The 144,179-nt window shown below is 42.6% G+C and overlaps 7 protein-coding genes across 9 annotated transcripts; 5 read left to right on the top strand and 2 right to left on the bottom strand.

Annotated features, from left to right (window-relative positions):
* Positions 1-5,015: 5,015 nt before the first annotated feature.
* trim105 (tripartite motif containing 105) lies at positions 5,016-27,375 on the bottom strand. The gene is made up of 8 exons (XM_080774587.1): positions 27,264-27,375; positions 24,541-24,870; positions 20,451-20,546; positions 17,608-17,844; positions 16,835-16,848; positions 16,562-16,677; positions 8,286-8,467; positions 5,016-7,405 (listed from the first exon to the last, which is right to left on the bottom strand). The coding sequence occupies exons 2-8, from the start codon at positions 24,832-24,834 to the stop codon at positions 7,028-7,030; spliced, it is 1,317 nt and encodes a 438-aa protein (XP_080630713.1). The 5' UTR covers positions 24,835-24,870; positions 27,264-27,375; the 3' UTR covers positions 5,016-7,027.
* A 10,724-nt stretch (positions 27,376-38,099) lies between these two features.
* Positions 38,100-43,784, top strand: npy7r (neuropeptide Y receptor Y7; the record flags this gene model as incomplete). The annotated part of the gene is made up of 2 exons (XM_080774841.1): positions 38,100-38,167; positions 42,616-43,784. Exon 2 carries the CDS (start codon positions 42,654-42,656, stop codon positions 43,782-43,784), a length of 1,131 nt encoding a protein of 376 aa, XP_080630967.1. The 5' UTR covers positions 38,100-38,167; positions 42,616-42,653.
* A 5,070-nt stretch (positions 43,785-48,854) lies between these two features.
* prelid1a (PRELI domain containing 1a) lies at positions 48,855-58,757 on the top strand. Its single transcript, XM_080774825.1, has 6 exons — positions 48,855-48,976; positions 50,982-51,105; positions 53,017-53,242; positions 54,721-54,834; positions 56,502-56,580; positions 56,871-58,757. The coding sequence occupies exons 2-6, from the start codon at positions 51,014-51,016 to the stop codon at positions 56,990-56,992; spliced, it is 633 nt and encodes a 210-aa protein (XP_080630951.1). The 5' UTR covers positions 48,855-48,976; positions 50,982-51,013; the 3' UTR covers positions 56,993-58,757.
* A 907-nt stretch (positions 58,758-59,664) lies between these two features.
* On the bottom strand, positions 59,665-65,463 carry mxd3 (MAX dimerization protein 3). The gene is made up of 6 exons (XM_080773800.1): positions 65,302-65,463; positions 63,980-64,079; positions 63,837-63,866; positions 63,462-63,576; positions 62,622-62,787; positions 59,665-60,967 (listed from the first exon to the last, which is right to left on the bottom strand). The coding sequence occupies exons 1-6, from the start codon at positions 65,366-65,368 to the stop codon at positions 60,849-60,851; spliced, it is 597 nt and encodes a 198-aa protein (XP_080629926.1). The 5' UTR covers positions 65,369-65,463; the 3' UTR covers positions 59,665-60,848.
* A 1,542-nt stretch (positions 65,464-67,005) lies between these two features.
* fam193b (family with sequence similarity 193 member B) lies at positions 67,006-86,619 on the top strand. The gene is made up of 11 exons (XM_080774637.1): positions 67,006-67,561; positions 69,277-69,555; positions 70,769-70,955; positions 76,876-77,103; positions 77,827-78,259; positions 79,711-79,894; positions 81,093-81,335; positions 81,764-82,176; positions 82,565-83,247; positions 83,360-83,435; positions 84,619-86,619. Exons 1-11 carry the CDS (start codon positions 67,328-67,330, stop codon positions 84,713-84,715), a joined length of 3,057 nt encoding a protein of 1,018 aa, XP_080630763.1. The 5' UTR covers positions 67,006-67,327; the 3' UTR covers positions 84,716-86,619.
* A 514-nt stretch (positions 86,620-87,133) lies between these two features.
* On the top strand, positions 87,134-99,796 carry ddx41 (DEAD (Asp-Glu-Ala-Asp) box polypeptide 41). 3 transcript variants are annotated; one of them, XM_080774833.1, is made up of 16 exons: positions 87,134-87,293; positions 88,201-88,444; positions 88,882-88,956; positions 89,633-89,693; positions 89,783-89,919; positions 90,605-90,677; positions 91,350-91,503; positions 92,166-92,302; positions 93,945-94,107; positions 94,694-94,825; positions 95,271-95,342; positions 95,834-95,930; positions 97,122-97,271; positions 97,386-97,457; positions 97,689-97,799; positions 99,199-99,796. In XM_080774833.1, the coding sequence occupies exons 1-16, from the start codon at positions 87,255-87,257 to the stop codon at positions 99,333-99,335; spliced, it is 1,854 nt and encodes a 617-aa protein (XP_080630959.1). In that variant the 5' UTR covers positions 87,134-87,254; the 3' UTR covers positions 99,336-99,796. The 3 variants fall into 3 exon arrangements, with proteins under 3 accessions (XP_080630959.1, XP_080630960.1, XP_080630961.1); XM_080774834.1 differs by having other exon boundaries at positions 88,204-88,444; XM_080774835.1 differs by having other exon boundaries at positions 88,207-88,444.
* A 116-nt stretch (positions 99,797-99,912) lies between these two features.
* dok3 (docking protein 3) lies at positions 99,913-108,333 on the top strand. Its single transcript, XM_080773963.1, has 6 exons — positions 99,913-100,224; positions 101,746-102,054; positions 102,815-102,902; positions 103,590-103,777; positions 106,625-107,000; positions 107,600-108,333. The coding sequence occupies exons 1-6, from the start codon at positions 100,168-100,170 to the stop codon at positions 108,163-108,165; spliced, it is 1,584 nt and encodes a 527-aa protein (XP_080630089.1). The 5' UTR covers positions 99,913-100,167; the 3' UTR covers positions 108,166-108,333.
* Positions 108,334-144,179: the final 35,846 nt, after the last annotated feature.

The raw sequence follows: 144,179 nt of genomic DNA on the forward strand, positions 1-144,179 counted from the left end.
TGCCATGAGGTGGGAGTCGTGGGACACACACACGGATAACATCTCTCCATTTTGAAGTGCATAACATCAACAACACAGCCAGCAGATCTAGATTCCATAATACTTTGCGTGACTGCAAAGTGCACAGCCATCACATCCAATCACACATCTAGACTAGTTTTAGGCATCATCAAACAAAATAAATGTCCTTAAGGGGTGCACTGGTGACTCAGCCATTCCTGCTGTCTCTCCCCTCTCCAGGCCTTGGTTTCCTGGTTAATACACCGAATAAACTGACCTGAATAAAGCATAAAAATCCCCAAAGTTATCTAAAAAAAAGAAAGGAAGAAAAGGCTGCAGTCAGCAAGTGACAGAAAATAATCTGGGCAAAACAGTCGATGTGAGCCAGCTAGGGAAGTTTAACATCAAAGATGTTATTGTTGCATGCAGGCACACACAGACACAGACCTCCCCAGGCCCCCACCTAGCATATTCAAAACATTTTGCATAAATAATGTTGTGATTGAATGTTTGCAATTAAAATATTTCCCTGGCCCAAAGCCCACTGGGTCTGCAGAAACATAAACACACTTCCTCGCGTTTGCCGGTTCGCCAGCTAGAACTTCAACCTTAGAGCAGGGTCATCGATTCCCAATAATAAGAATAGCCTGTTATGCACATACCCATAACGTGGCACAGCATTTGCACAGCCTAGATAATGATCTACTGTGCACATAATTACCACATTTTGAACACGCATGATAACAAACAATTCATATTATTTGTAATAACACGACAACCCCTGCTGCTGTAGCAGATGAAAGCTTTGAGTTTATAATCCTGTTGGCTCCTGGGGGACAGTCAAGGGCTCAAGGATCCGTCCTTGAAGTGCCAGCAGTCCATCCGGTCCGTCCACAGACAGGAAACACATTACGGAACAACAGTTACTATCGGAAGGATGTGGCGTGTGCATGCAGCCCGCTCGCTCGCGCACCGTTGTTAATGCGCACGGCCACATTAAATATCCTGCATGGCCCTCAGCTCTTGACTACAATTATTAAGAGGTGGACTTTGATGTAGCTGTCATCTTGCAGTCACGATCGAAGAGCAATTTGTTCCTCCACTGTGGGTCACGTTTTGTCTTATTGATCCCATTAACCAAGATGGCACGGCACTCACTATTCTGTAGTCCCAGAGCACTTTACATTTTTTATTGTATTTCTGTATATTACCCTTTTTGAGCTTTAAAGTATTCTGCAATGATTATTGTAAGTATGCCCGCAATTACTGCTTATTGGAATGCACTCGTCAAGTACTTGAATTTGCGGCCTGCCGCATAACATGTACTATTTTTCTTCCTGCCTTTATTCTGATGTGGATACTGCGAATGGCTTCATCAATGTTATTGACCGCACGTAACTGCATTGCTATTCTTGTCTTCCTATATGAGTATGATTAGTGACAAAATAAAACCTTCTTTGTTTTTAATTTCCAAGGTCTTAAGGGCCGATTCATACTCCTATTTTACCACTGTTTCGGCGCTGTAGTGCCGAAATGATTTCGGCTCGTCAGAAATTTTCAGTAGCGCCGAAGAGAAGACTTTAGGACGGTACCTGCCCCCCCGAACCTCAAATGACGTCAAATTGTAGGCTCTACAGCGCCAAACCGACTTTTATTCGGTTCTAAAAAAGGAGTATGAATCGGCCCTAAGAGTCCTAAAGTCGTCTCTTCGGCGCTACTGAAAATGTCTGACGAGCCGAAATCACTTCGGCACTACAGCTGTAAAATAGGAATATGAATCGGCCCTTAGGGCCGATTCATACTCCTATTTTACCGCTGTTTCGGCGCTGTGTGTGCTGGCACACTATACAGTACTGTCTTTCTTTAATCATTATTTTTTTAAGAGCCTGCCTAGGCTACAGATGAAATTTAGCTTTGGCTAACTCTGGCCCATTTACATTGAGGTGAAAACTGACATGTTGATTAATGAGCTTTGTCCCTGTCAAATAAAGAAATAAATAAAATAAATACTCCCAGGCAACCTATACTGTCAAGTACGTTTTGTGTGTGGTTTGTGACGTTAAACATCACAAAACCCAGTACTTTGGGGTTTTTTGATAAAAAATTCAACTTCTTGTTGATTTTACTATTTGAAGATCCTATACAATATACAATGTAAGTTTCGCCATTAATACAATTGTTTGGAAGCTTTAAACCAGTGTGCAGATGTTTTAACTTTCCATTCCTATTGAGATATAATATATAAATTAAATGGCCAGTCGACAAGCTCACAACGTGTCAATGTAGATTGGCTGGTTGAACTATTCAAAAAATAGTAAAAAAAAAAAAGGCAAAGAAGTTTAGGGATTAGGGGTGGAGCCCATGGTGTCTTCTATCTATCTAGCACCAAGTCTCTGTGTACATACGTACGTACGTACGTGTGTACATCTGAAATCCACATAACTCGAAAACCGTTCACCCCACCAACTTCAAATTCGACACACGTGTTCCACACCACCACAGGGAGTGCAGTGCTTGGTGTCTTCCGTCGGATAGCCAGTTGTCCAGAACCAGCACAAAAGCCTCTGCCCAGGATCTGGACCTGTTCAGTGTTCTGACATCACAACACTTCATATTTGGGCATGCCTGACACAGAACTCAATAGGAATAAAGGGACGGTGACAGCAATCTCCATATATGGGCATAAAAGGGACACAGACAGATGGGTGGAACGGGTACTCTGACACGGGTACAACGGGTATTGCATAGCCGGGTGGGGCATGGATGTCCAACTTCCATCGTTACTGACTCTGTGCTCTACAGCCGGGCACCAGTCAGCCAGTCTAGTACATTATAATCTGGATAGGTAACAAAAGCGGCTTAATCACTTGAGCCCTATTCTAAATTTATGACTACCATGGTGGTGTCACATGGCAAAAGAAATAGCCACTCTTCTCACATCTCACAACTAAAGTTTTTGAAAAGCACACAAAAAAGAAAGAAAAAAAGAGACAGGGGCACCTTCAGTCTGCCCGTCAGTGTCACACATAAAAAGGATCCGTCTATATGTTGCTATTCATTGTGTCCCTCTCTAATCAGCAGAGGGGGACGGGGTATCCTGCTTAGTATGCCCCCCCCCTCCTCCCGTGGGTCTGTCAAACAGCCGGGAGGCGACGGCCACTGTCATTCTGTTTGTGTGACCTCTCACCTGCCAGGAGGAAACGGCACATGTGTTTGTAGAAGATAACTGCGGTCCATCCTCACAGTTAAAAGTGTCAGGGATGGATGATGCCTCATGCATTCACCACTTCCACTCCAGGTGCACACGACCGCTCAGCCACTGTCACTGCTGCTGGACAAGTTCAGCATGGTTCAGGGGTATTCCCCCTTCATTTCAAAGGACCTGATATAGGCCTGTCACAATTATTACATAATCATCTACTTGCAATTATTTGAGATTCATCGTCATAATCGTGTCCATGTTGAAAAATGTTCACACATAAAAAAGTGGAAATAGCAGAGATACAAGTAAGCTTGTAGATCAGCTATTTCCGCTACTTTTTAAAGTATTTAAAATTCATAAAAATGATATTTCAATTAGTCGTCATATCTGCCCTGTGCACTTTATTATTAAGTCTAGAAGGCAAACAGAAATGTAATGTCTATTAATATTAAAGGTTCCAATTTCCACAAAATCAACAACTTAACGGCCGAGCTACACCAGGCTTTTCAGTGTGTGTTCACGTGCACAATTTAAACGCACACACGTACAACAACGTGCGCTGAAAAGCCTGGTGTAGCTCGGCCGTTAATGTGTAATCGTGACACCCCTACTCTCAAGAGTTACAGACCCGTAAGGGTCCATTTAGAAACAGCTCATGTAGAGCCAGGAGTCCTCCCGGGCTCTACGTGAGTAATGGACATTCACGGAGGCCACAATGACCTGCCGTGGCCCCTCAGTTTGACCTTCTGCCCCTTGGAGATGTGATGTGCCCTGCAGTGGGGCCACAGTGGCCTCGATGCCCCATCCTCACTGTCACAGCTGATTTCACCGTCCTTCTTTGCCTCTTTCCCGGCAATAGTTTTCAAGACCTGAGGCCGATTCTACTTATGTCTTCTAAATCCTAAAAGTTTTCTGAAAAACATAATGTTGCTGTATCAGTGGCGCTCCAAACTTTTTCATGTCAAGGACCCCCAAATGAATATGTATTTGGCCACCGAACCACATTTGAGTTAAAATGAATAAAATTTAAGTTGGAAAAAAAAATGTTAATCACCCTTTCAAATATATATATTATATATAAATATATATTTCCTTGTGAGCTAATGTAGGTCAGCTATTCGCTACTTTTTAAATGGAGCTTAAAGTGGTGAAATATGTCTCCAAAGGGGGAAAAAAGAAAGAATCTCTAAGAGACGACCTATCAAAGAGGAGATTGTGTGCACATCTAGTGCATTTAGGCCAGGTGCTTGACATCAATAGCCTGGCATGACCAGACTAAGACATTAGTCAGCTTGATGCGCGCCTGCCAGTCCACATCTTTGACATGACGTAAGATGTATTTCCAACAGATTCCAACGCCACAGCAAAAACATTAAGTGGGATGAATAGTGGGTTCTGATTGGTCAGCCGCAATGCAATAATCAAATGTAAGGTTAAAGGGTGAGAACACTTTTGGTAGATGTTTGGGTTGTGTAGTTACCTTGCCATGATGTAACTCCAAAGGTGGGCAAGAAAGCAAACAGGACCACTCTGCAGTGCAGGCTCTTATTCGGCCTGTGTAAACGAATGCAAACTATTTAACAAAGCTGATTCGAACCGTACAGAACATCACAAAACCCAGACAAAAAGACAACTTCCTGTTACTATTAAATAGTAACAGGAAGTTGTCATTTTTAATTATTATTATTAATTTGCCATTCATAAAATTGTTTGGGTGTTTTAAACCAGTGCGCAATGTTGCACACTGGAAATTGATTCTTTCCACTCAGGACACTTCAGAAGTTCAGAGTGAAATGTCACAACTGAGAGGGAAAATGTTTAATGGTGATTACCTTTATTTCCATGTTTTACAATAACAACATTTGGCTTTTGACCATAAAACAGGCAATCTCTAAATTGCACTTTAAAATCCCTATCCGTCGGAAACCGTTACACCAGCAACTGCAGCAGTGACATCAATTTAAATCGTATTGCATAGTGGATAAATCCATTGACACAGTAAGGTAATGTACAGCCGATGTGTATGGAAATGTTTAAGTATTTAACTGTAAATATCAAAACATTAACCCAATTACATCATAATGGTCCATTAATCATTTACATCTTATTAAACATAAGGTGATTGATGAAAGATTGGCGACATAGGCACAACAGAGAACCAAATTAATTATAAAGTGCTATAAAATAATTTGTGGCGTTACCACTTTAGAGTTTTACAACAAAAGGTGACAAAAGTATTCATACAGCAATAGAAACTATAACAACACTTACCTCTTCCAGACATTGTTATAATACATAATATACTATGGCATTGTGCACAGAAGGCATAATTTCTCCACAGATAACATTTGAACCTAATTAATCTTTCTTTTTCTTTAAAGGAGTGTGAACAGCCTGGGCCATGGCTCAATGGTCCAGGCACCTTGGCTGGTAATCCAGTCTGGCAGTGTGCCGTGGGTTCGACTCCCGATCCCGACGGCCTTTACTGCATGTCTTCCCCCCCCCATCTCTCTCCCCATTTCCTGTCAGCCTACTGTCTGTTCCTCCATACATTTTTTTAAATAAAGACGAAAGCCACAAAAAAAACATAACAAAAAAAGAAAAGAAAAAAATCAGCTTAAATAAAGTCTCAGTCACTCTTGCCTTACTATCTAAAATCTGTCATAATTGAAACCTTTGGCCTCAGGGGCACAAAAGTTAATAAAACTAATCGTTTTCATGAAAATCTATTTTTGTGTAAAAAAAATAAAAAGTAGATATTCTTTTGGTTGTCACTTCAAATTACGACACATTGTGAGCTTGTAGATTGGCTATTTGGGGAATTTTTCCAAGACACTATTGCACAACAAAGTATAAAATAGCAGACTCAAATATTTAGCCTGTGATGATTTAAAAAAATATATATATTCATGTTTTAATAATGACTGAGTTGATTAGGCCGATTGCAGCCTTCAGTCCATTTATGCTACTGCATTTAAGCCCTTTATGCCCCATCGCGAAAACAGCCAATCTACATGCTCATGTATTGCAATGTGTTTTTCAAGATGTCTTACCCCACAATTAATATTTTGTAGTTGATTAATTCTATTAAGTATTAACTGTCGCGGCCCTAACAGAACGAAAATAACCGTTGGTTCTCAGGGTGTCCAAAGTGTGGATACACTATGAACACAAGTTAACGTCTGCACAGTCAAATATAAATATCCAATACTTTGGATATAGGAAAATATGCCAAGCAGCAGTGGTGTGATCAATTATGGCTTACCAAAGCAATAAGGACACGATAGAAAACTAACTCTATTATCAAAAACAGATATTATTTAACAGATTGGAAATGGGAGTCTTTGGTCAATAACTACCTTTAATTGGCAGCACCTGTCTGTCTTAATCTTAATTGATGGTATGACGGTGATGCTCGTGTTTTACTATTATAATGAAAGCGAGCGATTCAGTGAGCATTGTACGATGACCCATGACTGAGACTTCAGCCTACTGACTCATGTCAATGACCCTCTCATTTATCCGTGTACCCCCATCTGAAAATATTTTGGGGCTGGGGAGGGACCCCCAGAACAGAAGATTTGTCAACATAAAAAAAAAAAAAAAAAAGTTCCAGACTAACATCACTGCGCAGATATTAGTCTGGAACTTGGAAGATGCATTTCCAAGGGGTGGTTAAAAACGTCAACAGCAAAAAGATCTCACTTTGAATAGTGGGCTCTGATTGGTCACCCACAACTCTGGCGGTGAGAAAAATGTAAATGTGATTCAAACTGAGGAGTGCCAGACCAATCCCCACCCCACCCCCCAGATAACCAGTGCCTTTCATCCGGACAGGGCGACAGCGGGGTAGTGGATGAGCTGCAGAGGCTGCGGCCGCTGGTTGTCCTCACTGATACAGGGGCTGAAGAAGGGGAAGGCCTTGCCGCGCGGGCCGCCGGCGAAGGCGTAGAGCAGGCTCATGTCGTCGGCGTTGTAGAAGCACACCCTCCGCTCCTCGCAGTCCAGGAACACCCCGACCCTCTGGGGGGCGCTGCTGACCTGCAGCCGGGTCCAGGGCTGGGTCCCGGCGGAGTACTCGTCTCCGTTCCGCAGCCTCAGCGTCCAGTAGCCCGTCTCGGGGCTCAGCTTGATGCGCGCCTGGCGGTCCACGTCTTCCGACGCCACGCCCATGTCCCACTTGGATTTGGAGCCCACCCCTACCTGGGGGAGGGACGGTGCAACAGGAAAGTCAAACTTGAAAATAATTGTTGAACAATTACAAAAGTATATAGTGGATATAGCCGATCTACAAGCTCACAACGTGACACATTGTGACGTGCTGTGCACTTGTAGATTGGCCATTTTCACTCTTTGCACGATACCATTGTTGTGTTGAAGTATAAAATAAGGCTTTAGTGGTTAATTGATGCGTTTGATTAATTGAATACTTCATTAACAAACCGCACCGCAATCACAATTAGGCAAGCGATGCTGAAAGGTGGTCCATGGTGGTTGATATATATATATATTTTTTTAAAGTCCAAACATTTAACGGCCTTCTGGATTATCCGATTCATGAGAAGGTCATGGATGGAATAATGGTAGATAATGGACACAGTAGCAGCCCTGCTCCCCCCACGTACCTCCCAGTAGTGATCCCAGTGGTGAATAATGGTAGATAACATATTCTGACCTGAGATCAGATTCTAAAAATGTCTTCTACATCCTGACAGTTTTCTGAAAAAGCTATGTTTCTATGTCAGTCGATTTTTTCAAAAATAGCAGACCTACAAGCTCGTATAGCGCACTATGAGCTTGTAGATCTGCTATTTTTCAATAGCTAAAGCATAACATAATGCTAACACCAAAAGGGGTTCCCAGCCAGAATGGGATAATGGACACAGAAGCAGCCCTGCTCGCCCCTACGTACGTACCTCCCAGTAGTGAATAATGGTAGATAATGGACAACGAAGCAGCCCTGCTCCCCCCTAACCCTCCCAGTAGTGATCCCAGTAGTGAATAATGGTAGATAATGGACACAGAAGCAGCCCTGCTCCCCCCTAACCCTCCCAGTAGTGAATAATGGTAGATAAGTACGTACCTCCCAGTAGTGGCGTCCGGACTGGAAGCCCTGTGCGGCCAGGAGGTTGACACACTGCAGGAAGCGCTTGGGGTTGCGCTTGTAGCAGATCATGCTGTCGCTCTCCACCGCCATGGTCCTGTCCCTGGAGATGTAGACACTGGGGTGGGCCGTGTCCACGTCAAACATCAACGGAGCAGGGCCTGGACGGGGGACGGGGACAGGGGGCAATCAAAAAGAGTCTCTGAATTGAAAATGCATGCGTCACGTCACTTTTTGTGACTTTCAGTGATCTTTGCGCAACAATTTGTTATTTCGAAAATTTACAATTTAGGCATTTAGCAGACGCTCTTAATCCAGAGCGACTTACATTAAGCAAGAACAAAACAAGCATGGGAATACATCACATAAAAAGCATTTATCATGAAACATGCGTAAGCTAAGAAAGTAACAGTGGAATATCTATATAATGAAACTATACATATAAACTATACATATATACTACTATGCTATACATTATGTACTATGACGTGCTATCAATACAATGCAATTATAGTGCTGTCTACATAACATGCTATAAGTCTGTATCAAATGCTATCTAAGTCTACAGAAATGCTATCTAAGGGGGTAGGGTAAGTGCTATGGGCCATGATGGAGTCTGAAAAGGTGGGTTTTCAGACTACGGCGGAAGATTGGGAGTGATGCTGCAGTTCTGACTGCAATGGGAAGTGCATTCCACAGTTTTGGAGCCAGAAGGGAGAAGAGTTTGGGACGTGTGGAGCGTTGTCCCGGCGTTTTTAGTGAGGGTACTTCCAGCTTCCCTGCGTTGGCTGATCTGAGTGCGCGGGAGGGTTTGTAGGGTTCAATCATACTTGCAAGATATGGGGGAGCCATACCTTTGGTTGCTTTGAATGCCAGCATCAGAGTTTTGTATTCTGTGCGGGCAGCGACCGGCATTACATATCGTCGCAGTGCCATGCTCTTCTTCGACACCTCTTACTCTTTAGATCTCAGTTCACTTCGGGTCCAGTCTTGTATCTGCCTTTAAGAGGTAGGATGTGCACTGCTACTCTTTGATCCAGTATTTGCTGTATATTCGTGAAATGCTCCTTTACACTTTGATTCAACACCAAAGGCTTGTGCAACAAAGTGCAATTCACTCAAAGTTTGAGGATAAACTTGAACTTGTGTGACAATGGCGAGTCATCTCTCATAAAGATCTACGAGCAGAGCATAGTCTGTTGAAAACCAAAATTGTTACTTTTTAGGCCCAATGGAACTCCTTGCAACTGCTATTGGGGATAATGGTTCTATTTCGTCCCTGCTGACCGCCAGAGGCGGTGCTTTAAGCACTGAATACGTCCCTTCGCGCATGCGCAGTCGAGTATTTATACCAACAATGTCAATTTTGACCCCGTGATGACCCCCGGAGTAGTCTATAACTTCCGGCAGTCACCTGGGGCTCAGTCCCTAATTTCTTCTCGCTGCGCAAGTTGTACACAGTACAGAGTTCTACAGCAGAATTGAACTGCATTGTTACAGAACTATTGAGTTGCTGGTAGTCCCGTGACCATTATTGGTCGGAGTAGCGACGCGCGTTCGCCCTCCAGGAACTGCGACTCTTATCATCTTATCATCTTATATCTTCTTTTCCCCGTGGGAACGAACTAAAGGTAAGCAAACAACCCCTGTGCGCATAGGCTGCGTGCGCGCTGCTTCCCTGCCACACACACGGTTGCGTGCTACGATCGGTGACCTGATAGCGTCCCGTTCAGCACTGGTTAAAGCTGAACGGATAAGTTCGGGTCTCTTTGCCAGCTTACACTGTTTGATTCCCATGCATGCATTTAATTGAATTGTATGCTATGCGGTAGTGCTAGTGACGGCAAGCGTAGCGCTGCCCGCTCCCAGCACGTTAGCCGACATTGCTAATTTGCTATTGTTTATTGTTTAGTTTTCTGTTTAGCCCGTGTCTGCGACGCGGCACGCCGCAGCACGGTGCAACTCGAGTAACACTCATTCTGTGTACTGTAGTGTACTTATTTAATGATACTATTAAGCTTATAGTTTAAGTTTGGCGTTACTTCAGTAACCCCGGATATGTGAATTAGCTTGACTGATTTGGTCGTCACTGTTTTCAAGAGTGTACTTTAATTTCGGCATAGAGTCACTGCCTCTTTATAGGTTGTTGTTTGTCAAATTAGATATATGTAACTATACGTTGTATTGTTATTATTATTATATACTAATTAATAATATAATATTAATAGTATATATTAATATAATAATAATTATATATTATATATATTATATTATTATTATATACTGTATGTAATTATATATTATATATATTGTATTATTATTATATACTATATATAATTATATATTATATATACTGTTCTATCGCTGTTAAAGCACCCCTTAGCCGGCATAGGTGGCGTGCGCGCCCCCTTCCTCCAGCTAAGCGGCCTTTAGCACAGCCAACAGTAGCCTCTGCTGGCACAGGCAGCGTCTGCGCTCCCTCCCTCCAGCATACGGCTCCACCTCTAGCAACCACTAGCGTCCGCGCTCTGGGCTACATCTGTGGGTTACCGATGGACGAACCCTGCCACCACCTGTGCACCTCCTGTCAGGCTCCTCTGCGGCCAGAGGATGGGCATGACCTCTGCCCTGGGTGTCTTGGCCCCCAACATCTGAGGGAGGCACTCGGCGACAACCCATGCATGAACTGCACCATCATGCCCCGGGAGGTGAGGATAGCCAGGTTGGCACAGGTGGAGAAGGTGGACGGTGAGCTTCCCCCATTGGGCATGCTAACCCAACGACAGACCAGGGCTTCCAAGCGTCGATCCACCACACCTGCTACCTCGACCCCTGCTTCCAAGAGAAGGGCGGGGCCTGACCATAGGCTATCATCTAAGGTCGACCAGATGTCTGCCGACCTGGCCCTAATGAGGGCCATGTTCATGGCCCGTCAGCCCGAGATCCAGCCGGAGGACGTAGAACCACCTACTCCGCCGATGCCGCACCTGATCCCTGAGGGTCAGGACCCGGACACACTGTCCCTGGCGGCCTCAGCCACCCACTTCCACGACTATGACGAAAGTGAGGCGGATGGGGCAGAGGCGGCTTCCGAGGCCTCTGAGCAGGGCTCGTACTCATCAGCCCAGACCGGTCTGACTGAGACGGCTGGCGGCTCCATGAGGGCCGCCCTGTACATGGCTCTTGATCATCAGGGCCTGGCTGGACCGCAGCAGGCGGAGTCAGCCCCGTCAAGCCGTTTCTTCAAGAACAAGCCAGCCCCCTCTAGCTTTACCGTTCCTCACTCAGAGGACTTCCTGAAGGAGCTACACACTTGCTGGAGAGACTCGAAGGCTTGCTCTCGTCTCTCTGCCGATGGGCGTATGCTCGCGGCCATGGACAACCCGGAAGGAGTCGGCCTGCAGCGCATGCCGGCTGTGGAGCCCTGCATCGCTTCCTTAGTTGTCGACCCCGACGAGGCGCTACGGCAGGACACCAGGTGCCCCCGACCCCAGTGCAGGACCACCGATGACCTCCTCATAAGGGCTTATGATGCAGGAGCCCGTGCCGGGAGGATCTCCAACTCCCTGTCACACCTCATGCTCGCCCTCTCTGCATCTCTGCAGGCGAACAACGCGAGCGCAGAGCCCGCAGACGCCAACACCCTCTGCGACGCATCACTGGAGGCATTCGGCCTCATGTCAAGAGAGCTGGGACGGATGATGTCCACTCTCGTTCAGGCGCGGCGCCAAGTCTGGCTCTCTCAGGCCAACCTGACTGAGAAGACCAGGGCAACCCTGCGCGGTCTTCCAGTGGTGCCGGGAGCGATATTCGGCCCAGCTGCGAGGGAAGCGCTGGACCGCACAATCCGGGCCAGGGCGGACAAGGAGCAGCTGTCAAGCCTGAGGCGACAGCGCATGCCTCCCCCAGAGGGACCTCCCAACAGGAGCAGAGGCCCCTCGGCCGCCACCCGAGCTCGCCTGCCACAGGCCCCCACTTGGGGCCAGCGCACTTCCCAGCGGACTGAACAGAGGCAGGGCCATAACCCTGGCCGGCCCTCTACTAGGCAGTTTCGTGCCCCGGGCCCTGGGGGACCCCCCCCCAGGGCCCCTAGGGGCCGGGGGGGCAGACGCTGAGACCACGCGGCCGGCCGTCGGATACTTTACACCTCAGCAGCTCAGGTACTGGGCTGCTCAAGCTTCGGACACGTGGGTGATTGCCACCTTAACCCACGGGTACAAGCTTCAGTTCCGACGCCGGCCCCCCACAGCCGGCCGGGTCAGAATGACCACTATAGCCGACCCGGCAAAGGCCCTTGCCCTAGACCAGGAGCTGTCCATCCTCCTGGCCAAGGGCGCCATCGAAGCAGTAGACCCCCGGGAGCACCCCAGGGGGTTCTACTCCACATACTTCCTAGTGCCAAAGAAGACAGGCGGTTTTCGCCCCGTCTTAGACCTGAGGGTGCTAAACAAATACATGAAGGTCATTCCGTTCCACATGTTGACCTCAAGGGACGTCCTGCAATCCATCGCCCACAGGGAATGGTTCACATCAGTGGACCTAAAGGACGCATATTTTCATGTCCCCATTGCTCGGCAACACCGCCAGTTCCTGCGGTTTGCCTATCGAGGCCGCCACTGGCAGTTCAGAGTTCTGCCGTTCGGACTCTCCCTCTCTCCGAGAGTATTCACGAGGTGTGTGGCAGCGGCGCTGGCGCCTCTCCAATCGCAGGGCGTCAAGATCCTGCCATACCTCGACGATTGGCTGATCTGTGCGCCATCCCAGGCGCTGGTAGCCGAGGACACAGCACGTCTCCTGTCCCATGCAGCCCGGCTGGGGTTAAAGGTAAATGTGGAAAAAAGTTGCCTGATCCCATCCCAAACCACAACATTTATTGGTCTGGCGTTACACACCAGAACGATGAAAGCCTGTCCGTCCTCACGCCGGGTGGACGACATTATGAAGTTTCTTCCCATGTTCCGGAGAGGCAGTCGGCTGTCGCTCATCACATTCCTCCGCCTCTTGGGCAAACTGACGTCCGTGGCGGCCGTTGTCCCCCTGGGTTTGCTGCGACTGCGCCCCATGCAGAGGTGGCTGAACAGTTTTCAGTTGGACGCCGAGCGACACAGACACAAAAAGATAACCGTGTCACAACAGTGTCTACTCGCCCTAGCCCCATGGAGAGACAGGGCTTACCTGTCGAGGGGGGTCCCTATGGGGTCCATTCCCTCTCGCAGGGAGATCGTCACCACCGACGCTTGCCCCCTGGGCTGGGGTGCGGTGTGGCAGAGCAGGACAGCTCGCAACCAGTGGTCGGCGGAAGATCGCCGAGACCACATAAACGTGCTGGAGCTACGTGCGGTGCACATGGCTCTACAACGCTTCCTGCCATACTTGAGAGGCAGGCACATACTCGTACGGTCAGACAACACCTCAACCGTATTCCACATCAACCACCAGGGCGGAACCAAGTCTGCACGACTACTAGAGGTGTCCACAGACCTGCTGACGTGGGCGGCCCCCCGTCTCACCAGCCTACGGGCGGTGCACATACCAGGGGAGCGGAACCACCTCGCAGACTTCCTCTCCCGCCAGAAGCCCCCGTCAGGGGAATGGCGCCTCCATCCAGAGGTGGTGCACACCATCTGGGCCCGCTTCGGGAGAGCACAGGTGGACCTATTCGCTTCAGGGGAGTCAACCCACTGCCCTCGCTGGTTTTCCCTAGCGGAAACCATCAGTCCTCTAGGCCTGGACGCACTGGCGCACCCCTGGCCACAGGAGCTGCTCTATGCATTTCCACCACTTCCTCTGGTACGTTCAGTTCTCCAGAGGGTCGTTCAGGAGGGTCACACCATCCTGCTGGTGGCCCCTTTCTGGCCAGGGAGGACATGGTTCCCCCTGCTCCACAGCCTCTGTCACGGAACGCCTTGGCGCCTCCCCGACAGGAGGGACCTACTGTCACAGCTGGGAGGCCGGATCTGGCACCCATGCCCACAACGCCTCCAGCTGTGCGTCTGGCCGCTCAGGGGCCGGAGCCACTGCTGAGCAGCCCGGTGAGATACACCATACTGAACGCCAGAGCGCCGTCCACCAGGCTACAGTATGACAACAGGTGGAAGCTGTTTTCCAGCTGGTGTAGGGATCGGGGCGAAGACCCAGTACACTGCCCTGTACCCAAAATCCTGGAGTTCCTACAATCTCTACTAGGTAAGGGCCGGTCCCCCTCTACCTTGAAGGTTTACGTGGCAGCAATTTCCTGCCGCCATGTGGCAATTAACGACCGCACAGTAGGGAGCCACAACCTGGTGTCCCTCTTCCTGAGAGGGGCTCGGAGGTTGCATCCCCCGAGAGCTCCGAGGGCTCCGTTATGGGACCTTAACCGGGTACTGGACGCCCTGTGCGGGCCTCCCTTCGAACCCTTGGCACAGGCCGAGCTGAAGTGGGCGTCATACAAGACATCCCTTCTCCTGGCCATTACATCGGCAAAGCGCGTCAGTGAACTGCACGCTCTGTCAGTCAGTGAAACATGTCTGAGGTGGAACGCAGACGGCTCGGGGGTCACGCTGTGGCCAAACATAGCATTCCTCCCGAAGGTGCTGTCGCAGGCTCACCTCAACCAGCCTATCAGGCTGGCTCGATTTAACCCCCCACCTGGAGAGGGGACAGACAAACTGGAGCTGTTGTGCCCAGTCCGGGCTCTGAGAGCCTACATTGAAGCTACTGCACGCATCAGGCGGGCAGAGCAGCTATTCCTTTGCCATAGTGGTGTGAACAAAGGCGGCGCTCTCTCCAAGCAGCGCCTGTCCCACTGGATTGTAGACACAATCAGCCACGCCTATGAGGTAAGTAACCTCCCCGTACCATCAGGTGTACGGTGCCACTCTACAAGGAGCATTTCCACATCGTGGGCTGCCATGAGAGGGGTGCCCTTGGAGGACATTTGTGCCGCCGCCTCATGGGCTTCGGCAGGCACTTTCTCAAGATTTTACAGGGTGAACGTGGCCACTCCCCACCCATTGGACGTGGTCCTCTTCCCCGAATCCTCCGGTTCTACCCTTTGAGGTTTGTAATCAGGATTCCTCGTGACTTGTCTGGTATAAGTCATTCAGTGCTTAAAGCACCGCCTCTGGCGGTCAGCAGGGACGAAATAGAACGATAGTTACGTATGTAACTACGGTTCTATGAGTCCTGAATGACCGCCAGAGGCACTCTTGTCACTCAGAATCCTCGTGTTCTCGCGAGAAGATTCTGTAGGGACTGAGCCCCAGGTGACTGCCGGAAGTTATAGACTACTCCGGGGGTCATCACGGGGTCAAAATTGACATTGTTGGTATAAATACTCGACTGCGCATGCGCGAAGGGACGTATTCAGTGCTTAAAGCACCGCCTCTGGCGGTCATTCAGGACTCATAGAACCGTAGTTACATACGTAACTATCGTTTCATGCAACTACTTGCAACCTGTTGGTTGCACAGAGTTGCATGGAAAATTGCTGGTGTGGTTTGGGCCTTAGAAAATAACAAATGGATCCAATGTTATCCAAGATATTTAGTCACAAGCTAATACTTTTCATTGGTTAAATAAATATATATAAAACCCACTAACAGACCTAAACCACATACAAAAACAGCAAAAGTAGTAGGCTCACAACGTATCGCTTGTGACACGCTTGTAGAATGGATCGACTATTTTCGCTACTTCGAAGTAGGGCAAAGTTGAAATATGGACATACTGCCTGACTTCGACGATATACAACGTGATCTGGTAATTGCTTTAATGATGTCCTCTGACCACAGAGGTACGTTTGTATCTCTGGTATTCCTGGACTTTTAATTACACCCATCTCAGAGGGGAAATTATCTCGTAGAGCCGTCACTCACGATCATGACATTTGACGAGTAATTCCCATACAAGTAATTACGATTGACAATTAAATTGTGATTTTGGCATTGAACCTTGGAGCATATAATTTAACATTTCTGTTTTGGCTTTTAGACGATACAAATAAATACAAAGAAATTACTGACAATGACGGGTACCTTAGTACCAATAATCAAAATGCACTGTACTATGGCCATAATAGGATATACAGTAACTCAAGAACATATTTTAAGTAGCAGAAATGGCAGATCTACAAGCTCACAGATCTGCGACTTCCGCTTGAAAACGTACGTACGTACTATTAACATTTTTCAACACTGAACCGATTATGACAATTATGCAAAAACAATAGTGAATATCTCAAATAATGAAGATGATCTAATAATTTTTATTACCTGGCTTCAGAGAGCTGAACATCTTCCTCCATGTGATGTACTGCAGTGGAGCCATGTATTTGCTGCTGAACGCATGGATGTCCAGCTCTGGGGCTGCACCGACTTGCACACATGATCTGATGATAAGGCAAACACATTTACCTTCACACATCACGGCTCACTAATCCTCAGCACAATATGGCACTGCCTGGACATAGTAAGTGGAAATGAACACAAATGACGCGTGCGACAGGAGGTTGACAGCTACAGTATATTGAAGTGAACAACACTCACCGTAGCTGTGGGAGCTAGAAAGAGAGGGAGAGGGAAAAAGAAGAGGAGCTGAGACAAAACAACGAACAAACAACTCTAACCGTGAACATTGAACACAAAATGGTTGTCGATTGTGCTGATGGTAATACGTTTTCTGTACAATGAATTATTTGTTCAACACAAAGATCAAATCAAATCCAATTAGACATCACGTCTTTGATTTACAGGTGTATTCTGTATATTCAATGAGTAAAAAGTAGAGCCACACTGTACTATAGCTCCCTTAATTTTCCAACCTTTTATTGCATAGTTACAGTGTGGTGTGTTCGGGTGCAGTTCTTAGTTTAGACAGTTTTTGGTTTAGACTAGTCATTGGTTAGACCAGTCATTAGTCCTACAACTACAACCTATCTCAAACCCTCACCCTAAACCTAATCTCCCACGGGGCAGCACACCTAAACCTAACCTTAACCCATGTCTAACCAATGACTAGTCTAAACTAAGTATGCACCCCGTGTGTTCCCATGCTCATCTTAGACACCTCTTACTCTTTGATCTGAGTTCACTTCAGGGCCAGTCCAGTATCTGCCTTTAAGAGGTAGGATGTGCGCCGCTACTCTTTGATCCAGTATTTACTGTATATTCGCAAATGCTCCTTTACAGGTACACTTTGATTCAACGACAAAAGCTTGTGCAACAAAGTGCAATTCACTCAATGTTTGAGGATAAACTTGAACTTGTGTGACAATGGCGAGTCATCTCTCATAAAGATCTACGGCTACAGCTCGGCTCACCTCGGCCAGCACGCTGGTATCAGAGGCTGCGTCGTCGGCCCGCTGAAGGAGTCTGATGTTTTCCTCCAGCTCCGCCACGGCCTCCTTGCTGGCCTCCAGGTGGCGCTGGAGCTGCTCCAAGGTCTCCTCCTGCTCTCTCCTCAGCTGCTCCTGCATGCAGGCCTCCTCCTCCTGCAGGATCTGCCGCAGAGCGTTGAATTCCCCGTGGACGCGCGCCTGCAGCTCCACTCCCGCTCTCTGAGGCAAAAAGGGACACATGGGTGGCTCTTTGTCGACTACAGAAACTACACAGACCGTGGCTTATTTAACTTGTTCTGGGTTTGTTTCCATAAGCTACGGCTCGGTTTCAGATAAGGTTCTCAGAACCTCATTTGGGCCCAGCTCAGGTGGTGTTACTAACTTGAGTGAACTTGTACTTTAAAGTATTTTTCTTGCTCAAAAGCTAAAATGGCAGACCTGCAAGCATTGCGAGTCTTTCGAACCAATAGCCTACTCAATCTTGCTCATGTAGTTTAATCGAATAATCAAGAACTAAGAAGCTTTCCTTTCTTTCTCTTTTCATAAAAATCAACTAAACAGAAACAACTCCAGATCCCAGAACTCCACAATTGTTTTTTAAGCCCTGTATTATACTTTTTTGTACAAATAAAATATAGTCGATCTACAAGCTAAACTTGTAATCTACTATTTTCATAATAAATCATTCATTAATCATAATTGAGGCAAAAATCTGAAATAACCGTAATACTGACTTGAAGTCATATTGCCTCCCAGCCCTATTCTGTTTGCACTGATAAAACGTTCAAAAGGGGGTGCTATATGACCAGACAGTAAGTGTATAGGCCACGTATTAAATCCAATAAACCACATGAACCAATAAACTTGACCAATAAAGATTGATTCTGATAAAATTGCATCATCCCCAGTTCAATTCCAGCATGGTGACATTTGTGCTGTCTCTCTACAACGCCCTTTTGAAATACAAATAAATGAGAAAAAGTATTTAAGCTACAGTAAAGCAACAAAAGAATAGTTAAGTAGTAATAATGCCTGCCCAAAAACAAACGTGGATCAAAGACCAATAAGATAAATATGCAATTCTAAGGGAGATGTACATTTATTTGTGGGAGTGTATAAAACATCTCCCATAACTTGGGCACCATCTGACCGATGTGCGTCACTCATAGATGTGTTGTGCTGAGAGGGAGTGGTTGTCCAGGCCAGAAGCCAAAATATCTGTATCTGTCAGTGTGTGTTCGCAGGCATTGGCTTCCCTGAATGGCAAACCCAAATTAACCGATCGGCTTTACGGTCAGCTAAGCTTTGTGTCACATTTGTTCCACTGTTGTATTGGATATATAATTTGCTTTTATATTGCGATTATACAGCAGTTACCCATAAAAAAAAACTACTCAACTACAAACTACTCAAAAGTCTACTCAATTTCATAATATCCAAGATATTCGATGAAAGAATCAAACATTTTACCATCTGCTTGAAAAGCCTGCTGGGCTATATAACCTCTGGGGTTGGCTTCCTCTATAACCTCTGGGGTTGGCTTCCGCGACCAATATGGTCGCATAGGATGCCGTACTTACGACCTGGCGTCCTGATTGGCTGCCTCGGCTCTACGCAAATCAGACACTTTTAATGCCAGCAACAACCCATAGTTTTAAACGGTCGCGTGCACCAAGGGATAACAGGCAGGTACACACACACAATACTTCAATTCTTGTTTTAATAACAGATGTAGACACTACGACCAGAAATGTTCCATGTAAACATCTAGCTTAGCTAGTGGCCACTACCTGCGGGGACTGCCCAGCACACCTGCCTTTTGTGTTTTGATTAGGCATGCGTGATGGTCCTTTGAAGTACGGGCAGAGAGCTATTTCAAGCCAATTCCTAAAACAAAAAAATCCTTAGTGAACGGACAACTTTAGGTCTTAGGCAGAATGTTGCAATATACTGTAGTGTAGATGGCAACTAGAACCCCAAAAGGGGTTCCTGTGCTGAACAGACAACATTCAGACATCCAAAACCATTCCCGGTTCCTATCCTGGATTATTTTCCAAATATAGAATTTCTTCCATCATGTAAAAACTAAATTAAACTCCTGCTGCTCCTCAGTAATGGCAGTATATCTACCCACCTCAGCTCAACTGCCAGAGGTAATGCTCCTTAGCTGGGTATAGAGGCACAGGCTGTATCGTATACATAGATGTATAAATACAGGCCTGTACTGGCATCATGATGATGGGTACTCCTCCAACAACGGGTACAAGTAGTTCTCAGACAAGTATTACAGGTATTGCATAACCACATATGACACGCATTCCCACATTGTGTCGTTCTTGACTTAAATCAGTCCCGGATATAATAAACGTATCACCAAACTGTACACAAAACAAAGCATCTTTGTTTTGGTCTAAATGTAATGCTGATTAAGACAACGATGGTGACAGGGTGCTTGTTTAACTCAGCAAGCTTATAGAATGTACATGAATGACTGGTGATGTACTGTAGCTAGCAACGCTCTAAATGCAAATCTGCTTTAGCTAACAAACAAGCTACTCTGCCATGAGCACAAATTACATTAGCCAACGCTGGCAGGAGGAATGCATCGCTGATGGCACAACCCAGTCCAAATAAAGAAAAGGTACTTACTTACAGTCTGCATCTGCTGTGCTTTGCAGATATGAAAGGCAAACAGAGTGACTTGCCGTACTACATCTGCAAACACCACCCAACTATGCACATAGGCATATTGCAGCCATTAGGAGCGATATGTCAATTCTTATCTGTTAAGTGCTGCTCTCGCAAAGGGTGGTGGAGGAGTGTACCTTTATGGCGTCCATCTTGTCTTTGTCCCGGCGGATCACGTTCATGAAGTCCTCCCTCTTCAGCCGATGGCTCTCCAATGAATCATTCATTTGTTTCTGAGGACACAAACACACCATTCTAAAATCACCTTTTAAAGATTTTATTCGCCACATCTCATACATGTATTGTGCAGTGAAATGTGTGACATACTCTGCCAGACTGCATAAGCAATGTCCAAACTCAATAGATTACAAGGTATACTATGGGGGGGGGGGGGGTCAGGTCAGATCAACATATGGAATGAATTCTGTACAGAGCGTGTCTTGAGTGTACAGGGTTTGATGAGGTTAGATCAACATATGGAATGTCAAAACAGGTCAGCTCCATATATGGAGATCTAAGGGTGGCAGCGGGGGCAGTGTCCTGAGTGTACAGGATTTGATGAGGGCCCAGATAGGGCCGGGCCTTAAATTTCGGGCCTGTTGAGAACTCTAGCTTTCGCCGGCTGCCAGGCACTAATAATTTTAGAGTTTAAATGGACAGGTAGGTATCAGTCAAAACGGAGACATCGAAGAGGAAGGATGGATAGGGAAGGATCAACATATGGGATGTCAGAACAGGTCAGTTCCATGAGATCTAAGGGTTTAAGGTCAGATGTAGAGTTGCTGGCCAATATTGATGACATCAGGGACCTCCATATATGGGCTTAATATTGATGACATTATCCCCGATGATGTCACGTGATGTCATACCTGGGGTGCATGTTCTTGATAGGGGAGATCAGATTCTGATAACATAGATAACCGCTAAACATTAATTTGTACTTGGATCCTTTCTGTTGATAAGCCATATTGCCTCTCATATAAAGTCATATCAAAACGGAGAGGACCTTTGGTCCAAGGCATTGTAAAGAGTAACATGTAAGTAAGTAAGTAAACTTTCTTTATAAAGCACCTTTCTTAACAATGTTACAAAGTGCTGTACAATGAACACAATAAAATCAATCATAATTAAAACAGGACAGTACAACAAGCAAATAAGAACAACATAATCAAGTCAAATAACATCAGAAAAATGTTCCCGAAATAAAAACGTTTTCAGCAAACTTTAAAAAAATATTGACAGACTCAGCATTTTTCAAAGTGCAAGGCAGGGCGTTCCATAGAGTAGGTGCAACTACTGCAAAAGCACGGTCACCCTTTTTCTTTCGCTTAGTCCCAGGAACCATTAGGAGGCCTTTATCAGAGGATCGCAGGGATCTCACATTGACCTTGGGCCGGGGGGCAGAAGAATAAGATCACAAATATACGGTGGGGCCAGTCCATGTAGGGCTTTAAAAGTAGTTAAAAGGATTTTGTGATGTGATAAGTAGAGTCACAATGAGCCTGTTTGAGCAATTTCACACTTCTGATATTATCAATTCTGGATCTGGACTCTGACCAAAATAACAACTGCATTACCTTTTTCACTCAAAAGTCCATCTGACTCAGACCGACCACTTCAACCGACATCCCTATTTTGGGAATGTCATTACACGCGACACTTTTCCAAACTTCAAAAATAGCTAATCTACAAGCTCAATATCGGATCTACAAGCTCAGAGGTCATTGCAAGGTTGTGAGCTTGTAGACTGGCCATTTTTGCTGCCATTGTATGATGAACTATACTGTAATACTGTAGATTAGGTTATGGCCCCCTGTAGGCGATCTGAAAACAAAAAATGGTAATGGCATTATTATTAAAAAATGATCCAGAATGCCACAGCACGCTTTGACTTCAACCAGCCCAAAGAAAAAAGCCTGTCGTCTCCTCCTTCTCACAAAAACAAAGTACAGAGTACAAAACACTGATGCTGGCACACAACGCAACCAAAGGCACCCCCATATCTTCAAAGCCTCACAGCCTCACAGGGAAGCGGAACTCCAAAGAATCGATTAATCAACGTTCGTTCAATAAGCACAGGAATCGATCTTGAAATAACAAATCGACTATTCTATAAAAAAAATTAAGCGGCCCATTTTGGTCCGCCTGCCATGCATGCGCCTCGCCTCCTCTTTCCCCCCTCTTGTTAACAACAAGGAAGTCGACTGAACAAGTGCAGCTGCAGTCCCAGGAAAAATAAATCAAAAGTGTGGTTGCATTTTTAAATACCGTATTTGAATAAAGGTTGTACACGAGAGTGAAATTAACCGCTGGGAAAATATAAATGAGGCTGACTAAGGCCGGTACACGACCTACCCTGTCAGACTAGCCGATTAAAATAGCATAAATCTGTGCCGTTTATTTCTAATAAAAAATGATTTCGCCATTGTCAGCGATATCTTTTATTTTTCTTGTCTGAAGACTGACCTTTTCTCTTTGGCATTTAATTGCACCTGATCGTATTATTTTAATTATGTAGCCTATTTGGCAATTTTCCTGTGTTTTTTTTAATGATGTTCTTTTTGTCTGTGCGCCGATGGGCGCTGGTGATGTTCCGCTTGTTTCAGCCTGTAGATAAAGTTTGATTTGATTTGATAGGCCTATATTGGAGCAGGTGCTGGCAAATAACTAATTACTGTAATGCCAGTCAAGTTGCGCAAATGTCAGATCAATTAGCAGAGCGGAGATGCTCTCAGTCATGCACTGTCTGCAGCACAATAATGACCAGATCTCTTCTTAAAGTTTACTTATTATGGTTTACTTTCAACCATAAACCATAATATGATTGACAAACCTTGGATTGAAATTCTTCATCAACCAGCAGCGCATGCAGCATGACTATGAGGTAACTGATTTATCCATCGGCATCGCATCGCTTTTTCCCATCAAAGTGCCTGTATACGCACACTCACAGTCACACTAACTTTATGGTCAATTAAATCAACAGTGGTTGATTTTATGTGTCAGGCTTGAAGAGTTCATTCATGTTACCGTTCGTTTACAATTGACAGGAGTTTGGATTACATAGACATGATGAACTTCCAGTAATCAATCAGAAGTGAGCAGCCCCATAACATAATAGGCAGCCTTCTGTTATCTTACATCTTTGGCACATAGGGGAAATGCTCCTATCAATCTTGTGTAAGCGGGGTAAAGTAAGTTCTGTGAAAAATGTTAAATTGTATCTGTCTATGTTTGGTGGAAATCAGAACCCTCTGAGCTCTCTCTAAAATGATTTCCCAATCCACATCATCATAAGTGCATCCCAAGTCTGTCTCCCATTTATGTTTAATGTTCAATGTATTGTAAATGTTTTTTGTCTTTTAACCTGTAGCAATAGCTAGCTATACTCAGGCAAATACTGAAGTTATTAAAAAAGAAGCCTATCCATCATTGCCGTAGAGGAGTAAGTATTATTTTGTTAGGCCTATAGAAAATAAACGAGCCCTGATGAAGACCGTATAGGTTGAAACAATAAAGTTTTCCTCCTTTTTAACTATTAAGTGTGCCCGGATCTCTTTCTATAGATGTGTTATCCCGATTGATCCCAGGAGCACCTTTTTACTTTGTATACCTGCACACCTCCTGAACACCTGGTTGCTTCCTTGCCTCTTACTCACCTTAGCCTGTTGCACTTGCCCTAGCCTTGGCGACCTTGCAGGCTATGCAACTGCCAGGTTATTTGTAGACCTGGCGTCCTATATCGTGTGTATAGTTTGTACGTACGTTTGTATGTATGTACGGATTATCGATTTCTTTAATATTTACTGTTTCCCTTGCTTACTGTAAATCACTATGGATTAAGTGGGTCTGCTAAATGGCTAAATTGTAGACTACAACTTACTTTTCACTTTTTATATCATAAAGCTGTCAGGGCCACCCTAACCCCCAATTCACACAATGACCATAAGTCTACTTCCTTGTTCTGAGACGTTTTGCACATCCATTTAATGGAAAAACACGACCTAAAATGTTTGTTAACAAAACCAGAAGACTGATGACGAATAGAAAACCTTCTACTGATCCCTTTGGGGAGATTCAGTAGTCATGGCAGTACCGCAAGTTATGAAACACAGGACTGATACAGACAGAGATACAACTATGGGTTAGGGGAGAAAAACTGAGTACACAGACAGGGATTAGGATTCGGAATGAAGTCCCAGAGAACCAAAGGACACGTGAACCCACCTGTAGGTTCTTGACGTAGCTCTCAGACGTGCTGGCCCTGACCTTGTCCACCATGGCCGACACCAGGTAGTTGGTCTGGAACTGTTTGCTGCTGAACTCTTTGCGGCACTGCGGGCAGCTCACGGGCCCGTATGTCCCTCTCCAGTAGCGCGAGATGCAGGCCTTGCAGAAGTGATGCATGCACGCCAGCATCACAGGCTCTCTGAACAGGTCGCAGCAGATGGCGCACGTGAGGTCCTCGCGCAGGCTGCTGCCCTTTTGGCTCGGGGGCGCAGAGACAGCAGCAGAAGCCATGATGTCGCAGAACCAAAGTCCAGGGTTTCCTCGACACTGATGAAGTGAAAGTTAATTAAGAGAGAGAAAATTAGTCTAGAGGAGTGGTTCCCAAATATTTTAGCTCAAGACCCAAAAAATACATTTGTTTGCCTGGGGACCAAGCTAGTGAAAATAGCCGATCTACAAGCTCATGTGTCGCTTCGCAAACATTTATTTTCAAATTTATTCGATTTATTTTATTTCTTCATGAAATTACTGGAAAAAAATCATTATATTTTTAATTCGTTTTTTGAAAATGTTTTGAAATAATAATAATTAAAAACAACAGATAAATGGACCCATAAAAATGTGTCCGCGACCCACAAATGGGTCCCGAGTCCCGACCCAGACAGAGGGGTCCTCCACACACATAGGGTGCACTTTTTATTTCCCCCCCCCCCCCCCCCCGTCACCTGTTTTTTTCTTAGTCTTTGGAGTGTGTATTCTAAGATTCTGCCAAATACCAGGCTAGAAATGTGTGCCCCACGGGGATTAATCTTAACCCTTTCTTACACCCGTCCCTAAACCACAGATGGGGCGGATGGAAAATAGCATAACTTTTTGATCTGAACTGAAAGAGACAGTGTTGGCATGGCAGAGAAACAGGAGAAGAATCGCCCAGTCAGCTGACATGACTGAGCAAACAGCTATTTGAAAAACACACGGCAGGTTCCTGTTTTGAGTAAATGAGATTATATTAGGCAAAGTTATCGTTAAAGGGAGATGCCAGCCACCCGTCAAAGAAAACTAATTTGATGGGTGGCTGGCATCTCAGTCACTTGGGAGAGACTCGGATTAGAGCCGCTGCTTCTTTGCCTGGAAAGGAGCCCGCTTAGGTGGTTCGGGCATCTGGTCTGGTCTTTCGGGTGTCTCCCTAGGGAGGTCCTCGAGGCACGTCCCACTGGGAGGAGACCCCGGGGCAGACCAAGGCACAGTTGGAGGAAACACATCGATTCACTGGCCTTGGATCCCCCAGGGATCCCCCAGGAGGAAGTTACTAATGTTGCTCTGGAGAGGGAAGTTTGGAGCTCTCTGGTAGAGCTGTTGCCCCCGCGAATCGACTATGGATAAGGCAAGCAGTTGAAGATGGGGTCATCTCTATGTTCCCCAGGTTCTATGTTCCCCACTTACCTTAGGGTTTAGGGTTAACGTTATAGGTTTCTGGTTTAAGGATTTCAGTGTTTTGTACTATACAATTGTATGTGTAAGTACAGAACAAAGAATGTTTGTTTTTGCCATCTTTGTTGAAGAGACTGAGCAATTATGTTTTATTTTATGCCAGTGTTATTTTTGTTAGTAGCCTAGGCAGGACTAAACTTCTGAGCTTAAATCTGAATTAGCTACTATAAGTAAGACTAAGTTGCTAAAATACTTTTAGTCTTACTAGAATTACTAAAATTACTAGTATAGGTTAGGTTTCTGGTTTAGGTATAGTCTAAGTGGGGAACAAACAACCTTTTAGGACTTTTAAGACTAGTACTGGTAGTAAGTAAAACGTTTTTATTCATTTTTTTACTCAAACACATTTTAAAGACAAATATTTTACTTACTAGGGAAAAAAACTTACTACTCGAGCTCAGCTCGAGTAGATTGCATTGATGCATTTGTCAATGCATTGCATTGACAAACAAGAAAATGTACTTTGTATTTTGTACTTTTGGACACTTTTAAAGCAAGTATACTCCAATACTTCAACTCAAGCACTGGTTGAGGTTTGATTGATTGAAAACTTTATTAACAGTTTGTAGATTGTGAAATAACTAAGGGAAACCACAGTTCAATATAAGGTCTGCTAAAGGATTAATAAAACAATCCAAGAAGGCACTTAAGTCTTGTTTCCATCTGGGCCCTCCATTTTCAATTAATCAGAAGATTTAATGACATACAATGATACAAATAATAGTACTATGCAATCAAAAGAAGAAATGAATAAAGGGGGCGGGGACTTTGTCCTAACTAAACAACAACTTGGTTGGGTGGTCAGCAAAAACTATGATAATATTAACGTCTATTGTGCTCATTTTCTGAGGTTTAATGTTAATCAGCTTGTGGGGGGTTGGGCCCGTGGGCGGGGGGTGTCAAGTGACAGACCACGAGACATTATAATCTTATAAAAGTAATTCGTCCTACTATCAGGTATGCACATTTGGACTGATCTATACTTCGTCGTACGTAGGACTGTCTGCGATGGTGTCGCGCGGCCACAAAAATAGCGGATCTGCAAGCTCACAACGCATCACATCGGCAACGCATTGTGAGCTTGTAGATCTGTATTTGTTTTTTGCATCGCTGCATGCCTGGCTTGCTGCTGCTGTGCTGTCTGACAGTGACATGACAGCGTTTTAAAGAAAAACGTGAAAAGGTGAATGTACAATGAATTAACTAATGAACGCATTGAGTGGACTTACGTGGTCTGTTGTTGTTGGCGGAGCTGTCTGTTTGTTGGGCCCAGAATGGCGACAGATCAAAGTTTCTGACCACCTGCTTTGTTTTGATCTGTCCTGCTTTGTTGGTCCCGGAACAGAACAAGGAACACTGTGTACAGATACAAGTCCTCAGCCCATAGCCCGGAGGGACGCTGCCGCTGTGATTGGCTGACTGGTTGACTAGCAACCGATCAAGCCATTGACTTGAGTTTCGTACAGTAGCCTACAACTTGCAACTAAGTACAGTCGTATGACTGACAGCATGTGTTCCTTTTAGCATCATTGTACAATCAGTCGCACCGCTGTACTTTTATGCAAACTGTTTGATTTTTAATCAATCAATCAAAACAGGCAACAGGGAACAATATTAATTACCTTGAAATGTAACTGCATTTTAATTAACAGTATTGGTTGAACATTGCAGTCGCGCACGCGCACGCGCACACACACACACACACACACACACACACACACACACACACACACACACACACACACGTTTTAACCATTTATTTATGTCCACACATATATGCAGGATATGCATACAAGGACACAAATATTATAGGTGCATTAAAGTTACATCTGCAAAGTCATGGCATGTGTTTTCATTATACAGGCATGTCACACAGTACTCGAGTCTATGGGTATAAGTAACAGCGTCTCCGCCATATATGACGGCTGCCAATTATAGCAGAAACACCACAATACAGCTTTGCCAGCCTTTTTGCCTCCTTTTTGGGCATCCCAAGTTGTTGGAACCCGGTGTTGGAACCCGGCCTCTAACAACCAGTCTGTGCGTACTGCGTATGCCCTCTAGGCTGCCAAATATAAAGACAAATAGTGTGCACCTATAGCCCAGCTCTGAGATGTTATGTAGAAGTGGTTGGTATTTTATGACCTTTTGTCATAAAGGCTTCCTCTAGGCTGTGGTCAAAGGTGCAGGCTATCTCTAATATACACTCTTCATCGACCACAACAATATCTGGTGTATTAGATGGTAGTAGAGATGTAAAGGTATCTGAGTTATCACAGAGTTGGAACATGGATGGAATGACCCTGGAATGTTTGTACATTCTCACTGAAGATGCATGGTATTTTGATATATCCTTTGCTATGAGTTCCACTATTCTATCATGGCGTGCCATATACATTCCTTTGTATCCATGCCATCCATTCAAGATGTGTGACAGTGTTTCAGTGATCTGTTCTGTGGTGGTGTGATGCAAACAATGAGGGACCTGAGTGGTGGGGAACCAGATGGATAGATTGAGTCTGGTGGGAAGGACTTGTAGTCTGGCCTTAACTGTGAATGTGATAATGTCCTCATTGATTGCAGTGTTCTTGATGAATGCGTGTGAGACGGAGTGATCATCATGGGGAAGACATGCAAGCTTCCCTTGGAGTTTTAGTCCAGTCCAGTGTGGTTGTTGTTAGTGCTGGTGTACATCCATGAGGACTCGTCTGGCACCTGTAGCTGTTAGCAGGTGACTGACCTGGGTGAGGGGGTCAGTTATAATGTCCTCGGAGACCCTCACAGTCTCTGAGTCAGACCGCACTCACTCCAAGGACACTCCAGTGTGGACACAGAGGTCATTTAGGTCTGGCCAGTCCGACCAAACCCCAAAGCCAGCGGAGCGGGTGTCCAGTTTCCCGCTAGGTTTCCTCCGGAAGCCAAGAAAGTGTGGCTCTAACTCCCTGGCCAGTGGGACCTTACGCCTCCTTAGGTCCAGGAACAGGGAGGATCGAGCCAGCTCCCTAACATCCTTGTCGTCGTTGTTCAACATTCTTAGGAGGTGAGAAATCCTCATGCTGGTAATCCACGTTTGGGACTCCCAGCCCTCTCTCCCACTGTGGATGAAAAATGATGTCGCAAGTGCTGTGTGAGTTGAGTCCAAACCATTTTCGCACTAGGCTCACTCATTGTCATTCATCTCACACAGACCTTTCTTGAATGTGGACATTAGAGAACAGGTGTTGAACTTTGGAGAGCGCCACCTGTCTGATTGCTTCCAACTTCATAGTCAGGGGCAGTGGACACCTGTCAATCAGGTCCAGCCGAGATGTAAAATCAGACAAGATTCCCCTGCGATGTTGATTTCATGTCCAAAGTAGTTGTATGTCTCATGGAGAGCGTATACACGTAAAGGTTTAGAGGCTATGGTGAAAACTGGGGGTGTGTCTGTTTTGGAGTGGTACCACCGGTTCCCTCCACTCCTCCTTTCGTACAAGACAGCACATTTCGTGTTTTTGACCTTTAGGCCTGACCATTCTAAAAAGCGGTCTGTCCTGGAGAGCATGCACACACACACACACACACACACAGTTAGTTGTGAACGTGAGATTTATGATGATTTATGATGGGACTTATAGGTGGCTGTTTGCAGTGTTTGACATGCAGGACCAAACTGGACTTTAAAAATTCACCCTTTTTCTGGCTCGCCAATCACTGGAAAGATCAGCATCTGGTACAGGCGACCTGCCAGATGTGAGAGCATCATGTAGTGATTGCATGTAGGGGAGGATATGAACCTTGTGGGGAGCAGAATGGTAAGAATCAGATCTGGAATTATATACTTTTTTGGGACAAGGCCACTTGGCCTTTGTTGTTTGGCACAAATGTGAGCAGCAACACCATCAATTAATTGTAAGATCATGGAAATAATTAATTAAAGAGTTAGGATGATTGCATTTTTTTTTAAATACAAAGCATAACTATCAGTGGGTGGGAAGCTGTTTATTATATATAATGAATAATGCATTGCAATCTCCTGACTGAGTCACTGAGCCAAAGGTTCATATACGCTCGCTCAATCAGAACTGGATTAATTTGAAGATGGGGATGGGGATGGGGGGTGGAATTAATTGATTCTTGTGGTCATCTGTGTTTGTCTGTTTTGTTTTGTCTTGTCTGTTGTTCCCCCATTGGACGTGTGTGTGTGTTTGGTTCTGTCTTCCCCCATTGGACGCGTGTGTGTTTGGTTCTGTCTGTTGTTCCCCCACTGGACGTGTGTGTGTTTGGTTCTGTTTCTGACACAAAAGAGGATCGATATACTGTATGCACCACCTACGTATGTGCGTGACTGATTGTGGAGCTAATAACACTGCAGCGCTCAAGAAAGACCTTGTCCTTGATGTTAAACAGGTCAGGTGGGAAGTCACTGTGCTTCTCTGCTCAGTCAAACCTGTTTAGCGTTTCCTCCCACGAGGTCATAATTAACATCGAACAGTGATATCGGAAATATCACCTTATTCATTGTCTGCGTATAGAGACACGCAGGTTCTTATTTTGTACATCACTGCCTGATTTAGTTATCCAGCGGCCATCCAGGAGTCCTGAATTGGCTCCCACAATAGCCAATCTACATATAGGCTATATTTTCACAATTTCTTTAAAGTTTTTGGGCCTGTGACCCAAAAATGTATCCCGACCCATTGTTTGGGAAACACTACTCCTTGAGTATTCAAGCAGGCTGACCAGAGCCATCTCTCTCGATCTCTTTCTGCTCCACACAACAAGTTTGTTTGCTTTTGGTTCATTTTGGTAAACTTACACCAGTTGTTCTAAAGTGCTGAAGGTCTGGACCTCACTTTGAGAACTGCCGTAACTCCACTTTCACACATGACTACAATGTATTGCCATTACACTATACTACTAACTGATCACATACCTTTTTAATTTATTTATGCCTAGTTTGTATTGTTAATTTAAATACAATTGTTTTATGCTTTATTTATGCTTTTTTTGTCAGATGTCAGGGGGAGTTAAATTGAAAATCTAAACAAAAAGGTTAGAGTTACAGTCTGTAACTCTAACTTTTTTAACTTATAGAGTAAGACAAAGTACTGCAGTGTCAGACGAGGACAAGGACGAGGCAGAGGAGAAAACAGCAAAATCCACAGGAGGGTAGATTGTTTTCTGAAGTGCAGAAAGTGGCCATATGGCATGATGGCCTTAATGGCCTTCATGAAATTCCTGTCTTTATTTTCTTCTCCATAGAGGAGAAGAGAAGAAAGAAGCTGCTGTGAAAAGTATTAAAGGTGCATTAAGTGATTTTCTACTGTTATAGTCAGGGGATATTATCAGATTAATGTCAAATCTGGGAATACATTTCTTACCAAGAAATGTCTTCACCAATGTGTTTGTAAAGGTGTCTACTAACATATCCCACATTGGTTTCTATTCAACCACCCTAGGGAAATATTTGACAGCTGCTGAAAGTTCGGGTACATCAACAACCATTATAAGGCAAAATGTTCTAAATTTCATTATGCTTTACGTAGCATGTGACATGTCAAACTAGGGGGTTTTCATGATTCTGAATCCATAGCAAGCATTCGTTTTGGGCTTGGGCTTAAATAGCTCTATCTTTATATTGTTCAGTAACAGGGGCCTCTCTGTCTCCTCCAGCTCTTTCGTAAACTGAAAATGTATTTTCAGGTTGGGATATAAATTGTACTCATGACATGCTACACAAGTACACATGATACAGAATAAAGCGAAATTGAAAGTGCCCTGTGAAGTTTATGAATCCTAAATGAAATGTGTGTGTTTTGTAATATAATTATATGTTCCAATGTTCAGTGCCAAAAAATACAAATACATTTTTAATCTGTGTGTAACTTCATCAATAGTTCTGGTTCAGCTCAGGTTACACTTTGAATCAGATGGTTGCTCACCTGTCAGTTTCAGTTTGCAACCTCTATCTGGGGGGGGGGGGGGTGGACGGGAGTCTTAATTGCCTCTTTATCCTGCCAGCTGGTGAAATGTCAGTGCAGATAATTGTTAGCATCTCTACAAATGTTTATCCTGGGAAATGAATATGCAAACTTCACAGGCTGTCAATGTTTTACTTATTTAAAGATTATTAGTCATATATAATATATTCTTTGCATGTTATGTTTTATGGAGTGACAGCTAGCATAGGGCAGACATGAACCACATGAAGGGAGTTGGCACCCATGTCAATACAACACAATATTTTTAATTAATAGAGAAAGGGTTTGTTTACTGGTGGTGTCAGCGTGTGTGCTGTATGCTCCTGTCAGGTTTAACCTCTGATAAATGCCATCTCTGCTGAGAACAATATAGGAATTATATTCTATTCTCTTTTTATCGCCCATGAGAAACGTAGCTGAAAATGAAATGAATTGCATTTCATGCATGGCAGGGAAGGTGACATGAGGACGCCATGCTCTATAATCTATATGATCATTGTAATTTCAGATCATCAGTGCCACAACTTGCAAAAGTACCTTCAGAAAGACATTAACACCACTTGGGGTCCAAATGGACACTGTGCCTAATGCATTATCAGTGTTTCCCAACATAGGATTCCCCAATACAATGTTACAATAAGTAAAAGTGTTAAGTAAAAGTATGGAATTAATAACATTGACTTGCGTAAAAGAACAAAAGTATAGAGTGTCGCAGTCCCGCCCCCTTTCATGACGACGCCAGGCCCAGGAAATAATTCCCAATGCATTTTTTCCATAGACATTGCAAAAAGTATTTATTTAAAGACAAAATTGTGTTTGTTGTCATGATTTGTCACAACTCTAGTTGGCTTCGTACGACGCTTAGAAGGTAGGCTCTCTACCCCTGGTAGAGGGCAGGACTGCGACACTCTATAGTGGCAATCTGGCAAAAAAGAGACTCTTTAGGTGCACAGCCACATGTCTTATGCTATATAAAAGCAGCATTTACCATTTACCATGTTTCCTCTGGACATCTGTGGAACAATCACTCCACCCCTATTACCCCCCCCCCTCTCTGTCTCTCTCTGTGACTGACTAAAATCATGTTTATTTGTATTTTGTAATTGAACCTGTCTGTCCTGTGTGCATGGATGGATTAGACACAGGGGCCCCTGTAGGTCTTAATCCATTCCTGTCGTGTGTGTCATATTGATCTGCTGCTTGAGTCAAGAGGCTTCTGTATACATCTAGTCGTGATTTCTGGTAGACACACATCTGCGGATGAATGAGTGTTTGAGCGGATTCTGACTGTAATGTACATCGTGCTGAATTATCTATGTATCTTATAAAGCTATTTCCACAGAACTAATGGGCTGAGTGGAGCTTGCAAATTGGAGTCAAGAGGACGTCACCATTATGTTCTAAGCCTCTTCATCACTTTTCAGGGAATTTTGTGCGAAAGAAGCAAGCATTTGTAATTAATGTAAAAAGTGGTGTTCAGCATAAGAGGCTTGCAGCTTCAGCAGAAAGCCTTAAATGAATATAAAAGGTCTATGGCTGAAGGCAGCTTGACGGACATAATTTGAAAACACTGAAACAAAACAACTACAAAAGAAACAATGTCCGAAAAGGAGTAGGATGAAGTATAAAACTTTTATACAACGATACAAAACTGTGACAAACACTTTGATATGATAATATCCGATTACAGTAGGCTACACACGGTCAAATCGACCGATTCCGATATTGCAATACAAGTTCCTGGTACGGTTTACCTTAAACCTGTTATACAGTAACCCTAATGCTGCGTGCAGATGCAGAATTCTAATAAACAGTGCCTTCTTATTAGAAGACCCATTAGTTCAAACCATGTCATTATAGTATTTCCAACATATTTCCAACTGTGCTGAAAGCTTCTCCAGAAAACATTGATTGAAGCACAAGATTAATCGTGCATCCCTATCACTGGGATTGATTGAAATGTGTTTGTAGAATAAGGATTGAGATACGTAGAAAAGGCTTATTTACACTGGGGTCCTCCAGAGGGACCGCAATCTATAATGTAAAATTTGTAAAGTCTTAAATTAACGTTGTACAAATGTAACCAAATGGAGTGTAAGGGTCCACTTGGTTACATTTGTTTGTACAATTTCCAATTACAATTTAGGCATTTAGCAGACGCTCTTAATCCAGAGCGACTTACATTAAGCAAGAACAAAAAAGCATCATACATCACATAAAATCACATAAAAAGCATTTATCATGAAACATGCGTAAGCTAAGAACGTAACAGTGGAATATCTATATAATGAAACTATACGTATAAACTATACATATACTATACTATGCTATACATATGTACTATGACGTGCTATGGCTACATACAATGCAATTATAGTGCTGTCCTACATAACATGCTATAAATCTGTATCAAATGCTATCTAAGTCTACATAAATGCTATCTAAGTAGGTAGGGTAAGTGCTATGGGCCATGATGGAGTCTGAAAAGGTGGGTTTTCAGACTACGGCAGAAGATTGGGAGTGATGCTGCAGTTCTGACTGCAATTGGAAGTGCATTCCACAGTTTTGGAGCCAGAAGGGAGAAGAGTTTGGGACGTGTGGAGCGTTGTCCCGGCGTTTTTAGTGAGGGTACTTCCAGCTTCCCTGCGTTGGCTGATCTGAGTGAGCGGGAGGGTTTGTAGGGTTCGATCAAACTTGCAAGATATGGGGGAGCCATACCTTGTAACCTTTGGTTGCTTTGAATGCCAGCATCAGAGTTTTGTATTCTGTATTCTGTTGTTGTTTGTACAACTTACAGACCATTAAGGTCCATTTAGTTCATGTTCCTAACTATCAATCATTTAGCTTGCGACCCCCTAGTGGACCAGAAGACGGCCGTGGATTGTGACTCTGAAACGATCAATAGTGGTAATGTACCTACATGAATTTTGCAGAAATCCTTTTGCTTGTCTATTTCCAGCTGCCCTCATGTCTCAAGGGCCTCATTAAAATGATGATGTGGCAATATGGTCAAAAGATTTAAACACTATAGTCTCAGATCAACATTTTATTTTGTACACAGGACTTTCAAAATCTAAACGCAGTTTTCACATTGAACCTTGTTTCTTTATAGGCCTACTTACGTTTGGGACATTCAAATAAACAATAATGTAATAATGTAATGGATGAAGTGCCTGTGATGGTGACAGTGCGTATCTTTGTAGTGATAGCAGATGATAATGATATATGATATGATATGATATGATATGATATGATATGATATGATATGATATGATATGATATGATATGATATGATACACCACAGTAGTAGGGCTCATCTCCAAGGGGGATGAGTCCGCCTACAGGGATGAGGTGGTGCAGTTGACTGACTGGTGCAGAGGAAACAACCTGCTCTTGAACAAATCGAAGACCCAGGAACTTGTCATCGACTACAGGAGGAAGAAAACTGACATTCCACCATTAATCATACATGGGGACTGTACCTCTTTCCGCTTTCTGGGAGTCCACATTGAGGAGGGCTTGACCTGGAATGTGAACAGCTCTGGTTTGGTTTTAAGATGTTGATATACATTTTGTATTCATCCTTAGGACCCCAAATCACACCTTGGAAAGCATGAGTGTCTATTTCAAGTGTTTTTTTATTATTTCAAGTGTTATTTTGACAGCAGGAATTACCTGTCATAATTTGACCCCCCCAGTATTAGGTCGTATTAGGATGTTGATATTCATTCATCAGCTAACACTCCCCACTGACAGGTAGAACCCCCCTCGCCCCCAAAAAGAGGACGTATATATAGGGCCTTAGTCCTACTCCTCCTCCCAGCCAACACTACCCTGCACTGACAGGTAGTTACCCCCCCCCCCCCCCTTTTGATTTACATCAAAAGGGCATGTGAAACCCACAATTCAGTATTAGTCCTACTCCTCCTCCCCCCCCCCCCCCAGTATTAGTCCTACTCCTCCTCCCCCCCCCCCCCCCCCCCCCCCTTTTGATTTACATCAGAAGGGCATGTGAGCTCAAACCCATAATTCAACATTTTGGTTTTAAGATGTTGATATTTATTTTGTATATTCATCCTTAGGACCCCAAACACTGGAGTAGGCTATTTCCAATTTCCATTGACGCCTTAACAGACGACGTCACACTGATAAGCAACAGCATGCGCACGAATACGGCAGCACAAGAACCCTTCTGGCTGCCTCTCATGCAATGGAAAAGTTCTAACCCTGCACTCAGTGCCACTCACGTGTAAAAAAATGCACCATCAAACTTTCAGATGCTGTTTTTCTCCCAGTGTGGATGAAGAATGATTAGGATTTGTATTGTGATCTATCGCCCTTGAAATCTATTATCCATTGGTTTCTAAACGTGGTTTAATAATATCCAGACAGTCGCTACTCGCTGTCATAAACGGGAGGTGCGCTCATGGGCTCATGGTCATCATCATCATGGCTGGCAGCAGAAGAGCCTGTTTGTGCATGGCTGCAAGCGCACCTGCAGCCTATCAAGTATAATTTATGCTTCGAGCCGCGAGGCAATGGTGTCGCGCACGCAGACCTCTATACGCTCACAACAGTCGCATCCGCGATGCGATGTGAGCTTGTATAAATATCACTAGCTGTTCTCTGTGCAACACTGTTGCGCTTTGAAGTAGGCTATAGGGGAGAACCACCCCCTTTATCTAGAAAACTAGAATTACACCTGCGGCTGTGAAGTTGGGAAGCTAGAAAACATTATTTTACACAAAAAACTGTTTTTTGTCAGTCAAAGTGAAATTAAAAAAGTAAAAGGACTGTTATACAAAGCAAAATGTACCTAGGTCTAAAATGTAATATCATACACGTTGATGATTTGCCAATGGATAGAACCGCATGTGAATCATTTCGCAAAAAAATTGGCTGAAGTAGCTTATTCTATAGTCATTGTTCAAATGGTGGCTATGCCAATGGGTAAGATCCAAGAGCCAATGTCCGGGGGTAAATTGAGTTAATGGGAATCACTATTCATATTTTTAAATCTTTGCTACTCAAATTATACCAAATGACCTTTAATTTGCAATACTCATTTAAGAGAAGTTTTCAATATTGTATTAACAATATTGCAAATATAAGGTTCTGCGTAACAAACTTTATTTAATTGTCTTACTATTGTTTAAATAATAAATAAACAAATAAATAAGACAATTTGCAAAAGGGAAAACTGTTATTATATTATTATCGATAAGTGAATACATTATATGTTCAAGTTTAAGCTTTTAACATTAAAATATCATGTGGTTCAACTTGCCCCTCGACTTGGATCAACTTACCCCTTACCTGGGGCAAATTGAGCCACATGACCACTTAAGGACCACCAAAAAAGGTAATATTTTCATGGCCCTTTGTCATAGATGCTTACTCATCATTTCAATTGATAGAAGACGTCCTGAAATATGGGTAGACCATTAGATTTTACTGCCATCTAATTTTGCCTTGCTTCCAGGACAACTTAAGCAAAAAGTGGTTCATCTTTTCTCCCCTAAATGTCTCCTAGGGTGCACCTCATAGCCAATTAACACATAAGAGGAGGTTGAATGAATTGAAACCAGTGCTCCCCAAAACAACAGGTTTGGAGATCTGTTGGGAATTGATTACAGAAACAGTCACCCACACCCAGTGCCACTGTGCCAATGTTTGTAAACAAATAATTGGTCTATATACTTTTACTCCACTACAATATTGAAAACGTTACTTTGTAGATTTTTATTATTATTGCTAAACATAATATAGCCTAACCACTTTGGCTATTTCAAACATTCTGAAAATGTGACATTCCTGCATAATAAATAGGCTACTTTTTATGTTTGTTATACTAGCCTATACATTGTCACTCATGCCAATACGTTTAACGGTTTAAGTCCATTCTGAATACAGAACGTTTACTTATGAATGTGACTCTGAGTAGCCTACTTCCGTTTGCTATATATAATGCTTATATGAAATCTAAATAGGCGCGCGAGTAGCCTATCATTGAGCAATGTGCGCGGTCGGTCAGGTCCGCATAGAGCGCACCATCTCACCACGTTATGCGCGCTGCCTGATGCCTGGGAGGAGCTTCAGCGTTTTCCAGCCTGCTCTCTCACCGCTGTCAAATGAAGACTCGCTTACCAAAGGAGATATAAGCAGAAGAGGTGAGTCCATTCTTTCTTATACCAATGTTGCCGCACGAGAACCTTAAACTTTTCTGTTAGTTTGGGATGCATCTTGTTTCATCGTTGACTGACTCGCCAAACAATTATGCAGCCAAAATCTGCAGTTAGTTAACGGTGACGCGTAATTTGGATGAGGCCAGGGAGACCGGAGACCCGTGGATCATGGAGTGCGCAAATCACGCACGCAACAACCCTGTGATGGATAGCCCTACTAAACCCTTTGCATCAATCGATTGCATTGACTTGGAGAGTTAAGTTCACATGGAATTAACTAACAGCGCAATACATAGTAGGATAAAGTGAGATATTTTACGCATGAAGGAGAAAACGAATAGGACCTGTCAGTCAATCATGTTGAATTCACGGCAGGCAGTGCGTCGCCGAGTTTGCTCGTTTGTTGGTTTAGCAGGTGTGTGTAAAAGAGATATGCAGTTGCAGTAACATTGGATTCAAATTTGATGTGGCACAGGCTTGCCTCAAATTAAATCTTATGGCAGATCAGAAAAAACGATGACCTTTATGTCAGTGTAACAGACACTGTACGTACACAGTACACACACACACACGCGCGCGCGCGCGCACGCATTGTGCCTGATGAATTCACATTGCATAATGTTAGATTGCAGCTTATTGTGACAGACAGACAGAGATGAGATGCAGTCAGATGTATATGAATGACATTAGCAGCACTTATCTAAGTTGTCTATTTATCATGTTTAACTGTTTGTATCTGCTGTTTCCACTCCAGGACCTGCATGGTGGTGTGGCACCTGACACTTTTATGTTTTTTTACCTGGGGATGGGTATTGTGTGTGTGTGTGTGTGTGTGTGTGTGTGTGTGTGTGTGTGTGTGTGTGTGTGTGTGTGTGTGTGTGTGTGTGTGTGTGTGTGTGTGTGTGTGTGTGTAGGGTTGGAGACCTTACCAATTCCCTCTTTTTGGTCCGATTTCTTACAGGTCTGCAACTCTGAGAGTGAATGAATGGATTCAAATGGATTTGGTTTGTACACTCTCAGAGTTGGTGGTCCTTTGCAATTTAAAAGTTTGAGAACCATGCACCGGGATATTGTAATTGTATAGCAGAAATGTAAAGTCCACATGCATGCCAGCACTGTTAGTGTAGATGTCAGTGTACATCTGATTCCTCCGACTTCTCCGGTTCCGGATCCAAACGTGCACGCACGCGCACACGCACACGCACACGCACACACACGCCATGCATACAGATATGTACCCTGAGACCATACTGCTGAGCTGACCATATTTGCTTCTCAATCTATTTGATTCTGAATTGAATTTTAATACGCACATTAATCATGTCACCAAGATTGCCTTTTTTCATCTTAGAAATATTGTGCTAATTAGATCCTATCGACGATGCAAAAAACACTGAACCACGCCTTTGTTTCCTCTCGGCTTGATTAGGCCTACTGCAATGCACTTTTTTCTGGCTTACCAAAGAAAACGACTCACAAGTCTGGCACCTTCCTACCTATATGACTGCCTGCCTATGTATGTCCCAAACCGCCAACTCAGGTGCCTTAGTGCTGAACTGCTCAAAGTGCCACTGCCTAAAATGGCATCTAAAAAACACGGTGAAGCAGCATCCTGCTTCCACGGCCCGATGGCTTGGAATAAACTCCCATTACACCTAATCCAGGCGGCCTCTGTAGCTTTAAAGCACAGCTCAAGTGCAATAGCATTGCTGTCAAGTGAAAACCTCATGACCAAAACTGTTACTGTTTAAAGATGGAGTGCTTTGTACTTTTATATATGTATATGGAGTTAATATTACTCTAATAGACCCCCAGGTGTGGTTATAATATTCAAATAAGTCTTGCCTGTGTATTTTTTGTTCCTTCCTGAAAGCTGAAAGCCTTTGAGTCAAAAGGCCCAACCGAAATTCACCACTTTAGTGACATCATAACCCTAACCCCTGCGCCATTATCATACAACAACAGCTGTGGGCGAGGCTTAAGTTCAGGTGGGTGGTGGTAAGGTGAAAACCAGGTATGAACTGGTGGGTGTGGCCACATAAACATCATTTTAAACAGTTTTATTGCCCGGGATTGTGGAGTCGTGTTTCAGGCTTCACTGCCTATGTTTTAAGTTATCTTTGAAGAGCCGCTGTGTTGCTTGTCATGAAAATCCACTTTAAAACGGTGTAATCGCTTGTCGTAGTGTTGAAAAGTAGCGATCACAACAACAGAGTGAACAAGGAAGCGCACCGCTCCGCTCCACCCCCTCCATTGTAATGAATAGGGACTCATTTTTCACACTTTCTGTACACATACACGGTACACAAACTCTTCCTCCAAGTATAATCATAGGGGGAAAATATCACAGCACTCCATCTTTAATATTCAAATTTAAAAAAAGCACCCACCTCCCCCCCAAAAGGCAGTAATCAATAATCTTTTGCTACTTTTGTGTGACATTGTATGATTGTAGGGCATTAATTTACAAAAAGAAAAATAACATAAGAGAGGTTTCTGCCCGACACAGCAATCAGCAATGACAGACAAAATGTCAGGTAACAACTCATAGTACATAAAAGTCCACTCAGAAGACAGCAGGCAATGAAGCTTTGCATGTTTCCACAGTCACGAAAGTCACAATTTCTTTTTGGACGACCTTTCCAAAATACACCAACCCCAAAGGACCCATGTCTTATCACCAAGCAGCACTAAATGTTCAGAAATAGAACAAGAGTAGTCACGGCAGAGGGTCTGGAAATGTATCTCAAGGCATGTCTCTCTTTTCCCCCCCACACTGGATTAACCACTTACAGAAATACTGTTGCTGCTGGCAGAAACTCTCCATATTTTAACATTTTTTTTCTTCGTCAATTAACGCCCTACTTGATCATACTCACAAAAGCATTACAATTCAAAAGTACTAGATCTGCTACTTTTGCTAATTTTTATTTGAATCCAGAAAAGTAATAAGTTTATCAATCTTTTATTTTTAAAAGGACAGACTGATGATAAGAGAGGGTGTAATGGAGTAACTGTAGTTATTCCCTTAACACCCTCATGTGAAAAATCCCTTCCCATGGGAGGGGATTTTTTCACTGAAGTACCATGACTGTCAGAAACAAGGATGACAACTCGGGGCGTCTGGTGACACGGTGCATTTGCTCCTTGGCGGGTTACATGACCCAGGTTTGGGTCCAGGCTCCTCTCGTGTTTTGCATCTCCCCTCTGTCCCCTCACTCAAACTAAAAGGAGCATAAATTGTCCCCAAAAAACAATCTCAGAAATATATTAACCACTTAAAACCTCTATAGTTAAAAAGTAAACGGAGTCCTGTAATCGGTCCGCTCTTCCCCCCCCCCCCCCCCCTCTACTGTACATCAATCTTTAGCCGCTTGTATATTGATTGTTTTCAGCCAGTGTTCTCCCTCAGAATAGGGATGCTAACTGTAGCTTTCAAGTTGTGGAAAATGTAAGAAAAGAAAGCGTCAAAGAGGATGACAACATAATTCCCTTTGTGAGCCACAGGAACAATAAGACCTCTGGTACATGTGCCACCTGCATGCGTGCTTCTTTTCAGCCTTCATTCTCATGATGATATTTGAAAATGCAACGTGCTAGTGTGCTGATAGCATTCTTTCTGTATACACACAGTTAAGTGTCTGTGAACAATGGCGGAACCAAGAGAGCAGCTGCGATATACTTTAGAATGATTCTCATTTATTTTATCTCTAGCTTTCCCAGCATTGCAGCAAATTCACTTCCTCAATCCAATCATGGATGAGTGCTTTAATAATTGTTCCACACATCTGTGAGTTGCTCTTATCTTTTTTATTCCTCTCTTTTTTCCAGCGAAAACAATCAGATCCCTGTAATAAAAGTGTGGCATTTACAACTGTGGCTAGTTTTGCTCGCAGGATATGAATAGATGGACGAAACCATTTAGCAAACAGTTTTTTGGCACATTTAATTAAAACATGGATATGGACCACGTGGCACTGTCAAACTGCACAGCTGCAAGAGACAAAGCCCAAACCACCTTGGAAATAAATGCCATGTCTCTGTTAAATACCTCAGCGATAACTTTGCGTCTATTTAAACAGACAGAGATAGGAATGCACATTGTTCATCATGAATTATATAAATTTCACTGAGTGATGGTGAGCATGGTGCAATGGAATGTGAGATAAAACAGGGACAGGGACGAGGGATATTCTTCCTTGCACGGCATCAAAAACTGCCGATCTACAAGTTCTCAACAAGTCCGGAAGCGTTGCTTGTGTGCTTGTAGATCTGTTATTTTCAGTGCGTGACAGTAGAATTCAGGCTCGAGCCAGAGCCCATGTGATTTTGTCATTGTTATTTTCTTCCTATCTTGTTGCTTACAGTGGCCTCCGGGTCGGGTCAGTCATTTTGCTAAACTGTGTTCCCTCTCGTCTGGTTTCTCTCCTCAGGTGTTTGTATTGCCCGGATCCCCATATCTACAGATAAAATGAGCCCCACAGACGCACCCAATAATACAGACGGGGGGGAGGCCGGCGAAACGGATTCCTCCCACTGGTACCGCGGGATTCTGGGCAACAGCAGCATTGATCTCCTCAGACCCGGCTTCCACACCGACATCACCAAGCACCTGGGCGTGCAGATCACCCTCATCCTAGCCTACTCCCTCATCATCCTGCTGGGCTTGCTGGGCAACTCTCTGGTCATCTACATGCTCATCCGCTACAGAACCATGCGGACGGTGACCAACTTCTTCATAGCCAACCTGGCTCTGGCCGACCTCCTGGTGGACACGCTGTGCTTGCCCTTCACGCTGGTCTACACGCTGCTGGACGAGTGGCAGTTCGGCGCCGTGCTGTGCCACATGGTGCCCTTCGCCCAGGCGCTGAGCGTGCACGTGTCCATCCTGACGCTGACGGTCATCGCCCTGGAGCGCTACCGCTGCATCGTCTTCCACCTGGGCCAGCGGCTCACCTGGCGCTGCAGCTTCCTCATCATGGCGCTCACCTGGACGCTGTCTGCCGTGCTGGCGGCGCCGCTGGCCATCTTCAGGGAGTACCGCTACGAGGAGATCCCCTCCATCAACCTGCGCATCGCCGTCTGCTCCGAGAAGTGGCCGCACGGCACCGGCCGGGACGGCATCATCTACAGCTTCTCCATGCTGCTGCTGCAGTACATCCTCCCACTGGCCATCATCAGCTACGCCTACATCTGCATCTGGGTCAAGCTGAAGAACCACATCAGCCCGTCCAGCCGCAGCGACAGCGTCGCCCGCCGCAAGAAGACCACCAAGATGCTGGCCCTGGTGGTGGTGGTGTTCGCCACGTGCTGGTTGCCCTTTCACGTCTTTCAGCTGGCCAGCGACCTGGACCTGGCGCTCCGGCTGAAAGAGTACAAGCTGATTTATACAGTTTTCCACATAGTGGCCATGTGTTCCACGTTCGCCAACCCGCTGCTGTACGGCTGGATGAACAAGAACTACAGGAATGGCTTCCTCATGGTGTTTCGCTGCCAGGACAGGCCAGACATTCTACACCCCGAGGGGTCCTTCAGGACACGCTCGCTCATGGGGCGAACGCTGAACGGTCGCAATGGTGGGCACCCCCCCACCGCCGTATGAGATGACACTCTAAGGAATAAGAAGAAGAAAAACCTGCACAATTCTTCAACATATTAAACAGACCTCTGGCTTGTGGCTCTTGTGGTTAAAAAGCAGCCTTATATCTTGAATTATTTGATCTGACTGGAGCATTTTATGCCCACGGAGGAGGCTCAAAGCTTTGCATGTGAAATGCTTTATGTGAGACCTTTAATTTCTTGTTCAGAAGATGTTCATCACGGTTTTAAGTAACCCATTAAAACACTGTGTAGCCCAATGCGTTTTCTGTAGCCAATCTTGTTTGGTATTTTAGATCAGTGGTTCTCAACCTGTGAGCTGGGGCCCACTTGTTGGGCCTTGAGGATATTGCAAGAGGGCCCCTAACTCATTTGCAAAACACTAAGATTTTAATGATAATATAACATTAATATTAAACAAAACATCATCATGTATCATCTCATTCTGGCCAATCACAATTTGCATCCTCACTTTTGTCTTCAATGTTTGTGTTTACGCAATGTTTGTGTTGATACAAACACTTAAAGCTGGCCATTCATTGTCAATGGCATTCAATGTTTGTGTTAGGACAATGTTTGTGTTTACACAAACCCTCAAAGATGGACACCGGAGGGGCTAGCGCCCCTCAAAAAGGAAATGTATTAGATATAAAATGTCATGGAATTTTTCTCTGTAAATCCTTTGAAAAGAGAGTTTTCATTGTGATTGCAATTTGAACAGCAGACTCACTCCCAATCTTCCGCCGCAATCCGAAGACTCACCAGACTCCACCTTAGCCCGTAGCACTTGCCCTAGCCTTGACGACCCTGCAGGCAAAGGCTAAAATGTGATTTAGATAGCATTTTACAATATCAGAATGTCAGGTTGACCTAGCATCCTGGATGTATAGTTTTAATGTACAGATTATTGATTTTCTTGATAGGTTCTTGGTTTAGCTATGCATTTGATGTATTATCTTGTGTTGTTGTCCTTGTTTAGGCCTTCTGCTAAATGGGCATTTACAGTAGCTACACTACGTTGGTTTCATTGATCCAAGCCGTAACACAATTGATTGGTTGATCTAAAAAGGCCCACTGCTCACCTGTCTGACCACTTAAAGTGCTGTTAAGTGGTCAGATGGGATTTTGAAGTGTGCCCTGATACATACACGGTCGAGAACCACTGTTTTAATAGTTGACAATGTTTTGCAATTGTGAGGATGTATGTAATGGTGTTCTGGTGTGCTGAAGAGTGCAGTTGATTGTGAATGTGAAGACTTGTTTACATTGATTGGCCTCAGGTCTTCTCCAACTACCTGTCTCCACTCTCCAGTGGTGGACAGTACAGAAATCTCCTATCTCCATATTTTAACCTTTTGTGTTTTTTTTCGTAAATTAATGCCCATACTTCGTACTACATCACCACACAAAAGCATCAAAAGCTGCAGTTACTTTACTTTTACCACTTTTTAATTTTAATCCTGAATAGTGACAGTTGTGGACATAGGAGGTTTCCACCCGACAGAGATGATTTGAATCCTGAATAGTAACAGTTGTGGACATAGGAGGTTTCCACTTGACAGAGACGATTTGCTTGAGAACAGTACAGATACACATTTTGAGTATCAGTACTTTACTTGAGTATTTGCATTTTTGGATATAGGCCTACTTATGATGTTTCATTCCACTGCATTTTCAAAGATTGTACTTTTGGCTCCACTGTATACATTTCCAGGAAGGGAAAAGGTACATTCTTATTTTGAGCACTGAAGCCCTGTTACAAATATAGAGAAAATACAAGCTCACAAGAACGCATTGGTTGTGCACACGCCTTGGTCATCAATAATATTGTGGACTGGAGACTAGAAGGAAAGGTTTAATTCCACCAATGGCTGAAATGAGAGCAAAGAGCTCTTGATGTCATAATCACAGAATACAGGTGGGAGTGAGTTTCTTTGAAAACAATGTAAGAAGCATTCATGTCATTCATATGTCATACAACTCTGTTCTCATTGTTCTCTGTGGTTGATCTCTTTGAAGGCCTTTTGAATAATGCATATATGACAGAACAGTAATTAAGCCATAATTAAATACAGTAAACTAAAAAGGAGGACCATCACTTTGAAATGGTTAAAACAAAACAGAAATGTCCTGAATCAGCCTAAATCTTCACACACGCATGCACGCACGCGCGCGCGCGCACACACACACACACACACACACACACACACACACACACACACACACACACACACACACACACACACACACACACACACACACACACACACACACACACACACACCCTGTCTCAATGTGGTAACAAATGATTAAAAATGGCAGATTAAGAACTGATATGGTAGGGCTAGATATAGCCTTGTAAACAAAATAAAACATGCGATCAAATATGATGACATTTTTTGTTTTAATTCATTTTTGTTTCAAAGCTACTGTAAGTACAGTAACATGGTGTGTTACAATTAAAGTTTAGCCTATGATACCTCATATGTGATGAACACAAGGCTGCTTCAAAATACAGTTTACTTTACATGATCATCTGCTGTCCTCTAGTGTCCAAAGAGGAGAGGTAGGCCTACTTAAAAAAAGGTTTAAATTCTCCATATTCAGAACGCAGCTAGCCATCTTGCCAGCAAGGCAGTGGAGCCTGCCTGGCAAATGACATGGGGGGGGTCCTTTTTGTGGGCGTGGCCGAAAGTGGGCGTTACCAACAGGTGGGCGTGACCATGGCCGCCAGAAGTCTGTCAGATTTTGACAGCTTCAACAAAAATAAAGACCCCCAGGAAAGTGTTCTAAATCCTCTAAACGTCATTAACATATATTATTTTATATATGTATTAGTTTATAGATGTGTCACAACTTCGTTGACCGCAATCGCTTTCATTATGCTGTGATTCACTCTGGTATTTGTTCTAAGTTTAATAAAATATAACAAAAGCAGTACCCTGGCCTGGAGCAGTGATTCTCATGCGACTAAAAGCAGCGAGTCTGACAGATCCAAATCCAAATCCAAATCCAAAAAACTGTGGGAGGAGTAGCACGTCAAAATAAACAGAGCAGTAAAACAATAGTATGATTGCCTCCAGGGCCGGTTCTAGGCATAGGCAAACTAGGCGGTCGCCTAGGGCCTCAACCACTGAGGGGGCCTCGTCACAGGGAGAAGATTTTTTTTTTTTCATGTATCCCTTACATGGGCTACTGGCCACATGTGGCCCCCACCTAGCTTCTTAATTTTGATCTCAAAGTGCACCAGATTGAAGCATTTTCATGGCAAATTTACAATTTTTATCCGGCGTGGCAAAGCAGGAGGGGGGGGGGCCTCTGTATAATATGTTGCCTAGGGCCTCAAAAGGCCTAGAACCGGCACTACCGTAGGACCACTACCAGTTGACCTGTAGTAAGTCTCATGGTCGGGGGGGTAGGACCAAGGGATTTGGGATTTGTTTATAAACATTTTGGTATTTGTTTATAAACATTTGTGATTTGTTTATAAACATTTGTGATTTGTTTATAAACATTTTGGGATTTGTTTATAAACATTTGGGATTTGTTTACAAACATTTGGGATTTGTTTATAAACATTTGGGATTTGTAAGTCTCATGGGGGGGGTAGGACCACTACCAGTTGGCCTGTAGTAAGTCTCATGGGGGGGGTAGGACCACTACCAGTTGGCCTGTAGTAAGTCTCATGGTCGGGGGGGTAGGACCAAGGGATTTGGGATTTGTTTATAAACATTTTGGTATTTGTTTATAAACATTTGTGATTTGTTTATAAACATTTGTGATTTGTTTATAAACATTTGTGATTTGTTTATAAACATTTTGGGATTTGTTTATAAACATTTGGGATTTGTTTACAAACATTTGGGATTTGTTTATAAACATTTGGGATTTGTAAGTCTCATGGGGGGGTAGGACCACTACCAGTTGACCTGCAGTAAGTCTCATGGTCGGGGGGGTAGGACCAAGTCTCATGGGTTTTGGGATTTGTTTATAAACATTTTGGTATTTGTTTATAAACATTTGGGATTTGTTTATAAACATTTGTGATTTGTTTATAAACATTTTGGGATTTGTTTATAAACATTTGGGATTTGTTTACAAACATTCGGGATTTGTTTATAAACATTTGGGATTTGTAAGTCTCATGGGGGGGGGGGGTAGGACCACTACTACTGGCCACATGAGGCCCCCACCTAGCTTCTTAATTTTGATCTCAAAGTGCACCAGATTGAAGCATTTTCATGGCAAATTTACAATTTTTATCCGGCGTGGCAAAGCAGGAGGGGGGGGGGGGGCTCTGTATAATATGTTGCCTAGGGCCTCAAAAGGCCTAGAACCGGCACTGGCCCTCAGGGCAATCACACTAAATAGACTTGGTAACCTAACTGTAGGGAGTGCAAACACATTAAAGAACCTGGAGGTTATCATCTATGAAAAGGCAACACAATGAGCAGAAAATAAAAATGAACCATGTAAATACAACAAATTGAGCAGAGCACTGCAGGGAGTTGAACCCCATTCCGGTAAACCAGAAGTACCACAACCAGTGCCTTGGTTTTTGTTTTGTTTTACGAGGTCCATTCGTTGAAATGTAAATTTTGCATTTCAACGGTAAAGTAATTTCACAATTGACATTGTAGGCAATAATTAATAACGGTATGGCACCAGGCCAAATGGGGAGAGAGTATGTTTTGCACTCTGAGTGTGTGTGTGTGTGTGTGTCTGTCAGTTTGTTAACAGCTAATCTCCAGCACCATTAAAGTGCACTGAAATAATAAATTTGAAAAAAGTTTGGACACCCCTGGTTTATACTCTCGTAGATTGAAAATAAACTGCAAAATCTCAGTAGCTGACAAGCTGGAGACTGGACACCGGACAGTCTCTGTAGGAGTGTAGGTGTTAACTAACTCCAGAAGGTGGGAGTAAAGCAACACAAATGCAACACAAGCTGCAGTTGAACCCAAAAGAAGAAGAGGGAGACTGAATTCAACGGGTCACCAATTTCGGCGAAACAACACCGGATATGTCGTTGAATTTGACCTTCCCCCTACTTGCTGTTGCTTCTTGCTTGCTACTGACAAGTAGTAGTTGTTTGACTAGTGGCTAGTGGCTAGTACTGGCTGCACGAAACAGCAGGGAAGCGGAGGACGAAAATGAACATAGCCCCGTGTTCATGAGCTGCGTTCGGCCGTCCAGGTGAGTGGGTCTATTAAAAATAACCTCGCGAAATGGACTCTTTCAACGTCATTGCGTGGAACTGGGTCAAATGATGTAATTCATTCATCGCGACACGTTAGGCAAAATGCTAAGGCTAGCGAGGAAAGTGCAGTAACGTTCCTGAACAGAGCCACTGGCACTGACCATCCTGATTCCTGATCATGTGACCACTGACCTCATGTCATGAATCATGATCCATACTGTACTGTACAAGGAGGAGTGGAGTACACTCGGTCCCAGGCTTACGGCCCGGGCTTACTCATCTGCGAAAAGAAGTGAGTGTGAGTGGAGTGTGACTGCGGACGTGACCAGTGACCACATTCCAGTTTCCACACGCCTGCAGTTCCGCCATGATTCACTACAGTTCTTCAGTCTAGAGTAGACTAGAGTATGTATTTTACTGCTAAATGCTTGTAATATAGGCCTGAAAATCCACCTTTAAGTAGGCCACTCACTGTTTTTATATTTTGTGATGACATTGAATTTTGTTGTTATTTTTCATGTTTATGAATTGAATACAGTCAGTAAGGACTTTCACCGTAAGGACTTTTAAACCAAGTGTGTTGGCTGTATTGATCAATTGAGACTTTTATTTAAATCTAGGCCTAAATGCTCATATTTGCCATATTCATTTTTCATTCACTGTGGCTTTAGGTTTGTAGTTCAACCTTTCTTTCCCTCCCTTTTCTTTTTCCAGATATTTTATTTGATTGACAGCTGTCATTCAGTGTCGTTCTGTCATTCATTGTTTATATAGCCTAGGCCAGTGTTTTACTCAGACACCAATGGTATGCATAGACCATAGACCCCCATTTGATGTGATTTTGATGTCTTGTCTATGAGGCACCGATATAGTTATGTTTGTTAGGTCACTGCCATATTAGTTACCCCCAAGGTTTGAGTGAGTCCTGGTGGTTAACGCTGTCAGTAGTAGCCAGGACTTATGTTATCCTTTTAGCGTTTTCTGACTGTATCATGTTGCTAATTACATTTTTGACTAATGAAGTATTCAATCAATCAAAAAACACCACAGACACCATATTTGGGTATGACTGAGGGCCGATTCATACTCCTATTTTACCGCTGTTTCAGCGCTGTAGTGCCGAAATCATTTCAGCTCGTCAGTAGCACCGAAAAGTAGACTTTAGGACGGTACCCGCCCCCCCCCCCCCCGAACCTCAAATGACGTCACATTGTAGGCTCCACAGAGCCGAACCGACTTTTATTCGGCTCTAAAATAGGAGTATGAATCGGCCCTGACTAATTAGAACCCCATATATGGAGCTGGCTGACGCATCTATGTCTCACATCATACAGTATTGCCGGATTCCATACTTATGGGCACGCACTCAAGCAACTACATTATCATCATGCTCTCTGATTCTCATTCACTGCCTTTGTTTTTCCAATGGCGCTCGTTGTCTTTTTGGGGTTATTCATCCAGAATAGCCTCTTTTATATTTGCTGAAGGGCTTGGCAGGAACGTACTGAACGTAATGAGTTAACAAATGACACCACCCAGGATCATCTCGATGGTACAGACTTTAGCCCTTGGCTTAAGTTACTGCTTATGTCGAGCAGTCTTTCCAACCCCATGGGTTGACATCTCGGTTAAGTTCCAATCGGACACTACTGCAGCTGCTGCAGCAGGTCCAGGTCTCTGACAAAACCTATCCCCTTTATTTGATTTTGAGTGGTATTACTATTTTATTCATTTATTTTCTTTCATTTTGTTTTAGTTATGTTGATGTCGGACATTATTTAATGACCATACCTCACTATTATTTCGCTGCTTGTACCTGTATGAGTAGAGAGAGTGACTGACAAATAAACCTTAATAATTGAGAGTCTACAAAAATCCATTTGGTTCCCACGTTGAGAACCATCCACTGACCTAGTAGAGACCATTATGTTGTGCATACAGAATAATGGTTGGACAGACATAGTTGAGTATTTATTTGTAATTTATCATTTTGTTTGGCAGAGTTTCGTCGGGATCATTGTCAAGACGGAACAATGGTGAAGTATTACTGCTGTGCAGGTTTCCTAAAGAGTTCCTGGGACCAAGTATGTGTTGCATTCTGGCAACGATATCCCAACCCTTACAGGTCAGAACAAACTGACACACACACACACGTCACACATACACTCAATGGCCCTCATTTATCAACCGTGCGTACGCCAAAATATGGGTGCACGCCGAAATTACCGACATTTTTGACATTTACCATTTCCGCCAAAGCTTGAAATTGAACGTGACAACGTTCAAAATCCACGTTTGCTCCTCAGCTGGCGTACGCATGTTTTTCTGTCGCAGAACGGCGGAGCAGCATTGTTTGACCAGCTGAGAGGCTGCCAAAGGCATCGAAACATATGTATTCACTCCTAAAATGTTAATATAAAACTGTATGTATATGGGCTACATGTAAAAAAAGAAAAAGAAAAAAGTTATGGACCTACAAGATGTGTCTTTGTGTCATATTAAATTTATAGGAGCTTTCCAACTTTACAATTAAAATCGCACTTGATTTAAGCCATTTAAACAGTGTTTTGCATGAGCGCATACATGCGAGGATTTGGGCTGTCTGTGCTGGAATATTTCCATGACGTTGGAAAGTATAGCCTATAGTGCAGTGCTGCCTGCAGCTGCGGAGAGTCCCAACATGCATGGGTAGCCTATATACTGTAGCCTAATCTACAGTAGGCCGATGTCTTTCTGGAGTTACGGTATGTGCAATCTCCTCCTCGTTTAATAAACCTGACGCGTCGCTCGACTGCCAAATGTACCGCCAGCGCAAGTGGGAACCGCATCAGAGATGTAGGCTACCCAGCCAGCCCACCACCACCACTCCTCCAGTGCCAGCCACATGGGCTACGGTTTTAGCTGCACATTCATATATTGACAGTTGAGTTGAGTTGACAGCCTATCCACTGCAGCGACTAGCGACTGTGAGGCAATCTAAATAGACTGTCGAACGTGCATGGTCAGTTGATCACGGTGTCACGGACAGACAGACAGGCAGACAGGACAGGATCAGGATCGAGGAGCAGCACCTATGCAAAACAGCAGCGTGTGTGTGTGTGTGTGTGCGCGCGCGCGCGTGCCTATTTGTTATTTAATTCATGGTTCACAGGTTCAGGTTTTCGTTCACTAATAGATCTTGTTGTATATTAAATTAAAAATACTTTAATAATTTAATATAACTGTACAACTAACAACACACAGTGACAGTTGCTTGCAAATTGCGATATGTGCGTCAGCGTGCGTGCGGGGGGGGTGAGGCGGGCAGCAAGGGGGAAGCGAAGCGAGAGGAGAAACAGACCTACAGCTTTATTTAATTCATGCAGGTTTATTTATTTAAGATACAACAAGTTGCAAGTTGCGTGTGCGCGTCTGTGTGTGTGTATGAGAGAGCTGGGGCAGCAAGTCCATGTAACCATGGTTTCACAACGTATTTCAGGACGTTCCTGTCGCAAAAACGAGCGCGTGCCCGATAGATTTCACCCGTCACATTTATTAACGTCAGAACGAAATTAAGGAAGGATCAGCTGTTTGCGATCACTTTATAAATGCCGTGGCGACGTGGGTGTACTACGAAACCTGCACTCGAATCTGTGGCAGATTTTACACTCGATTGATAAATGAGGGCCAATGGAACTAAACTCTGATCTTTGCTTAAAGTTGCAATCCGGAATGCCTTTTAATACAATATAAGTAGTATATCTGTATGGTACAGCATGTTAATACAATATAACTAGTACTCTTCTATTGTTATAAATGTTATATTTCCCCTGGTCGAGGGGACTCCCTATTGGCAAAGTGGTAGAAGTTTCTCTCCCACGCGGCGCGGGACTCCTGGACATGAAACTTTAATATAGTATTTTGATGTAGTAATTTTGTTGAACTTGCACACTGTAAATAGGGGGGATCTTATGGGGCTAGTGTCTTGCATAAATGTCAAACAAACTCATACCTCTGATGATTTATTCATATGTGTTCCCTCTTCTCTCCTTCCCAGTAATCATGTTTTGACGGAGGACATCATCTTCCGGGAGATTACTCCCAGCAACTGTCTGATTTCCAGACGTCTGTTGACCAAAACGAGCCGCGCACCTCGCTGGATGGAGCGCTACCTCCCCAAGCACATGGCCAGCAAGGCGTACATCATCGAGGACTCCGTCGTGGACCCTCAGACCAGGACCATGACCACGCTGTCCTGGAACGTCACCCACGCACGACTCATGGTACCACTACTAGGGCCGTCTGTCACCATGATGAAAGTTTAGCTGACGAAAAATGGTTAGGGCTGTCGCGATTACAAATTTAAGTTGACGATTAATTGCCACACAAATAATTGCGATTTACGATTTAATTGTGTTTTGTTGCATTGAACATTGAAATGTTACAATTTGTATTTCTGTTTTGCCTTTTAGGCTTTGCATTCGCAAATTGCACAGGGCAGATTAAATCACTGACACATTTAATCATTTTGAATAGTTTTTCTTTCCAAAACATTTACAAAATAGAAGAAACTTGTAGATCTGATATTTCTGCTTTTATTTTATTTTATGTATGGACATTTTCAACGTGGAAACGATTGACGGTTATGCAAAAATAATTGCGATTAGACGATTATGTAATAATTGTGCCTATTAATAACGATCAATGATGTGTTTTTGGCATTGAACATTGAAACATAGATTTTTTAATCTACCGGTAGATTAATCTCACTACAATCCTGGAGTTAATCTAGATTAAAATGGCTAATTTTAACTGCCGAAGGCATTCAAAATATGTGTGCGCTACCTCAGGCCAAGTGGCCCATTAGACCAGGAGCCCTAATTATGGATATTAGAAGAACTGTTCAGTGTTGCCAAGTCTAGTCATTATAAACTACTTTGGACTTGTTTATCTAAAATGTCTTTAAAATATTGGTGGTTCTCGTCATGAAAATGTTTGAGAACCACTGCTCTAAAACAACAGTCAGTCAGCACTATAGTTGCTTTTTCTAGACTTATTCTCTGACTTTTCAGATTTTCTGTATTGATCTGGCCTGTTAACATTTTCATAGACCTGGTTGCTTGTTTCTCTCTCAGTCACGAAATGTGGCAATCCTGGTCAAAGCTAGGCTAGCAGGAGGCAGCAAGCTGCTGCCATCATGGATAATAGTATTTAGCGCAATTCTATGTCCCAGAACTTATGGATATGGACTTATGGCTCCATCGCTGCCTCTTTCTTTTCTAGTAAGAAAAGTTGTGGAACTTTAACATGTTGCTGACTTGCTGTTTACCGTCCCCCCCACTCCATGCAGACAGTGCTCCATCTCCTCTCTCACACACACACAGTCGCACACACACACGGCCCGCCTACAGTCCGCTATGCAGACCATATGCAGACCCAGCTCCCAGAACCAATTTTGAGAATAGATTAACGGTGATATATTTCTTTATCACACGATAAGAGTGTCATGTTAACACCGTTAACGGCCCAGCAGTACATTTTACATTCACAATAATGGCAAGATCTGCACAATAGCAGTTGTGAGCTTGATGATCTGATATTTTCTAAATTTTCTGTTTTTATTTTATTTTAATTCTTTAGAAAGTTGTGCATATAGTGACATACCCGAAATATGGACACTAGGTGGAAAGTGGTTGTGTTCCTTCCTGTCCAGAGTGACTTTCATGCAGTGTTCTGTTTGCTTTCACCCTGTGCCCCCCAGTCTGTGAAGGAGCGCTGTGAATACCACATTAACCCTGAGAATGGCAGCTGGACCGAAATTCGAAGAGAGGCATGGATCTCCTCCAATGTCTATGGTCTTTCCAGAGCTATTCAGGTTAGTAGAGGGAAGGTCCACACGAGACTCCCTAATAATGTAACAATCCAGGCATTTAGCAGCACATGGTCTTTGTTAGGCATGTCACAGTGCTAGGCTTACCCACACCAGTAGTACCGGTAGTATCGAATTCAACCACTAGGTGTCCTAATAGACCTGCCTGGTAAATGGCAATGATACAGAAACAACATCAGCGCTTGCTCTTCTAATTTCCAAAGCACATTAAGGCGCAGAAGGCAGGCACAGTCAACAAATACAACAAGATAAATAAGTCAGCAGAACTCCATAATGTCCTTTTCACTATTTTATTTTCCTCACCGAGACCAACAACGGACGTGTTTCAGCTACTCAAATAGCCTTCATCAGTGCTGATCCAATCCAAGACGCTAACAGGAATTACAAGATTAATTGAGAGCGCGTTGCTACAGGTTATTGTGAGTAAATAAAGCACTAAAACATTGTGGAAGAAAGCTCACCGTACCGTAAGTCCTTTTCTCTACACTACACCACACTAAAGTGAAATCTGACACCATGCACATGTGGCTCATAATAAAACGGTGCTATCGGTGTGCAAGTAATGTACTCTGTGGTATGACCGCCCACCGGTAACACCGGACACAGTGACGGGCCTAGTCTCTCTGATCCAGAGCGATTTACAAAGTGCGAGATGGGTGTAAAGTGGCACGCACACTAGTCAATTATTAACAGGGTAGATTAAATGGTGCTAAAAGAATTACTACAAAGCAACTAGCGAAAGTTCTGAAAATAACTATGCATCGCAATGCAGTAGATTAAATGATGCTAAAAACAAATCTACAAAGCAACTATAGCGCAAATTCTGAAAATAACTCGATGCATCGCAATGTGACACGTGAGCTTGTATAGGTCATTCCACAGCTTGGGGAGCTTGGGGGCCAGGAGGGAAAAGAGTCCTACTGTAGGTCACATGGATTAGTGGCCAGGGATTCATAGGGATGGGAGGGACGGCCTGTGTTTACTGTTAATAGTGACACACAGAAAGTTACAAAAGGCCCTGTCTCTCTGTGAGTTGTACTGCATTTTCTACTCCACCTTAGCCTAGCCTGTAGCACTTGACCTATTTATGACGACCATGCAGACTTGGCGACTCATAATCTCAATCATTTGCGATATGTTCGTGTCAAGTAGGTTGAACAGCCACCCAGAGGTGAAAGGTTACTTCTCCAACGTGAGACCTATGTTTCTTTCTTTGTTGTTCCCTCAAAGGGACATAGATTTATTTTGGGCTACTACCCTATACACTAGTGCCACCTGTTCCCCTGTGCAGAAGATCCCTGGTTCAAAACTCATGAATAGTCTTATTCATTAGTTATTTGATCATATACAGCTTAATAAAAGGATTTGATGAATCTGAGTGTTGGTAACAGAAACGGCACTGCTTAAAGCAAATTACATAATACTATTTCATATTTTCCATTTGACTCCCTAGGTCAAAATCCACTCTTTATTGAGCGCTACATATTTGGTCTCACGTGAGACCCTTGTGATACAGTTGAAATGATCCCCCTCTGTCAGGCGAGGACATAACATGCACAGATTGCAGCTTTAATTAAACTGTCAACAAAAGAGTAGTGATATGAATTATGACAACTTCCTTGTTTGACGGAGCTCATTTGCTTCCTTTTCAGGAATTTGGTCTGGCAAGATTCAAGACCAGTGCTACAAAAACCATGAAAGGCTTTGAATTTGTCCTCGCCAAGATGCAAGGTATGTTTAGGCATTTTTGGGGGCAGTCATTGTTACTTATCACATTCTAATATTATCTAATATCTAATTGTGATACTCAGCAGCTACACTCAACATAAAATATGCAGAACTATGCTTTTTACCATATCTGAACACTTCTTGAAGAGTAAATCACCGCAATGAGTTATCATTTTTATGACCGATATGGCCAATTTCCGATTATGCTACCGATTAATCGTGCATCCCTAAATGAAACTGATCAATAAATCAAAATTGTAGAGGGTCAGTAATGTTTGTTGCCTCTCGTGCAGGTGAGACTCCCTCCAGGACCTTGGCAGAAACGGCCACGGAGAGAGCGAGAGAGACGGCACTGGCAGCTAAAGAGAAAGCCAAAGACCTCGCCTCACAGGCCCACAAGAAACAATATGTATGACATATTTATAACCAAACCACAGGCCCCGGAACAGATCTTTCCACACCTTCTATTGAGACGGGGAGAGATGAACTAATCCTAGATCTGTGGTCATGTTGTAGGTCAGTGGTTCTCAGCGTCGGATTCGGGGACGACCAGGGATCCAAAATGGACCTTAACGGGTCTGTAACTATGACTGTGGAGAAATTGTCTATTTGGTTACAATTCTACACCGTCAAGAGTTAACCCCTTTAGAACTGAGGCCGATTATAAAAACGCCTCCTAAATCCGGTTATCTGAAAAACTTCAAATATTTATTCAAAACATTACCAAAAAAAAGTTTCTATATACTGTACATAGCAACAACAACCCAAAAATGGGTTCCCGTCTTGAAAGGTAAAAACCCAAAAAGGGGTTCCCATCTGAGGATTTTGCAGTGTAGATCAGGGTCCCACAGATTTAAAAAATATATAGTATGAGATCATGGGGATCCTTAAAATTAGAACGTTTGAGAACCACTGGTCTACTTGGTTGTGAGAGTTGCTCTTATGGTAGGTGGACCATCGAAGGCCTGAGCTGGATTCAAACAGCCAGCTTCCTGTCCTTGGGTTTTTCTGATTGTGACACCTGAACCTTAAACTGGTAAACGGCTTATTTCATAGAAATGAGAACGACCCGAGTCTCGTGTTGCCAGACCAGTCGTAGATCTCTGTCTATGTATATGTCTGGTGACATTGAAATTAAACATAGTTGCTATAACTAGAAAGGCTAGAATGTCCGCTAAGAAACCTACAGCCACTGCTTTGAAAATGAATCATATCACCGTCCCATTATGAAAGTGGTCAAATTCTTTGCATTGGTTTTTGCAATGCAGTTAAAATCTCTGCAAACAAGACAAACCTGGCATGTATTAATATGGTACGCAAGCATTTCTGTGGTTAAAAAGAAGGAAGTGAGTCTTTGAAACAGTGATTGAACACTGACTATGGCGTACCATAAAATAATAGAACTTCAATATCTTTATACAACTTTCCTTTATCCACCTCTGTCCCCATACAGTACATGTGCTATTTACTCTCTTTCCATTACAACACTTTTGTTTACTTTATACCTTTGTACTTATACTTCTATTCTTAAGAACTTTTCATAACCAGATTTTCACAAATATGATTGAAACTGTTTTTTTTTAATTTATCCAAATTTTGTTGAAACATTTTGTTTTGATTGTAAGTCGATCGATATAGTTCAAGAAGCTCTGTGTGCGTGTTTCTCAGTCTGCTTTGCAGATTGGCTAAGCTACGCTTGACATTTATGTCACTGTCAGAACAGATGAAAGTACTCTGTTAATGGGTACAGCACTTATTGTTTAATTTCACATATAAATAATCATTGTATCTCTGTTTACTGTTGTTAATTGTCATGCTTTAATTTTCTTGTCTTTACTCTTTACTAATCAAAATGTTTCATTGCTTCAAATTGAAGTTGATTGTGCAACGATGGGTCCACATTGTTTGCAGTCATCTCTTGAAAAGTAACTGGAAAGGAAGTTAGGAACTGGACTAGAGCGTGTTGGGCTGTCACTTTGCAGTTTATAATTGGTAGAGACATGTTTGCAGTGGATATCAGCATCTGCGCCCAGGGTTGAAATGTACTTTCGTTCAATGGGTTATTAAAAAAAGGCTCTTGTTTTATACAGCCATTTCAGTTGATCACAAATATAAAACACCAGGAGGATGTGCTCTTCCTCCTGTGGTGGTGCTAGCTTGTCAATAAATACAAATGATCTTTGTAACATGTGGAACGTTCTTATATTTTTTGTGGTACAGAAAACTGCAATGGCTGGTTTTCCCGAACGCATTTAGTGCCGCTCAGATGCCCTCTAGGCCGCACACAGAAAAGCCTGTGAACATAGACATTCCATGCATAGATGTGCCACGCAATGGTAGGCCCATTCTGAAATTTAATTAATAATATTGGGACAGCTGACAGTAGGCTCTCTTTAGTCTTAAAAAATATATATATTTATATATTTTTTTTTGTGAGTAAAGAGAGCCTACTGTCAGCTGTCCAAATATTATTAAATTCAATTTCAGAATGGTAGGCCTGAGGTCATTGCGTGGCACATCTATGCACGGAATGTTTATGTTCACAGGCTTCTGTGTGCGCCTGAGCATGCGTGGCACTACAAGTCCTACACGTGTTCGGGAAACGCAGTCATTGTCTGTCCCTCCCTATGTATGTCCCTATGTTTAGGATACCAACGGGTGCCAAAGTGGTGCACTGTTGCATGCTAATTACAATGTAGACTAGAGTGTGCGTGAGAGAGAATACCACACTTTTGCTTGTGAGTGGGTTGTCTGCTAATTCCCCCACACGGTAACTGTCATTTCTCAATCGTTTCAGACCCAGGGCAGTTCGCCGGAACCGGCCCGGCCCCCTGGGCACATTCCTGGGGGCCTGGATGTTCCGGGAACCCCCACACGGGGGGTTTCAATAGGAATCTCTACACTTATAAATTTTAAACACTTAAACACTCTACACTTTAAATAAGCTAGTATGGAAAAGGATTTACCAACGAAGTGTGTCCTGTTGCACTGCAGTCTAGTCAAACAAGACATGGCATTAAATATATAAAATATTTATTTATAAAAAAGTATACACTAATACAAAAATGCTACATAATATTACTCGAAGAGCCAGATTAATGCATACATACAGTACACTTTTACAAAGTAATAAGGCATTTTGCATATACAATCCTGAAGGCAAAAATGCACTTCAGAGTATTAAATGCACAGTAATTAAAAGGATACAAAATACTTGCAATGCAACACAAGTTGCATGATTACAAGAAGACGTTCTATGCAAGATGATGAAGCTACTGCATGCATAATTACAATGTAATTAGAAGTGCACAATTGCAAAGTAGAACTTTTCAGATGGAGGCAAACATTCAAGTTCATATTAGCAATTCATGTTGCACCTTCTTAGTCCTATGTATTGTGTGGAACTGCATTTCTTTTGTCATTTGCCCTTAACACAAGTATAAGCGTAATACCGGGACCTGTACGTACATAATGTGGTATAATTATTTAATTGCCAGATGTTAATTGTGCAAATTTAACCAATTTCTGTTCGCTGTTAAGAGACATATACCCACAACCCTTCTGAGACGAAATAAGTGCAATGTGTGGATGTTTGTGCAACAGTGAAAAAAAGAAAGAAAAAAAAACATTAAAAGACATTACAATTAACATTGTAACATGAATGCAAAACATAAAAACGGGTTACTGTATAAGTGCATGCTTTACATCATGACTTTTTCCTGAAAAGCAGAAGCTTCTTAGTGCTGAAGAAAAGGTTGTATATAGTAGACCAAACCCATTTTAAGGCATAATCCAATATAGAAATACTGAATAAAAAATAAGTTAAAAAGGAAAATAAAACAGCCCTTGACAGGTAGATGAAACAATCAGAAATGGGATTATTTGATTGCTTGTAGTTAGCCATAACAAATATACCTCATAACTTTGGAAAAATAACGGCCTCACTGGATGCTGGTATGTTTCAAATACACTGTAATGTTTCTTCCATCTCAGCCCAGTGATTTTAACTGCTGTTCAGTGCAAAACAATGGACATGGCTCATTTGAACCAAACATTACCATTTAGCTTGTATTCAGACTGTATGTGTTATGTTTTCTTCTTTTTTTTCCTTTGAATTGTCGTCACCTGTCAAAGAGAGTACAGTAGAGTTCAGCTGTACAGTAACATTTTTCTTCGTTCTTTCTTGTCCTCCATTTTATGTTTTTTTTTTAGTTTTTGCTTTTGTTTCTTTTTGGAATGTTTTCTCCTTGCGTCCCTCCGTGTCAGCTGAGTCATAACCAGCCTCTGTCCAGGCTGGAGTAGCAGTGATCTACGCCTGTCTGCGGGATACTCAGTCCATCGGTGACAACGCAGTCAAACACTATGCTCTCCACATCAACCTCCACGTCCTCTGTAATGGAAACACAATGGTGATGATGATGATTTACCACTTTCAACCTGGTGCCCCTACTGTATTTTGGGCATGTCATGCATGACGAGGCAAACAAGTGAAATACAAATAAATACATATGAGTACATTTAAAGAATGATCAAAGCATTTTAAAAAATAGCTGATCTAAAAGCTCATGAACACATCGCAATGGAACTAGTGACTGGTACGAGCGGCAGCTCGGGTTGTTGAACAAGAGGAGTAAGATGGAGCACGGTAAACATGGCTGCAGCTAATGCAATTAATAATGGGAATGTTTGTCAATCCAGTAACAGACAGGTAGACAATAATGTTTTAAAATGTGTTCGTTTAATTAATTATATTTAGTTACGTTTATCCAGATTTGGTGTGGTTAAGTAAAAGGTCTTAATTGCAGGACATTTTATTCTATGCCTTCACTTCTAGTCAGAGATGTAACGCTAAACCTTTGTCACTGGTTGCGGCTTGGCTCACACTTTTGACCACGAGTAGCAGATTTGCTCAGGTGTAGGCTACTCCACTTTAATTAATGGATTTGCCTGGTGTTAAATTCTTTGGACTTGACTGTCATGAGCCGTCATCCAGCAGTGTTTAAATGGTTAGGTGATATTTAATTTACACAGTGGATTCCCTGTGGATCGGTGATGTCATGTTGATGACATCATATTGATGATGTCAGTCTTGCTGGAGACACGCCGTAAAGATTTGCTTTTGAGTTACAGAAGTTGCATCAGTTTTTCAGCTATAGGCCTATAGTTATATGGGTGGGAGAAAGTCAGAGAGGTCCAATTGTAAAATGGTCCACCAGACTACTCAATCGAGTTTACGTAAATTGGACGTGCCTGACAGATCAACATGCAAATGTCACAATGAAGCACACCTTGCTTTTAGGCGAGTGGTTCTCAAACCTTTTAATTTCAAGGACGCCCATAACCCTGAGAGAGTATAAATGGAATGGGTCCGTTTGGTACCATTTGTAAACTTTCCCTGGACCCCACCTTGAGAACCACTTCTTTAGCCCATTGGAGCCTCTACAGCGGTGCCCGTTGGGCACTGGCCTACTTAGAACAATGCAAGTTGGAAATGCATGCCCCAAACAGATATTATGTCTGTGTCCCATTAAAACAATGTCCCATTGCCCAAATATGGAGTTTATGCAGATGTCAGAATGATGTCAGAACAGGCCAGCTCCATATATGGACACTGGGCAGTCCAGAGCCTCATCTTTGAGTGTGCAAGCCTTTTTGTTGTTTTTGGACTTTCATGCTATGATTTGAGTTTAGAGCACAAATTTCCCTACCTCTTTTAATAATAATGTCCTTAATTTCAAGTGGACTGAACTGACTTTTGCTTTGACAGTCTGGAACGCTACTGACATATTCCCTGGAAATCTAGGCAAATTTTCGCCTAATTGTAGAAAGTTCAACGATATCGACAGGCATAGTAGTACATGCCCAAAGATGAAAGACAAGGGTGCATCTTTGTTAAAAGACTTGTCAGATACGTCCAACTTGTTTTCGTCAAGGGGATGGAGTGTCAGCTATTTAAAACTACACAAAGGCGTAATCTAAACTGGTTGCGTGGAAGTCTTGTGACAGAGCCGTGAGTGACCCCGTTTCGCACGCGAGGCTTGTACCTCTGTCCGAGTCGGACCTCTCGGAGGACACGGTGGAGCCCAGGCTGTCGTTCCTCATCCTCTCCGAGGCTCTCTGGAGCTGCTCCAGACGAACACACAGCTCCCGCTGCTCCCAGCGCAGACGCAGCTTCAGCTTCTCCGCACGCTCATCTTGATCCTGCAACTTCTGGAAAGAGAGAGACAGATGATGGGTGAGATAGACAGGAAGACATTTAAGCCTTAGCGGGATAGTTCACCCCAAAAATTATTTTTTTTCGATTTCTCACCCCATTTTTGTATTTACTTTAAAATTAGCAGATCAATAATTTTGATTAAGTGAATTGCCAGATTAGACTTGTTAACATAGTTCACTACACAGTTCACTACTACACAAAATACTTGAAACAACTGTGTCCAAACAGAATCCACACCACATTTGTACCGCAACTCGCTCCAAGTGATTGGAGTCACAAACAAAACAAAACTTTGCAATCACAAACAAAACGTTGCAATGCATTTACAGCATGATCACAAAGACGTTGCTCACATTTGTCTGCCATTACAACATGTTCTAGCTAGATTCTGTGGTTGCAAGTTGCAATTCATTGCGTTGCGAATCATTGGTGTTGAAGTCCTTTTATGTGCAGCTGTGCCTGTGCACGTGTGAGCAGGTGTGCACATTTTCCCAGTTATTTACCTTTATGTGCAGCTGTGCATGTTTGCCCAGGTGCTTACAATTTAGGCATTTAGCAGACACTCTTAATCCAGAGCAATTTACAGTAAGCAGGATCAATACATGGTAATACATAAAATTCACAAATACCTTTATGTGCAGCTGTGCACGTTTTCCCAGGTGCTTACCTTTATGTGCAGCTGTGCACGCCTCAGCAAGTTGAGGGTGGTGTTCCTCATGGAGTCAGACGACAGAGGAACCTCTTGCTTTAGCTGCTCCAGGCAGTGTCTCAGCTGAGCTCGTCTACACAGTACATAGCGACAAAACTGTGTTAATACAATGTTATGTTGCTGATATTGTGTCTGCTGGCCTCCCTCTCAGTGCAGGTCAGACACAGACAGCTAACCAAAAGTAAATTATTTGATCAATGCAACTATGTACAAATAGGGCATTTAAAAGTGCTACAGGAGAAACAGCTTTATTACAATGGTATTATTACAATAGTGGATAAGATTTATTGTTATAATATCCACACAAAGCAAGTAATGATTTAAATTCTTTACCTGTTTTTCTCCAGCTCGTTGTGAACTGACCTGTAATTCAGACACACAGTTGAATTTAGATTAAGCAAGCAAGCAGCAAACATTATATTATTGCTTATTATCTACTTAAATACTTTTCTTTTACAGTATGTCATTTCAATCACCTATTTCCCCCAGAAGATAACTTCCTGCTCCTATGTTTGTTCCTCTTGTCATTGTCGTCAGGACTCAGAGGAGGCACGGAGGCGTAGCCGTGTTCTGCTTCTGTGGATGGATAGGCCAACATTCTCAAACTTATATAAATGTCAAGGACCCCTTGGTTCACCAAAATAGACAATCTACAAGCTCATGGTTAATCAGTTAACGCTAGTAAATATCTGCTCTACAGTCATTGCTATATGTCATGTTAGATAACAGTAATGAACTAATATATATGTTTCAGCACAGATCAGAACAAATGTTAGCTAACAATGTTTATATATCAGTGTTTCTCAAAGTGTGGGGTAAATTGTATTTACAAGACGTTATCACAAGGATCATATTTTGCCCTATAGGCCTATGACTATTCTGACCATGTACTGTATGTTACACACTATCTCCCCACTTGATATCAAATCAAATGTCATATACCGGTATGTTTTTAACCAAATACAGTATGTCTGTCAGTATGAATAATGTGAGGATGTTGGTGCAACAACAGCAATGTAAGTTCAGAAAAAATGACATCATTCAACATTATGCTGCAATGCTTCAAAACCAGTAAAAGACTACAATCGATATGATATATAAATGGCATTAAAAGTCTGAGCAATTAACGAGCATCCTCCAGTTTAATAACAACAATAAAGCACATAGTAAGTAGACTATAGGGGCGGTGCCACAAGCTCTAACATAAAAAAAATGTTTTATTTTTAAGTTTTGGGTGCCAGCCATCATACAAAGTGTTTGTAAAACTGAAACTTTACAAAGTAAAACAAACTTTAGAGGTACTATAGACTTACGTTATTACGCAGTAGTAAAGATCACATATCCTGCTTGTGTTCTTGAATGCATACATTTCTAAGCTCCAAGAGTGTAACAAATGCAACCAAAAGGACGCATACGGGACCATTTGGTCATTTGGTTACAATTGTTATACCCTCGGAGTTATGTTAAGCCTCTTTTAGATTTGACAAGTCTGCAGTTTCATTCATTCGGTTGCGGATCTTTCAAACCGGGAGTGGAATTGGCGCCTTTGAGTACAATGACAGAACCAAAATGTAGGTCAGTGGTTCAAATCCTACTTCTTACACAACCTGCTCCACAAAACCTGAACAACAGTGTATAAATAGGCTTACATCTTCATACCTTCTATACATCTACGTCTGCAGACTTTTGCACACTTGCAAACATGCGTTTGATAATACTGACCGAATTGATATAAACACAATTCCCCTTTCGAATGACACTGGTGTTGTTGTTGTTGACGCGTGAATCAATAAATTACCTCGTTCTCGTCTCTCCAGAAACTCCGCGGCCTGAAGGAGAACCTGGATGTTGCAGATTGCTTCCATTTTTATTTAAAAATGTGTTTAAAAATAAGAAAGAGACGCAGGAGATAAACTAATAGAACCAGTGGAAGGAGACCTACTAGGACTAATGTCTACGACTGCAATTCAACCCAAAGGTAGGCTTTACTTCCCATAGCCCGGAGGGATGGCAGGACTGTGATTGGATAGGAACTCAACCGCATACAATGATATTATGTGCATATTATTATAGGGCTATTTTATGCATAAATAATACTATCACAACCTTGTCAAAAACCGTAATTATATTGTAATAGCTTCTTACAACAGTTGTAATTGTAACAGAAGTTTGTCCTTTTCTCTGTAAGCTTTGTAATAGCCTACCTATAAACTATAGCATACTCAAAATTATTAAAAAAAGAACACACACACGCACGCACACGCACACACTCACACACACACACACACACACACACACACACACACACACACACACACACACACACGGCAGGAGAGGCATATCGACCGTCCTTCTGATCTATGGGATATAAACTTGGGGTGATGACGTCTAAAACGTCATCATTAAGCCGTGCCACTCCCTCGACTTGTTTTTTTGTTTTTCAAAGGCTCCATCAGCGCGCCACTTTCTACATACTTGTTTTTAAACTCCTCCAAGAATCAAGACATTATCACACAATAAATATCAAATCACAACCACATGCATCACACACAAACACACTTTATAAACTTCTGCCCAAGACTTAAAATGCCCCCCCCCCCCCCCCCCAACTGCTTTTTCCCCATACATTTTAATTTTTATATCTCCCACCACCAAAATGATATGTTTATAGGCCTATGTTTGTATTAATCTGTACTGTCTGTCTGTCTCTCTCTCTCTCTCTAACAGTCCATGAGGGGGTTCAGGGGGTAGGGCCCTGCCCAGTTACATTTCTTAATATAGCATCAAAATCAGTAGCATTAACAACATTAACCCTGTTTTGATTTATTTTTTTAAAGAGTACCGTACGCCCCAATTCAGTTACCGGTAATTGATTTCTCCCCACACACATTTCTGTGTTGTCACCTGTCACTGCTGCAGTGCTGTATCCTACTCACTGAATGACCTTGAAGCTTGGATAAAGGCACTATATAAATGCACCATTTACCCATAGGATTATGGGCAATGACCAATATCACCTCCCTGCCCAGCATAGATGACCGACAAAGCCAGATTCACCACGTTGGATTCGAACATGCAACCTCCGGGGTGGTGGGCACTGGGCAGGGACTTTATCACTGCGCCACCCGAGCGCCACAAATAGATTATCTACAAACTAACAATTTTGAAAAACATTTTAACACAAATCTTATATAGGGGTCCCTACACAAAATATTTTCAAATGAGGGTCCGTGGCCAAATGCATATGGATTTGTGGGTCCTTGACATGAAAATGTTTGTGTGTAACTGTAATGACACACACACACACACACACACACACACACACACACACACGTTATATATTCTGTGTGTGTGTGTGTGTGTGTGGGGGGGGGGGGGGGCAGGTGTACAGTCACACACACACACACACACACACACACACACACCAGTCATGAATGTATAGGCCTATGTCTTCAGTTATGTTTGAGTATTATAGGCTTCATGTCATGTTTCAGAATGGATCTATTAATTATCTGATTATGGATGTATTATGTTTCAGTATTAAAGACATCTGGTATGATCTCCATTGGAAGTCTCTTCTGGCTCTGCCAGCCAGCCAGCAGTAGAGTATCTTTAACCTTTGAACTCCAGAGTGTGCCAGTACTCCGCCATATTGACTGTTGTCTTGACTGGGGAGAGAGAGAGAAGACAGACAGAGGAGAAAACATTAACTGTCCCAGAAAACAAACCCCCACCAAAACTGTGTGCTCCCAGTACAAACCACCATCCAAAAAAACTGGTGCAAACTGGGCGACAAGGACGCTACACGCGCGCGTGGTGTAATAATGGCGAGGAAGAAAGGCAAGCAGCAAGCAGGAGGAGGATCGGGAGGGCTCCAGGTCCAGAAGGAGCTGATGGCAGCCGGACAGCAGCCGAACAACAACCCCGTGTCTCCCCCCGGGCCCGGCGGCGATGCGGCGGCGGGCCCGGGGACGGGCACGGGCGGCGGGGCTGGGGACGCGGCGCTGGGGCTGCTGGAGAGACCGGCCATCACAGCGGCCACCCGGGCGAACAACCAGGTTAGCAGCATTAGCAGCAACCGTTAGCATGTTAGCCTAGTAGCTTGGCTGGGATGGGAATCGCCAAGGATATGTCCGTGGTGTCACCACGACACAGTGGAACGGGAGGAACTCAGTGGAAGTAGCGCCAGTCCTTGATTTATGCTCTGCCGGTCGCGCGCCCGAAAATAGCCGACCCACAAGCTCACGACGCCCACTACGCTTCGCGTCCTGTGAGCTTGTAAATCGGCTATTTTTCGGCACGTGACACTTCGTACGAATTAAGGTTGGACAAAAATACGCATTTTCAATTAAACTTGTAAAAGAAAGTATTTTTTTATCCTCCTCGGTAGAATGACACATGTCGAAAGGGTCGCGCGATGTCCATCATAAATAATACGAATGGTTGTGTACATGCACTTCCGCACACTTCTGTGATGTCTCTCGTCTCATCCTTTGCGTCTTTCATCAGACAGCAGCAGCAAATCGCTGCAAAAAAATAGCTGCTAGCATTGCTGCTGCTGTTTGCAGCCCACCAGCAATGCTAGCTAGCACTCCTCTGCTAATCCCAGCATCCTCCATTAAAGCTTTGTGTTTATTTATGTTCTTCATCCTGCAACGAAGGACTGTTAACTTTCATTACTCTCGCTGACCTCTCGAGTTATTTTGCATCCCCGTGTATTTAATAATGTATTATTTATCTGGAGATGGTTCACGTCATATTTGCTACACTTGATCAGTAAACTGATACAAAATAGCCTAGAAATAATTACAAAATGATAATTCTGATAACAACAAAACCCCTTTATTGTTACTTTATTTTGTATTTTAATTTTTAAAAGCATCCACCCACAGCACAGCAGTCAGGCTGTCGTTATCAATGCAGGCATTCTCCAGGTGACATTGTCCCCGTGTGTGTCTCGGACAAGTTGTCTCTCTTTACTAACATTTCGAATGCGTCCTTCAGCCAGATGATGATCTCAGCTTGTTGAGCTTGTTAGGCTAACATTGGCAAATGTCCAGTCTTATAAGTTGTTATTGGCATTGCTTACGCTTGTACTTATTGCTTTACACTTGTACTATAGCTCCAGCTAAGATATGTCATTGTCTTATCACAACAGTAGTTAATGTTAACCAGCTTGTTCTTTTCAACTTGAAACTTTTCATTTTATTTACTGACCATGCTCTATTTCTTGTTTATGTAATGGTCACTGTGGTGTAAAAAAATGTTAGATTGGCTCAGGCAAACCAAGCACTAAAAGCAAGATCTTGGCAATGGCATGCTCATTGCTTGCAGACTGTGTAGCTAGCTAACATGCTGCTTTATGTGATTGATACCTTTACTGTTGGCAAGTTAGTGGTGCCCCATTACCACATTACATTTTATACCACATTATGTGTCATAAATTATAGTGTCACACTCACAGTACACATTTATCATAATTGTTTGGAGCATAATAAGTAGCAAGTGCAGCCCGGGTTCATTGCTCTCCTGAGTCCTCCTTGTAACTCAGATTCACTTCGTATCTCTCTTTCACGGGCTTGATATACCTTTCTTGTGCACTCTGTTGTGCCACAAAAATAGTCGATCTACAAGCTCATAATGCTGGCGCAGCTGTTTCCGGTGCGCGACACTGCCGCTCAACTGAGTATAAATCAGGCTTTGATAATGAGGCACGAGAGTGATGATCATAGGAGCATCGATTGATCTCTGTACCTCTTTCATCTTCTTTTAGCCTATGCACACCTGCTGTCTCCTGTGCCATCGTGAGTTCAAGGACTGGGGCCAAGGCTCTCCGAACGGCCTCCCCGCGGGTCACGGGACTAAGCTAGCCGATGCCGTGCCGGCACTGTCCCAGGCGTTGTTGCGGGAGGTACCGGGGCGCAAGCTGGCCGACGCAGTGCCCTCGCTGTCCCAGTCACTGCTGGGAGAGGTGCCGTTGTGGATCTGTCAGAGCTGTCGTAAGAGTGTGGAGGAGGAGGAGAGACGGAGTACGCAGGAGCAGCCCACGGCGGTAAATGCAACGATGGGACCGATGATCATATTGCTTGACTTTTCATACGTTTGTTGTCTCTCAAGCTGGATGGCTACAAATAGTCTAATCCTGAAAGCAGAGAGCGGAAGCTGTCACCTGTTGTGTTAGTCAGTTCCGTTATCTTATAATAGGCCTATAATTGTTTTTTATTTCCATTTCTGCTAGCGTGGGGAGGCTGGGCATCCAATTCACTCCTATCTTTAAAAAAGATTGACACATCGCCCATTACTTTGACTGTTTAGGGGAAAACGTTTGAAAGTTGTTTCTGCTTTGAGAGACAAATACATTTGTGATACATTTTACGCACATCCTGAGCCAAATTGCAAAACACAGCATGCACACTGTTACATGACACTTTGCATATTAAGCCTGCACACACAAACATAATATGCACTCATAAATGTACATACGGTATACACATTTAAATAGACTGTTATAGACGCATACAAGTTTAGGAGTAATACCCATGCTAATACTTGGCTGATTTTCTTTCACTTCTACTATTGTTGCTTCTTAAATCATGATTTCTTTGTTATTGCTGGAGCAATGTTGAGGAATGAAAAACAAACTATTTTAAAATCTTGAATCTTGGAAAAAAGTCGGATCATTTCAATCCTTTCCGGATCGTCTTCATTAAAAACCGACACACAAACCTGAAGAAGATCTGCAACAAAACATGGATCAAAACATGAAATACAAACAAAAAAGAAGAAAAAAATAATTTCCCCACGCATTACAAGCTCTCCTTTGTAAACTAGACAACATGCAACTTGCTGTTGTCATTTGGTGGTAAATAAATAAATAAATCTCATAGACTGAAGTGTAATCATCATTCACAGCTGAGGGTGGTGCCCTGTTCTTGTCAAGAACAACCACTGTAGGAAAATAGATCTGAGCTGTTTTGTTGAATCGCCTCACTGACTCTCTCTCTCTCTCTCTCTCTCTCTCTCTCTCTCTCAGGTTAGATTATTTACTTTAAAATATGACATCCTACGTATTATTTTGTTTTAAGTGTCTCTGACATAGCATGCTTAACAGACATGAATTTGACTTTTTTGATCGGGATGACATTTCCATGTAATGCAAAACACAACTGCATTCACAAGTGTGGAACCAGGGTCATGGCCTGGACGCCACTTTGAGAACCACTGAGTTAAACGAATGTTTTCTTCTGTGTTCCTTCCTTCCTCAGGTACCGCTGTCTCACTCGTCGTCCTGCAAGTCCCAGAGCTGTGGGAACGGTTACCCAGAGCAGAGCTCCGTAGACTGGGATCCCAGCTCCTTCCTGTCAGCCCACAAACTGTCAGGCCTCTGGAACTCTGCCCACACCAACGGAGGCGTGCACTGTAACCACACGGCTGCCACACACTCGCAACAAGGTCCGTCAACTCGCCACGCTGTTCCATGGCAGTGGCACCACTGTTTGCTCATATGTTTGCCTTGTTTATTTCTTGATTTCCAGGGCTCCAGACCACTATTAGCAGACACGTTTTATGGAGCAAATATCACCCTTTTGTTTTGTTTCCTACTATTTAAAAAAAAAAGTTTATACAAGAAAGGTCACAACTTCAATTAAAAACAATTCCAACATTTTCCAAAAGTACTTCCATAACATAAGAATCATAATTGTGTCCTTGTCTCGGTTTCCAATGGTTGGATGTCCTTCTAATATATTTTTAATTGCTCTCAACATTTCTATCGTTCATAAAATCGATAGCCAACGTATTACATTTAAAATGACACACACCTGGTTTTAATCGGTTAAAATGAAATATCTATAGGGATCGTTATTGTGCCTGGTGTGAATGGCCCGGCCTTAACTTTTTAATTGGTTACCTTTCATATGCAACAGCATATCGTTGCTGTCGGGCAGAAACGTCTTATCTCCATAATGTAATGTTTTGTGTTTTTTCCTATAAATGAATGCCCTACTTGATCATACTACACAGCATCACTTAAAATTACAAGTAGCAGACCTACAAGCTTTTTAAATTGTGAATCCTGAAAAGTAACAGTTTTGGACATATCATTTAATTTAGGTCTATAACAGTTGTACCGTTGCATCCAATTAAACATTTCAGTTGCACCTGACAGATTCCTGGGTACATATGTGCCTAAAATGAATAGAGACACTTGAGACCTTATTTATGTTCTGGTAAACATTATAATCTAGTCACAAACAGCAGTATCAACTACTTAAGCCCCTTTTTACTTTTACTTCATTGTGCGACGGTGTCACACAGCGAAGATAGACTATCCATAAGCTCACAACGTGTTGTGTGGCAATGCGAGTGTGTATATCTGCTATTTTGAACATTCGGAAATGTTCATCTACAATGACATGCCCAAAATAGGGATACACTGGTTGAAAGTGGCAAGTTATTTATTGTATAATGTTGCATATATCTGGTTTTGCGCTCTCTTATAATGCCTGGCTTGTAGAGACTCGGTTTGCCTGCAGGCAGTCATTCTGGGTGTTAAAAATGAAAGCACATGGTCTAATACCCAATATCCTGCTTTGCTGAAACCTGTCTGCCAACATTGATATCTTAAATGGGGCTCAAACCTGCAGAACAGCCAGCCAAAGTTTGCAATTCATAAATGGATACTTCCGTTTTTATTTAAATTAAAAGTTGTTACTGGAAGGCACACAGTTGGCCACACACATCGTTTTTGGTCCACATACTGAGTAGAAAATCGTATGCCTCACCTCTTGGTAAAATAAGGAATCTTCATTAAATTAAATTACATTATTTATCAGTGGCATTTTTAAGCGATATTCATTATATAGGCTACATATAGCCTGTGATCTAATTTAAATATAACTTACTTCCTCACCTTTGCATAAAACTTAATAGATTTTGATCTTGATTACCCACTGAACTTTCTTTAGAAATTAGTCCATCTACTTAATTTATAATATTTTCTTATGCATCTCAGAATTATTATTGCCATTTAATTGCTTTGAACCACCCTGGTATCCCCATTTCGGGCCTGCCCTTATGGCTGGAAATTTCTAAACTTCTTTTGAAATAAAATAGCCACTCAATGTGACACGCTGTGGGCCTGTAGATTGGCTATTTTTGAGAAAAAGTACTAATTGTGTAAGGACAATATCATATATTTGACTGGTTGTAAGTCTGGCATTTCTTTGGCTTGCTAGAGAAGCTGGTAAGTAACATTGCCAAAGATATTGATATTGTCTGAGGGATGAGTGCTTAGGAACAGCAAGGCAGTTGAAACCCTTTCACAAGACTTAATTAAGAAAAGGTCCTTCAAATCAGTTGTCCAAGAACAAGTACCTTGAACTTTACTTTACACATATTGTGATGTCAGGAGAAACAAACAACAACATACATTTACATCTATTTGATTTAGGAAAGCCTGTCAGTGTGAGAGCTTGAGTCATGACAGAGATTGTATTGGCAAAGGAGAGACAACTGGCGCTAATTAGCTAACATTTTAGCTTGGCAGCCTAGAGTTGGCTGGAGGATGTTTTATAATTACCGTACGTAGATGGGAGCGCTGTTTCCAATGGGTTTCCTGGCAAAGCACAATGAGCGCAATTTTCATTGAAATATGAAGCTTGTTTTGAATATGTTGCAATTTACACCAGTTGCAATTTATCTTTTGCGGATCTTAGTGAGTGTTCCAGGTTAATTGCTTTCGTTTGTCGCTTGACCCACCTAGAAAAAACAACTGAAGATTGTAAGCAGAATAAGTGCCTGTGTCGGCATGACAGGGAAAGATGCGCGCACACACTTTATTTCATTTCATTTCACTTCACCCAGATTGAAAAGTTGGCTTCCCAAAACAAAAACGAATTAACTCAGATATTCCTATAATTCCTTGATGGCAAGTAATAGCGGCACTGGTCTGGGGGGTAGAGTTGTCGTCTCTCGTCTTGTAATCGGAAGGTTCCCGGTTTAATCCCGGGCTCCTCCTGTTGTGTCGTGCCGTTTAGCCAGACGCTGTACCCTAACTGCTACCGATGAGCAGGTTGGTGCCTTGCCCTTGCATGGTTTCCTTAATATTTTATTTTGTGTTTTATATTGGCACACCAGCATGTGTCCAACATATATTGATTGATTGACGTTAGTATTTATTAACACAATGAGCGCCAGGATTTCTTTCAAAATAGGAGCTCGGGGTGCCGGGCAGATATGTCAGCTTTTACTCTGAAAAAAGAGCTAAATTAATTTAGTCCCTTGTTTGTGCCAAATCTGGGTTGCACATGGTTTGTTGAACTCCCTCTGGTGTGGACCTCGTTAGACAGGTTCATTGGGTATCTTGGTGGTGTATCGAATCTTGTGGACCAGACCCATTGCAAGATGCTGTACTCTTCACCCCTAAGCCATTCCAGCCTGTCAAAGTGGGCAGGGGTGAGGTGGGTTCAGGGAGTGAGGCCAAGTAGTATGTGTGATCATGAACTTAGAAGATGCCTATTATTATATATTGTCACAATATCTTATTGGTGGTGTCTTTCATTACTGTGTGTAAGGTTGTGACTAGACTGAAATATTGGTGCTTGCAAAGTGTGCCATTGGAATTGTAACTAGGATAAATGCCAAGAAAGGAAGAAAGATGGACAGAATGAAAGTTAGTGCTCACTTTGACTGCCTAATCAAAGCCTGAAATCTTGTTATGCTGTTACAGATACAGATCTAAATTGTAATGGCCACATAGTCAACAACAAAGTCAGCCTGTTATCCTCGTCAAATATAGCATGAATTGGAGGATTCATGTCCAAACAAGACTTGGAAAAACATTTCCACGCCTTGATCGTCAGCAGGTTAGACTACTGTAATGTAATATCGTCACTGTCCAGGTGGAAACCTTGTATGTCCAAGACTGTTGCTTTTCAGGAAATGCAAAAAGGAAATTAGAAACTATGTCGTTTATTTTTTAGTTACAAGCTCTTGATGATACTTTTCACTGGTAAAATATTTAAAAGCCCACAGTCTTTCACAGACCACTTTGAAAGTGGTCTTTAGAGTTCTGGCTAGATAGGCTTGTAGATGTGAGGTCCGATAGCGACGATATACAGAAGCAGCTCATTCAGAATGTAGCACTAATTCTCTCATTCACAGTGTGAGTCATAGAATTTATTTTGAAATATTGCCTTTAAATCGCTCAAAGGTTAAGTCTCTGACTTTACATTATGAACCCTTGACAATAAAACTATTAATTGTTCCCAGAATAGAATGGGGGAGGAAAAAAAACAAACATGGTGAGGCAGTGTTTAGTTGTTATTATCATAACACACAATAGGTGGTACAATTATAATAATGATTTTATATTTCACAATTATGTAATTATGATAGAACAAATGAAATATGAAGAACAAAGAGGAACAAAATTCATAATCATAATCATGCAGCCCTAGTTGAACAAACGTCGAGGCCAAAAACCTTTTATGTGCTCTGTTTTTCACTTACATTACAGTTTCGTTTCAGGAAACATTTCAGACTATACATGTTTTTATATCATTGTTAACAACTTTAAAACGTATCATATGTTGCATCAACTGCACCACATCACCAGCGAGCAAAGGCTCTGCTCTGCTGCATCCAATAATAAATAATATATGAGCCTACTAGTCCAGTGCGGACTGGTGGTGATTTCATTTGTATTGGTGCGAAGCTTGAAAAATAGGTTAATTGCGGACCGCTACAGAGAAACTTTTTTCTCTGATATTAACCTACCCATAAGGACCCAGGCCAAATGCCATTGTACACCAACATCAAGTCTATGCGTAGTGTGTGCATGGCCATGTGAAACTATTCTCGATCCGTATTTTGCTCTCCGTTACATGGTCATGGAGGGAGAGAGAGAGGGGTGTGACTGCAATCGCATCAAATAGCGTGGTTGGTGAGAAGAAAGTATACAGTGGGTCATGTCCAGTCGCAAAGAGCGCCGTGAGCATAATATATGGCACATCTCTCTCCTGTTTAGGTAATAAAGGGCGCACCCTTGACTGCATTCACTGTGCCTATACATGCCGACCATGTGCGCACGTGAACCTTTATTAGCCTACATTATAACGTGACATTTATTATACAACTCGAAAATAGCCACTCTACGAGCTCACAACTGGTTGCGGACGCGACACTTCTATAGGTCTGACTCTGCTATTTTCTGTGCAGGACTTGCCAGAGCAATGGTAAAGTGTCTATCATTTTTGAGTGGTCCCTTACAGAGCTACAGCCATGTGTGTGGCTGGGTGGGTGGGTACCTTGGGTCTGAGCATGAAAATAGCATGGTTGTTTTTCACCACCTGTGCGCAACCTCACACACACACACACACACACACACACACATATTAACTGTAAATATGATGATTTATGGACTGTGCCACTACAGTACAGTGAGAGTACAGTACAGTAGAGGGACCCCCACACGGTAACTCTGTCATTTCTGAACCGTTTCGGACATGGGGCGGCTCGCCAGAACCGGGCCGGCACCCTGGCCGTGGTCCTGTGGGTCTGGAACTTCCCGGGACCCCCACACGGAGTTGCAACACTCACTTCACACGGGTGTGATTTTAAATTATATGGAGAGAAAAGATTCGGAGATGTACGCACATGTTCCACTTCCACTCACAATTTAGGCTTTTAAAACGTGGTACTTATTCCTTCATTAAGAAATATGATAGGCGTGATGTACGTATGTGTACAATTGAAACCTGCTGCTACTGCAGTGATTTTCTCCTGTGTTAAATGCATTTCTGTGTTTGTGTGTGAGGACGGACACAGATATCTCTGTCGTATGAGCAGGGATTATTTTTTAAACGTAGGACGGAAATATCCGCTTTGCATAAGAATCGATCCGTATAGGTATAGCCCAGGCCTAAATGTAATGCAAGTCCTACAATTCCAAGTGCTTGTTACGGTGGGGCCTGAAAAGGTTGAGAACCACTTAAAACATTGATTTATTAAACTATTTCAAATTTGAGTTCATTCACAAAATGAATTGTGATTAATGATTTAATTTTGTTTGTAGCATTGAACATTGTAACATAAATAAATAAAGAATACATTTGTGTTTACCTGGTAATCAAAAATGCACAGGGCACATATACAAAAATGACTGACATTCATTATAATTTTATACTTTCGGAAATAGCTGATCTACAAGCATACAATGCGTGACTGAGCATGGTAGATCATCTATTTCATGTATGAACTTTTTTCCACATGGAAACGATTATGACGAAATAATTGCGATGATCTCAAGTTATTGTGATTAGACGATCATGTTAAAACTGTGACATGCCTAACTGTTTTTATTATTCTCTAGGTCTAATGGGGGGATCATCGGCCTGTCACGAAAAAAGAGGCTCCCATGAGGCGCCTGGGAAATCTGCTAAGACTTCTGGGACTAAAGTGTGTCCCTACAGTCACCCCTCGTCCCAGAACACTACCAGTGGCTCCTCGTCCGCTGGGAACCCCCTGTCTACCTCAGCGGACCTTTGTAAGACCACCCCCAAGCACTTCAAGACCATGTGCCGTCGACCCACCCCACCAGGTGAGGAGGGGAGCAGAGCTGCTTCTTCTTAATTATAATTATAATTTTTGGGGGGATCTTTCTGGCGTTATTGATAGATACAGTAGTCTGACATGAAATGAGGAGACAGAGAGGGGGGGGGGTGACACGCAGCAAAAGGTCGTTGGGATCGGGAGTCGAACCTGCGACATTAGCAGCCTAGGTGCCTAGACTGCTACGCTAGCCGGCCGGACCATCGATTAGCTTCTTAAAGATTATTCTGTCGATTGCCTTTTCAATTAATCAAATAATTGATAATTTATTTTATTTTATATAATCAAGAAATCGATGCAATTGCGTGAAAATAGTGAACGTTATCTGCTATTTTTCAAAGAAATTGAAAGAAATCAGTCCCCCCAAATCATTTTTTTTAATAATGGATTAAATTGATTAGATTGACTTTAAATAATCAATTAAATTGATTAGTTTGACTATCCGTTGCAGCTTGACAGCCTGCAATAACTGCACTAGTGCTTTATTAAGATGAAACATGTTGCAGCATGATTGGTTTCGACTGTTAAATAGCTCAATAATTGAGCCATCATTTATTATGGACTCACTGTCACCTGTGACATTATATAACAAATGTAAAACATACGTAGAACCCCCCCACCATCCCTGTTCTTCACAATAGATAGATTGATTTGTGCTTTGAAGTCATATCGGTCAGCCCTAATTCACGCTGTTCTCTCCCTTTTTCCCCAGGTGAAGCCTTCCACCCCAGTGACCATCACCAACACTCGGACCTATCCGTACCCCCCAACAGTCCCACCGGTCTGTCGTCCCAGCATTCCTCCTCGCTCTTACCCCCCAAGCAGAGCTTGGGGGGGCAGCAGCATGGCCACGTTCCCTCGCCCACAAGCCCTGGCGTGGTGGCGACCCACGCTCCTTTCCCCCCGCTGGCACCAAACCTCCACGGCCCCGCAACCAAACTGGCTTCATCGTCATCCTCTGGTCCGGACAGCCCCACGTCGCTCCACAAGCCCAGCCCGTGCAAGAACTCCCACATTCCGGCTGTCAACACACAGCACAGCAAACTAGGCGCCTCTCTCATGGGCTGTAATCACCCCTGTAATGGACACAATGGGGGGACGGTAGCTTCTTCCAATGTAGGCCATCTACCAGCTGGAGCCTGCAGGTAAGACGTTTGTGGTGCAAATTGAATGTTTTGTTTTGAATGTGAAACTGCAAAATGAACTGTGAAGAGACTCTTACATTAGATTTATTAGATCTTTGTCTTAATTCTCCTGACGTAATTCTTCATTGACTTTGGCTTTTAATTTTACATTGTTGTTGAATACATTACAACGTTCAAAAGTGCAAGCATTTTATTGTCAGCAATGATGTATGTACAGAATACAGATCCTTCTCAAAAAAGTTTGAATATCATAATGTTAATGTATGCAGTCAATACTTGGTCTGGGGGTGGTATGGAGGTGATCAGCCTGTGGCACTGTTGAGGTGTTATGGAAGCCCAGGTTTGATTTGATAGCGGCCTCATTTGTATTGTTGAGTCTTATGTCTCACACCTTCCTCTTGACAATACAACCTAGATTATCTTTGGGATTCAGGTCAGGCCAGTTGGCCGGTCAGTTAAGCACAGTACTACCATGGTCGGTACACCAATTACTAGTAGTGTCGGCATTGTCCTGACTGGAAAAAAGGCCTGTTAACATACGGAAGCACAAAGTGCTCTAAAATATCCTAATAGATGGCTGTCTGCGATAATATGGGCTGCCATGTCATCTGCTGGTGTTGGTCCTCTGTGTTGTATCAGGTTCAGAGTCAACACAGCCATCTATCAGGATATTTTAGAGCACTTTGTGCTTCCGTATGTTGACAGGCTTTATTGAGAATTTGAGATGCTGATTTTCTTTTTGTTCAACTAGAGCTTTTTGACTTGGCACCTGCCCACAGTGCCGAAACTACTAGTAATTGGTGTACTGACCATTGTATTACTGTGCTTACTGCTTAACTGACCAGCCAACAGTCCTGACCTGAACCCCACAGAGAATCTAGGTTGTATTGTCAAGAGGAAGGTGTGAGACAAAAGACTCAACAATACAAATGAGCTTAAAGCTGCTATCAAAGTAAACCTGGGCTTCCACAACACCAACAGTGCCACAGGCTGAGACATAATATAAAAACACCTGCGTGGGTGACCCGGATTCAAATCTGAGGTATTTCCTGACACGACCTTTGACACGATTCTGTTTTTGTTTTGACATGAATTTTGACTTGCAAGCTGGCTCAGTGGTAAAACATAATTTAAGAACACCTGCGTAGTGCGTGGGTGACCCGCGTTCAAATCTGATGTGTGTGTGTGTATACATATATACATACATACATTATTTTTAATATATGAAGGTATTGTGGGCTGGGATTTTACAAAAAAAGCCCCCCTTTTAAATACATACATACATACATACATCTCAGAAGTTGAAGCAGTTTTTAAGGACTCACTTTTAGGTACTCTTGCCTTTTTTTAAACCCTACCCAATTTAACCAAATACATACATATACACACACACACACACACACACACACACACACACACCTCCTTTTAATGTGAATGTGTGGTATTTGCAGGGACCAGGCATGTAAGGGCCACAAACCGTCAAACGGGACGTTGTGCCACGCCCCGTCGGAGCTGGAGGAGGGCGAGGACGAGGACAGCAGTTCGGAGAGGAGCTCGTGCGCCTCGTCGTCCACCAACCAGAAGGACGGGAAATACTGCGACTGCTGCTACTGCGAGTTCTTTGGACACAACGCGGTAATTCACAGTAGAACGATTTTGCCTATAGTGGCATGACCAAAGTAGTGATGCCAGATTGAATGGGATACAATACATCATCATCTTTAAAGGACAGAGGGGAATATTGTTCTAGGTCTCTTGAAACTTGTGCCACACAAACAAAATATGATTGAATCATATAGAATTACAGAAAAGGAGTCAAATCCAAGGACTCGCTCTATAGTAAGAAAATATATAGTATCTATACCCTTAGCTCTGCCCATCTAGTCTTGGCAAAGAGATAACTGGATTAGCTTGTGGATGATGGGCCATTTGCTCTTTATGATCCTTCTAATTCTTTTCACATATCTGTACTATATCTTAGTACAAAATGCTAACTGTTAGCTCTCTTTTTGGAAAGATGGGCTTCCACTCTGATGCGCCATATACCCCACAAGATTAAGGGAAGAAAATATATATATATTTACTGATCCCCAAGGGGAAATAATGTTTCCTGCATGTGACGTGTGCTGCTGGGTGAACCCACAGGGGAGCTGTTGGATGATTAAAAGTGTTTTGCACAGGGACTTTTAAACATGAAGCCTGGACGAGCTGGGGATTAACTCCAACGTGCCACTCTAGCTACTGAGTCGAAGAAACAAATGAAATTAAACCACCATTGGGCTCGCATCCAAATATTGACACAAATCCCTTTGGTAGTAGCCAAGGACAATACCAGCGTGAATAGAGGAAGATAACCCACCCTGGTGGTCTCCTATCCTTAACACTAAACCAAACGCAAGCAAGACGAAAGCAAAGAACAGAACAAACAAAGGTCTTATGGAGAGTACGCCAGGAGGGCCATTTAAATGTTGAAGGACCTCCAGCTCCAGCACTTGTGATAAAGAGAAGGCAAAGAAAAAAAAGGTGATGATCCTGCTGCTGAAAACAGCCAGCCACCCAAATGAAAGCAGCCCTTTGAGAAAGGGCCATGTTTGGCACAAGAGCAGAGTAATACTACACCACAGCCAGCAGAGGGGGTGGAAGAGGCACTTTGCTACTTATTTCTTTGTATATTTAATTTGTTTGTCATATCTCCCCTGTGCATTTTTTGATTACCAGGAAATGTATTCTTTATTCATAGGTTTAACTAATCACGACAACTAATCGTCAACCTCAATGTCTAACCGTGACAACCCTACTAATGGATGAGGTGCTTCTCTTCTTTTCCCCTCAGCCCCCGGCGGCGCCGACGAGCCGCAACTACGCAGAGATCCGAGAGAAGCTGCGCACCCGTCTGACCCGACGTAAAGAGGAGCTGCCGCAGCGGCAAGACCCCGACCTCATGGCGGTGGCCAGCAGCAGCGCCATCGACAACCGTGACGTGGACGAGTTGCTGGACTTCATCAACAGCTCCGAACCCAAACCTGTCAACAGCGCCAAGGCCGCCAAAAGGGCCCGACATAAACAGAAAAAGAAGGTATGTGTACGATTTTTCCACTCAAATTTGATTTGTCTTTCTGGATCGTCTGATATAATATGATTTTTGTTGGTATCTGGCAGAATCCTTATCGCCATACACATAACCTTTTTGTTTTATCGTAAATGAATGCCCTAACCAACTACGTCATTACAGTCACCAGAAAGTATCAAATGGCCAAACTATGAGCTTGTGATGCAAAACAATGTGTGCTATTTGTGATATTTTTGAAAGAAATATATAATTAAGTGAAAGTGGTTAATTGTTTTGTGGGTTTTATAAATATTCAACCAAATATTAACCAAAAACAGCTTGAGACTCCATTAGAACACAGGTTGTTTTTTCAACAATACAGCTTTTGGACATGACAAGGTTTCCACCCAACAGCAATGATTTAATAGTCATTATTTGCGTGGTGTTCTTTCCAGGAAAAGGCCCAGCAATGTCCAGAGGCTACAGGCAGCGACCCTCACTCCACCCCACCCGAGCCGGTCGACGACGAGACCATCCCGGACGGCTCCGAAGCCAGCCGGCTGCTGGACTGGCCTCAGCTGGAGCTGGAGCGGGTCAACAGCTTCCTCACCAGTCGGCTGGAAGAGATTAAGAACACCATCAAAGACTCCATTCGGGCCTCCTTCAGCATGTACGACCTCAACCTGGACGTCAACGACTTCCCCAAGAAGGCGGCCACCTTGGAGGGCAACCACCTTCTGTCCCACCTCAACGGTTCTTCCGACCTGCAGCAGATAGACCTCGACCTGGCCCCGCTCTCCACCTTCAAGAGCCACCTGGACCTGGTTAATGGATGGGAGAGTGCCCACTCGACGATCTCCCCCTCAAGGTTGTTGTAGTTTCCTTAATGTTTTCTTTTGTTTCTTCTTTTTTTTATTGTTTAATTGTTCAAACACGTTTTTGCTAGTTTATTTTTTTAATTTCCGTGAGCTTTGTTTTAGTTCAGTTCTATATTGTAATAATATGGGCTAAACTGCTCAGAAAAAAATTATATAAGATTTCATATCTTCCCAAAAGAATTAGCTTATTTATGAAATGTTGACAGACTTTTTTCCTTATTTTTGTTAGCTTTATAATACAGTTTCAGTTATTTATTTTTTCTTAATTTTGGGGGGTAAAGCCTCAGTTCGATAAAATGCCTTTCCAGTTCTAGTTTTCATTATTTGGTTAATTTTAGAAGACTAAATGAACCCTGCACCTCTTATCTCCTCTTCCAGCACTACCACCACGGCCACCACCACCACCACCACCACAGTAGGGGGCGTCACTGCAGGCTCTAAGGAGGTCCAGAGGCTGCATACCACCCCCAGCCTCTCCAAGCTCATCCGGGTTCGTTCCCCAGAAAGATGCACTTCAACTGGACCTGAAGGTATCCCGCCGCCAGGCCCGGCCCAAGCACCGGCGAGACCGAAGGAGGACACCCCCCCTGACCCCAAAAACTCCCCTGCTCCTGCCAATGCTGCTAAGTCAAAGAAGAGTAAAAAACAGCAACAAAGACAGGAGCAGCAGCCGCCGCCGTCTGTGCAGAATCCCACCAAACCCGCCAAAGCAGCCCCGGGGAGCGACGCTCAGAAGACGCACGAGTCTCGGGTAACTGAAACGGCCTCGAACGGTTCAAAGACTGGACACAAGCAAGCAGCTCAACAACACTCCACGGACATCCAGAGAACCGGTCCCAAGAAATCGGACGAGGGCAGGTCATCCAAACAGGCGCCCAACGGGACCAACAGCGGGCTCTCCAACGCACAAAGGGGGAAGGGCGACACAGAGACACGGGGGGGTCGATCTGAGCCGGATTCAGATGGCAAGGCCAACCCCAACGCTTCAGCCAACATCCAACAGCAATCCAAGGGAAAGAACAAGAAGAACAAGAATAAGGGAGAGAAAAAGACTGCTATTGGTAAGTGAGACTCATTCTGTTTATTTGCGCCGCACTATGCTTGTTCTATTTATATCATATACCTATACTGTAGTATGTATATTCACATTGTCTCATTAACATTATTTCCTAGATGATGTATTTCTCCCTAAAGACGGGGACCCAACAGAAATGGACGAGATTGATCGTGAGGTGGAATACTTTAAAAGGTAATAAATTAAATGACTTAAATATAATCTAGAATAGAGGGTATGCGTGTGACCGCCTACTGAGTGGCAAAAAAATACTTTCTGGCCTTGACAACCCATACGACCAGACAGTGAGTGGCCTTGTGGTTGGAGTGTCCGCCCTGAAACTGGGAGGTCAGGGTTCGATCACCGGCTGGGTCATACCAAAGACTGTAAAAATGGGACCCAATGCCTCCCTGCTTGGCACTCGGCATCAAAGGGTTGGATTGGGGGGTCAGATTAACTAATAAAATGATTCCCGAGCGTGGCACGGCTGCAGCTCACCGCTCCAAGAGATGGGTCAAATGCGGAGAACAAATTTCACTGCGGTAACGTGTGTGACAAATCGTACGACTTTGACTTTACATCCAAACAGGAAAGTCTGATCTGCTTACATTAAACGACGTTAAACTCACTTTGCCACGCACGTTATGCATGTGCATGCCCTCTATTGTTTCCCATACACTATTTTCCCATACCTAATGAGATCTAGACCCAATGTTACAATACATATTTAGGCCCTATTTGAACTGCCCACACAATAGGACTGCAACTTTATTTTCGTATACCGCCCACAGTCAAAAGGTTAAACCTTTACCAAAAAAGGTCCAAATGCCCATCCCTATGAATTACTTACTTACTTTAAAAGGTAACTAAAGTTACAGAATGCCGTCAGCACATAGGCGGCAAGAAGTGATGCATGGCTTTAAATCGATTGGCTTAAGATCTACTCAGCAACACGTTTGGAGTACAAGAACTCTTCATCAGGCAGCAATGAGTAGTTTGTTGTGTGACAGTGTCATGTGGTGAAAACAGCTAGATCTACACGCTTACAAGCTCATTTTCATATTGTCATATATGCCCAACATAGGGATGCTAAATTGAAAGTAATTAACATGGATTCCAAAGGGAAGTGTCGTAGTCCCTGAGAGCCTGCATCTGTTTCATCAACTCAGCAACTGCTCTTACTTATCAATTATTGTTTCGCTATTGTTTACATAGTTTTTATTATAGAGGAATGTTGATCCAAACTTAATCCTACTATGGCTGATAATTATTATAATATGAATTATTATTAGCAGTAGTAGTATATTGATACTTCTTTCTCACTTAAACCACTAATCCATTTTCTTTCCTTCTGTCTCCGTATCTCTCTTCTCTGTAGGTTTTGCCTGGACTCAGCAAAACAAACCCGCGAGAAGGTTGCAGTAAACTGGTCCAACTTCAGCCTGAAAAAAGTTCCATCAAATTCAGCTCAATAACTTGGATGAGTGTCGGATTACAAGTTCACAACGTCCCACCATGAACTGACTCCATAGAGGGGCCTTCTCTCATTCCCTATGTTCTTCTGTTCCCCACTAAGCCAAGGGACCCTGGTGCACAACCCTATTTCCATGCAGAAAGACTTGAGGCCAACGGAGCCAGGGATCATTCACAACAAGGCCAACTCTCCCTCTGATATCGTTGCAATGTTCACTAAATGACAGGTGCAAAATGGAGAAGAAAAAATTCTGTTAGATCCACTGCATCCATGTGTACTTCATTATGTAGTATGTAAACAGTTACCTTACATTAAATAAATATGTTTTTATCACAAATCTGAGACATTTTAACGTTGTTAAACCTCTGAATTCCTGTCGGTTCAATTTGGTGCTCTAAAAATGCTCTGATGTTATTGTTCACCCATTCCATTGTGCATTGTAGTTTTCTAACGTTCTTCCCCTGACACCAGTATATTTAGACAATATAGATGATGATCCAGTTTAGAATATTTAACAGTTTGAAGGTTGTCCTGTGAAGGAGGTGCTCAAAACGGTTTGCGAGCTTGACTTACGAAAAAACACATCTGCATATTCCACTTGTTGGACTATGTCATTCTGCTCCGCTCTCATGAAGTTGACGGAGTGGATTGATGTTAATTGCGCCATTCTTGTCGTCCTCTTAACTCCCGTTTGGTGGCTGATCAACATAGATTTAATCGGAGTAGCTTGCGATGATATTTGTTTTTAAATCGGTAATCAATTAATCGTGTAAGAAAAACAAACGAATGACAATTGTGCTTAATGCACAATCTGCTACAACACTATTATTTTTGTACGACATGTCATCTTTTAAAACATGAATGTTCTCAATACACCAACGCATAATATTAATGAGATGGGGGAGACCAAACTAAATCTGCTGTGCTCAGCACTGCTTCCAGCATAAAGATGTGATGAGTTTTTTCAAATTTCCCAGTGCATGTTATGTAAAGTGATGCGTACCTTTTTTGGAAATTGACACTACCCTTCCAATCCTGTTTTGACAAAAGTCTCTCTCTGCATCTGTAGCTTCAGAGTCTGTCTTCCCTTGCTATTCAAGCTTGAACTTCTCTCTATAATCTCATCGATGTTCTCAAATGCGCTTCTATGCTCTTTGCTGTCCAGCAGAAGGCCATTTTTGCATTACATGACTACTGTATCGCACCTCCCCCCCCCCCAACCCTAAACTGTTATTGTGACTTAAAAATGCCACACACACACACACACACACACACACACACACACAGCTCTAAGGTACACCAGTCCAGTGCACAACATTTAATTTAATGTTGGGACCTATCACATAATGTTTTCACCTAATTATTTCAATGTTTGTACATACTCTGTGAGTTTTTTAGAGGCCTCGTCTGCCTTTGTCATGAGTTTTATGGGAGGTTGTGTGTTTATGGTATTTTAATCCATTGCTATTATTTTCACAGTGCTGTGGACATTGGTTGCACCCTCTTGATTTCACAGCGTGTCTGAAGACTTGAGTCTTGATTATCCTTCATTGGACAGGAAAAAAAGACCACTGATGTTGATACTGTTGGGGAATTGGGGTCCTGGGGTTTAAATGTCAACAGGCTTTATTAGAAGGCTTTTCAGTAAGATGGGTTATTTCTTTCCTAAAAAACAACAATCTGCTTAGCTTTTTTGTTTTCATATAACATCTGATACTTTCCAGGTTATATTCAACTAGAGAACATTATCTTAAATGTTTGGAATGTAGATTTATACTATACCATTAATAGCCAAGTGTATGTTGGCTATTTCTTGTTTTTGTTTTTTTTTATTATTCACTTTTGATACTGTGAAAATCTTTCATTCAGAAAGATTAAAAACATTACAGTTTTTTGAACATTGCAGTGTGGCGTTTCTTTCCTTGTCCTTTTTAGTTTTCATATTCATAAATATGGTGGGCTTCTAATAGTTGTACAACAGGCTTTAAAGAACTGTCTGACCAATGTTGCATAATTGGTTCCTGAACCTTTTAAGCCGAGACCCAAAATGTTCATTTTAGAGTCACCCCGGGACCCCAACATACAAATAAATGTAGTCAGTGAATATCAGAAAACATTCTGGGAATAATTCCTTTACCAAGACATTTCTTCAATCAATGTGTATGTAAAGGTGTCTAGTAACAAACACATCTCAGAAAGATTGAAATTCAATATCCCTAAGGGAAACTGTGACAGCTGATGAAAGTTGGGGTACCCTAACACCTAACCTTATGCTTATTTCTATGTGGGACGTCTCACGTCTGGTGAGGTGATGCCTTAGTTGCCTGTTTTTCTCGCAAAACATGGCAACACTGGCGTTCAACAACAAATTTGTCCCTGCAGTCTTTCCGTAACGTGAGCGTGACGTCTCTGTCGCAGGCATTCGCATTCTTCTCAGTGTGCTGCGGATAGTAAACATGTGCATACTCACAGGCGTATTTAACTCCATTTAGACTATAACAATATAACAGCTCATTCATTCATTCATTCATTCGCCGAGAATGGAAACTATAATGGAGGACGAAGTCAGACCCAGAAAGGTAAGGTTTATTGAATGAAGCTGTAGCCAAGTTAGTTAGCTAGCATTGAAGCTACGTTCGTCATCCGTTGTTATTGAATTTACTCTTTGGCCAGTACGGCTTATTATATTCTTGTTAACATTATAATTGTATACGTTGTACAATTAACTAAATTGTAGCTGAGTTGTGAAGAAATGAAGCGGGCCACATGTTTTCTAGACCCTACATTTTCTGTATTTGGGTTGCCTGTAAATTTAGGGACTACATGTTTTCTTGCTCCGAGTCTCCGGAATTCAATTCAAGTGTACTTACAAAAGCAATAAAGCATTGGCATCAAAATGTACTTAAAGTACCCAAAAGTAAAAGTACTCAAATGTATAAACATATTTTGAAATATTAGTCAAATTTGACATAAGGCTGTAAACTGGCGTCACCAGGCTTTCCACCTCTACTATGAAGTGGTATTGGTTTATGTATGTTTTGTAATAATAATCCAAATACAAAGTAACATTTTTTAATGACAATATATTTTAGTTACTTTTTTATTTTTGAGTGGTGCAGTGCAGCCACTCAAAAAGGGTTGGGGTCAAAAGGGCTGGGGTCTGTCCGAGTAGCGTTTGTTCACCACCAATTGTCACTGTTGCGCAGCCTAACACACACACACACACACACACGGCACAGTACAGCACCACTCTACAGCACCACTTTACAGCACCACTTTACATCAGGTCCTGGACCTGAATTATTTTGCATAGTGCATACTCTATTCAGTCCTCCAGTGCATTCACTCTAGTGACGTCCATTCAGGAAAGATAGCCAATTTAACATTAAGGTGCTCAGCACCTTTGTCAGGAAGACACCTCTCACCAGGGGCCAGAGGTGACCCCATCATCCTGTGTAACTCATCATGTTTGTGCTTCATTCACAGCAGAAGTCCCATGGGGATGAGGCGAGGTCTGGAGCATCCGAGGATGACGATTACGTTCCATACGTCCCTGTCAAGATCCGAAAACATGTCCAGCATCAGAAAATGTTACGTCTGCGTGGGAAAGCGGTGGAGGAGGAGCAGAAGGACAGTGGCGGAGAACAGAGGGACGAGGATGAAGGCCTGGGTCCTCGTTCCAACGTCAGCCTCCTGGACCAGCACCAGCACCTCAAGGAGAAGGCAGAGGGTATAGAGTCTGATACCAGTGGTTCCCAAACCTAGGGCTGTCACCATTACACAATTAAGTTGACCATTACACACAAATAATTGTCATTAATTCATTTAATTGTTTGGTTTTTAATTTCTGATAAATATAGCTTTTTGGGGGAATATTCAAAACAAAATGTGGGGCCCGGATGGCTGGCATAGACGTCTGGGCAACTAGGCTGCTAATCCAGTCCGACAGCGTGTGGCTGGTTCGAATCCCGGTCCCGATGACCTTTGCGTGTCACTCCCCCCTTCTCTCCCAAAAATATATTTTTTTAAGGGACCCAAACATTTTCATGTCAAGGACCCCAAGTTCATATGTATTTTCCTGCGAACCACCATGTTTCAGAAATATTCTAAATCTTTCCACACTTTTTTGGGAAAATTGCAGTCTCATGTATAATAGTTTGTTTACAGCACGTAAGGAGTCGGCCAAGGAGAAGCAGCTGAAGGAAGAAGAAAAGATCCTTGAGAGCGTTGCGGAGGGCAGAGGTACAATAATGAATAATATGAACTAGGCTGCATATGCATGACTGTGTGGTTTCTGTACAAAGTTTGTATTTTATTTATCTATTGTTTTATTGTGGATCACATGAAGCTACTCTGAGCAGGTTGGAATGGGTGGAGAAAAGTGTCAGGTTTCATGTCATAGGAAAGTTTCAGCAAGAATGAAAGGGAAGGTATACAAGACGGTGGTGAGACCAGCTATGTTGTATGGTAAGGAAAAGAAAGGAAGCAGAGCTGGAGGTAGCTGAGACTAAAATTCTCTCTAGAAGTAACAAGGATGGATAGGATCAGGAACAAGTACATCAGAGGGACAACCCATGTCGGATGTTTTGGAGATACAGCCAGAGAGGCCAGACTGAGATGATTTGGACACGTACAAAGGAGGGATAGTGAGTATATCGGTAGCGGAAGACCCAAAAAAAAGGATGTATGGATGTAGTGAAAGAGGACATGAAGTTAGGTGTTGTGGAAGAAGAGGAGACAGAGGACAGGGTGAGATGGAGGCAGATGATTCGCTGTGGTCACCACAGCGAATCATCTGCCTCCAGTGTGGTGACACCTGAAGGGAAAAAACAAAAGGAAAAGAAGAAGACTGATGAATTTAACATGCTAAAACATGAAAGCTTGCACAATGAGTTACCGGAAACTATTTCTCCCTCAGCTCTGATGTCCGTAAAGGAAATGGCCAAGGGCATCATCTACGATGACCCCATCCAAACAAGGTGAGTTATGCGCTCAAATGACTTTTATTAATTAAAGTGTGAGAACACCACCTAACTTGTCATCTAACCCGACCGTCTGCCCTGTGTAGCTGGAAGGCTCCGCGGTACATCCTGAACATGCCCGACGCCAGGCACGACCGCGTCAGGAAAAAATACCACATCCTGGTGGACGGCGAAGGAGTCCCTGCACCCATCAAGAGCTTCAGGGAGATGAAACTCCCACCAGGTCGTTACCACTCTCTGTTCACGCAAATGAAACGCCACAATCCCACTCTGGTTGTGTATTGATTCAGCTTGTGCTGTTCCCAAACCTTTTTGGCCATGCACCCCATGTTACCTCCCGAACTAGCTGACGCACCCCCCACATGGAAATATAAATTGCATAAGCTATATAGAGACATATATTTCCTATTTATCCACATGCATATGCACATATGAACCTGAATATGGCATATAGGCTATATTCTGCATATACTTGCCATATATTGGCATAATATGTTAATATATTTCAAATGAAACCATAGCACCACCATTAGCCTTTTCATGTCGTGCACCACAAGGGGTGCACGCACCACAGTTTGGGAACCACTGTGCTAGAGAATCTAGGTAAAGAACAATTAAGTTGGGTAGTGGGCCAAAATAGGGCAGGGCAATATATCAGTATCCTGATATGAGATATCATCTGGGATTATGCATATGATATGATAGAAGTGTTCTGTTTTCCTGATTTGAATTGACTTATTTCGTACTTATTTTATATGCAACGCATTATGAGCTTGTAGATGTAGATGGCTTATAGAACATTTATATTGTGATAATTTGATTCTGTTCATATCACCCAGCCCCATGTAAATTGGGTTGTTATAATGCCTCTAGTGCTTGCTACATTAGTTATACTTTTCTGTTTGCAGCCGTCCTGAAAGGGCTCAAAAAGAAGGGAATTGTGCACCCTACACCCATACAAATTCAAGGAATTCCTACAATGTGAGTATATCTACATCTGCGGCAATCTCATTTTGAATATTTGGGTTGGGCCTCAGACAGAGATAAGCTACCGGCAGGAAGCTCGTCATCAACTAGTAATGCTTTGGCGAGGGCCCGGGTGACTCATAAACTCTGTTTTGTTTTTTTCATCAAAATTATATTGTTGAATTTTGTTTCATTTCATTAAAAATGAACTAGCTTATTACTTATTGCAAGATTTTCAATACATATTGGGAACAGCATTGATTCAGGTGCATTTCAGACTTCATTTGGCCAGCCTCTGACATCAGGCATCTATGCAATTAACTATAATGCATGACTCCATATTTGGGCAAGGTTTCAGCCGAATGTGGAATTTTGTTATGTCTAATTTGTCACTGATCGGTCTAGACACACACACGCACGCACAGACAGACAAACACACACACAGAGAGAGACTGACCTCATAGAAAGCTAGCCTCCTACAGAGCCACACCTTAAAATATCACAATAAGAGATCCCAAATCTTTGTTCAAAATCAGCCAAATTAATGCACCTCATCAGGCAGCATTGTATTGATGCAATACTGCTTTCAAGGCATACAGCCCATGCAGTTCCTGAATTGACTAGGGTGTGTGTGTGTGTGTGTGTGTGTGTGTGTGTGTGTGTGTGTGTGTGTGTGTGTGTGTGTAGTCTGTCGGGCCGGGACATGATCGGCATTGCCTTCACTGGTTCAGGAAAGACGCTGGTCTTCACTCTGCCCATCATTATGTTCTCACTGGAGCAGGAGAAAAGGCTGCCGTTCTGCAAGAAAGAAGGTCCCTATGGACTCATCATCTGTCCATCAGTAAGACATACTCACTCTGATGTTACATTTATCCACACTTTATATACTGTAGGTATGTAAAGCATGCTTAATGTCAAAGTCAATGAATTACGTCTGCAAGGCTCTCCTTTATCAACCAACAGAAATATCCATAAACCATTCTGTACGATTGTCTCCAAGTTAAATATTAGATTGATCAGTTTGTACTTTTGTACATTTTGTATAGCACTGAACGTGCTTTAAGCACAGCACTTTGTTGCAGAACAGGAGAGCTCTTAAGTCTTAACTAAAACACCAGCTACCAATTGGAAAGGGGATTGATGTATTTATTGAACCAAATTACCTGGTAAATAATATAAGGATGACGGTTAGTTTCAGAATTGAGGGCAATCTGAGTGTGTTCCAAAAATAATATTTTAGTTCACTTGTTAACGTGTTAACTAAAACCTTGATTTCAGCGACGGAAATCTTTCGGGACTGATCAATTATATCCAAAGGAGCTTTATTGGCATAAGAAAACAAATGTTTACATTGCCTCTGATTGGCCTACCGAACGTCCCTTTCTGTGACGCACGCTTGGCAAGCTTCCCCATGCGTCACAGAAGCTTGCCTCAAGATACACACGACCCAGAGCGTGTACCTTTCTATGTCTATGATTTCACCCATCACCCTCTGTTGTCCAGCGAGAGTTGGCGAGGCAGACCCACGGCATCATCGAGTATTACAGTAAACTCCTGGAGGAGGAGGGAGCTCCACAACTCCGTACTGCCCTCTGCATCGGAGGGATGTCCGTCAAGGAACAGATGGAGGTGGTGAACCGGTAAGTGCTTTGTTTCCCCTTGGATGAAGTTGCTAACCTGACTCCGCCAGATGTAAAATGCTTGCTTCACATTTTGTTTCACAATGTCAACCTGTGAACTCAATACTGCCCCATCTGGCGGAGTCAGGTTATGACGTTGCAGCATTGGTGGCAAATATAATATTCATAGTGAAGCGTGCTGCATGCATGAAAACATATTTCTTTCTCGCTCAAAATTAACAGTCAGGTGCTTGCCTTTTTTGACGGTGTTGTAGAGTCACACTGGACCGTCTCTAACCAAAACACTCCAGCCAACAGAGGCTTCTGTCTTTCTTTATATATACAAGATTAAGATGGATCTTTCAAATGTTTATTTCACAGATGTTTCCTTGCACATTCCTGTCAATTGATAATGTTTGTTCTAATGTTAACGGGACTGTTGTGTGATGAACTGCCAACCGGCGTTTTCAAACGCAGATGCTTTAAATACTACTAATTTAAAAGTAGCGTCATGGCTTGCCAGATCACAGGCACAGACCTTGTTGACACTCGACAAGGAACGCTACTTTAGAAAATGAAACAAGCTAGAGGCCGATTGGAATGTTTTCCTTGATTGCATGGACATGATACAACACAATGGCCTGATATATTCGCATGGTAAGACTAAGAGACACTTTTCTATAGATATGATCACTGAAACTTCATAATATACGTTTTAAAAAGCCATTAATTCATCAATGATGTTTATAGAACAAGTTTTAGTGAATTCCAAGTAGGCTACCGACACCATTCGTTTCGACCGCACTTTTCCAAACGATGGCTCCATGCCAAGTTCCAACTGTCTCTAAACTACTTAGAATTCACTATGTGTTCTATAAACATTATTGATGGCTTAATGGCTGTTGGTTTTTGATATTGCGTTAAGTTTAATTGATCATATCTATAGTGTCTCTATCAGGCGAGTAAACACTGCACCGCGGGAACACAATGTTTTGTAACATGGAGGGAGATTGAGAGGCATGTCCGATTTCAGTTGTGGTTATGCTTGTGCAACTTGACGCATGCAATAAAGTAAAAAGAGATAAGGATACTCTGACTATAAACCACTTGAACCCCAGACAACCCCAGGCTGTCAATATTTCTATCATCCAACAAATTGCTCTGAAAGTGATCCAAAGGATCGTACGCTATTTTATAACTCTATGGGGAAGACCATTTTGTTTACCCCGGGCTAAAACCGGATGTGACGTTTGTGGGTGTTCCTGTCTACGATCGTGTCAATGTTTGTGGTTAGTTGATTCAGTCATATTGAAAAAATAAGCTAAGAACATAATGTGTAGTTGCAGCCGTGATCTGTCCATGTGTCCTGCAGTAGAGTAGGGTTGCAACTGGTGATTACTTACTTAACTATTGTTTTTTCTATAATTAACCTTTTCGATTAATTGATTACACACTTAAAGCATTATTTCATAATTGGTTGCACAACAGAGTCGTGCAAGAATTGTGAAATTGGCCGATCTACAAGTTCACAACGAAATCCCAACTCTAATTTCACTGTATTTTGTAAATATTTTGTAAAATTTTGTAAAATAATGTAATCAATAACAAACTGAGCGATTCCTTTTCATATTGGAATAGTTAGATTAACTGTTGCACCCTACAGTGGCGTACACATGATGGTGGCCACCCCAGGCAGACTGATGGACCTGCTGCAGAAGAAGATGATCAGTCTGGACATCTGTCGCTACCTGGCGCTGGACGAGGCCGACAGGATGATTGACATGGGCTTTGAGGAGGACATCAGGACCATCTTCTCCTACTTCAAGGTCAGATTAGACTTTGAGGTGGTCTGCTTCAAGGTCAGATTAGACTTTGAGGTGGTCTGCTTCAAGGTCAGATTAGACTTTGAGGTGGTCTGCTTCAAGTTCAGTTTAGATTTTGAGGTGGTCTGCTTCAAAGTCAGATTAGATTTTGAGGTGGTCTGCTTCAAAGTCAGATTAGATTTTGAGGTGGTCTGCTTCAAAGTCAGATTAGATTTTGAGGTGGTCTGCTTCAAAGTCAGATTAGATTTTGAGGTGGTCTGCTTCAAGGTCAGATTAGACTTTGTGGTCACCTGCGCGAAAGATAAATATATCGATGCCGTCGGACAGAAACCATATTTCTGAAATTTGAAGGTTCTTTTTCTCTATTTTGGCCATGATACTTGTGAGTGTTTTAGTAATATTTTAGTAACAATTTTAGTAATATTCCAGCATGAGCTCTTGGCACACAGAGCACACTGGGACATGTTATGTCAGACTTTCACAGATGATCACAAAAGAACAATACGATTCACGTTAAATATGTGTCCCCTTTCGGAATTTACTTGCATGAGGTGTTTTAACTTTGTATTTGTTGTTGTTGTTGTTTTAGGGTCAGAGACAAACGCTGCTTTTCAGTGCTACCATGCCTAAGAAGATCCAGAACTTTGCCAAGAGTGCCCTGGTTAAACCAATCACTATCAATGTTGGCAGAGCAGGTGCTGCCAGTTTGGATGTCATTCAGGTATGTTCATCTTTTCAGTGGAATACGTTTTGACATGCGGTAAATGAGACTGCAAAGAACATTAGCTCTATATTGTAGTACATTTAAACTACCAAGTTCAAAGTACTTCACACAAAACATTAAGCACTCAGACACTAAAGACACATAAAAAAAAAAGAATAGATTAAAAATATAACTGATAAGAGAATTGAATTACAGTGCACAACTAGAAAAAGCAGTTTTCAGGAAGTTTGTTCCAGATATGTGCTGCATAAAAATGGAATGCTGTTTCTCCACGTTTAATTCTAACTGGGGACATAAAGCAGACCTGTCCCAGATGATCTGATCGGATGCGGTCTGAATGGTTCACTACATAGAACAAGATCACAAGTGTATTTTGACCCTGAAAGTTTTGTGTGAAAATGATGTATCGGCTACATTTAAAAACTATCCCTTGTATGTGCAGGAAGTGGAATACGTCAAAGAGGAAGCCAAGATGGTCTACCTGCTCGAGTGTCTCCAAAAAACACCACCACCAGTCAGTACTGTCCTCATATGTTATGAAAGTCACACTTTATGCTACTTAGGGCATCCTAATTGGCGATGTAATTGTCATGCAAATGATTAATTAATGCGATTATAACTATTTATTTGTGGTTTTGGAAATGAACATTAGAATATAAATCTAAATTACATTGTTTATTCTTTTAGGTTTTGTAACCAATACATGAAATCAAAATAAGTAAGGTGCTATGATTGGCCATATTTAAAATCTACTTTTAACTAGTGAAAATGGCCGATCCGCTATTTTTTAAAATGTTAAAATGCATTATTTTCAACAGATACATGTATATTGTCCACAGATGAATGGAAACCATTCTGACGATTATGCAAAAATAATTGGGTTACCTCACATAATTGCGATCATGCAATAAGGTCCTACACATACTGTAACTGAAATAAAACGTGGAAAGTACACCGTTGACGGTCCTGTGTGAAACTCGGATGGTTCCTCTTTCATAATGGCAGGTGCTGATGTTTGCTGAGAAGAAAGCCGATGTGGACGCCATCCATGAGTACCTGCTACTCAAAGGTGTTGAGGCTGTGGCCATCCACGGAGGGAAGGGTAAGAAGAAGCTTTCTGTTTGTAGCACAGGGTCTAATCTACATGCTCATAGTGCATCACGATGTGTGTCATCTTGTAGATCAGCTTTTTCTTTGTGCTATTTTTTTAAAGGTTTTGACAATTCTCGCCCTATGACATTCCCAATATATGGATGTACATGTAGTTAACCCATTCTGACCGGGCACCCATTTTGGTGTTGGCATCATGTTATGCTTTAGCTATTGAAAAATAGCAGATCTACAAGCTCATATCGCGCCACCGAGTGGCGCGATACGAGCTTGTAGGTCTGCTATTTTTGAAAAATTCGAAGAACGACTGACATTTTTAGAATCTGATCTCAGGTCAGAATGGGTTAATCAGACCAGTGTGTGTCCCGTGGAAACCTCGTATGAATCTGATCTCAGGTCAGAATGGGTTAAACACAAAAGGAAACTAAAAGCATAAACATACGGACATAAATAATAACGTGGATTTCAAAAAAATAACGGGTACAAGATGAATTATTTAAATAAAAGGAGACCCAAAGGTAATTCAAGGTGCTTTTACATAACACAGAAAGGCATTTATTTTAGCACAAGGCATTAAAAACAAAAGAAAAACCCATCTAAAAAGCTGAATTGTTAATAATAAAATGCAGTGGAGAACATAAATGTTTTCAGCCTTTATCTAAAAGTCTTCAAAGCTGGCACGGCGGGGCTCAGGTCCTTGGGAAGTTTATTCCAATTACTGTGTGTGGCATAATATGTAACCACTGCTTGAGCGTGTTTTGTGTGAACTCTGGGAGTAGTTGGTAGACATTTAATGGTCTATAAACCCAGCAACAGTAAGACAACCAGACGCCATTAGTTTGATGATAATGTTTCTCACCATTCAAGGCACAAGGGGAAAGGCTATGCCCAGACATCCCTATTGCGGTATTAAGACTGTGGAACTGGAAACGCACGATCCATTTGATGATGTTAATTTGGGGTCATGCGGGTGACTTCAGAATCACCAGATTTAGGACAGCCCAATATTTCTACTTGTAGTTGCTAAGCATTACCACCAGGTGTCATCAAACCATGTACCATATGTCACACCCTGTCCTGCTTCATAGATTTCTGTGTCTCAAAAGCAGGGAGCTGCATTCATTAATCTGACACTGTCGCAGCAAATAACCAGAAATAATGTGATGTTCATTGATGTGTTCAGATCAGGAGGAGAGAACTAAAGCCATCGAAGCGTTCAAAGGGGGGTTGAAAGATGTTCTAGTTGCCACAGACGTGGCCTCCAAGGGTCTGGATTTCCCAGCCATACAGCATGTAGTGAATTATGACATGCCTGAGGAGATCGAAAACTACGGTGAGAGAATGATATCTGTCTGTGTGATCGGAACTGGATGTTGACAGGAAATGTATGTTAACTTGAGTTTCCCCCTAATTTGATCTAAAACTCTTTGGGGATGTTTGTTTTCAGTCCATAGAATTGGAAGAACAGGACGTTCCGGGAAGACCGGTATTGCGACGACCTTCATCAATAAAGGCTGCGGTGAGAAATGACAAGCACAAAATGAACACACAAATCCTTAGTGTCGGGCAGAAACCTTGTATCTCAATATTTCAACCTTTTTTTTCATGAATGAATGGCTCTACCTACATCATACAGTGTCGCACAAAAGTTGTGAAAATTGCAGATCTAAAAGCGCACTCATGAAATTCTATGTCACATTGGTTTTGGCGTTGTTGGGCTCTGAACACGTCTTGTACGTTTGACCCCCAGACGAGTCTGTGCTGATGGATCTGAAGGCGCTGCTGATCGAGGCCAAGCAGAAGGTTCCCCCCGTCCTCCAGGTGCTGCAGACGGGAGACGAGGAGATGCTGGACATTGGAGGTGAGCCTCTTTCTTTCTTCAAACTCCCTCACTTTCATGTCTCCCGGCCGTTGAGTTCAGATCAGTGCTTCTCAAACTTCTTAGTTTCAAGTACCCCCCATAACTCTGAGACTGTGTACTGGTACCAAACAGACCCGTATGGATACACTCCTCGGGTTAGAGAACTGTAAGGGTCCTTTTGGAACCCTCTCAAGGAAGCCTGTGGGTCCCTGGACCACACTTTGAGAACCACTGGTCTAGGTCACATTCAGTAAACACTGGTTGGACCCTTGGCCAACCATTTCCACCCACATAACACCATAATGAATAATATATATGGCTTATACTGTACAGTATATACAAAAAACAAGATAAATACATTATGACTTCTGTGTTTTGTTCCAAAAAGTGTTGACGTCACAAAACTATGACAGAATTCCCTATCATCACCGGACATACGTTTTGCACAAAAAGACCCAGATGATATAGTGTATTTTAACAACACACTGTGAGCGCCTATAGTGACATGCTCAGAACACAGATGGTGACGGTGACAGTAAAGTGACAGGGGTTAAAAGTACATGCATGGTTAATGATATGCAGACAAATGTGTGCCGATTGGCCATTTTTGCTGACAGCATACCTTGTCCAGGGTTGCAAAGTAATGAGAATGCTGGGGACTGGGGAATCTTTGTCAGACTACTGCAGATAAGATGCAGTCCTGCAAATGAGTGTAGGTGCTGCACTATTGATCGTGTGGAAATGTACTTATTAATACCATGATCTAAAAGTGTAAAACACAAATAAAACATTTCTTCTAATGGACTGATAGTTTTGAAACAATAAGACGCACACACAGGCACACGTATATCCTCCCACTAAGGCACAACCACCAATTTTAAACAGACACAAATGCGCACATCCTACCACATGTAAGTGTGGTTATATGTGGGAGTTTTACTTACAAGTACCTGGGTTGAAGTTGCATCAACTGAGCAACCAGGACATCTATCACTCTTATGATGGGCTACACAGGTGGTTCTCAAACCTTTTAATTTCAAGAACCCCCATAACTCGCATTAGTTACAGACCTGCAAGGGTCCATTTGGGAACCACCACGCTAGAACCCTGCTGGCTGAGTTTCACAAAACTTTGCAAGCGTGCTCATTGGGACATTCTGAAGATAGTTCCCACATATAGAAACTATTATAATATGTTTATAACCCCATGAACTTTTGTTGAAATATGACCCAAATGTTAGAGTTCATGAAATATAAATACACCTGCCCAGATGAAACCCTGTATAAAATGTGGATTAAACAATGAAAACATAACTCGTTGAAGCTGTTCTACAGTCAATTAACTTGTGTAAGTGGTAGGAGGGAAAGTGTTAACATGCTGTCTGTCATTGCTTTCACAGGGGAGAGAGGCTGTACATTCTGTGGTGGTCTGGGTCATCGTATCACAGACTGTCCCAAGCTGGAAGCCATGCAGACCAAACAGGTGACCAACATTGGACGCAAGGACTATCTGGCTCACAGTTCCATGGACTTCTAAGACTTTTGAGGGATTTCGTTAACATGGATGATTCACTCTGACACTCGATGAGAATTATCACTGATAATACACTGATAATCTACAAGCTCACAGAGTCACAACACATTGTGACGTGTTGTGAGTTTTTATATAGGCTAGGTTTGGGGTGGTACACCGTTGTTACAACAAAGTGGAACTCAGGTTTAATACTTTGAGGTCATTTGAGGTTCTTTACAATTACGTTATACCGATACTCGAGAAACTCTGAGGAAATTGTTGTGCCATCTGTATCATCGGACAAAGGAAGTGTATTTTTTTATGATTGCTTAACAGATATCATTGTACTCTGATGAATTACAACTTGCAGAACTTTATATTTTATTTTGTTGTTTTCTCCATACCTTTATTCTGAATACTTGTTGCTTTTGTAAAATACATCCGTCATGTGATTGTAAATAAAACGACACCCACGGTGTCCTTTTGGTAAAGGGTGTTGCTGAAGTGTCGAGCACAGCTACGCAAAGGGAAGTGTGTCCCGCATGAGGAAGTAGTCATAAAACCAGAAATGGTTTAATCTTCCTTTTGCGGTGGTAAGCTGTCAGGTTGCTGACATCGTGCCCTGTATGTTTCAGAAGGACGTTCAGAAATGCTACCACCAACTGTCTTATGACGAATAGGAAACGGCTTTTCCTTTGTGGCAGATATCTTTAGATCAAGCAACGCATTTAATCTCCTGGCTAGTGTCATTACTGAACATTCAACGGTCCCTGCGTGGTGTATCGAGAAACCTCTTACAGTCTACCTGCTGCGCTGGACTGAGAAACGTCTCGCAAAGGGAGATCCAACAGCCGTCATGGATGTCATTTTCAAGGAGGGGATGTTGTACCTTCTGGGGGTCAAGTTTGGAAAGGTGAGCTGTTCAAATACTGCACTTTTTTTCGAAATTTAAAAAAAAAAGTTTTCTTAATCATGACAATGGGTTTTAACGATGGTTTGATTATTACCGTCCAATATTAAAAATAATCATGCTTTTGTGTGTCTGAGCATAACCTTTTGGTATGAATTCCTAATGGGTTTTCGCTTATTGAATTTAATTTAAAAAAAATCACGAAAGAAAAAAAGATGATTGATGGAATACATATAATTTATTATTTTTAAAGGCCTCTGACAAGGGCTATAAATGTTGGTAGTGATTCATAATAATTCTTCACAGAACGTTGTAGCGCTGACAGGCCAGTATATCCACATCCAGACTTTTAATAGGATACTGACAGTCTGACACTACTACTTAGGGATTTATTGAAAAGAGAGAAAGTTAAATCACCTTTAATTTATGAAAGTGCTGTTCTAAAAGCCATATATATTCTCTTTGGATAACTACAACTTTGTTACTTGACATTGTTTGGTCAAAAATTCTAACATCCTTGGAATTTGCTTCAGTACATGATCAGATTTAAAAAAAACGTACAACATTTGATAGGTTAGTATATGCTATCCCCTTCCCTGATTGGCCTGATTCCCTGAGCCTTGCGCTACGTTTCTGCCCTACATCAATATCAGTGACATTGTTGGCATGTACACTGGATCTCCATTCAGTATGCCCATGTACTTTACATCAACACATCATCAGGGATCGCTATATCTACATATTTAGTCTGATCAGTCATCATCACGCCCGTGTGAACTGAGCGGTGCAACTATACTTGTATAGAGGGTATGCACGTGATACCCAGAAGTTATGTGGGAACGCCTACTCGATTTCCCATTCACTTCATGATTGCGCATACCCTCTATTGTGGTAGTTACTGTACTGTAGTCTGTACTGTACCCTACTGTGTAGTAGTACTGTACTTGAGTACTGTACTCACTGTACTGTTCTGTACTGTGTTTTTGGTATAGTTATAATGCACAGTGTGAGGCTCAACAGCGTCACTTGAAGTAGGTCAACCAGCGGTTCCTACTCAACATACATGGAAACAGGTACAGAACAAATCCAGAATAAGTAGGATAATTATCATAGGATAATAAAAAAGACAGTAAAGGAAGACCTCAAATCTGACCTGGCCCCCTGTGCCTGGAATGGTCAGATGAACGTTTTGTGGTCATATATACATAGATATGTCTGAAGAGCTGTGACTAAGCTTTGGAGATTATTCCAGTGTGCAGAGACCTTACCTTTTTTCTATGCCGGCACCTGGCGTTAAGTGAGTGGATATGCGTGCTATATTGTACTTGTGTATTATAGTATACTTATATTGTATACCGTTTTCCATACAGATATGTACCAACAAAATAAATTGTCAATACATAGTATTACTACAGTATGTGCACTTTAAGCATGTAGTTATAGGTATTGCAGGTTTAATGTAAACCTATGAGAGATAAATGGCTTAATGTTTTTACCTTTGTGCCTGCTCTTTGTCCACTAAAGAAAACGTGGAAGAGAACCTGGATGGTGCTCTTCCAGCCCAGCAACATGGGCATCGGCCGCCTGGAGATGTACGACCTCAACACGTCCTGCAGTGACATCATCTCCCATCAGATGATGACCGCCCAGCAGAAACGAGCCGAGAGGAAAGTGGTGCGTCTCTGCGACTGCACCAGTGTCACCCCTGCCCCCGAGGAGGCGTGTCCGCGAGGGTGCACCGCCCTCTACCTGAGCACCACCTTGCGCACCTACACCCTGGCCTCAGAGACATGCCAGGACTGGGTCTCTGCACTCTGTCAGGTCGCCTTTCAGGTACTACATATTTTCTTGACTAAGGCACAGTACATGACATTTTGTCCCAAACCCACTGTCGGTATGCTGTGAAACACCCCAGACAGTCAGGCTTTTGAACGAGAAGACCAGGATGAGCAATAAGCTCCTGAAAGGCTACTCGGTTTCTCATTATGTTTGCTGTTACGGTGTGTGTGTCCGTAATTACAATAGGATAATATAAAAGACAGTAAAGGAAGACCTAAAATCTGGCCCTCTGTGCCTGGAATGGTACAGAAGGGGCGGGGGTAATCTTTTGCTTATTAGACGGTGGGTGTACTAGGGCTGAGATTGAGGAAACAAGTGAAATTGAATTGAACAGTCCTCGTGGCTCAAGGAGATTATGGGCAGTGCACGTAAGAACACGTACTCGAATGTATTTGATTGAGGTACTCGGCGCGCGCGTACCTCAATAAATGTATACATTATTGTATATTATATACATTATAAGTATACATTATTTTAATCTGATTTAAAATCATGTATACGACAAGTATACCTGGTTTGTGCGTGGGACGCGGGTGGCAGTATGTGAACCAACATACACCAAGAAGTTGGTAGCACTATGAGGAAGTTATGATAGACCATATCTACTTTTAACTTCTCCAATTTCTCTGCTTGCACAAGCTCCCCATTTTGCTTGCTCCTAACCACACTGATGGCATAAACCGGCGATAAGGCTGCAATAAAGCGTGTGACGTGTCTTGTTTACAATGCCCTGTGCTGTGTGTGTTTGCTGTAGGATCCTAGAGGAACAGACAAAAGGACTCTGGGCAGAGGAGATGGGTTGTCCATGGAGGACAATGCCCTGTACTCCTCTTGGAAAGAAGGTATTGTGCTCTGATGGAACAACATTAATTTATTTTACAACATAGAAGAATGTAATAATCCAAAGTTACTTTATATAAATGCCCCGTTTCAGGAGAATGAGCAGGGAAATGTTTGGCATACTGCCATAGCGTCAAACGATTGTGACTTCAGCAGAAAATGTGAGCAGCTTCTGGCCGTGGCTATAAGAGCCATTGATTCATTCAGACATAAAGGCCACAAAGTATTAGTCAGCGAGCTTTGGTTTATCCAAATTTGTTTCTCTTTAATATTCGCACACGGATTACAATTCCACAAAGTTAATCCACACAGCCCAAGCATTTTGAATTCCTGTGGGAAAATAGCTTAATGCAACATATTTTTAAATCATATCTGTATATTCAATGCACTTTTAGCAGTTCTCTTTTCTTCACTATTGTGGGGTTGATTTAACCACTTTGACGCTGGCCTCTCTATTTTAGGTATATTTAAAAAAAACAAGATTACATTTTCATGATTGTTATTACTTATTAAATTATATCTAAAACATCTACAGATCTACGAGCTCAAAACACGCCATGAAGCGACATGTTGTGAGCTTTGATCGACTATGTCATTTGACGAATTGTATCAGGCTTAAGCTGTTGACAATGCAACTCATTTCAGGCCTCGGAATCTAATGCAGCGTTTTGTCCTCTGGTGTGCTCTAGATGTGACCCTCTCCCCAGGCCAGTACCGGGTGATGGTCCAGAGCACGGAGGCATCCAGGAGGTGTAAGCTATCTGGGGAGTATGTGTTCGCCACAGAAGAGAAAGCTGCCATGCTACTGAACCCGCTCACCAGCCACGTCCTCTACCACTGGCCCTACCGATTCCTGCGCAGATTTGGACCAGTAAAGGTAAAAGGTCTCCAATGCCCTTAACCTCCACATAAAATGTGTCCATGTTGATTTAAAGCAGTGGTCTTTGAAAGCGCATGTGGCATTTTCAAATGGGTGGGCAGTGGCGTGCACAGACATTTTGAGGGGCAGGTGCTCAAGTGAAAAAAGGGAACCTTGTGCAGCATGTGGAACCGCCGGGTACCTTAATGGTCTATAAAGATTTATAGATTTTGGAGCATAGATAATATATCTACACTATATCAGCGGCGTGCTGAGAAGTAACAGTTTTGGACATACAAGGTTTCCACCCAACATCAACGATATGGAAAGTGTGCAGGTACTTATGTGGCCTACAGAAATTTGGCATTTGTGCACAAGAAATTTGGCACTGATCAGTCTAGCAGTTTGCAAGATTTGCAGCCAAACAAAAATAAGCTTTACTTATATGTACTCGTACACAAGATGTGACAATAACGTGCAACCTTGAACCTAGGTTGACAGGGTTCGCTTTTCGGCATGGATTCCTCTCCCCCGGCTTGGCCAGGCGCGCTGCACTCTGGTGAACTCATTTCATTTTGGTAGTGTTTGTGGGTGGGAAGCTGACAGGCCATTGTGTTTATTGATGCTGAACTAGGGACTCCTACTGGTTGGTTGAGGTAGTGGTTTTCAAGCTTTTTGTGTCCAGGTCCAAGGTATACAATGGGCAAGTCAAAATCTACAATTATGCTACCGGTTTCTACAACGTGTCGCAATGCTAAAAAAAATAAGATAAATAATTAATTGAGATATGGACGCCAGGTTACAAATGTTTGAAAATATATGTTTTAGGCCTGGGCCATGGCTCAGTGGTCCAGGCACCTTGGCAGTGTGCCGCGGGTTCGACTCCCAATCCCGACGGCCCTCACTGCACTTCATTATTGAGGGACAACTATATCAAATACATTGCTTTTAATCCTCATAATCCTTCATATGTAGCGCGGCACGATTCAAATGTATTGCCTCCCTCTACAGTCTCTAGTCCCAACCATGTGAATCCTGCCGCGCCTATCTCTGCTGTTCAACCGATATCACCCTGTCTATCACTTTCTCAATCTACATCCTACCCAACATCCATTCCGGTACATATTCCTGGTGGACAAGTAAGACAACCATCTAATCACAGTAATCAACCTATTACAAACAACTTAATTGAAGTTTCTCTTCAGCCATCTGTCATCATTCCTGCTCCCAACCCAGTCACTCCATTTACCAAAATAACTTTTAAGAACAGAAAGGGGCTTAATAATACAGATAATACACCTAAATATTAGAAGTTTAGTCCATAATTTCAATTTGGAGTCTTTTGAACAGACAAATCCAGACATTCTGGTATTAAGTGAGACATGGCTCAAAAAGAGTACAAATTACTCCAAAGTGGCTCTTTTAAATTATAATTTATTTAGAGCTGACAGATTAGGAAGATGTGGTGAAGTGTGTATTTATATTAAATCAAATCTGTCTTCTACACTTTTAAACGCTGTATCACATCCCAGGTGCTTTGAATGGCTTTCCCTAAAGGTTCAAATCAAATCAAATCAAATCAAATCAAACTTTATTTATAGAGCACATTTAAAACATCCAAGGTTGACCAAAGTGCTGTACATCAGTGGCAAAAACAGAGAACAGGCAGGAGAACACAGAATATAAACGAGAAACACACTAATAAAAATGACAAAAATGTAAGGATGAAAGCATAAAATGGACTCAGGAGGGATTAAAAGCCAGGGAGAAAAGATGAGTTTTAAGGTGAGACTTAAAAACACCAATGGAGGGGGCAGAGCGAATGTGAAGGGGCAAGCTCTTCCAGAGTCTGGGAGCTGCAGCCGCGAAAGAGCGTGCGCCCCTAGTGCTTTTGTTAGTTGTTCGGCCCTCTAGCAGTACCTGATCCGCAGAGCGCAGAGCTCTACCCGGGGTGTAGGGTTTAATGAGCCCGGAGAGATATTCTTTCGACAAATAAGAAACAAATGCACATCCTCTTTTAGAAAGGCCACATCTGATTACTTAAATTTAATTACACGTTCGCAGGGAAACTCTGTAGAATTCTGGAAAGCAGTTAATTCCCTTAATAACTCCTCGTCTATGCTACCTCCTCAAGTAATCGACAATAATAATAGTAATCTCAGACCCTGTGGAAGTTTGCTCTGCTTTTAATTAGCATTTTGCAGAAGCTGGTCAATTATTTAACAATACCTACAATAGACCCCCTCACCACCCATCACCACAATACTAGAAATAGCTCATCAGACCAGTTTTCCATCCAGCCTCTTTCTATAATGAAGTGTGATTGTCCACACCTGGAATTGGACCCCAGGTGTATATTGGCATACCTGGACTTGTCTAACTACCCTATAGAGCGCAGAAGTCCTGACGTCACTCTATTGATAATAACATTGGGTCATCTTAAAATCATTGTGGTCCAAAAATAAACAAACTGTCTCTGCGATATTGTCAGGGAGATGTCTCTGTATCGTTTTTACGATACAGTCAGTCACTCCTCACTGTCAGGTGAAGAGAAGTGGCTGGTAACTTTGTTTGTATTGAAGTGTTTACATATAGTACACATAGTGCATGCATAAACTTTCCTTAATGATTATATCTGGTTTCAGTATTTATTTCTCATGTATTTTCTTTGTATTGGGTGTGGGGAGGGGAGCGAGGTGGGGGTCGGGAGACATGGCCAAAGCAAAAACGTTGAGAACCCCTGTTCTACTGCAATGGTTCTCAACCTTTGGAGGGAGGGCCTTTGGCAGCAGAATTGTTAAAAAATAAATACACTGTGTACTGTCATGTAGTATCATGTAGTATTGTTTGTGTGCTTGCTTGCAGGGGGGATTCAGCTTTGAAGCAGGCCACCGCTGTGATTCAGGGGAAGGCCTGTTCACCTTCCTGTCTTCCAACGCCGTGCAGATCTATCAGGCTATAACCAAGCACTGCTTAGTGAAGGACAAGACAGCCAGCTCACCCAACAACAACATCCCTAAATGCTTGTTTTATGAGAATGTTCCAGATACTAGATCCACTACTGTCCTTCCACCAAACAAGAGCAACAACAGCCGCCCCGACCCCCCTCCGGGCTCCAAGCCCCGGGCTGATGAGCCTGTGACATGCTATTATTCTACCATAGAGCAAATTGGACCGCATTCTGCGCTGGACCGCGGAAAATCATCCCTCCCAAATCTGCAGAGACCACCTCATTTCACCGGTAGGCTAGTCACGATTATTATTATGATTACTATTACTATTATGTTTTGACATAATCACAATTCTTTTTGCATTGTCGCTAGAATTGCTTTAGTTTATGTTGAGAAATGGCACAAACATTCTGTCTAGAAGCTCACAACATGTCAAGATGTGACACATCTGAAGATATATCAAATTAAGTATAATGGTCTGTTCTGGCCATAGTGTATTATTTATTTTGATTATTGGTATAGATCATAGTCGGTCATGTCTTTGTATATTTAATTTGTTGTCCAGTCCAGTGCAGTTTTTATTTGCAAAGCCTAAAAGTCAAACTGAAATGTCACATTTCCAATGTTTAACCCATTTTGGGCGGGAACCCCTTTTGGTGTTTTAAACATTATGTTATAATTTAGCTATTGAAAAATAGCAGATCTACAGCGCGCCACAGAGTGGCGCACTACGAGCTTGTAGGTCTGCTATTTTTGAACAATCGTAAAAATGCGGCAACAAATCTTTGAATATATATTTTTTCAGGTCAAAATGGGTTAATGCCAAAAATTACAATTCAATCATTGATAACAATTATTCGTAATTCATATATGTCAATGAATCACCAAGAAACGGCTCCAGTCACCGGCAGCACAAAGGAGGACTGGGAATCGGACACCGGTGACGACGACGAGCGCTGCGACTCCATGAGTTCCGTATACTCCCTAAACCTGGACAGCATAGAGGAGGACAGTGATTATTACAACCTGAGGGGGTCGCCACAGGCCATGCAACAGGATCCCACCCAGTCCGAGAGGGACCTCTATTCTGTCGTGACTTTTCCCGAGCCCTGCTCACAACTTCCCGCCTCGTCGCAAGCCAAACCCCAGCAGGCTCTCTCATCGTGTCCCGGGCCTGCCAAGCCCCAGCGCCAGGCCCTCCTAAAGAACCGGTACCAGCAGCACCAGGATCAGGACCACACGGTCCAACAACAGACACAGCCTCCGCTGGGAGAAGATCACACAAAGGAGACGGAGGAAGACGAGGCTGTCGCGCCCTCTGCTGTGACCCCCTGCAGAGAGATCTCTGTCAGTTTTAAACAGAAGCTGTCACAAATCATTTCTAAGGACCTGGCAAAACTCCAGCCCCCTCTGACCTCTGGGGGGGGTGACCATCCCATGTTGCCTCGCTATTAAATCTGAGAATGAATCCAGACGTATTCACAAAAAATTAATTGTCTTGATATAGTGTAAATGTAAAATAATGGCTATTATGACGACTACACAGTAAGAAATAATTTAACCTACAGGTCACTCTCAGACTCAGAGATAAATAAACACTGAGGATGTTTGCAGAGGATGTTGCAGAGGAGATAAATTGTCACATGCCTGTGATTTGTCAAACAGCTACATGTGCTGGCAGTATACATTTGGTACTAATATCCAATTACCGTATCCATATCGAATAGTAAAATAAGATGCAGGATGTTGCTTTTGAAACGCAGCCTTAAACATCATCATGAACTGATGATTAATAGAAGACGTGTTCGAGTCCCGTTCATGACAACCTTTGCTGCATGTCTCTCCCCTTCTCTCTCTCCCTCTTTCCTGTGCATCTTCACTTGATACTTTTCTTTATTTCGTGAAAACACAATCAGCAGCAGTCCACCTAGAGAACCGAACGTGTCACGTTCAAAAGTTTGAGCTGCTGATTGTGTTTTCATGAAATAAAGAAACTCAAACTTTATACTTTATAAAAGAGTGCGGATATTCCCTTTCTCCATTGATCATCTTCTGTAGCGGCACCCATCAGCTACAGAGACTCCCTGAGTAGAGCGTGCCTTCACCTACAGTATAATGGTTGTGTTGTTCTAAACGGTTTAATGACCGTTTCATCTGAAGATTAGCTGCACCCATTTATACCAAATTCACGTGTTAAAAAGCTTGGAGGTGGAAAAGCAGGAGTTTGAACGTGTTTTTCATTCCGATTTCCGATGCCGTTTTCAAATCCAAACTTGCTGCGTATAAATGTGTACATGCCAGTGTGAAAGTATCAAGACATGCATGCAATGCAGTGTCCACTGAAATACTGTGTCTCATTTGAACACACAAAGAAATTGATACCATGTCTACACTCTAGTGTATCTTTTATTGTAGCAAAAAAGGTCCATATAAAATTAAAAACATATACATAAATATCAAAATAGTTTGTTTTTCTTAAGACACAATCACTGTTCCTCGCTCGCTCCTCGGGCCATAGCTAGTTAACAATAATAATTACTTAATTATGTAATAATTAAAAGGTTTAAAGTGCAACGAGGGCTCTGAAGGTTCATGTATGGATGACCAGTGGTTCCCAAACTTTTTCATGTCAACTTTGTCAAGGAGCCCCTCCTTTGGTTGGTTACAAACTATAATTTAGCTGGGGACCCCCCGGAACTCCCTCAAGGACCCCTGGGAGTCCCCGGACCCCACTTTGGGAACCACTGATAGACATCTGTACATCTGAAAATGAAGGCTTTAAATGACCCCTTTCTTTTGTTGTGTATCATTTCTATCAAAACTAGTCCCACTTATATTGTGACAGTCCCATAACCCAGTGGTTGTGGTTATATTGTGACAGTCCCATAACCCAGTGGTTGTGGTTATATTGTGACAGTCCCATAACCCAGTGGTTGTGGTTCTAAGCCTTTTTAATTTCAGGGGTCCCTGCTGAGACCATGCATGTATGGACCTCCCATTTGATGAAATAAATCACACTTGTGTGGCACTCCTTTAAACAAACATCGTACTCTCTAAACAAACTGTTTGTTTAAAGTGGTCTAAACAAACCGTTTTAAAAGTCCATAGACTTGGTTGCCATAATGTCATTTCCGAAATCCAGACGATGGAGGGGCTATCACCTCTCAAAAAAAGGACCCCAATCTACATTGCAAAGTCCTCACAGTTACAGACCTGTAAGGATAAAGTTGGGCCCCTGGTGGTTCCCGGAACCCATGTTGAGAACCAGTGCCTGGGTCAACTTTACTGTCTAATGCCTACAGTTTGTTTCCCTGATTACTGATTAGTCTACATCTATAGCACAGACACTGTAAAGGCATTAATTATCAGTGGTGGACAGTTAGCCTATAATGAAGTAGGCTACAGTATACATTGCACTTGCACTTGTATATACTTTAGTTGAGTTATTGGATACTCGTGACTTTTACTGACACTTTGGAACATTTGTATGATTTCATGAGTGCATGTGGACTTAAACTGTTATTAGTCTATAGTACTCTGTAGTCTGTACTCAAGTTGAACTGCCCATTCTACTGCATGTGAATACAGTTTTCATTATCTTTGACTCAAGTAGCCTACTGGCCTGGGGTTGAGTTGAGTAGGCTATTTGACCACCCGCCACCACTGTTAATTCTAAATAGGCTATAGTTCAAGTGTCACTGTCTTCCATTCAGACAGTCCTCCGTGTCGCTGAGGCTGAGATGCGACGACTCCGAGTCGCTGCCGTTCGAGAACGAGGTAGTGTTCTTACGGACTGATCCCAGGTCGGATCCCGCGGGCGATGCCAGGATGATGAGGTGTCCGAGGGAGGCAGAGGACTCGCAGCGCTCCATGAGCATCGATCTCTGGATCTGCTGCTGCGGAGAGTTCACCACCGAGAAGGAAATGTTTGTCTTGTTGTCCGCGGAGGAGGAGACAGAGACGCACCCGTCCCGAGGGGATGAGCCTCTGCTGCTACACTCCTGCTGGTGGTGATGTTTTACCACGCCGGTCAGAATCTCCGACAGCTCGTTGATGTAAATCTGCGCCATTTGCAGCGTGTCGTATTTCGAGAGTTTCTTGTCGTTCTCCATGGCTGGGATAACGTTTCTGAGCTCGTCGAAGGCTTTGTTGAGGCCGTACATCCTGCGTCTCTCGCGGGCGTTCGCGGCGACGCGTCGGTGTCTCTTGGGAGGCGCGCCGTGCGCCTTAAGGGCACCGTGGTGGTGGTGGTGGTGGTCCGCCTCCTCCTCCATCATGTCCATGGTGGACAGCATGCGTTCTGCAGGCGTCACGCACTTGTCAAACTGCTGCAGGTCTGCGGTGGGTCCGTGCGCGATGTCTCTCCTGGAGGAATACGCACGGATCGCGTTGATGGTGGAGCGCGCTGCCGATGGAGAGGTTATCCAAGCCTTGGAGTCGCCGTGGTGGTGCGGGATGATCTGATGATCCAAAAGCCTGAAACAAGTTTATTATAGTTAACTAAAAGTAACGAAAGAACTATAGAACCACAGTTGAAAACGAATATTACTTTAATAACTGAAAAATAGGCTTCACAGAAATGCTTTTCCCCTTCTGTCTGACCTTGTTGACTAATCAAACTACGAATAACACAAAATAAAAACTAAACCAGCAACCCCGCTTTAAAAAACCATTACAAATGTTCAATCAAAAGATAAAATAAAAACGAATGATAATGTCAAAACTATAATAACCTTGGCCTGAAATCCTCGGGGTAATCTGGCCAGCATGAAAGTTCAGTTTTAGCTGTCATCATCACGGTTAGTTAGAAGCCAGTTGTCCACAGCAAGAGAAGAAAGGAAACAATTAAGTCTGAGATCAGAGAGAAGTGAAGGCTCGCTGATTCCTCTTTTCACTTCAAGCACTTCTCCTTCACCAAGTTGTATTAGCCAACTGTCCTGTTGTGCGACTGGTGTCCATCCTTTATAGTGGGACTCTGGGCCAGTTGTGGAAAGTAACTAAGTACGAGTACTCAAAAGTATACTTAAAATGCTGAGGTTTTTTTTTAACCTTTTAACTGCATGTTTCCACCCCTGCAATTATTTAACATATTTTACTAGTTATTATTTGATTATTATTATCATTATATTATTATACTACAAAACACATTAACCTCTTCAGACCTGCTGCTTTCAAAAGTTTTATACATTTAAAAAACGTGTGACATTCTCACATTCATCTAATGCTGCTTTTACTTTTGGCAGCCTTTAAGCAGCTTTTAAATGACACTATAGGCCCGTTTGTAGGCTACATTACAATTTGAATACCGGACTTTTACTTGTGAGGCTATTTCGGTTTTCCTTTTCCACATTTATACTTTTACTTATAGCAAAAAAAAAGTATTTTTTCCACCATGCAGTGTTGTGGGCGGCCCTGCCATGTCTCAGTGCACCGTCACAGGTTGTTAGCACGGAAGCCAATCACTGACTTCTCTTTGATCCCATCAAAAGACAATTGGACACAAAGCTTTGTGTCCATTGTGCATTCATTGTAACTCAATCACAATATTGTTGTTACACATCTAACGTCCCATAGACAAATGTGTGTGGTGTTCACCTTTGTTTTAAAAGTATCAATGTTTATCAAAACGTTGTTTATAGGGTAAACATTAATCTAATGAACATTCGGGTCTTTACCCACTGTTCATTAGAGTAGCTAATGTTTAGTGTTTAGTTTTCTCAGCTTTTGATTAAACTGAACACTATATGAACATTATATGTAACCTAGCTATATCTAGATGATGATACTATACTCTGTATACGGTAAAGCAGACTTTTGGTTTGTTTATATAAAAAATAAATGCAAGCAAAAACACAGACCAAAGTTTCAACTACTGGCTATACTTGGGAATATATAGGCTGCTAATATTGAATAAATTATATAATAATTTAAAGTTCTGGCTTTGTCTATTTTCTAAGACCTATATTATATAGAGCAAATTAAACGACTATGGTTTTAATCGCAGTTGGACCTGGCAAGGAAACACAAGTTCAAGTTTGCTCTCAAGCAGTAAACCATTTGCGGATTATTTGCTGAATAATAAAAGCAACAGGTGTGAGGCAAGGCATGGGATCCACCTGTCTCTGGGAGAACCCGGATAACTGATAAGTTGTCTGCAGGCAATCTATGAATCATTTAGCAATGAAGCCAAGCCACTCCACAAGAGAAAACATCTATAGCAGTGGTTCTCAAACTGAGGTCCGGGGACCCCTCGCCGGCAAAGTTATAGTTAATTAAAAATCAGTTTAACTAGGCCTACTTCAAACCTTTAAACATCACCGGCTATTTGAAAATATCAGATCTAGTTGCTGAGAGCTTGCTATCTGCTATTTTCCAAAAATCTTGATTTTGAAAACCAAATGGTATATACGCTTATAGGCTATTACAACACCTTCAAACTGAAAATCCTGGGGAAATAGCCGATTTGCTCAATGGGAATTTAATGTTTGTGTAAGACGAAAATCTACACACTAATATAGCTGAATACAAAAACAATAATAGTAAGCATATACATAAAAAGGGTAATCAGTTATTACAATTATTCAATTAGCCTATATATCAATTATAGGGACGGCCTATACCCTATATTGAAAATATATTGCGATTGAAAACCCATGCAGTAAAAAATGATTGAATGATGATAATCTAGGCTACAGGCCTATTATGTTAAAATGATTACTTTGACCGTGAGCAAGTCAAACTTTAGTGTCTCAGCTTGAGTCTCTTCTCCTGGCAGCCTCTCAGAGGCCGCGGTGTCACCAGCTCCTCGTCTCCCATATGGCCCTCTCTGGGACAATTCAACTTTCACGCTGCATAAAGTGACATGCACGCGATGACGCGAGCTATAATCAGTAATCACTCATTAGTCACTAGCTATTTAGAACACACCATCCTGTATGAGTTTTAGCTTTAATTCATATCTCTCTCTCGCATGAGAAAACCAGGCCCTTATCAGCATATGTTTATATTGCCAAAGCAAGTGTCCAAATATAAATAACAAATAAAAAACTGTAAAGGAAATGTATATAGACTGTGGAGTGCAGCAATGTGTGTAAACTGTGCAGAGCGCTATACTCTCTCTCTCTCTCGCGCGCGCGTGCGTGCACGCACACGCGCGGAATGAGCCAACCGTGCGTGACCCTCGTCACCGTCAGCAGTTTAATGAGGCCTCCAAGTCTTTAGTTGAATATAAATCGGCACGCGCTCCTCGTGGCGGGGCGTCCATTCATTTAGTTTGGAGCATGAATATTTCATTCCTGTGCCAGGCAGCAGCGCAACAGCCCGGTGCCGGGGACACACTCCCCATCTGCTGCGGGGCGTGTGAGCGGGGGAGTGGCTGTGCCGCGGTGCGGGGCCAAGGAGGTGTGAGGAACATTTCAAAGGTCAACCTCCATCCATCCCTCCCTCCCAGTCCTCCCCATCATTAATGCACTGCCACCAGAGCTGCATGGTGGCCTCCTGCAAGGGACAGTCCGGTCGCAAGTTATGGATATAGAAGAAGTCAAGAGGCTCGTTTTGGATGTTCAATGTCAAAATGTGGCCGTTTAGTATACATTCTCAATATGAAATATGGATATGCATAGCCTAGCCTAATTCCTCGAGCTATAAGGTGCTGCAGCCCAAGTGATATTGTTTGGCTCTCCCCCCATCTCTCCATGCAGAATACATTTTCAGGTTGGAAACCTGATGGATTTCCTGACTGGATGATCCAATGAGAGAGCTTGTTTCAATTCCAATTGTGTTTGATTTATTCACTTTTCCTGTATGGGCCTATATGAGTTCTCTCTCCTGATGAAAAATACAAATGTTATAAAAGTGCTGGAGAGACCCCTGAACAAACACTGTAGAAATATAGTGTTATTTAACAATTGTTTTAAAAAAGAAGATCTGCAAACACATAAAGCCTAATAGCCATACATCCCAGTGATCATCATCTCACTAATCTAAACAGTCTGATTATTTCACAAAGAAAGACATAGGCCTAATGGTCTGCAGAGAGACTCACTATGGGGCTAACTAAAAGAGCTACACGAGGCTTTCCTTGCTTCATCAACGCTTACCTTGTTGCGTGTCTGGTTTTAATTAAAGACATGTTCATTTTTAAACAATAGTCCCGTTTCCATTTTTTACACACAATAGACACACACTGATGCGGTAGGAGGAACAGGGAACCCCTTGATGTTTGCATACTCTATAGCCAGCAGCCTGTAATTATCCTCACCCACCCGAAGCTATACGGAGGCTTCTTAATTCTTGCATGTGGGCTATAGCTGCCTGGGAGTCGCTTAATGCTGGGGTTTCACACTCAAATTAGGGGAAATTAGTGGCCTCGTTAATTTGGGCAAGGGAAGTTATTCCTGTTAAAATAACGGATCAGTAAATCGTGGTTATAGGGCCTATGTGGAAAGGCTAATTGATGAACTTTTAAATGGAGAGCCGCGTAGCTAGCTAATGAGATCATATCCACTATTCTATTGCATTGCTCTGAGTCTCGTGTGTGGAAAGGGCATTATAGCCCCTTTGGGGGGCATGAAATATTAGCCTTTCTAACTCTTAAAGTTTAGGCATTAAACAATCGAATGTGTTTAAAAACGCATGAACAAGCTATAGCCTACCTCACAATGGTGCAAAAACAACCAATGACCCCTTTTCAGTAAGTCAGCTATTATACTTCGGCTTGACTCAAAATGAACGAAAATGTAGTTTTAACGGTCTTATTAGTCCATGCATGCAGTATAGGCCTATAGGCTACTATACCATATATCTAGTGTCCAGTGTTTTTTATTTGTTCCTGCACACTTTGAGGAATCAATGCTAGTCATGGGTCATCTTTAAATTCCCCAGAGGGTCTGGGGGACTCGTGTGCGACCTGTTATGCTCTGTGGGAGACTGGTGGGGTCACTGGGTGGGGTGTCCTTTATGAAGCAAAAAGGTCACTATAGTGAAATACTCAGTCAGTGTTAATTTAATTGTGCAAAGAGTGCAAATTTGACCAAATTGGTGTCCTTCTCAAGAAATGGATACATAACATAACACTGACTATTTATGTGCTATATACGCTGGCCTGTGTCATATACTTGCTCTATTGTGCTGTAACTTAACATTGCTTATACAAGGAGAAAATTGTACAAAAAAATACCAAATGTAAGAATTAGCCCCTGCATGGTGGCTCAGCTGCAGATTGTGTCTTTGAACATGGAAAGTTATACCTAATGCCCTCATGGTGACACATGGAGACACAGTTTACACTTTACTTAACAGTTTAAATAGTTTTCATTAACATTTTATTATTTATTTCTGTGTGCTTTTCAGTATAGGCTATTTGCTTGTTTACAACTACAGCAAAGCACAGCATTTGTAAACCGTCGTTTTGAAAAGTGTTTAATGAATAAAGTCATTATTAGTGTTATTATGGCTATATGCGTGACAGGCTGAGAGTACGTGTGGAAATGAGTTTCTTTGCAGCACACCATATGGCAGATAGGCAGTGCAGTGGTGGGAGCCATGATGCCATCAAGAGAAGAATAAACACCCCCAGAGATGTCAACCTCAGCCAGGGCCCCTTGAAGCTAGCTGTCAGGAGTGGGAGAACGTTCTACACTGAATCCAGAATGGCTACAGAAGCCAATATTTAATCCAATTAAGTGTAACCCCCATGATTTTGTGCCAGGGAACCCATAATAGAATATTTTAGTAAAAAAAAAAAAATGATCTAACTTATTCCAAAGTTTTCATATTCTTTCAAGATTTTATTTCCCCAAAATATGCAGATCTACAAGCTCACAACAATGCATTAACAACGTCATGATGCATTGTGAGCTTGTAGATCAGCTATTTTTTTTTTTAAATAACCCACGTATAAAACACAGTTAAAGTGGTTAACTGATGTTATATTGACTCATTTAGCTGGAGACCCCACTTTGACCATGTTGCACTGGTCAAATTGGGAATATAAAGATAAAGTGTTTTGAGCAAAACCTCCATTGGAATCATAAATCGTATACATTATTATTAAATGTCTGTAGAGATTTGGTGTCTTTTTGAAGTATGGTTGCTTTATTGTGTTGTATTATTTGTCAGACATTTCATATACAGTACAATCAATGGATGGGTTGGTAGGCCTATTTTAAAGTCAACCAGTAAATGGTATTTGCTTACATTTCTACAGCCTATAAACAGTGGATCATTAAGTTATGAGTTATGGTGACCAGTAAAGAATGATGCTTTTATGAGGGTTATTCTCATAACTGATATATTGAAAATATTTAAATACGCAAATAAGAGAGTAACTTAATTTCAAAGCCTGAACCCATGGTAGTTCTTAGACAGTCCACTTATATTACATATCAATATCATAGGGTAACCATGCAAGCTGTCAAATGCAGAAATGTCACTGAACACCACTAGATGGAGACAAAAGAACAGTTTTAAGAATGCAATGCAATACTGTGTCATCGTGTCATTGTGTGATTCGTGAATACAGAAATGCCAAATGAATGATGCCACAAGTACAACACCACGTTAAATTAACCTTGGCAATAGCTGACACGGGATCATTTGGAGAAGGCGTCCCCACACATAAAGCCCTCGTGGAAATTGACAGACAAACAATCGACTGAGATAACCCTCGTCTCTCCAGAGCCTTCCTGGCAGTAACAGTCAACAAACAGACAGCTATTTGTTGGGCGGGTGAAGACGTCTCTCTCAACATAATGAAGCCTGCTCAGTTGGCTCACTGGGGATTACATCCCACTTGCCATGTGCCGTGACGAGTCCAGATCTCATCTCTGGCTCAACAAAAGAACCAACCGTTGAAAAATGACACCCCTGTCAACTTTCACCACCAGCGATGCACGTCACCAGACAGACACAGGATATAGGTTCGTGTTCTGCACTCACTGTCTGGCCACTGGTAGCCATCTTGAGGATTTATTACTTGTGATAAGATGAACCTCCCTCACATGATGGAGCGTCATCAGGTTACTGGGTCTGCACTCTGATATAAAAAATGTGCCACAATAATGCAGTGGTTTTCCAATTTCCAGTTGGCCTACTCCACTACATCTCAGAGGAACATATTGTAGCCTACTTTTACTCTATATTTATTTGAAAACTTGAGTTACTTAACATTGCATATTACAAAATAAAGTATATATTACCTACTTCAGCCCTATACATTTAGGGCATTTTAAAATAGAAGATCTACAATAGGCTACAAGCTCACAATGCGTGGTGATGCAGCAACGCATTGTGAGCTTGTAGATCTGGAGACATTCTGCATAATGAGTACGTTTTACTTTTCGTAGTTCTTGCAGGCCTACATTTTGATGCCAATACGTTTGTTCTTTTACTCAAGTACATTTTGAATTGTACTTTTACTTGAAACAGAGTATTTATATTGCAGTAAGCCTATTGATACTTCTATTTAAGGGTGCCCGCTGGCTGAGTGGTCCAGGCGCATGCCACATATAGGCTCTGGCCTGACAGTTCTTTTACTCAAGTACATTTTTAATTGTACTTTTACTTGAAACAGAGTATTTCTATTGCAGTAGGCCTATTGATACTTCTATTTAAGTAAAACTATTGAGTACTTGGGGTGCCCGCTGGCTGATTGGTCCAGGCGCATGCCACATATATAGGCTATTAGGCTCTAGCCTGACAGTGCGTAGCGACGTAGCGTGTTCGAGTCCCTTTCATGACGACCTTTGCTGCATGTCTCTCTCCTCTCTCTCCCTCTTACCTGGCCATCTTCACTGTAACTATCAATAAAGGCACAAAAGCCAAAAACAAATCTTAAAAAAACCCCACCACTCCAAGAATGAAACATTGCAGATCAAAACTAGAAATGCACTCTCTCTCACCAACTTGTGCCAACTTGTGCCTTGCACACAAGTAGGGCCAGAGTGCACTCACCACTGGCATCACCGCTTTCACCGCTCTGTCAGCGCTCGGAGTCCTGCTCTCTGCTGTCTGTCTGGGTACGACTGCTGCTCTGAGTCCTAGAGCTCTCTGATGTCTGTCTGGGTACGACTGCTGCTCTTGAGTCCTAGAGCTCTCTGCTGTCTGTCTGGGTACGACTGCTGCTCTGAGTCCTAGAGCTCTCTGCTTTCTGTCTGGGTACGACTGCTGCTCTGAGTCCTAGAGCTCTCTGCTGTCTGTCTTGGTACGACTGCTGCTCTGAGTCCTAGAGCTCTCTGCTGTCTGTCTGGGTACGACTGCTGCTCTGAGTCCTAGAGCTCTCTGCTGTCTGTCTGGGTGCGACTGCTGCTCTGAGTCCTAGAGCTCTCTGCTGTCTGGGTACGACTTGCTCTGAGTTTTCAGGGGTCCCCCTCCAAAACCAGGAACCGTTTTTATAAACACTTAAGCCCTGGCCTAATTCAATTATGAAACAAAATAGGACAGGACAGGACACGTTGTGATCTCGTACTTCAGCATTTTTAGTTTACAATCAATCTATGATATTTCAATGTAAATCTTCTGAAAATATACAATCTTCACTTTCATAATATGTAAAAAATGAAAAATGAGCATGCAACATTGTGGCACATTCTATTCAGACCCGGTCCCTGGCCTGTCAAGGGAGACTCACAGCATGTGTGTGTGTGTGTGTGTGTGTGTGTGTGTGTGTGTGTGTGTGTGTGTGTGTGTGTGTGTGTGTGTGTGTGTGTGTGTGTGTGTGTGTGTGTGTGTGTGTGTGTGTGTGTGAGTGAGATATTTACTTTCTAAACCAGTAGCCATCAGAGGGCAGTAGCGCTCCATGGTCTGACGCAAGCTATGAGACTGTACACTCCATGTGACCTCTTTGACCTTAGAGACTGAAATGAGTGTTGTGTACAGAGAGAGGACGAGAGAGAGCTTTTATGAAGGCATGTGTTGTTCACACATGTTCTCATGAGCTTGTTTCATGCTATTATATATTATATAGTGGTCTTTTGAAAATGCATGACCTTGAATATCTTCATTGTCTGTGGTTTGCGTGCTCATTATATACACATGTACATATGTACACATAGGCTACATTTGTGTTGCTCTAGAATCAATGTTATTCTTTCCTTTTTCTCTTTTTGCATTCTCTTCCTTTCTTTTTACGTATATATTTGTTTATTATCATTTTCTTTTATTATCTATGCTGCTGCATTGTCTGAAGTATCCATACCAACATAGGTTTTACTTGTATGTACCATAGACTGTAGCTAAAGTACAACCTTGAAAAAACAAGTGGTGAGCGGCTTCTCCTGTCCTGTGTGACTTCAAATCCACGATCAGTGAAGATCCCAAGAAGAAAAGTATGAATACTTTGAGAAGCATACAGATGTTTTATACATTATGTTCCTGTTGTGACCGTGCTGTCTCTTCAAGTGGTTTCCAACCAGTGGTCGTTGAGGGGGTTTCAGGTGGTCCCCATAGGTAAATGTTGGAGAGTTGGTAACCAAATGGACCCTTTATAGATCTTCAACTCATGAAACGGGTCCATTTAGTACACTCTCAAGAGTAGAATGATTGTTAAACACCTCCATTACTGATAAGAAGTCTACACAATTACAGAATGTAGAAGAATTGTTATTTTCAATCAATCAATGTTTACATATGATGTTATCTCTCCTTATGGCACCGCATAAATACAGCATGGAATTGTGGACAAAATCGTATCCAACGATAACAAAATATTTCTAAATGTCATCAAATGGTGGTCCGTGGTTCAAATGCCAAATAAATAATGGGCCTCGGCATGAACAAGGTTGAAATCCACCGAACTAGAGCGTTTGATTAGGGAGGGAGGGGCTGCTGACACTGACGGAGCTGACCTCTATACTTCTCATTATTAACATACTAAGCAATGTCTGACTGGACAGCCGGGAGTGTTTTGTTTGACAACCTGCTGCAATACAGATTTACTGTCTGTCGTTCAATAAGAATATGTGCAGGGTCATACTGATGTCAGAGAAAGACACGCGCACGCCCGCATGTATGAGACAGACAGACAGACAGACAGACAGACAGACAGAGCAGTGATGTGCGGCCTGTCTGTGAACCAGCATGTCCAGTCACTGTATGCCCTAAGGGGGGCATGTATAAATAACATTCATTATGAAAAGAGCAATTCTCTGCCCCTGTCTGCTAATTGCTGACACTTGGGATTGACGTGATCTCTCCCTTTTAAAGCACCAACCTCAGAGAGAGAGAGAGAGACGGGGGTGGGGTGGGGGGGAGTAGGCAATCTCTGATGCTTTTATCCACTTATTCCATATTTGTTTTTCATTTTATTCTCCTTCTGATGTGTTTTTAGATAATGCTTGCGTCAATGTGTTTGTTAGTTTGTCTGTTTATTTTGTCTTGTTTTTAGATGAGTAGCCTAATTGAGTAGTTGTTTTTTCCATACTTTCCACCACTGCAATTATGAAAAGACAGACTGTTGACGGAAAGAGCGCCCTGTGTTGAGGGGCGCTATAGCCCCTCCTATGCACAGCTTGTGTGTTTGTGTGTATGAGCATGAAATGTGCTCATTTGCACAGGTTTGTGACTGTGTAAGTGAGCACAGAATGTGCTCAGCTGATTGGCTGAGCACGGATGGGATGTATGATGATGATGATGATAAGAGTACCCCTCACACCCTCACTTCACACAAGTGTGATTTTTCCTTTATTTGCCAGATTGGGGTTCAAGTGACTAGAGAGAGAGAGAGAGAGGAAGGAAACATGACCTGGAATCGAGTTGATTCAATGTTACGATCCTTAAGCGATTTCCAACGCTGATTAGAGCTTGCTAATGGGCGGCTGCATGCGTGGCTGTGTGGGTGGGGGTATAGGGGCGTTAAAGCAAAGCGTAGCTAAAGGATCAGTAGAGGTGCTTAAACGGTCCTTTCCCACAGTTCCCTGCAGCAGGGCCGATGAGACGGAGGAGGAAGGGCGACCAAGCTTCTCGCACTACTGGACTTAAAATAAAATAAAAAGTGATGTGATGGTGAAGTCATAAATCTCAGGATTTATCCAAAGATGTGATATATGTATTGCTCAGCCCCTGGAGGAACAAAGTGAATTAAGCCACATGCCGGCTCTTAGCGGTACCTTATCCTTTTCCCGGTGATCCTCTGTCTTGTAAGGTGTTAAGTGTGCATGGGCGCCACGGGAGAGTGCACGGGTTGAGGGGCGAGAGGTGCTTAGCTATGGGGAGCTGGTGAATGGAGATGGATGGAGGTTAGGGTGAAGGGTGAGAGAGACTAAGAAAGAGAACGAGAGAGAGAGAATGTGCAGGGAGTAGTGAGGTGTGTAGGGGGGGGGCGACTGTGCTGCAATGAGAGGTGTTAAAGGTACAGGCAAAAAAAAAGAAAAAACCTTTTCTTTACATTGTATTATCGTATTATGTTCTTCTTTTGGTTCAATGAGTCATTACTCCTGAGTAACTGTCTCTGCCAAACGCATGGAAATAAAACACGAAACCTTGAATAAGCTCTTTTTCGCAATAGCCCTGACATGGATCCTGACATGGATTGTTATACCACCTACAATGCGAGCACTGCAACGGTTGGCTCTCCATTTGTTCATGATGGCACACAGATGGCATTCAAGAACATTTCTTGTATGAATGCATGTTTATTGTTCTGCTTTTTACCTCGACCCTACAGAAATGTCACACAAAGGATGAACCCTCAATAGATAGGTTCTCAATAGGAGGGCACCAGATGTTTCAAAGAAACCTCAAATAGATCGGATACCACATATAAGTTATCACCGCTAGTATAGGATGTCCACAGGGCAAACAGGGTGAATACAACAAACTAGAATCTTGAAACTTGTGTTTCCTATAGCTTTGGGCAACATACAGTATCTCTCTCTCTCTCTCTCTCTCTCTCTCTCCTGCAGCACGCACGCATTATCATATCCCAATTCCCTTGTGACTTTTTGACTCTGCATCAATTCATTTTTGTGATGATTGCATCACATCTTTTCTCTGCAAATTTCAACATTTGGAACGACAATGTCTCCACTCTAATCTGTGCCATCTATTCTATTCTGTTCCATTCAATAATACAGACACACACAGATCTATAGCAAACGTGCCCAAGACACAGGCATGATTTAACATGTAGATGACACCTGACAGTGAATCGTCTCTTTAATTGGCCATCGATTGCTTTGTTCACCTTGTCATAGGTCACAGGCATCGGTGGGAGGAATATATCACGGACATTTCATATGAAGAGAAATGTCAGCGAGCAGTCAGGGAGCAGGAGGGAGCAGTGTAGAATGATGCTGTGACACACTGGTCCTCAAAGTGGGGTCCAGGGACATCCAGGGGTCCTTGAGGGGATTCCAGGGGGTTCAGAACAGTTTTAAAACACTTAAACACTGATCTATAGGTTTCAGCTATTCAAAAGTAGCCGATCGTCGGAATCACAACGTGTCACGAGGCAACACGTTGTGATATTCTTCTAGATATTCTTCTGCCTAGTGCCTACACACACATCATGTGCTAGAATGAGTAAATAGGGGAATGGGATCAACAGCACGTGAATCTTTGTTTGACTCCGCAAAATGTCTCAAAGAATATGATTATTGTCAGAATCGCGGAAAGTTCAATGTAAGAAGAAGGCTTGCTACTTTTGAAAAGATATGGGGTATAGGTTCTTTGAGGTTCTACCTTCAATATCTCCTCTGGGTTGATTTAGTTTTAGTTTTATTTATATTGTTATTTTCATGTATTTATCCGAGTTGATGTTGTCAAGTGGTGTTGTGTACAATACAGAGTAATGAGAGCTGTGTAGTTTTCCTTTCTGGGGTTGGGGTGGGGGGGGGGTTGTTTTTACTGTTTTTTGTCTTTTATTTTTTGAGTTTGTCTTGTCTTGTTTAAAAAAAGAAAAAGAAATCATGATTCTGTAATTCATTGTTGTAAATGATGTCTGCATTATCAATAAATAAATCTTAAAAAAAAAAAGAATCGCAGAAAGTTTAGAATATTTGGCAGTCCCGTTTTCCATTTTCACTGCATCGGTGGTTGTTGCAATCACCTGCCCTACGATACTTCACTGTATGTTTGCTCTATGACAAGAAAAACCCATAAAATGTAATCAGGTGTCCGTTCCGTAATGCAACTCCAATATACGCCGTGTTGTACTGTTGTTTTCACCCCATGAAGCAATGGTGGATTCGGACAATACCCCGACATACCTGTATGTGTGTCTCAAAGGATACTATTTTAGAAAATGCGTTGACAAAAGTTGGCAAGTCTTATCAGGGTCCATCCATGGTGGCACTGAATATCTTTCCAAATGGGGGTAAGCGGCCAAATACATGGGGGCTCTTGGCATGAACATGTTTGAGAACCAGTGCTGTATAAGACTAGAGCAGGAGAAGTGAGACCAGGAGGAGGATGGGCGGTGTATATATATAGTGCTGATGCTGTGAAGATCAGTCGAAGGGCAGGGGAGCCCGCTGTCGTGGACGCTCCAAGGTCAAGAGCGATGCCCTCTGGCAGGAAGCAGTGTGAGGGATGGCGCTGTCCATCAGTCGGATGGACGCGCCACCTCCTCGGCCCTGTCAATTTGCCGGCAATAATTAATCTCTCTCTGGTTAGATATGAAGACTGTAAATCACAGTGTGATTCTGCACCATTAGGGAGCCATCATCTGTCAGCCACAGACCTTGGCTAATGGTGCTTTGTAAGGGGGAGCATGGCGGAGGCTTCCTTCCTACCAACACCCACTGTTTTACTCCTCGTCAATTTTTCCTCTCTCCTCGCACTGAGATCGACCCTTCCTCGCTCCCGCTGCCACTGGTTCGAGGAGAAACAGTGGATGAACACAGCAGCATGACTGACAACGCTGGCACTGATGCACACGTGCCCATGAAAGGGGAAATAAGCACAAGCACATGCGCACATATACGCATGCATATGCATATACTACTGTATGCAACATACTCTAAATTCATACATGTACACCTGCAGGGGCGGCGGCAAACAGAATGTGGATAGCAGGATGTTGCCCGTTTGCTCTGCCTTATAGGCCCTCCTCTTCCGGTGGGACAGCTATGTTTTCATTCCTGTATGCACGTGACGTTCTGAATGCCCCTGCCGACAGATTCAGTAGCATAGCTATAGGTATCTGTTCTTGAGAGATTACCCATGAATCAACCATTTCTCTTTTGAGGAGCAGGAAAATTCTCCTCACAATGTCTACACACGCAAAGAAACTTGCCAAGTCAAAATGTATGAGTCACTGTCTGGCTGCGAGGTAATGGAGCAGCGTCTAGACTCATCTTTGAACAGTGGGACAGCAAGGGTATGTACTATGTATGCATCAGTAGCGTCCTCATTCCCTGGCTGCAAAGGTTACACAGAACTTTATAAGGAGCGCAAGTCTGCTGTCACTGTGAGGTAAGTATAGTCGCTGCAATGTTCTGCTCATACTGTTTTGATCCTGTCTATATACTCCCCCATGCTTGCCTATCGAGGCACAGCAGCCCCTTATATAATACCAGTAAGACCAGTAAGGGGGCACAGTGGCACAGTCGGTAGTGCTGTCGCCTCACAGCTAGAAGGTCCTGGGTTCGATTCCCGCTGGGGACGCTGTGGGTGCTGGGCACGTGCTCTCTCCTCCGCGTCATCAGTGCCCATACCCGAGGCGGGGTTGGTGAGTTTGCATGTTCTCCCCATGTCCCCTAGGGTAGGTATACCCTCACAAAAACATGCAGTAATCCTGGTCTCTAAACTGCCTTCCCCTGGCGGTCCTTGAAATGAAAAAGGTTTAGAAACACAATTAAATATGAAATAGTTGTCCAGGAGCTATAAGTGGTGCATTGTAATGCTTGTTAAATGTTTCAGCGCAAGTTCCACACACTGCACTCCATTCTCCATCCTGAACCCGAGTGCAGACCTTATAAGTCCAGGTGGGGCGTGCCACGTACATTCTGAGCCCCTGTGGCTTGGGGGTGGGGGGTGTGACAGCATTGCTCTGGAGGGGAACAGCTAATGTTACCTACACACACAACCATGACTGCACAGTGTGCACACATGCACACGTGCACGCGCACACGCAGATAACACACTGAGTCACCTTTAAAGTGTGTGTGTGTGTGTGTGTGTGTGTGTGTGTGTGTGTGTGAGAGAGAGAGGCTTGTGATGCTGTTCTGCGATGCGGCATGACTAATGCAGCCCGCAAGTCGCTGTCTCTCCTCACACAGTCCCCGAGAGCTGAATTAATTGGCTGTCATAAATGGAAGCTCTATCACTCTCTCTCTCTCTCTCACACACACACACACACACACACACGCACGCACACATGATATGAGTGCGCACACACATACGTGTGTGCACACACACACAAACACACACAAACACGCATGCACGCACGCACACACACACACACACACACACACACGGAATAATCAAGTTATAAATAAAACAAGTCAACATGGCATTTAACTGACAGGCGACCGTAAACACTTGGTTCAGCATTCAGTGACTGGCTCTTTATCTGGGTCTCCTATCAAACAGATGGACCACCTCTGGGACTGAGCACAGTTACACTGACAATGGAAAGTCGACGATAAGTCACTGTCAGACAGGTCGTCATAATTCATGTATGTTGTGGAATATGAAATGAGAAGGTCACCGAGTCGTTGTAAACCTGCTCATGTAGGTCTACTGTACAGAAGCTTTTTTTAGGGGGAAAAGCTGTTCATGTCGCCGTTCTGTTGAGGAGTCGAAACGATTGTATACTCAGTTTAACCAATTACGGTCGGTAAACACTGTATACTTTGGCCGGAGTTCCCCAGGGCTCTATCCTAGTTCCTCTAGTATTTCCGTCTACAACAAATCCCTTCGCCGAAAATGCAATGCGAGACATTGTGAGCGTGTAGATCGTCTATTTTCCCCCCATAATAGGGATGCCAAACTTCAAGTGGTTAACCCACATCGCAACGCTTTGAGCTATTCTTGTCGAAGGGAGAGGTGACCGTGTAGACAGAAAAGACGGTCCAAGTAGTCAACAGAGCCAACTTACCGGTATAGGTCCAGTTTCTTAAGTCTAGAGTGTTGTGGCAGTTCACTGTGCTGCTGACACTGAATTGAACTTTATATATTATTTGATGCTTGATTCAAGTTGATTGATAATTGGTATTGGTTGACTCCATTGCAAGGAGCAACTATCAGCTGTGGGGTATGGAGAACATACCAACAGTATGGTACTGGTGCAGTTTAGAGTACTCTGATTTATCATTGTTTATATGATATGGTTAATTGATTGAATAATAAGTGATGTATAGTAATATGTGATGAATAATATGTGTTGTCCCTGGACAACTACTGGTGTAATTGTGGAATCAATTCAGGGTGGCGTGTTCAAGTGGGAGGGGCTCCACTGCCTGGCAGTCAAAGTAGGACTGTGGAGGTGGAAGGAGCTAGGGCCACCTGTCCAGTATCTCTGTAAATACTTTTGTTTTGGTCTGTGTGAATAAAGACAAACAGCGTCTCTGCATCAAGGACTGCCTGGAGGTTATTTTCTATATATTTTCCCGGTTTTCATACTACCCACACTAGGCAAGTGTGACATTTGGTGGCAGTGGTGGGATCAGGTCCACCCGGAAGAAGGTTCCCATGGTGGGAAAGAGGATCCAAACCAGTAACAAGAGAGCCAAACCAGAACCAGCAGAGCCTGATGTGGAGGATCAAGAATGGGAGGATGGCGGGCAGTCGTCCCGGCCTCGCCGTGCAGTACCACCCAGCAGGAGATGGTTGATCTGCTGCGACAATTGGAGGGCAAAGAGGGACCAAGAAGGACTACTGGTGGGGGACATGCAATGCATAAGGGCAGCCAGTCAGCCACCTACACCAGGGCCCACCTTCAGTCCAAGCAGGGGGTGCGCAGCCTCCCGAGTCCCCAAGAACACTCTGCACACCTCAACCTCGTCTATGTGTCCTATCTGGACCCACTCTTCACACCTGGCATCAGACAGCAGCACCAGTACCACTACCACAGCAGCCTGGCCAAGGCATCAGACTGCCCTCTAAAAAACTTGGCCATCTGTTTACTCAGGTACTCTGCAAGGTGATGTTTACCACCATGGCTGCGCCAGGAGATGGGGGAGGTAATGTGGCAGTTCACTGTGCTACTGACACTGAATTGAACTTTATATATTATTTGATGCTTGATTCAAGTTGATTGATAATTGGTTGACTCCATTGCAGGGAGCAACTATCAGCTGTGGGGTGTGGGGAACATACCAACAGTATGAGGGTTTGTTTAGAGTACTCTGATTACCGTGTCTACTACACCAAGGCCAGGTTGTCTAGAATATAAAATGATGTGTCCTGAGTCCTGAGTGTGATAGATGTCGGCAGGCTCCCGCAGACCTCATCCATACGTTCTGGCTCTGCCCTTCTCTACACAAATATTGGACAGATATCTTTAATTCCTTATCAAAGATAGTCGGGCAAAGAGTGGAACCCACACCTTTGGGGGCCCTGTTTGGTGTTTTTCCCTCAATACCATCGCTCTCTAAACCAGAGAGGGATGTTTGGCCTTTGTCACTCTGTTAGCTAGGAGACTAATTCTGACCAACTGGAAATCGCCCACTTCCCCTTCTCACACTCATTGGGTTAGGGACACCTTGTACTGTGTAAATCTGGAAAAGATTAGACACTCCTTGAATGGTTCTTCCGATTTTTGGGAGGATATGGGGTCCTTTCTTTCAATTCGTTCAGAGTCTGGATCCGTCTCTGCTTGGACTGTTGTTGTAAAAGTATCTTATACTGTGATTGTATGGATTATATTGTATTGTATTGGATTATGGATGTATCATGTAGGCTTCCTATGTTTGTTGATAGGATGTTGTGTAGGCCTACTGTTTTGTCTGTTTTTGTCTGCCTTTTATTTTTTCGACTTTTACTGATGTTGTATTTAAGGTTTGTTTGTCTTGTATTTTGTTGTCCTTTTTCTTTGGGGTGAAAATTCAATGTGTTTACTCTTTTATGTCATCATTGTGGGGTTTATTTAAGAGAAGCTGTCAATGCCACCATTTATTATTTGTCAAACTCAGTATTTAAATAATGCTTCTGTGAAAAAAACCAATAAACAAAGTTAAAAAAAAATATATATAGTACTCTGATTTATCATTGTGTATATTATGTAACACTTTAAATGTGTACGTGAAATGTGATGTCTCTGGACATTGAAAAGTAACTGGGGTAATTGTGGAATCAATTTAGGGTTGGTATGGTCTGTGGGAGGGTCTTAGCCTATATAAGTAGGGAGACTTCCCACTGCCAGTGCCTATCAGTCAAAGCAGGACTGCAGAGGTGTGAGGACATAGGGCCAATCTGCCCAGTTGCTGTGTAAATACCTTGTTCTTCAATTTTGCATTTTGATGGTCTGTGAAAAGGTGAATAAAGAACTGACTTCTCTGCATCCAAGGTGTCTGTCTGACAGTCCTCCAGTTTTCTCCAGTTTTTGGCTGTTCTTCCTACATGTGCCTTTTATTTTTGGCAAACACTACCCACACTATAGGGCAAAGTGTGACAAGGTTTTCTACTGTAAAATGGGACATCACATTAAAGGATCTTGGATAGGCCTGCAGATGTACAAAATTCTGACTGGTGATTTTTCAGAAGCAGACTGCATCACACCCACATAGCCTAAAGAGCCACACAGCTGGGAGCTGACCAGTGAGTTCTACTGTTGACCAGCGGAGCAGTTTCTGGTAAGCGCCTCTAGCTAAGACCTGCCTTTCACGAGTCACATGCAGGCATCCTCCAGGCAAAAAATGTTTTAAAAAATATGTTCCTGGAGGTCCACAGAACATTTTGTTAATAGCAGCAAAATCTGTTTCTTTATATAGCCCATTTGAAAATAGCAGATCTGACTAAAAGCTCATATCATTGGTTTGGTTGTGAGTTTGAAGATCTGCTATTTTTGAAGTAGGCCTATTTTTTTAAACAAATCTTTTTCTTCAAAATATTTTCAAATCAATACTATTTTTATAGGCTACTAGTCCTTCTCCACTATGTCAGGCAAACATTTTGTCGTAGCCTACACTAACTGTTTTAATTTTATATATTTAGTATTCAGCCAAATACATACACAATTAATGTTGGGGTCCTTGATAATAAAACCACTGCACTACACAATTATTTCGCTGTTTTTTTTCTTTTTCTTTTTTGGGTTGCGCGCTATACCGTCGTACGTGGAGGTATTGTGCAGAAGGCATTCCTGAGCAGAGCATGAGGTCGCGTAACCTGACGCTGCCAGATGAGGGCGGTATTAGCGTCAGGTTAGAGGTCGCGCGCGAATTGGCTTTTTTTTTTGATGACAAACAAGCTGATGAACGTGAACGTCAACAACCGATTCCAGCTCTTAAAGACAGGTTTGTACTTTGTAGTGTACAGAATCACACCTTTTTGCACTAGAAATGTTTAGGACACTCTTCCAAAATGTTAAATATGTTTTTATATATTTATGTGCTTTCGAGTTTGCCGTTTGTACTAAAAGGTAACTAACGTGAGAGGTTTATGGCGTGGCGACTGACTGAACCATGGTTCAAAATGAGTATGACACATTCATGTAGGCTAGGCTACTTGCAATGCATGAGAATAGCGCGCCTTTTTCGTGACAAATGCTAGATATTTGGCATTATGTGATTCCTATTCTGCTAAGCTTTGAGCTGCACTTGTAGGCCTATGTCTTCTATGTTTGTAGTTTTATTGTAGTAGGCCTAGTAGTATTGACAAGGACATGCAGGTGGTTTGGTTGGAAACAGGCTGAGGCTAGCCTCTTAAAATGTCAGTCTACTAATAAACTATTTAAAACATCCATAGGGATAAACATAACGGTACATTAAAATTCAGATAAAATAAAACCAAAATATATAGTGTGTATATACACATAACGCACATACTGATACTACATAGCCTATATATTGAAAGTAACAATTGACACAAACAAATGTGCAAGGTAAGGGTACTAAACTCTATAAGGAAAGGCCTTATTGGTATACGAATACGTTTTCAGGAGCGATTTAAAAGATGACACTGACATAGCTAGCCTATAGCCCAAGTCCTCAGGAAAGGCGTTCCAGAGCCTGGGCGCCCGGGCGCCCGGGCTCCAAAAGCCAGATGGCCCATGGTGACTGAGGCCAGTCTTGGGAACTTCCAACAGAGCCTTACCTGAGGATCTAAGGCTGTGCACCGGCTTATGCGGTTCCACCATATCAGAGATGTAGCTTGCAGCCAGGCCTTGCAAGGCTTTAAAAGTCATCAGTAAAATCTTAAAATCAACTCTGAAACTCACTGGCAGCCAGTGAAGGGAAGCTAGGATCAGTGTAATATGATGGGGCTAAAATAGATTTTTTTTAAAAAGGAATTTGAAAATACATGTCCGTAATTAATGTCACAGGACATGCAGTGGTGTGGTTGCCAACTACAAACTACTAATTTAAAACATTATTTTGGTGGTCCCTGGCTGGCAGTGGCACACATTCTTTTCAGCCAAATACAAATCAGCGCCTCAGACAGCTCCTACTTCACCAGGGAAAACAAGCACTTACACTGACGCACCGAAATGTATGTTGCTTTGTTGTATTATTGCATTGTCAAATGTTCCCATTTTCTTTTCCAGATCTTTTTAAGCAGCTCAGCCGACACCAGACACATCTGAGACTTGTATCCCAACAACACCTAAATGTGAGTTTTTCATTTTTACCGTATTTATTCTTCTTTAGTCCTCCTGTCTGCCACACATCAAGAGCACAAACAGCACAAACCGGAAATAATTCAAGTCATCCTGTTTATTTCATTTTCAGGTCAAAACATTTTCATGTCAGGGCCCCGCAAATGAATATGTATTTGACCACAGACCTTCTTCTGAAAATTCTTTATGCCAGGACATACATAATTTGTGTTAACATATTCCAAATTGGGAATAGCTGAATCTATTATGGTTAAATTGATTTCGATTTTATTTTATGCTGTATTAACACATTTAGCTGGGAACCCCCTATTAAGGACCCCTGGGGGTCCCAGAGCCCCACTTTGTTAGCCAATGCTCTAGGTCCTCTTGAAGAAAATGGAACTGAGCTCACACAAAGAGTTGGAAGGTGTGCAATAAACAGTATTTTATATTCAACTGCAGTAGATTGGAGCCATACTCATGCACAGCAAAGGACTCCACAAGGTTCATTTTAACAAAGTATAGTAGCGATCTAGCAAGAAGGATGGTGTCAGCAAGACGTGTAACTTCCTTGTCTTTCCCTCCCAACAGTGAACTGTAGCAGCACTACTGCCAGCAAAGAACAAGGACTCCATAAGGTACATTTTGATTAAGTATATCAGTGAATCTGCAAAGTACTTAAATATGCTCATTTGTTATTTTGCAGATTTAGATTCATACAAAACATACATTAACTGATAAAACTGATAAATCCCCACCTTTGGAATGTAGGACCTGTACTTGTGACAGAGTATTTCAAAAAAAAAATGAGTACACTTCCACAACAACTGCATGATACACGTCATTGATTGATTGATTGAAATATTTATTAACAGTTTGTAGAATTACAGTACATTTCAAGCACAAACTTAATACAGAGACTGTTAACTGTGAGTGGACGACCCAATTAAGCATTACACTTGTTTACAACAGGGTCCACATTGTTCAATTCATCAAAACATTTAGAGACATACAAATAGACACTTCTATGTAGTTTAAGAACAGAACAGGTATTCATCATATAGGAAGCAAAAAGGGAAAAGATACATATACAGTGAGGGGAAAGGGGGTGGGGGGGATTCAGATTTTACAGAGGCCAGTTTCGAATTGCAGCCATCCGTAGGTGCCCTTTGAGAGCGGTTTTGAAGGAGTCAAGGGATTCACATGTCTTAATGACTGTTGGTAGGGCGTTCCACATTTTGGTGGCATAGGAGCGAAAATAATTTAGTCCCTTGTTTGAGCCGAATCTGGGTTGTACATGGTTTGTTGCACTCCCTCTGGTGTTGTGGGTGTGGACTTCGTTTACATTAAGGAAGTATTTAGACAGGTACATGGGTATCTTAGTGGTGTATCGAATCTTGTGGACCAGACCCATTGCAAGATGCTGTACTCTGTCGTCGACCCTAAGCCATCCCAGCCTGTCAAAGTGGGCAGGTGGGTTCGGGGGGTGAGGCCAAGTAGGAGCCTGACCAGTTTGTTTTGGGAGGTCTGGAGCCTTGTTTTAAGGGCCTTTGAGGTGCTGTGGTACCAAGAGGTGGATGCATAGTCAAAGAAACCTTGTACGAGGGCTCCTGTTAAGGTCTTCAAGGTGTTTTTGTTGACCAGTGAGGAGATCCTGTAAAGGAATCTTGTTCTTTGACTGACTCTACATAACCTTGTACCCCAAAACGAGCACCCTTTTTGACTGCTGACCCCCCAGTTTGCAGCAAAATGCTATCAGGCGAGATTTGAAGTTTATGCATGTCAGGAACAGCTGGTTACTTTATAGGCTACTGTACTTCCATCAATATGCAGCCATGTACAGTAGATGGTTGCCATCATGTTGACACATTTAAATTAGTCTGTTGTTAAAAAGAGACCTTGTGAAGAAAACCGTTCAGACAATCAGACAAAGATTTGATGCAATCTTCAACATCAAACCCCGCTGCCAATCACCAAAGTTAACGTTAGACTTGTACACAAATGGGCCCGTAGAGGATAATCTACTAAAGCATTGCCTTTGTTTGAGTGGGGATGTGAGTTACTGCTAATATCATCTGTTTGATAAGCTTCCGGTGCCACCAGGTTATGTAAGCAGATAATGTGTATGGTTGTATAACAGCATATTATGTTTTTAATGTTTGTGTGGCTAATGGTATATGCCAAGCTGTGTTACAGTGGCCACTCTGTGTGACATATAGGCTATTTTCATTGATGTGGTCGCGGCCTATAATAAAAGCTAATGGTTATTAAGCCCATTATAAACAACTTATCAAAGCGTGTATGTGTGATCGACTATTTGGCCCACTCTGTAATTTCCAAGCCCACCCGCAGAAGACTTTCTGGTTGTAATGACCCATTTAACCCATATGAACTGGACAGGAGCTGTCCATTCTGTCACACAACACCTAAATGAAACACACCCACAACTAATGTTATTGCTTTCTGCTGTGTTTACCTGGCAAAATGTCAGCAGTTAATGGCCCCTACAGACTGTAGGAGTTTTAAAGTTGTCTGCGAGTCATCAGATCGTTATGTTTTTCACACTACAGGAGTCATTTAAAAAAAAAAAAGACTGTCATTATATCTGTGGCTTTCACACTAAACTATTGATAGCCGACTAGGCATCACACACTGCAAGAGTTCACCAAGACTCTTGGCGATCCAGACCCGATACATAATAGGCTACATCATTTGTTTTTATTCCAATTCATTTTGACATCTCACGCACGTGCAGAATACCGTGATACAAGCGAGAGACCGACACAGGACGCCTCTCTCTCTCTGCATGCACGCCACACACACAGGAATAGCCAGGCTACACAGGGGACAGGGCAAAATGTTTGTGATAGCGTATAGCGAGACAGGACGTTAAATCTTGATTTTTATTAAATACCTCTGTCTCTCTCTGTGTGTGCATGCGCGTGCACTAACTCGGGGGGAGCTTGGTATCGAACTGGGAACATCGTCATTCCCATCCCGCTGCTCTACCGGCCACTCTACCCCTGAGCCACTGCCACCCCATATATATATTAACATACTCCACCATACAGACTCGACATTTCATTTAATATCAAATTAATTCTGGATTGCAGCTTCAAAATGCATTATGGATTGCGGCTTTAAAATGGTTTGTCTTTCACACTGGACAGATGGATGGATGCATGAATGGTTAGTCAGTTTGACAGCCTTTCAGTGACTGTCTTTCCCTACATGATCCTTTCAGAAGCTACTGTGAAAGTTCTTTAAATTGTTATGCATTGCTCCTTTGAACACAACACAATGAGAATGCATTCAAACACCAAAGCCCTGAAATCCAAACAGTGGAAAAAACACACAAAAGAAAAACCGAAGTATGACTATCCCTCTTTCTTTCTATTTTCATGTCTATATTTGCCAGTGCTTTGAACCGTGGACAACATTCTTGCTTTTCAAGAGTTTTCTTTAACTTTTTTTCCCTTTTTTTTTTTTTTCAGACCAAAAGAATAATGGATAGTGATTCAGAAGAACCCTGGGCGTCTGCATAATGCTGGGGTGAGTAGTCATTCAGTATATATCATCTGGTGTTGTAGTCCCCGGTCTTGGCTGATTGGAATAATACCAAGGCACAACACTCAATGTACTTCTAACAGCTCCTACTTTTCTCTCTTCTTTATCCACGTGTGGGGATACGCATGAGACAGTTGCCATGGTTGCTTTAACCTTCTTATATTAATTTGTGTTGAGCTTTGCTAGTTGGCTTTCGTTGAGGTCAACAGTACTGTTGTCGGGATCCGTGATATAAAGTAGAATTAAATGCCATTGATTTCATTCAAATCATCGCAAGGCAAGCCAGGACGGGGCTTGCATTGCGTGGTATGTCTTGCGCTACTGATCCTCAACCAGCATAATCATCACACAAGTAACACAGCCATTCACGTCGCTGCAACACTAAACTAATCCTAGGTCAGCTCACACGTTAAACAGAACTTCAGTTCGAAAGTTTTTTTCCTCCGCAGCACAGCGCACATGCACGGACAGAGCGAAAGAGTTTCTACAGTCAGACTGACATACAATCACACACTGAATATTTTAACATTTGCAACAACAAAAAAAGCACACAGTATGTCACACACACAGTAGCCTACGGGTCTCCTCGGATCCACTCAGGTTTTACACATAATGATTGACAGGCCTGAGTTCCGAGGAGGATACGTCCAAGTCCGATCCTGGCCGAGTGATTATGATAAAACACTGCTCCGACCCGTGCGGGTCTCGGGTCCACTCAGGTAATTTCGGAGTCGGTGGACCCTGTAAAGAGCGTGAGTCTGTTCGTGCAAACTGCTGGACTGATCAGACCCACATTCTTCTGTGCACACCCAACATGCAGTACATTTGAGTTTATTATTTACATCCTCATAGATAAGTATGTCATAGAAGTCTGACATTGTTTTGGACATGCATTGTACGTTTTGGATTGTGTTTTGTTCAGAAGTTCACATGGATATTGACTGCATTATTTATATATTTTAGTTGGTATGAATGAATGCATGAATGTACAGTATATTCTGTATATATTTGGCTGCTACATATCCCATCTCAGTAACCCAGAGAAGGTTCAATTCTTCAATAGTATTAGTATTATTTTAATTCATCGCTGTCGGGTGAAAACCTTGAATGTCCAAACCAGTTACATTTCAGGTAATTTCAGTAGTGCTCCAATGTAATTATTATTTACAAGCATCACTTTCAACTGGTGTTATTCCTACATTTGGGGGACACGTCGTACGATAAACGATAAAGTATACAATAGGGCATTAACAATAAAAAAAATACATGACAGATGAAATATTGAGATATAGCGATTGTCATTCACTATACACCAATCTGTTATTGATGCTATTTTTTGCACACCTATCTAGTTTATTTACATTCTCCACACTTGTTTCATACAGTAGCACCTCACTAATATTGCCTTATTAGACCCATACTTTGTTTTATTTCGAACATTCTGCCACCAATATTTCACTGCACATACAATATACGAATGAGCATATGACAAACTAAGTCTTAGAGTCTTTGTAAGAGGTTATTTAACCAGTTAATCCCTATTTTATTTATTTTTTGATATATAGCTCTGTTTCTCAAAATGTTGCGAGGCATTGTGAGTTTGAATACATTAGCATATTGTTGAAAGTAGTTTGTAGTTGTTGTTGTGAACAGTGCTCATCAAGAGTCAAAGTGCGTCAGAAACGGGATTGTGTACATTGTTGTCTTTCTACTTTGTGAAGAGTTATGTTTGCAATATGGATGTACTGCGGCCTCTTCTCAGAGGGAGAGCAGCTTACCTCTTCACGACCCCAGATGTTTCTCTCTCTCTCACACACACACACACACACAGTGTGTGTGTTTGCTCTGCCTATCATTGTCCTCGGAGCCTTGCCCGTGTAAGGCTGCAGATGTTGTCACATGCTCGTCTGGGCTGAGGCAGAGCAGTCAGGTGTGAGAGATCATGGAACAGCGGGATGGGAATGGAAATGAGGGCTTGACCGTGTGTCGTTATGTGTTGTTGTTCTGTGCTCCGGAGTGTAAGAGCTTTTTCGAGTGAGACGCGGCTCGCCTACAGAGTTCTAACCTTGTAGCTTTAGATGTGCAGTGGCCGTGCATTGCCCTCCTGGGCAGCTGAACTGGAAAAAGTGTCAATAAGTTAAGTTAATTTGTGCCGTATTTAACCGTGGCAGAAGACATGACAGACTGGACACTCAACTCACGCAATTCAAGTACAAAAACATGTTTTTAATTTGTTTTATTTGCTTGAACCCTGGCATCCCTATTCTGGGAATGTCATAATTGGTGAACATTTGGCAAAAATAGGTGGACAGTCGCTGAAAGTCTAGGGGGCGGGGGGTGTATATCAACAAAGTATATACTGTATAGGGTTAGTTAGTTTATTGATCATCTTCCAGTGTCAACTACAAATTATACAACAATACAAGGAAACTGTTACACAAAGGTGATCAAAGGGAAAAGGCTGAAGCTAAAAGCTTATAGATAGATGCCTATCCCATTTACAACCAAACATGATTTATGTTACTCAATGTATCTCTAACAGTAGTTAACCTTGGCACTTGACACAGCAAGGACACTCACTCTAAACTCTCAGTTAAAGTAGAAAAAACAAAAACGAACTAGACATACTACTACTGCAGTCGCAGTGTATTGTGTCATGAACGGTTAATAGAAACTGCAGCTGCACAGCAGCTAAGGACTAGATTGTTTTTTTCTGTTTTTGTTTTTGATTAACAGTACTCCTTCCCTGAGGGCATTTTCAAAAAATAATATGACGGCCTCATTCAACCAAGAGATGCGAGTAAGTTATTGACTTTGTTTGGGATGTGAATCATTAATTCCAATTATATTCGTTGCCTGGAGCCTGTCCTGTTAATATATATATATATATATATATATAATTTATACATCCTTGGCGGTCGGTCACAAACATTGTCCTGTGTTAATTATGTTTAAGATAAATGCAACCTGCTGAGCCCTGATCAGGTTATTTCTCATGAAAAGGACATTGTATGTAAGGCCAAAACTTATATTTATGTTTTGGGGATTGTTAAGTTTTGACTCGCAATCCAACCCTGTGTACTGCCTTTCTCCGTTCCCACTGTACTAATCTCCTCTCTACTCATCATTATTACGGAGTCTGTTACCCCCACTTCAGTGAAATCTAATCATAAAGCATAATGTTGTTATGTTGGGTGGGTGATGAATGTGGAATCTCTCCGCTGTTCCGTACAAACAAAGAAAATCTGCATTCACTCCATTTTCCAGACGCAAGGTGCAGCCTAGATGTGGATGATGCATCGTTGTGTCTTTTGGTTTTGAGGGGCAGCGAAATATCACCACATTAACACTTGATTTCCATTTCCCCTCAATAATTTCTCTTCCATTCTATTTTCTGGCACATTCGTCTTTCTTCTGTGCAATCGAGGCAAATTGTGAAGCAGCGTAATCCCAAGCATCCTGCTATGTGCTCCTACGCTATGATTTACTGCGCAAATTAAATGCATTTCTGAAATCTGCCGTGTAGAATAACTCCTTGCAACAGTCCACTGTCACAATCCAACCTGACAAGTGGACTATTTCTTTCTATCACCACTCATAATGATAATGACCTAAACTCTCTGCTGAATGGCCTTTGATATTGGTTTATTTGTCTGTCATATGTGACCTGTACTGTGACCTGTAAGTCATGTCACTGAGGAAATTATTATTATTATTCACGGTGAGAGACGTCTGACAACGGATTCATACAAATTCATTCCTGGCAAACAAGCTAGGGGTGATAATGGCACATTTCTATTGACAGACCTTTGACAGCCATCAAAAAATGAATGGGCTTTATAATTAACAGTAATGATTCCTCTCCCCTGTTTAGCCTTTGCTGGGGCGAAGCCAAATGGAAGGTTGACATTTCTCAAAGTGTGTGTGATTGATTTTTGTCTGTCCTACAGTGAGAGTTGTATGGGAAAGGCTAACTTGACTTTCTTTTTTGGTAATTATTTCTAGCTTTTTAGGGGCCCTACTGTATACAAAATCTTGTTTGGTGACGATGACGACCTATCAAGGTTTGCATTATAACGTCACCCACCTCTGCATAGATGAGACCAAATGCTACATCACACAATTCAATTCAAAGGGCTTTATTGGCATGAGAAAACATACGTTTACATTGCCAAAGCAGAAAGAACAATACAACAATACAGCAATACAATCAAAACAAAAATGATGTACTTTGAAGGTCAGAATCTTCAATAGATCAACTTATGTGTACCAAGATAACTCGATGCAGGTATAGTGCAGGAATATACACAATGATTAGTCTTTAGGGTGGTTGTGTTCCATTTGATATCCTTCTCCTATCACAGCAACTCACAAATCTTGCTGCTGTGTTTGCACATTGTTGTACTTCGCCCAGCAGATATGGGAGTTTTTTGTCATTGGTCATGTTTTCAAAATCTCCGTGTGTGGTTGTAATCTGTGGGAAGTATGTGTCTCTGATGTCTTGGTACAATGGACAGATGGTTAGGAAGTGTAGCTCGGTTTCCACTTCGTTTAGTGTGCAGTGGGTGCATAGTCTGTCTCCTCTCGGGATACAGGTCTGCCTATGACGGCCTTTGCCTATGACTGCCTATGACTGCCACACAATGCTTATATTATTATCTGTACAAACGGTATCTGCACGAAGGCGATGAAACTCACCACAATGTCACCAGCATTCCACTGCCGTCCGTTGATTCTGGTGCTCTGCTATCTTGCGCCACCCATTACCCCATTCCTAAACATATTTGCCATTTTTTACTATTTCGAAAAACCTTTTTTAAAATCATTCAAATAGCCGAATTGTAGGAGCTAAAAGCCCCTAATGTGTCGATGTAGATCAGCTAGTTGAACTATTTTTTTAAATGTTTTTCAAAATAGTAAAAAATGGCAAATAAGTTTAGGCATAAGGGCAAAGGGGTGGCGCAAGATGGGGCCCTTAGTCTGCATAATGGCAAGAACCTGCTCTGGAGTAAAAGCAATGTAAAAAAACACAGCATTAGACTGCATCTTGACAAACTTGGTTTCAGTATATAGCGTGTCTGAGGTGGCGTTTCCCTTGCAGCTCTTGCGTGACAGATTTTGTGAGGAATGTTTGCGGTGAGTTATGTGGCTCTGGGTGCCCACCAGGCTTTCGTGGATCTTGCATTCTGTGCAAGAGCAGGCTGTCGCAGTGAGAGAAAGAGGTATTACGCTGTCACATGGTTGATTTTAGATACAGAAATGACTTGGACCTCTTATCCTTGGGCTTACTTGTGGAATAAAAAGGCTGCCCATTTTTGTCTGCAACCTGTGCGTGCGTCTTAAGTCTAACCACATTGATTTGCCAATTTTCCACCCAAACAATAGTCGGATCTGTCAAATACTATTAAACAACATATAATAGGATTTGATATTCCCCCAATGGTTTGTTTGCTCTCTATACTGACCAAAAATGCGAATATGGGTCCTATCTGTATATATCGGTGAAAATAATAAATGTCTGGACGAGCAGAACAGGCAGAGGGTGGACTCAAGTGGGCAATTGATATGTCTGTGTGTTGAACAGTGATCTCCTGACCATCCGTCTGTAGTGGCTTTTCACCCCAACAATGACAGGGTGAGAAACTCAACTGCGAGAGATGTGCACGGTGGGCCCATGAATTATGAACTGCACGTTGGCTGTCTGTCTTTGTGTCCGTGAAAAGAACTTTGCCCCCGCCCCCCTCCCCCCCAACAAGCTGCATCCCTCTTGTTGCTTTTTAGACGGCGCTCTTAAAGAAAATGTGAAAATGACACGGCATTCTTTTGTGCATCCCCCCCCCCCCCCCCCCCAATAAAAGATGTAACAGCTGCTTCTCAGGGAAGCAGAATTCTAAATGAGCCTCGGCGTGGCCCTGCGCTGTCAGATCACACAATGACCTGCAGACTCCTGTGCTCTGCCTCGTCCTCCCCTCCTATGTCATCCTCCACCTCTCTCCTTAAGACACCCCCCCCCCCCCTAGAGCTGGGCCGTGTTGACAGGAATGCTCTGTGCATCTCACATGGATGGATGCAGTTTACCATTTAGGCTACGATTTAAGGCATTTAGGAGACTCTCTCATCCAGGGAGACTTACAAAGTGCTAAGATCAGAGTAGATGGCATGAACCCTTGTCAGCGAAGCGTCAGGGAAAAATGGTAGCACGAATGGAGTGCAAAGAAAAACAATTATGTGCTACAAAGTAAAGTAACCAGCTACACATCAAAATGTAGCATCTGTCTAAGCCCCTGCTCCTCAATGTAGGGTCTTGGGACCCCCATGAGTCCTTGAGGTGTTTTCAGTTGTTCCCCAGCTAAATTGGCAATATCGGTAGAGGCCGGGTGCAGTGGAGTAACTAGATTTGCATTTACAGTATACGTGTGGTGGGGGGCTCAAAGTGCGTCCACTAAAGTAGGCTTTCTCATTACACAACCCTTCTTAGTTTTGCTGATTAGGTAAGACATTATTTTTTATTATCGCTACAGAGGAGAGGCTGGTCTGCATTTCATGCGAGGCAGGAAGCCAATCAGTTCCATAACCTTAATGCAAGGCTGCAAGAGCAAATGTCAAATTGGAAAGAATCAGATGCTTGCTGGGTGGCTCCCTGAAAAAATTCAGTAAGATGTTGGACCATTTTATTTAAACCTTTTAATGAGGTGAGACTCCCTGATATTTCGGAGTACTTGTCCAGTCAGTCATTCATAATGCGGTGGCATGTCTGATGGTGGATCGACTAATATTCATATAACTTTTACCAGTAGTTTATTATAATATATTAACTATTTTTACTATTCTTTTTTGGTTTCCCTTCATTTTTGTCTTTTCTCGTCTTTTTGATTAGATTTTTGTCTACAGTATGTCTTTGTGAAAGTCTTGCTTATTGTTGATGTCATATTGTCTTGATCACTTTCACTTTTTCCATGTCCTTTTTGTAAATAAAAAAATTCCAATAAACAGAAAAAAAACAAACATACATCTTCAGCTTTATATACATTTCGGTTTCGGCCATTTGAAAATCTGATCTACAAGCTCACAATACGTTGCACACAGCAACACATTGTGAGCTAGTAGATCTGCTATTCTCAATAGATTTTTATACATTTGAAAACTTGCATAATGAGTGCTTCCTACTTTTGGTAAATTTTTATGTCAATACTTTTGTACATTTACTCAAGTACATTTTGAATTTCTGACTTTTACTTACAGCTCTCAAAGTCACTGTTTTAGTACGTAAGCAAACACAAGACAGTTTTATTTTTTCATAAAAATGTTAACTTCCTGGTGATTTTTGTTAGGAAGAAAACCCGGACTGAATCCGTAGATCTGGATCAGATCTTCAAATAGTAAAATCAAAACATTTTTATGAAAAATAAAACAGAGTTTTGGTGATGCTCTATATTGTCTGAATCAACTTTGTTTGTTCACGTACTAAAAGAGCTGTTCAGCGTACAATGAAAGTCAATGCATATTTTGAATTATCAATTTCTAATCACTGGAGAAATTATTTTTGATTTCTTGTCCACATTTACACAACCCAAACCTCTACAAAAGTGGTCTTGCCCTTTAAGTAATCAATAGGAGTACTTTTTCCACCACTTCTAAATATCACACTTGGCATTGGTGGACCATGTCTATCTAAATAGCATTCAGCCAGAAGGGCTCTGATGGGTCTGTCTGAGGACACGGATCAAAGCATCACGCCATGCGATGCCGCTTCAGCCCTTAACGGAAGGAGGAGGCCGCGTCTTGAGTATTTCTGAGTGCTAGCCTCTACTCCGCTGATGCCATGTGATGTGCGCCTGTCACAGCAATGAGGCGTCGCTTTGATGGCTTGTCTTGCTTTTCATTGCAGTTGTCAGCCCTGATTGTTACCTGCAGATGATCGAGGCCTCAGAATGCACTGGGTACATTACTGCATGGGGCTCAAACGTCAAACGCGTGGTGCAGGCCGGGCAATTATTATTATTATTATTTTTTTTATATATTCTTTTGGGCTTTCAAGCCTTTATTGATATGGGACAGTAGACTGACAGGAAATGGGGAGGAGTGGCATGCAGCAAAGGTCGACGGGATCTTGGTTCGAACTCGCGACACGCTGTCAGGCTGGCATTGTAGCCTAGGGTACACTGGAGCACCACACCGGCGGCCCGGCCCAAGCTGGGAATTAATCCACTATAAAAAGCTTGTGAATGTCGCAGGATGATGAGAAACTGTGCGTGATCGGTCTATCCGCATACGGGTAGTTGCAGGGTATGATTATTGAATGACTACACCATACATATTCCGGACTATACAGAATAGTACGATATGAAGCGAGTGAAGAAGGCAACGGAGAATAAGAGCTAGTGAAGAAAAGAGAAGGTGTGAAAAGCGAGAAGGCGTCTGTGGGAAGAGTTTGAGGCCACATTGAGATTTTTAATCACTTGCACAATGCGTGTCTTCTACCTAGGATGTCCAGTTGCTGCTGGGGAACGCATGTGCGACCAATGATGCTACCTCATTAAACAAGCTATTATTTTCCCCAAAGTAACCGTCTGATGATCAGTGGTGGAAAGTACTTTATTATTTCCATTTTTCAATCTTTTTACTCCACTACATCTCTGAGGCAAATATTGTACTTTTTATTTTACTCCACAATTATTTGACTGCTTTAGTTACTACAGGAGTAGTTACTTTGTTGATTTGTATTATAATTGAACATGCATAAAGAAATTAAGCCTCATTTTATGTTCGAGATTGGGGTTGGGATTCCCTGCAAAGGTTGTTGCAACTTGTACCAGTTGCCGTTTTGCACCACGTCCACAATGAGGAAACATCTCAAAATCAATATGCCTACACGAGTCCACAACTCATGAGAATAATCTAGGCACATCGCATTTGTGAGCCATGCGGAAAGCCGCGCCTGCACTCCCCACAGCTCCACCACAGCCGGCGGGGGATGATGATGATGCAAGACTCGTTCACTTTCCCCAGGCTAGTAACGTAATAGACGTCTACAGAGCTTTTCATTAGGCGTATTGTACAATGTTGTTAATGGTGTTAATTTAGAACGCCAATGACCCGACGTCTTTCGGTCTGATATTTTATGAATCACGTTAACTGTAGAGCCACATCAATTTGTCTGCACTTATTTTTACAATTTATAAGCAACTCAACTGCTTTTGATTTG

This window comes from Protomyctophum bolini (genome assembly GCF_963924005.1).
Source record: "Protomyctophum bolini genome assembly, chromosome: 10".
Lineage (NCBI taxonomy): Eukaryota > Metazoa > Chordata > Actinopteri > Myctophiformes > Myctophidae > Protomyctophum > Protomyctophum bolini.

Coding starts and splice junctions, on each gene's coding strand:
- prelid1a (XM_080774825.1), top strand. CDS start 51,014: ATGGTGAAGTATTACTGCTGTGCAGGTTTCCTAAAGAGTTCCTGGGAC. Junction 53,243..54,720: donor TCACCCACGCACGACTCATG/GTACCACTACTA, acceptor TGTGCCCCCCAG/TCTGTGAAGGAGCGCTGTGA. Junction 54,835..56,501: donor GTCTTTCCAGAGCTATTCAG/GTTAGTAGAGGG, acceptor CTTCCTTTTCAG/GAATTTGGTCTGGCAAGATT.
- mxd3 (XM_080773800.1), bottom strand. CDS start 65,368: ATGGAAGCAATCTGCAACATCCAGGTTCTCCTTCAGGCCGCGGAGTTT. Junction 63,577..63,836: donor AACGAGCTGGAGAAAAACAG/GTAAAGAATTTA, acceptor TGTACTGTGTAG/ACGAGCTCAGCTGAGACACT. Junction 60,968..62,621: donor GAGGTCCGACTCGGACAGAG/GTACAAGCCTCG, acceptor TTTCCATTACAG/AGGACGTGGAGGTTGATGTG.
- trim105 (XM_080774587.1), bottom strand. CDS start 24,834: ATGGCTTCTGCTGCTGTCTCTGCGCCCCCGAGCCAAAAGGGCAGCAGC. Junction 20,547..24,540: donor GCTACGTCAAGAACCTACAG/GTGGGTTCACGT, acceptor TTGTGTCCTCAG/AAACAAATGAATGATTCATT. Junction 8,468..16,561: donor GTTCAGCTCTCTGAAGCCAG/GTAATAAAAATT, acceptor TCCCCCGTCCAG/GCCCTGCTCCGTTGATGTTT.
- dok3 (XM_080773963.1), top strand. CDS start 100,168: ATGGATGTCATTTTCAAGGAGGGGATGTTGTACCTTCTGGGGGTCAAG. Junction 100,225..101,745: donor TGGGGGTCAAGTTTGGAAAG/GTGAGCTGTTCA, acceptor TGTCCACTAAAG/AAAACGTGGAAGAGAACCTG. Junction 102,055..102,814: donor TCTGTCAGGTCGCCTTTCAG/GTACTACATATT, acceptor TGTTTGCTGTAG/GATCCTAGAGGAACAGACAA.
- ddx41 (XM_080774833.1), top strand. CDS start 87,255: ATGGAAACTATAATGGAGGACGAAGTCAGACCCAGAAAG. Junction 91,504..92,165: donor GACTCATCATCTGTCCATCA/GTAAGACATACT, acceptor TCTGTTGTCCAG/CGAGAGTTGGCGAGGCAGAC. Junction 95,343..95,833: donor TCCAAAAAACACCACCACCA/GTCAGTACTGTC, acceptor TCATAATGGCAG/GTGCTGATGTTTGCTGAGAA.
- fam193b (XM_080774637.1), top strand. CDS start 67,328: ATGGCGAGGAAGAAAGGCAAGCAGCAAGCAGGAGGAGGATCGGGAGGG. Junction 67,562..69,276: donor CCACCCGGGCGAACAACCAG/GTTAGCAGCATT, acceptor ATCTTCTTTTAG/CCTATGCACACCTGCTGTCT. Junction 83,248..83,359: donor AGAGAAAAAGACTGCTATTG/GTAAGTGAGACT, acceptor ATTATTTCCTAG/ATGATGTATTTCTCCCTAAA.